Consider the following 144,179-nt stretch of genomic DNA (forward strand, 5'->3'; position numbering starts at 1 on the left):
AACCTCTGTCGCATAGTCTCCTTTTAAGAAATGATTACGTAAAGTTCTTCAATACTACAGCATTTTTAGTGAAAGAATATATTTTAGATTTTTGGATCATTTTATTGGGTTTCATAATGTCACATAAAATGCAAGAATTTTTGTCATTTTTTTATTTTAATAATAGAACCCAATTTGAGTTCTTAAATTTTACTTACATATAAAAAAAAATCTTTTTGAAAAGAGATAAGTTCTTGGGAGGTTTTTCCCCGAAATCCAACTCCAGCATGAAAAACTATTAAGCAAAAACAATGATAGATCTGATGGACAGAGGTCTTAAACTGAGGAACTCAACTCAAAAATCCCATTAAAAATGCTCTAATATAAAAAAATTTAGAATATTAGAATTAATTATGAACGGAAGAAATAAGTGATTAAAAAACTCGATATTTGTTTCATTTTTTTTTTGGATCAGTAAATATTAGTAGTTAATTGTTAGATTTTTGTTAGTGGGAGGAGTTAAATCCATAATCTTTTCCTTTCTTCCTTCTTCTTTTACCATCAAATCAATCATATAACTCCATTTGTTTCATTGTTGATGTCAACAAAGCTCTATATATTTAGTTACATAGTTACTTATGATACATCCGTATGTGCTATTAGTTTAAACTGAAGGGAAGGAATGTTATTCTTGGCAATAAATTGGTAATATAGAAAGAGAATATTAGGTAGTAGTCTATGATCTTGTAATTGGACACACTTATATATAATTGTCAAGGAAGGAGGCATCATGTCACATATTCAACATAATATGTCTACATGCAACGATCTTAACCTAACATTTGTTGTATAAGTTAGAGAAGCCATTGAAAATTCTCAAAATGGCAAAATGTCAAAATGTCAAAAATTGATGTTGAATTTTAAGCTATTTCGGACAACTTTTGTTAGGAGTGTTTATTAGTTTGGATCAACCTAACGATCCAAACTAAACTAATTAAATTGGTTTGAATTTCTTGCTAGTTCAAGTCTAACCCGAACCAAACCAATTAGAACTGAGGAATTGGTTCGGGTATCAGATTGGGAATTTTTAAATCTGAACAAACCCGAACCAAATCGAATATATATTATTAATTTTTTTAAGAAATATTAAAGTTACTTATATTTTATGTTATTTTGTATATCTCCTTTGCATTTTATGTCTATCACACACACTCACATAGACTCACTTTGATACTTTCATTTTTCTTTCTCACAATCTAAAAGGATGCCACACATGCACACTAACAAAGCCTCCTCCTTCTAGTGATCTAGTGTTCTGCCTCTTAATGACGACAGTCATTGACGTCGTTGAGCCTTCTCTGAACCTTCACCTAATTGGCATTGGTAGTACAAATTTGACCTAGACCTCCTAACAATGGATTTGATTAATTTGGTATATGTCACACAGGATTATCTGTTAATTTTAGGATAAAATTGTTATTTTATATTTTTTTTCAAAATAATTTTTTTTTTATATTTTGATTGGGTATTCAATGATCCCAAGTGAACCAACCCATTCAACATTGATTCAGTTTGTTTTGGATTAGGTAAAAAAAAAAACATCTAAAATCCAAATCAATCGGTTCAAATTTCATTTTCTTTCACCCCTACCTTTCTTTGACCGAGAAACTAAGGTAGCTATTATGAGCATAGGTCTTTTCAAGGCCTCTCTGCAAGACAAATCCATCCATCTTTTTCAAGTGTAATTGGCATATTGTGGGAAGCTCTATCTGCCATCTTGACAAACCTTCGAGGAAAAGTTTGTATAAAATCAAGGATAAACCATTATTTTAGTATTTTGAAAGTAGAAAACACTAATTGTGACATTAGCTTATGAAAATAAGGAAGTTTAAAATAAGTTTTTATATTATCATTTTTGTTTCTAAACTTAACAATTTGTTATTATTTTAATCCCTAAACTTAATTAATTATTGTCACTTTAGGCCTTAAAAATATGTTAATATTAGCATTTAGTTCATACTGACTTTTTTAATATTTGGACTAAAGTGAGTGACACATTAAACTTTTAGATACCTTTTTCGAATTTTATTACTTTCAAGAACTAAAGTCACAACATCTCACACTTTTTTGTCCAATTTGGATATTAACCCTAAAATCAAAGACATCAATAGCATCATTGTAGTTCTAATTTCGAAAATGTCTAACCCGACGCCTATCCCAATATTGGTCTATTAGTTTCTTTGACATTCTGTACAAAGAATATCACTAAGCTAATGCCTCTCATCTCAAGAAGGTTATGGACTGCTTCGTTTTGGAGAGACATAGTTTGATTAATAACATTATCTATCCAAGAATTTTTTACACGATGCATGCATATTAAGAAGAGCAAGAAAGGCTTCAATTCGTTGCTATTAAAGTTGATATGAAAATAACTTATGATAGAATTAGATGGGACTTTGTGATTGAAACCATTAAAGAGGTGGGCTTGGACACTTACTTTTATGATGTGGTCATGAATTGTATGAACTTAGCTTCATGCAGTAGTTAATATTCAATGGGGGAGAAAACAATCATTCTATCTGCCCATATCGCTTAGTGCATGCCAACTTCCACTTAACATGTCTTTCAATGGGAGATGGAGGGTCCTTAATTTGTGGTGTATTCTCAGTCATCATTGTGTCATGTTGTCTTTTCTTCATTTTCTCGTCTAATAGCTTCTTTTCAAGCAAATCATATCCCCCGCAAGAAAATAAATGGGGACAGTCATTGTATTTTTGAATTTCCTGCATCATCTTCCTGATTCCCTGTCATGTACCATATAGTATTCGAATCAAACAAATTAAATTGCCTTTATAATGAGAAATACACATTAGAATTCAAACACATGAACATCTAACTTGCCAGTTAGGGGTTTTGCGACTTGTGGAAAATTCCTCTCAAGTTTGTGGATCTAGGCCATATTTGACTGAAGGATCATGTTTATGTTGTCCCTCAGAGTTAGCATAGATAAATTTAGTGGTGAGGGATGATTTAAACTGCCTCCATCTAGTGGCCATAGTGGACATGACATTTTTCTTTGCATTCGACACTTTTGGGATATCAAATTTCGCCTACAAGACAAATTGTTTAGTAATACTTGCATAATTTGAAAGATTTCCACTTTTTTGACCACATAAAGAAAATACCAGTTCATCATAACGTCACTTACCAAAATGTCATCCCATACTAGGTCCTTTAGTGAGTCTGGTACATCTTTCCAAGTGTTATGTACAATTGGAATTTTTTTCTCTAGCTACGACCCCTAGATAGCTGTGGAATTTCTCTTTATGTGGGCCCAATCTTCGACCAGTTGCAGCATCAACGTTTACAGTTGGTCTGGGCTGATCTAAGGTTCTTAAAGTCAACCTCCTTAACTGTGTGGATTGTCTAGTATTCCTAGACATGACCTCTGACTGCATATCTGACTGCAGAGGGGATGCTGGTGGTGTTCCCATGATCCTGTCAAATAAAACAAATATGTTAACAACAAGGACTTACAAATACCATATACTTAGGTAAATTGAAATATGAACATTAATAAATTACAAACCACAAAAGGAATAAGCTTTTTACATTACTCTCATACAGTTAAGTTAAGTCACAATGTTTTCCCATAGTCCTTCATCATGATCATTACGATTTACGTGTACATCATCAGCGTAGTGTGACTCATTGATAGAAGGCATTTTTGTCGAAAAAGGTGGTGTCTCACAAATGTCAATTGTGGAATCATCATGTGAGTCATTTAAACCACTTGGTCTTCCTTGTAGAACCACTGAATATCTTGAATCGCAAGGATTTTGGACGTAAAACACCTGTCTTACTTGTTGGGTCATAATGAAAGTTTCGTCCTAATAAGCCACCTAATTTAGGTCTACTAAGGTAAATCTGAATTCATCTTGACAGACACCGGTATTGCCATTGACCCACTTACACTTAAACACAAGCGCTCTAAATTCACTATAATCAAGTTCCCAGATTTCTTGAAAGACTCCAAAGTAAGGTGATGTGCCATTATTTTCTCCTATTTCTTAACCTTTTTTGCACCATTTTAAATATTGATTAGTCTTAATTGTCAAATTTATTAGGCAGTTTTATTATTTGGGCTCATTCAGCTAATTTGATGTTTTTAATCTAATTTCAGGAATTAATGAAGCATTGGGCTTGAATCTAGCATTGGGCTTGGACTTGAAGAAGGTAGACTAATTTATTCTACAAAATTAGATCTTATCTTATCTAGATATTATTTAGATTTGATCTCATCTAAATATTATTTCATCTAGATCTTATCTTATCTTATCTAGATTTGATTTGATTTTACTTATGAGCTTGGATTTAAAACAGATTTGTAAGCTTTGGGGCTGAAAAAACTATATAACAGCACCAAGATTCTAGTTTAGCTCTCTCTCGCTCTCTTCTCTCTCTTTTATTTTTCGTTTTTAGTTTTAGTCTCTCTTCTCTTTCTCTTTTATTTTCGTTTTTTTACAATTCCAGTTCAGACTTTTAGTTTTATCAATAAAATTTCGTTCTCTATTTGATTAATGGAAGGCTAAGTCCGCAGCGTTGTTTTCTCTTGAGGATCAAACACAGTTCTCTTTGAGGTTCTATTATTATTGTTAAATTCTGTTCAATTTTTCCTTTTCACTAATTACTCTGAATTTGTTGCCATTAATTCATGCATGCTTAATGCTTGATTAATTGTCTTTGCGCTTAATTTGCGTTCATGCTTAATGATCGTTTATGAGTAATTGGTGTGTGTGATGCTTAATCACATAATGAATGCTCTATGTTAAATTTCGCTTAGTAATTTAATTTAGGGTTGGATTAAGTGGTTGAACTGATAAAGGATAAATTCTCGCAACCTAGGATAAGAGAATTGCTTGTGAATCAAGGGGAAGCAACGTATTTTAATTCTGATAATTTCTAATTCAATTTTACTCGCTGTTTAATTTACAAAAGCAAACACCCCCCCCCCCCCCCCCCCCAATTTGTTACTATTTCCTACTATCTGTTATGAACATTTGGTGTATCATTGCTCGTTGGGAAATGACCTAGGATCACTTCCTAGTTACTACATTTTAATATTTATTTGATTTGGATACGGCCTCGATCAAAGGTATGGATGCTTGAATCAGATTGTTGTTTGATGCACTAGAAAAGTGATCGAAATCAGCATCAACAGTCACACCACTATTCTGCATTGAGCTTTTGTCATCTTGGGACTTGGTGTAGAAGGAATAATTGTTGATATCATACCCTTTCCAAGTCGGTACATTCAGATTTGGCCCAACAACTAACAATCTTAATGTTTTGGAAGCACCGTCATCAACAAACATTGTTTCTCTGAACTAGATAATGAAAGCTCTGTTATGCTCTTGCAAAATCCTCATCATGTTCATTTTTGGGTTCATTGCGGTGAGTTTTTTTTTGTGAGCATCTATGTATGGAATGACATCTGCTGTATTGTTTAATACATATAGATGCGCTTGTGAAACCTTGTGCCGAGTTATTGTTACAACATTGTATCCTCGTGTACCCTTACCCCCCAGTGTTCGACCATGACGAGTTTCAGGAAGGTTGACGGATTTACCACCTTCAATGTACTGGGAGCAAAACTTGATACACTCTTCAGCAAGATACCTTTCGACAATCGAAGCTTCCGGTCGGTGTTAATTCTTGGTATACCCCTTTAACACTTTCATGTAATGCTCAATTGGATACATCCACCGTAAAAAAAATAGGATCATGCATTCGGATTTCCCGCACTAGATGAACAATTAAATGAACCATTATGTCGAAAAATGATGGAGGAAAATACATCTCCATTTGACCAAGGACAATGGCAGCCTCGTTCTCCAATTCATCTAATCTTCCAGGATCAATGACTTTGCTACAGATAGCATTAAAAACAAAGCACAGACAAGTTATGGCAACCCGAACTTTGTCAGGCAAGATTCCCCGAATCGCTACAGGCAATAGTTGTTGCATTAATATATGACAATCATTAGATTTCAAGCCAACCAATTTCAAATCATTGACAAACACAAGATTCTTGATATTTGAAGAGTATCCTTGTGGGACTTTTACATTATGCAAACAATGACAAAAACTCCTCTTCTCGTTTGTTGACATTGTGTGACATGCCGGGGGTAGATATGTTCGCGGACCTTGTGAGATTGGATGCAACTACTCTTGTATACCCATTTCAACCAAGTCCTGGCGACACTTCAAACCATCCTTTATTTTGCCTTTAATGTTAAGAAGGGTTCCAATTAAACTATCATAAACATTTTTCTCCACATGCATGACGTCTATACAATGTCTAACATCAAGATCAGACCAATATGGAAGATCAAAGAATATGGACCTTTTCTTCCATATGTTTGTCTCAGTTGTAGATTTTTTTTGTGTCTTTCCAAAGATAGTTATGATATCCTTGACACGATCATAAACTTCTTTGTCATCTAATGGTTATGGCGCAGTTTCATTTTCCTGAGATCCATTAAAAGCTTTCTTCAATCGTCGATACAGATGATACTGTTTGAGAAATCTTCAGTGCCTTGTGTATACTGTCTTCTTTCCATGCTTTAGTTGGAAGAAGCTAGTATTTTTCTCACATATAGAACATGTGTGATGGCCTTTCACACTATAACCACTTAAATTGCCATATGCTGGATAGTCATTAATGATACAGAAAACCATTGCACGCAACCTAAACGTCTGTCGTAGATTACCATCCCACACATCAACCCCGTCCCACAATTTTGTCAAGTCTTCGATCAACGGAGTCAGATAGACATCAATGTCATTCCTTAGCTGTCTTGGACCCGCTATCATCATGCAAAGCATTATGTATTTTTGCTTCATGCACAACCAAGGAAGGAGGTTGTAAATCATTAGCAAAACAAGCCATGAACTGTAATTGGTGCTTAAGTTACCAAAAGGATTTATTCCATCCGAAGAAAGACCAAGCCTTAGATTTCTTGCCTCATTCCCAAAATTAAGATACAAATAATCGAATTCCTTCCATTACGGACTATTAGCCGGATGTCGGAGCAATCCATCACTTTTTCTCCCTTCTGCATGCCACGTCAAGTGTTTTGCATCATGTCCATTAGCAAACAATCGCTTAAACCTTGGTATTATTGGAAGATACCAATAGACCTTTGCTGGATGACTCTTGTTTGCGGTTGCATCATCATTGCATTCGTCATTGTTGACCTTGTAGCGAGATACACCATATGTATTGCAATTGATTATTTCTGCAAACTGATTTCTATACAAAATGCAATCATTTGGACATGCATGGATTTTCTGGTACTCCATTCCCACTGGACATAAAATCTTCTTCGCCTCGTATTGATTCTTCGACAACAGGTTATCTTGAGGAAGTAATTTTTTCAATAGAATAAGCAATTCAATAAAGCTTTTGTCACTCCAACCAAATTGTGCCTTCAAGTTGACCAAACCTAACACCGCTGACAACCTTGTGAAATCTGTGCACCCAAGATACAAAGGAATTTTTGAATCATTTTCTATTTTCTGATACAGAGGTGCACGTGCTTGTTGAAATCCATCTTGCCCCAGATCGCAAATCATGTCTTCTATACGGTATCCCATGTCTACATTAACTGACTCAGTGTGAGAGACTAATGGCTTGTCTGGTAATTCCCCATGCCATACCCATTTTGTGTAATTTGGAATGATCCTGTGACATATAAGATGTGATCTTATGTCATGTATTGACTAGTGTCTCCCATTCCCATATTTCACACATGGACAGAAAAATTTACCACGCAAAGATGGTGCATTCAGTTCACTAAATTGGAGGAATTGTTCAACCCCATTCACATACTCGTCACTGATGCGTGATGCTTGCATCCAACTTCGATCCATGTTTTCCCTTTGCTGTAAGACTTTATCAAGTTATCTAACATGCATGTAAACCTCACTTTTTTCATTAAAGGTGTTGCCCTATCTCTTTCAAGAAGACTTTTTTTTTTATAGTAGATTCAATACTACATGTTAATTGTCTTTTCATCTCGTGTACTACATGTTAATAGTACACGAGATGAAAGTGGTGGCATGTCTTCATCCATCACTTTCAACTATGCACTCGGAGAACAAAGTGAAATGAAGTATACCGAAATGTTAACAAATTTAAGAAAAGACAATTAACATATACATATTAATCTACTATAAAAAAAATGAGTCTTCTCAAACTGTCCAAATGGACAATTCAAGATTCCATATATCGATTAATGCAAACTTTCTGTATTAATCGTTGTATAGAATCTCAAACGGGAAACTAAGGTTCACTCACAATGCACATAATTGCTTATATAATAAAAAATTCATATATAAAAAACCATGTAATTATCATTGGTGTGAGTCAAACAAATACATACCTCAAAAATACGATCAATAACAACAGCTATGAGTAGGATCAAAGCAGTGGCAAACCAGACACAACAGTCTAGAGTGAAGTCCGACACTTGTGAAACAAGAATTTACTTCGTAAGTTTTTGTCTCAACCTAGTACCTACAACCAAAAAACACATTCTTAGATATTCAAACGCATTCTCAGTAATTCAAGTTGGATTCTAGTTGTTTGAAAAAAAAACATAAAAGTGGAAGCAACAAAATTAATAAGGGGCCTTAAGTTTCAAGAAATGACATGTGTGTAGCGCAATGCAATGATGTAACATAAGTATGAATGAGGAATAATGAAGAGGAAATGGACATTTGGGTGTACAGCACAACCTTCCAAAAGTGCAGATGTACTGTAGTGAAACATGAGGAAATGGGATAAAGTAAGCTAGTCTGCGCCCATCACTTTCCTCTTCCAGCTTTGCATTCATTCATTTATTTTTCCTCACACAAATTACCTTTGCCATGAAGCTGCACTCACTAACCCAACCTCTTCCCAAACCCCAAACAGAAAAAAATACAACACCTTTAATTACTCTCTTCCTAAATTTTTTTTTGCACCTCACCCCCTCTTATGTGGTGTATTTGTCACAACCAACATATGAATGTTGTTTGACAAATTATTTTAACTTAAATAAACATATTTGGAAAAATAGTTTTCATTCAATAAATTTAGCATGTTTTTGTCCTGTTGAAGTTTCAGAGGTTAAATTCTTCAGAGTTTGTCAGTAAAATATGTTTACTAGTATTACTGTTGCTCCCTGTTGGTTTCAATTTTTCTACAGTTGTATCATTGGGCTTTGGCCACCTGCGGCCTCAAGTTCAATATATTTTTCTTTGGGCACCTGCGACCGTGACAATATCAGTTTCCCATTCACTAAAATAGAATGCTCAGACTGTGGCTTATTACCCATTAGCAATGGTGATGATCCATGTAAGCTCAAAATGATCCAATTACACAAAAATGGAGTATTGTTTCAGCTTGTACGCGTTGCTCAGCTTTTCAGTAGTCCTACTACTCCTTTCACAACTTTTCAATTTACAGACAAAAATCTGATGATCTTCTACAGAACAAAAGTTGTGAAGCATTTTTTAACAATTATACTCTTCCTTTTCCTCACAGCTTTGACTTTGCTTCTTTTCATTTCAAATACAACACAGCTCTATTTAGGTGCAACCGCAGCCTACATGTCAGCCCTCCCACAAGCATGTATCATTATACAAAGTGCCCTGATTACGATCTCTACTACAATAACATCACCACACCTGAAGATGCGTCTTTGACAACATATACAAAGGTCCTGCTTCCAATTAAAGACGTGTCTGACGCTAACAACCCATTCACATTCGTAACTACAGATATCTTGACTAAAGTAGAATTAACTGATGAATGTGCAGCTTGCCACTATCGTAGAGGAGGGCAGTGTCAACTTGACAGCAGAGAGATATTTTGTTGTAGCAATGCTACACTACAACAAAATCTTGGTAAACACCCATGAATGCAATGCACTAACACTTGTTTCTTTTATTAGTTTTTCACATTTTAGGTTCTTAAATGTTTCCTTCACAATTTGTGAAATTGTCTACTTTTGTGTCAATGCCCTAGCCCAGTTCCTTCTCGTACATCCTAAACAGAATCAAAATAGCTCAAGTGACATTGATGTGCCTAATTTGTGTTCTCTCCTTGTCTTAAAATTTCAAATCTATAATTTACCACACTGCCAAGGTCTGAGTTGCTTTGATTGATTGTCTAATGTCTAATATTATTGGTGCAACTCTCATAATTAGCATGCCATATTTTTCTCTGCATAACTTTATCTTCACATTTCAAATCTGTTTTGTTTGCTTTTGGTTTCTTCTAATTGTTGCAGTTATAAAAAAAAAGGGTCCAGTTTGAAACTGTGTATAGGTAATCTACTGTTTACATAACTTGATATTCCTTTTGAACATATGACTTCAAAATCACTAATCCTCAGTGTGTTGAATTCAGATGGTCTGCTGATTTCTTTTCTTTTAATTCCCCAATTTCCCCCCTCAAAAAACATGAGAACTTCTTTAAAAAAAAAGTGTATAACTCTACTATGTCTCTATCAATGGTCATTGTTATCTATCATGAAAGTAGCAGCAGTCATGCACTCTGTTATTTCTCATAGTATCTTCAACCGATATTTTCTCTTGGCCCATTTCCACTGATTTAGGTATTGGAAACCCAACCATGTTGGAAATTAGATTGTTGTTTCTCTTTGTACTCTACAAACTAAAATATGCTACCTCAGGCGGACAATTGGAGTCAAGAGATTCTTATTCTGATTCCTCCTGAAATCATCATCGAGAAACTAGTAGCGAGTACTTTGGAGTTCCACTCTTCTTGTATGAGCAGCTTAAAGAAGCAACAAATAAATTTGACCATATTAAAGAACTTAGTGATAGAGGCTTAGGTACTGTCTACCATGCTAGGATACTTAAACACTACAGTATTAGTTGACAGTTTGACACACAACATTACTCTCTATTGTTCAAGAAATTATTGTATGGTTTGGAACTACTACATGCTCATTGGTCCTAGTCAATCTTCACGTATCCATGGTCTGGAACTACTATGTGTCTATGGTTTGGTCAATTTCTATAACACACATACCAGTGTATACACTATGCAAGTTAAGAAGAACTCTCACTTACCACAATTAGTATGCTCAAACTCAACTAATAATGGAGAAACCAGAAAGCTGAATTCACCTGCCTCCTTGAAATTAGATAGAACACGATAATGTAGTGACCCCACAACCCCAATGAGTAGCTCCACTATGATATTTACTCAGGAAAAGAAAGGGGACACATTGGCTTTCTCAAGGTCTAAAGCTTAAATAGCACTATAATAGCTTGTTTGTATCCTTTCAACTCTACATGGACCACCGAATTTGTATGGTTCATGCATTCAAATTCCTATATTACTTTTTACTTTATTCCAATAATAAAAACCAATAGCTTATACACCCACTTTTGAGTGCCTTCTCTGTGTATATATATAGTAGCTAATTTGCAGTGTTTTTAAAACTATTTTTCGTTTCCAACATGTTCTTTTCTAACCTGATAATGCTATTGTAAATGTTCAACTTTATACTACTGGATGCCTTCAGTATTTAAGTATACAAGAAAGTCTATTCTCAAAACATTACTAAACTCAAAAAAGGATACAATTCTTATTTCCTAACACGCACATTCTTCTCCTAAATGTGTCAACCCCAACCTGTTTGCCATTCAAAGCAAATCATCCCCAATTGATCCACAACAAACAAAAATGAACAAAGGAAAAAAAACCATTGTAGCTCTACGTATAAGTCCAGAGACAAAAGTTTCATTAGCAACTAGGATAAAATGACTGCCATATGTTTGTTCATTAATTATTTCAAAGGATACGAAGTTGGTACAATTTCATGTTCATACGAAGTTGGGCACAAATGTACAAGCACAAGAAATTAAAATGCTAAGAATAAAAGTCGTAACCCTTATGATTTTAACTTATTTTTCTTGAAATCCTTTTCACATACATTCAAACATGACTTTGTGAGGGCCACTCAAGAATTCCACAAAAAATTATAACATTCCAACTTAAGTGAACCCTTAATCAACTAACTTCTTCAAGACCAAATAAGAAAAGAAAAAGATTGAGAAGCTTACCTTCACAAACACTTGCAGGGCACGATAACTAAAGGGCATGATGCGCCGAGGTTATGGTGGTGCGAACAACACGCGACACGAAGGTCAGGGACGCGCGACAATGTAGGGTTCCTTTTGCAGAGTTCATGGTGGTGCGAGGAAGAGTCAGGCCAACACGCAACACCAGTTGAATGCAGAATTTTCAGAGAGGGATTTGGAGGTACGTTCAATGAGCGCGCAACAGGGGAGATTAACATTCAAACAGAATGTTAACGACGGTATATATGTAAACCCGTCTTTGTATCTCGCTATTTCTACGATGGTGTTAGAAGTAAACGTCGTTGTAGACGTCACGCGTCGTAAAAATGTAATATTTACATAAATGTCACTGCTCAGTCTATTACGACGGGTTTGTTGTGACCGACCTCGAAGGTGCATCATAAAAATGGTTTTTTTTAGTAGTGTTATATTTTCCTCTTTCTTTGGGTGTGTTTGGTTTAGAATAGATAATTAAATAGAGTAAATAGAAATAGAAGATAATTTCGAAAAACAGAAATAAAATGATTTATTGTGTTATATGATTTAAGCGAAACACTTGAAAATATTGTGTTAAAAGAAGTTGATTTTTTGTCTTAAAAATCAATTTTTTCCCTCTAAAACCCAAAGAAAATCGATTTTTGGGTCTAAAAAATCAATTTTTTTTACAAAAAAAATTAATTTTACTGCAATTGAAAAAAAATTATAACTTTACTTCCAATAAAATCACACGAATCAAAAGTATCATCCCTATTTTTGTCTTCAGTAACTTATTTCACACTTTTGAACCAAACACAACTAATTAAGTGTTACATAACATACTAGATGTTGAACAAACATTTTCCTTTTAAAATCAACACAGCACTTAAACATGATCCTCCACCTACCTTGCGAACGGTCACTTCACATGGCTCCACAAAGAAAAATGTAAAGATATGTTACTTATAAAAATGCCTTGCCGACACTGCTACGTACATGAAAATGGCTTTTCACTTTTAATCCATAAATAAACTAACCTAATTTTTCTTAAATTTTAGTTAAATTAGTTTTAAACTATTAACTATATCAAAATATAAAAAACATTAATATTATTACGGTAATCAAAGTAAAATAGAGTTCAAAGAAGGATTTAAAGTTCGAGAGTCTTGTGGAAAAAAAACATAATTAAAAGAAAAAAATCTTATTAAAGAATAAATACTATGTTTTTCTTAACAGAAGTTAAATATCATAAAAAATAATTAATACTTCACAACTATGATATGCTAACATATTAAAAACTCTATAATATATATATATATATATATATATATATATATATATATATATATATATATATATTATAGTTGCAAATTGACATTAATTTTACTTATAAACTAAATAATTAAATATTTCTCAACTTACAATCATGTAATGGGATTTCAAAAATTAATTTGCACTTCATTAATTTTAATTAAGGAATAACCAGCTAGCACTTTTGTGCGACTACTATTGTTGTTAACCAACAGTTGCGAGGTTATATATAGTTCATTCTAATGGAAATTTTGTATCAAAGATAACGTAGCCGATTATTCTGCAATGCCAGCAAGTCTTTTTCTTCTGTGTGATTCCAAAGTGGCAACTAAGTAAAGAGAATTGGCAGTTGAGGAGGAATCAGGATCTGTGAGGTTGGCGACTTGACGTTGCTACTTCTGTTTTTGTCCCCTTATCCTCCAATTAGCCCTATGTTTTCTATGGGGGTTGGGAAAGCAAGGGAAAAGTTATCATCACTTTGATGCTTGTCATTTCACAAAAATATTGGTCAAAAGAAAGATCCAATCATAACTCTAACAACACTAACAAAAAAAGGGGATGAAAGGGCATTTTTGTGACAACCCCCAGGCACTTTTTGGTGGTGTGGAGTAGTTTTAACTTAATTGAGAGCATGCTTGAGAATTTATTATAAAATTAGGTTTGAGATAAAAAATAATTTTATCATCGGATTAAGATTTTTGTTCTAGTTTTAATTTGTTGTATTTGCATTGAAATATGATCACAGCATTCTTACTTATAAACTAAACATTCACTAAGTGAACCGAAGATAAGTTACTCTAAAGTTTAATCAATCCCATATTTTTTTTTTTTGTTTTTTCAGTTATGTTTCTCCATCTACATCTTATATTCTTTTAATCAGTATCGGCCAAATCAACCTTATATATACTGTAATGTTATCATCTTCTATGGTTCATGATCAAATTTGGTTGGACAAAAAGCAGGACCGAAAGAAAGTTTTAATAGCCTTTGGTAGTGTGAGTATTATCACATTTGTGTTAAATTTTTTAAAATTAAACAATAATAAAAAATAATCAAATGATTTATATTTTAATATATTTTAAAATATTTATATTAACTTGATTTTAATATATATGAAAAAGATAATAAATAATTTTATATTAATATGAAATTTTGCATGCTTAATTTATGTTAAAAAAAATTTAATCCAACAATAATTTTATAAAAATATTATACACTTAAAATTTATAAAATAATATAATAATTATCAAAATTATATTAATATAATTTTATTCCTCCTCTCTTTATTTATATATATATACTCACGCGCGCGCGCATGTCTCGTTTGGCAAGGAGCATACTGCATCGATCAGTGCTAAAGCGGCCACTCATACCATTTGGATATACTTGGTCTATTTTGGACAGGGAATTTCCAAATCCAATTACAATTTGATTTAATTGTCACAGCTTGGATTGTAATATTGTACTATATATACTCATAATGACATCAAATTAATTATCATTTTATTCGGAATAGGATTAAACAAACTACGGTTATGCAAATGCTAGATGAGATCCCTTTAAGTAATTAATTAAATTAAATACATACCTAAAGTTACTTGGAATGCCAAAGTAAAGTTGAAGTAATTAAGCAGTAACACGTTGAAGTAAACTTTCACTACGTGATTTATAATTTGGAAATCCTACATATGATTTTTCCAACCTCCAAAAGTTGCAATAAAGATTTGTGTAAATATGGGGGGCCTCAAGCATTCCTCTTTTATTGTTTTGGCGCCAAAACATTTCTTTCATTTTCCATAATTGTATCGTATCCTTGTGTAATCGCTTTCTGTAAGCATGCGTATGTATGTATGTCTTTATTCTTAGGGAGTAGAAATAGAGTAGGACTGAATTAAGCTTTTAATATTTGAACATCATTTCATTTGTACGTCTTGTAAATTTAAGGCTCAAGTATGGTTATTTACTTTATATGAATCATTTTGTAAGGTTTGATTTGGCTGTAAGGTTGTTTAAAAGCTTATCATCTTTATTGTAAGGATTTGTGAATTCATATTGTCGTATTTTTTTAATATTTTTTATTTATATTAAAATAATTAACGATATCTTTATTTTGATATCATATATTTTTTCCTTATAATGATTTTAAAATAAAATAATAGAGGAGTGTATACTATATATATATATAACATAACAACTTTAGGGATGTGTTGATGATTGAGGTTCGTCGGAAAACCATGAATACTAATAATGACGTGTTGTCTCTGAATCTAAGCATCATGAATCATTAATCCCCACCGTCCCGGCCCCGAGGGCTGAATTGGATCCACATAACACATTCATTTCCCACCGTCCGAAAAGTGTGAGACGATTCCCTGAAATAATGATAAATTAATCTTATAAATAATTTGATAAATTAGTATGGTAGATAATTTAGTTATTGAATATAAAAAAAATATGATAAATTAGTCTTGTAGATAATTTAGTAATAAATTGGTCACTAAATATTACAATTTAATAACAAATTGATCATAAAAAATATAATATATTATCTAATTGATCATTAAATATTACTTTTCTCTGATCTCAAATTTAAGAATAAAAAATATGACACACTAAGAAAGTAGTTAATCATGTTTAATTGCATTAATTTTAGTTAAAAAATATTTTTTTCTCAACTTACTCTTCACTAGAATTTAGTATTAAGGATAAGAAAGAGTCATTGAAACTATAACCTCAATTAAATAAAAGATATTTTTTAGATAGTAAATTAAATAAGATAGAGTTAATTGAAATTTTCCTATATTTAACACAAAGAAAAATGTGTTTTTTCCTTATATTTGAGACCAGGGGAAGTATGACTTAATGATAAAATGATTTCACAAATTTAACAAATGTAACACCATGATGAATCATACCAAAAAGAAAATGGTCTAGAGGTTATACAAGTGTGAGGCTATATAGTTGATGATGATTTAAATGAATTAATTAGTATTACCTATATCAATAAGACGTATCTACTTTTCTAGTAGCTTACCACTTAATAATTCAACAATTAAGCGTGTTGGACTTGAAATAGTTATGGTAAGGTTGACTACCTAGGAAATTTCCCAAAAAACATGTAAGTGAGGACAAAATACGTTGAAAAGTGTCTTGTTGGTTTGTAGCGATAATTATTGATTCTGGAAGCAGTCAAAATAGATTGTCAAGGTCTTGGAAATGACTAACTACGGATGGTTCTAATCGGTGGAAGGTTCTAACCAACAAGGATGTGGTGAGTTGTCACTTTGTGAAGTGTCATAGTGTGTGAGTCATTGAGAAGTCAACAATTAGGAGCGTTATAAATAGTATGACTAATTTATCATACTTTTTATATATTCAGGGACTAAATTTGTATTTTTATCTTTCAAGAATCAATTTATCATTGCATCATACTTTTAGGGACAAATTTTTTTATTTATCGTAAACTATTTGCTAAAATATATGAACTTAAAAGATATTTAAATAACTTTTTATTTTCATTAAAAATATTTTTATTTTTGACGACTTTTGGAAACTTATGTTTGACTTGAATTCTTTCTTTATCCCTCGTTTGTTTAGGTAGAAATAGAGGGGGAGAAAAAGGGAGAGGGGGGAGTGACATATCATTAAGTGCCATATAATTGGACAATTTGGTTCATAGAAGGGGTAATGGGTACTTGCATATGTTTGGTCATAGAAGATATTAGTGTATACAAATTAGTCCTCTGATTGTGATAACTTCTTTACACTTACACTGTTCCTTTTGTGATTGTTAATTAAGTATGATAAAATTGCAGCATAGGAGTTAATAGATTTAAGGACTAATTTGTACCATCATTACTTTCATAGATCAAATCTATACAAACTCCTATTCTTAGAGACCAATTTACTTAATCACATTACACTTGGTATATGTTATTGTTGTAGTTAATGTTATTATAAAATTTGACTCAAATTGGGCGGTTGAATATATCTAACCTGGAATGTGACACCCTCTACCCACACATAAATGCACTAATAATAAAAAGAATAAGAAATCAAAATTAATTAAAAGTTTTTGAAACACATTTAAATAAAAGCATTTCAAAAGGGTAAAAGGCTTACATTCATTTTTCTAACATCATAATATAACTTGTCCAATAAATAATAAAATCATCTCGGCTCGAAACAAGGCCGTTCAAGACTTCATGCAATTAATATAGAAACTTATGTCCCAATGTCACATCCTATTAGAGCATTGTATCCCGACGTCCTTCAGCATAAGGTTTCTTAAAGCAATTCACCTAGTCATTTGCTCCCACGAACATAAAGTTCGAGATCATCACAGGATCCAAAATACAAACAACACATGGGGAGTGAGTTATCACATTCCTAAATAATAGAGAGAAACAAGACAACACGTAGATATACATATCATATAAATGAGATATAACTTACTTAAACATAGCTCACGTCATTCCACCACTTTGTCGCATAACATCACATCACAACATGTCTCATTCATTTTTACGTCATTCATGTACTCAAGGATCAAAATACAATATCACTAAATCAATCAATATTGATCAATACACAAGCGTTATGCAACCGATGCACTAAGACTCAATCCTATATGCAATGTGGTACCATGTTACTGAAAAACCTCATCGGGCGCCTAGGAGTACATGACAAGACAAACCACACACTAGTAAGTTAGGTCACTCTCACTAGGTAAAATCATAGGGAGACCAATTAGGGTCACGCTGTTTTGCGAGAATACTTCAACCATGTGGAATCGGCATAGACTTAAAGGAGCACTCAAACTGGGTGTATTTACCCCCGAGGTCTACACTCTGAAGAGTCCGTCAGAGTCTCTCCCTCCTGATTCAGGTCTAACTCAAAAAACATTTTAGCACATATACTTTATTTATGAACTGTACAAAGCACACAACTCCTCAATAGTTCTCAAAATAATTTTATCTCGTCGCGCTTGTGATTAAACTTGTTGGGTCGCCACAGTGGTTCCCATCATAATACTCGTCGCACATTAACTCGTCGCCCTTAAAGGGTCTTATAGTCGTGTGATTGTATGATTCATAGCTCACAACTCAATGCACACAACATCTCAATGCACATATATATTACAAGTCAATACATAACTCAATTTATCACATACATTCGGTCTCAATCACAATGATATAATCTCAATTTAACATGTTATCACACCTCATGAATCATATACACTTTACCTATGAATTATGCAATACACACAACTACTCAATTATTTTCAAAATCATTTTAACTCGTCGCGCCTCAGAGTGATTCAACACGTCGAGTTACCATAGTGGATCCCATTATAATACTCATCGCGCAAAAACTCATCGCCCTTAAAGGGTCTTAAAATTGTGTGACTGCACAGTTCATAGTTCATAACTCAATACATATAACATCTCAATACATATATCATTAATCACAGGTTCGATTTGTCACTTACTCATAATTTGAGTCATCATTTCATAATCTCACTATAACAATTTATACAAAATGCTTCTCACAACATGGGGAGTAAAACCCCTTAAACAATTCCACACAATCATATTAAAATTAATGAATCAAAATCATAGGTCAAAACACGAAAACATCAAGAATACTCAAGTTTATCAACCAATTCTCATCAGAACATCAATTGGTACGTCAAACTCAACAATATTGTATTTATAATCATAGAGGAAAAATTATAATTTAATAAACATCCCAAAATAAACCCCAATTTTATTCTTCAAGGATCCCTACACATGTTCATTATAACCCCAATTGCGATAAACTCATCATTTACCTCTAAGCGGGCTCACGTGTGTATTTTGACAATGATAGCAGTATCTCTAGCGGTTTCCTGTGATTCCTCAAGCTTTTCCTTTGATTGTTCTGCTAGGGTTTCTAAGCATTAGAGAGAAGGAGAAATTGAAGCCTTCATTCCACTGTCTGCGTGTGATGAGTATTTTTCCCTCCCCAGACATTAAATTGAAAATCCCAACAGTGAAGATATGCAAAAATGAATTGCGAGCCTAGTGTATTTCACAATGATCCAACGGTTAATGAGTCGGAATCATAGTTTTACCCAGACAAGTTTTGGGTGTCTAGGGAAAAAGAAAAGCTCAATGCGAGGGACATTTCTTCCACCGAAGACTTTATCTTCAAAATCCCAATGGTGGTTCTGTGAGGAAATAAGTTTCAAACCTCGTGTATAAATTTCACAATGATCCAACGGTTAGCGAGTCCGGAATCATTATTTTACCGAGACAGGTTTGAGTGTATGCGAGTAAAGAGAGGATTTTGGGAAAAAAAAAAGGGAAAATAAATTTGAGAGAAAAAGATAACGTAAAAATGAATCATCAGTTTGAAAACTGACCTAATATATCTTTATTTATAGTTAGGGTACTCTCAGCCTATTATTTACTCTATTTTATTTCCTATCAAATGAATAAATAAAATATCTTTTTTATTTTTTCTTAAATAATTATTTTAATTAATAAAATTATTTTTTCTTATTTATTTAATTATAAAAACTTTATCATTTTTCTAAAATTTTATTTATTTATAAATAACAATTCTTTTTTATTTATTTACAAAAATGAGATTACACGGAAACCAACTTTTGATTGAGTTGATTTAATTATTATAAATTTTGACTTCAACTGGCCGGTTGGACTAATTTAATCAGGAAATGAACTTTTGACTGGGTTGGTCTAATTATTGAATTAGCTGTGCAACAAATCCAATAGTGACTTTGACTGGATTAAATTGGTGTAATCAATTCTAATATGCTTAGTTAATGCATTGGTGAGTAACTCGGTGATTTATAAAGTGATTCGATGGTTAGAGTTATTGACCTGACCTTATACATAACTCACGGTGCCACAAAATTGACCGTGTATATTACCACTATTCCATCATAGTTACTTATTAAATACATGCCAATATATACTAATGACCCACTAATTCTTCAATATAGACTCAGTTAATAACCAATTAGGTTCTTAATGTGCTACATCAAAAAGTTTGTTAAACTATATTTATTCACTATTGATAAAAAGAAGAAATTGTAAAGGTGTATATTCATTTTGATTCATGATAAATTAATTCTTACCAAAGATAAAAATTTTAATTTAGTTACTGAATATATAAAAAATGTGATAAATTAATTTTGTAGATAATTTAATGATGGATTAAATACTAAATTTTATAACTTAATGTCAAATTGATTATTAAAATATATAATTTATTATCATATTGATCATTAAATATTACAACTTAATGAAAATTTGATCTCACAAATTTAGATCAATTTGTTATATTTTTATTTTTTTTATATTTGGAAACTAAAATTTAAATTTTTTATTTTTTAAAGACTAATTTATTACCATCTCACATTTTCATATATGAAAATGAGTATTTGCCTAATTGTAAATAGGTTGAGAAGTTAAAAGATTAAATAATAGACATGAACACTTTTTTTGTTTGGATGATATGTGAAGGGAGATATCGGAAAGAAACGAAAAAAATAAATAAATTGAGAAAGAAAATTAGGAGGGATTTTTTTTAAAAAAGATTTGTCCATTATTTATTTATTTTTATCAAAAAAATATTCTTTCCCGTTTTCTTTTCTCTATCTAAAGTCTAAACATAGGGTAAGGGTATGAAGGATTAAAACTAAACAAGTGTTACTTTTTTTTTTTTGGTGAAGTTCTGTTTACTAAGCAAGTACTGTTACTTTCAAAGAATAAACTTATGTATTTATTCAAAAAAATAAATTTCTTATTTTATTCAATATCTTTTATTTTTCGACCGACGAGGAATTGTTAAGAATGTCACTGGTATAATATACATTTTTTAGATTTAATAATACCCATGGAACGGGTGATGTGGCATAGTTGTGACATGTGTTGTTCACGAAATCAATTTACACAATTTTTTTTCCATCGGCTGAGTCAGCTGCTTTTTACGATATTAAATTTTTTTAACATGTGTGAAACTATATTAACATCACAATTAATCATAAATAATAATAATTTTTTAAGCTAAATAATTGTTGTCCCATAATGTGTAGAGTGCTTATAAATTTGTTTCCAAAAATAGAAATTCAAATTTTAGTTCTTAAAAGTGAAAAAAAAATGCAATAAATTCATCCATCCACTTAATTTCTGTGTCCATGAGCCTACGTAACATATTCAAGGATGAATTTGTTAGTGTACTATACATCCAAGAGTAAAAATGGCTATTTATAAAAATATAATTTAATCTTTATCTTCTCTCATTTTTAATGGTTACAAACATAACTTTACAATAAATACTTAAAAAAAAATAAGAAAACAAGTATAAGTTAGATCAAATATAATAATAAGTATAAGATTGATTAATAAGTATAACTTGTATGTTATTTCAAATTTTTGCTGTGACTAGGTAGTAATACAATCAAGTTAAGTATTATTTTTTTGTAAGGATTAACTTTACATTTATACTTGAGTTTCATACTTTGGACAAGTTAGTGTCACATTAGACATTTCAAAGCAATAAACAAATTAGATTTGTTAATTAATATTTACTTATTATTATGTTTGTTTTAACTTATACTTGATTTCTTATTTTTTAAATGTTTATTATAATGTTATACTTGCAACAATTAAAAAAGGAAAAAAAAATAAAAATTATATTATATTTTGGATAAATAATCATTTTCATTATTGAATGTGAAGAAAGTTAACAAATTTTTTACCCTTAAATATATCAAATAGACTCTTTCATTAACGATAATAAACAAAATGAACAGATGAATAAATTTATTATACTTTTAAAATTTATCCGAAACCTAGATATTTAAAAATAAAAATGACTTTTTTTTTCATGCATCTCGTAAACTTAGTTCATATATTTATCACAAGTTAAGTCCGGTCAACACTTCCTTAATTACAAATATACCTCTGGTAAAAAAAATTGTGTAAATTATCATTATTATATCACATCAAATAAATGAAACACAAGGTGGCAAATTGACCTGTTGAGGCTCCTTTTAGAAACTTATTCTCAAAAGGGGCTGTTTCGAAACTTTTTTCAGAGGGGGGCTATTTTTGGAGGAAACTCGCTAATGGGGTTGGTGAGTTGGACACGTGGCAGCACCTGGTGGACTTGCCAGTGGAGATGGCGAGACACTGTCCACGTGACGGATCTCGCCATTCGTAACGGCGAAATGTTTTTTTATGGACTTTTTTTTTAACTTCAAACAGGTATAACTTTTGATAGGAATGTCCGTTTGAGGCCCATAATATGTCAAAATGCTCGAAATTGAATGAAGAATCCCCTAACAAATTTCCAAAGGGGATTTGGTCAACTCATTTTTCCAAAAAATGCCTCTAAGTAGCTCAAAAATAGGATTTAAGATTAAAGAAATGGGTGGTTGAATCTTAAATCCATTTTTTGGAAAAATGAATTGACCAAATCCCCTTCAGGAATTCGTCAGGGGATTCTTCATTCAATTTCGAGCATTTTTGACATATTATGGACTTTAAACGAACATTCCTATTAAAAGTTATACCCGTTTGAAGTTAAAATTTTTTTTCTGTAAAAAGCATTTCGCCATTACGAATGACGGGACCCGCCACGTGAACAGTGTCTTGCCATCTCGACCAACGAGTCCATCAGATGTTACCACGTGTCCAACTCGCCAACCCCATTGACATGTTCCCTCCAAAAATAGCCCCCCTCTAAAAAAAGTTTGAAACAACCCATTTTAAAAATAAGTTTTTAAAAGGAACCTAAACTGGTCAATTTGTCACACAAGGTACATAAAAGGAGGCAGAAAATGAAAGAGCTGGAAGTTCTGAACAGAGACGGTCATGGTGGACTAATCAGACTGAACAAGAGTGTGATAGAGAAACTCGCTTTTATTATGCCTTAGCTTCCTTTCTTCATTGATTAAAAAGAGTATAATACTCTTTTAAATCTCACATTCCCCTCCTTAGTTACATCAAAATTTCCCCGCTTTCATTCTCTTCTCCCTTTCTTCATTCAACAACATCTCTCTCAATTAAAATTCCCTGTTTTTTTTCTCTCTCTTTTTTTTTTGTTCTCGGTAACACACATTTATACTCACGTGTTCTGTTCTTTTCATCTGGGTCTGTTGTTGCTGTCTCATTCTGTTCCTAGGACTCAGATGTCGATCTTTGACACAAATGGGGTTGAGTTTTCCGGGAAAGTTTCTACCTTGATTGTTGTTTTCTCTGTAGGGTTAAGGTAACCATGATGGGTATGATGAAAATTTGCGTCTTTGTGTATTTCACCCTGACGATCACAATGGGTTGTTATGGTGTCACAAACCCGAATGATCTCAAAATTCTAAATGATTTCAGAAAAAGGATGAAGAATCCAGAGCTTCTCAAATGGCCAGACAACGGAAATGACCCTTGTGGCCCTCCTTCGTGGCCTTATGTGTACTGTTCTGGAGGGAGAGTCACTCAGATTCAGACCCAGAATCTAGGTCTTGAAGGATCATTGCCTCCAAACTTTAACCAGCTCTCAGAGCTTACGAATTTGGGTCTTCAACGCAACAACCTTAGTGGAACATTGCCTACTTTCAGTGGATTGTCCAATTTGGAATATGCTTTCTTGGATTACAATGAGTTTGATAAAATCCCATCTGATTTCTTCAATGGACTCAACAACATCAAGTTCTTGTCTTTGGAGGTAAACCCTTTGAATGCTACCACAGGGTGGTATTTTCCTAAGGACTTGGAAAATTCAGTGCAATTGACCAATCTTTCTCTGGTGAATTGTAATTTGGTAGGAACATTGCCTGATTTCCTAGGCACATTGCCCTCTCTAAAAAATCTGAGGCTTTCAGGCAACAGATTGACTGGTACAATTCCATCTAGTTTTAATCAGTCTTTAATCCAGGTTTTGTGGTTGAATGATCAAAAAGGAGGTGGGATGACAGGTCCTATTGATGTCATTGCTTCAATGACTTTCCTCAGACAGGTTTGGCTTCATGGAAACCAATTCAGTGGGACAATTCCACAGAACATTGGAAATCTAACTTCCTTGCAGGAGCTCAACCTCAATAGCAATCAACTTGTTGGCTTGATTCCAGATTCCTTGGCAAATATGGACCTTCAGATACTGGTATTAAACAATAACGGTTTCATGGGTCCAATACCTAAGTTCAAGGCTGCCAAAATATCTTATGATTCCAATTTATTTTGTCAGTCCAAGCCTGGGCTTGAATGTGCCCCTGAAGTTACTGCACTCCTGGATTTTCTCAATAATCTGAATTACCCTTCAGGTCTTGCTTCTAAATGGTCAGGCAATGATCCATGTGGAGAATCGTGGTTCGGATTGAGCTGCGGTCAGAATTCAAAGGTATCTATAATCAATTTGCCAAGACAACAGCTGAATGGTACACTGAGTCCCTCACTGGCTAAGTTAGATTCACTCCTTGAAATTAGGCTTGCAGAGAATAGTATTACCGGCAAAGTTCCGAGTAATTTTACTCAATTGAAATCTTTGAGGTTGTTGGATTTAAGTGATAACAATTTTGAGCCACCACTGCCAAACTTTCATAGTGGTGTGAAGGTTATTATTGAGGGTAACCTTCGTCTTGGCAATCAACCTGTAAGTAGTCCCAGTCCCATGCCTATTACAAGCACACCACCTTCAAGTGCACAGCCTTCACCGCACAACCCGTCGCGGTCACTGTCCCCGCCATCCTCCCATATGCAACCTTCTCAAAGGCAGAGTCCAAGCTCGAATTCGAATCAGTTTAGTCCTGTTCGGTCAAAACCCCAGTCAAATGGCTTCAAAAGATTCAAAACAGTAGCTATAGTTGCTGGAGCTGCAATCTTTGCATCTGTAGCTCTTTTGGTTACTTCTCTCTTCTTATGTTGCTTGAAGAAGGAAAAAGCCTCCAATGTTGTGGTTCACACAAAAGATCCATCTTATCCAGAAAAGATGATTAAAGTTGCAGTTATGGATAGCACCACTGAAAGCTTATCAACAAAGACAGGGATAAGTTTTCTGACCAACATTAGTGGTGAAACTGAGAACTCTCATGTAATTGAGGATGGAAACATTGCCATCTCTATTCAAGATCTACGCAAGGTCACCAACAACTTTGCTTCAGAAAATGAGCTAGGCCATGGTGGGTTTGGAACTGTTTACAAAGGTGAGCTAGAGAATGGCATAAAAATAGCAGTGAAGAGAATGGAGTGTGGAGCTGTTAGCAGTAGAGCACTGGAGGAGTTTCATGCTGAAATAGCTGTTCTTTCCAAGGTCCGGCACCGGCATTTGGTATCCCTGCTAGGCTATTCCATTGAAGGAAATGAAAGACTTTTGGTTTATGAATATATGCCTATGGGTGCTCTAAGCAGGCATCTTTTTAATTGGAAAACCTTGAAATTGGAGCCATTGTCTCTGTCACATAGGCTTACAATAGCGCTTGATGTTGCTAGAGCGATGGAATATCTTCATGGTCTTGCACGCCAAACCTTCATCCATAGAGACCTCAAGTCTTCTAATATTCTACTGGGTGATGATTATCGTGCAAAAGTTTCTGATTTTGGTCTGGTGAAACTTGCCCCGGATGGCGAGAAGTCTGTGGCAACAAAGCTTGCTGGAACATTTGGATACCTTGCCCCTGAATATGCAGGTATGTCTTTTCTGTAACCTTGAAGCAGTTGTTGCAATTGACCCTGATAGCATGTTTTGGTGGCAATGACCTTGTTGATCTCTCGGTAGTTATTGGTTTATTTCAGTTAGGATATCTTTAAAATAAAATACGTCCAAGTATAAAGTGTACAAATAAGAGGTCAAGTTTTCATTGTTTGTTCATTTTTTTAGGAATATGCAGATTAATTTAATAGTGCTGTAGTAACATGTTGTTTGGTCTTTTCTATGTTGTCAGGCATGTTCTGTTCCTTCAGTTGCTAAAAGCATAAAACTGATTTTTCAAGCCCCAAGGCAAACTAATTACTTAAAATATGCTGTTTTGTATTTATCTATTCTGCAAGTAGTGTTTGCACACATTATTTTAATCAGTTAAGAAGAAAATGATGTCTAACAAGAAAATATGTGTTTAGATGTGAGTTCAATACTACAGAATTTGTAAGCAATATGATCTTCAAATCCTTGTATAAATATAAATGTGATTGAATTGAATCTCTACACTTGTTGAACTTCTCTGGTATAAGTTTGATGCATCTAGCTTCCCACACTAACATAAGCTTCTGTGAGTTGCAGTGATGGGGAAAATCACCACTAAAGTTGACGTTTTCAGCTACGGTGTGGTCTTGATGGAACTTCTGACCGGACTAATGGCTCTTGACGAGAGACGGTCAGAGGAAAGCCGATACCTAGCGGAATGGTTTTGGCAAATCAAATCGAGCAAAGAAACACTTATGGCTGCCATTGATCCAGCTCTTGAAGCAAGTGGAGAGACTTTTGAGAGCATTTCCATTGTGGCCGAACTTGCTGGACACTGCACTTCCAGGGATGCAAGTCACAGGCCTGATATGAGCCATGCAGTTGGCGTGCTATCCGCATTAGTGGAGAAATGGCGACCGGTTGATGAAGAATTTGATTATGGCTCCGGCATTGACCTCACTCAACCACTTCCCCAGTTGCTGAAAGCTTGGAAGGAATCAGAAGGCAAAGAATCAAGCTATACAAGTGCACACAGTGAAGGAAGCATGCCAGCTAGGCCTACTGGTTTTGCAGACTCTTTTACTTCTGCTGATGCAAGATGATTTGGATTGTAGGTAACTCCAGTGCAATTTGTGGATCTTGTTACTTGGTCTTAACTAATCAAATTCACTTTATATTGGCCATTTCTGTGTTGGCAGCATATAATTTATTTGTTTCCAAGTTTTAGTCTCTGGACTTTTAGAGAATACAAGTATGGAGATGTAGATAAAGAAATATTATTTTTATTCTTTTTATGTTTGTGTGTCTATATACAAATTCTAAAATCTATAACGAATCTTAGCTACACGGTACGTTAATATTCATCAATAATGCTACATGTGTTATTCATGTTATACGTGTTATCCATGTTGTACGAGGCCAATTATTGTATTAAAAATGTTTGGCAATAGCATAAATTACAAATGTACTACCAAGTACCAAATGAAATTGTCTAGTCAAAGAGTTTGGTTGCATAAATTTATTGTAACCCTTTTATATTTATTTCACAACATGGCCATAGATGAAGAAGTGAACACATTAGCGAATTTGGGTGGTGAAAAGTAAAGGTGCAAAGCAAAGTCTGAACACGAGAATGTCACATGCACATGCACTCTTTTTAGTGCAAGTCTGTGAAGTGTTGACGCTATTTAGCCTTGTGTTGGACCACTCTTATTGAATTGGTTGAAGATGAAAGTTGGTGGATCGGGGGCAACCCAACATGATCACTCATATATATATATATATATATATATATATTGATTGTTGGAGTATAAGTGTGAGGTGAAGTCCCACATGAGTAGAAGTGAAAAAATTCAGTATCATATAAGTGAGGAGAAGATCCATAAACCTGAACCTTAAGGTTTTGGGTTAAAGTGTGATGTCAAGTTCCCTTATGTGGTTGTTCATGGTTCATTAATGTAAATTTCTCCCGTGTTTATTTCCCTCAATTCCCCAACAATTGATATTAGAGCTGGTTTGATTTGGTGACCGGTTCAGACAAGTAAGATGACAACAATGAATCGTTAAACTTGAGAATTCCTTTTATATATATATATATATTTTCATGGGGAGCTATGCTCTATTGATCTTATTTAAGTTCCTGTCTCAAGATTTAAACCCTTAAATCCGTGGTGTGGGACTTGAAAGGTACAATGGTTAGTTTGGAATTAAAACACCTCAACTTTAGGTGCTATGTTTTGGCTTGATAAGTCTTCAAGTAGCTCTTCGTAAGGTCCTTTTTGGAATGAATACAAGGATTTAAACTTTGAAGCTGAATAAGTTCACTAAGAGGTAAGATAGGGTTCAGTGTATGAGCCGTGTGATAATGAGCATTCTGCTCATTGATATCATATAGGGTAAATTAATTATGTGGTCCTCTAGAAGAGACATTAATATATGATAGAGAATGTGTCTAAAGCCAGATGAGGTGGTTTTTTTTAGGGTCATTGCTTGTAAGACTCCTTAAGACGTGTTGAGCTCAAGAAAATTCCAATTATGTGAGCTCTTTTATGACAACATATATGCAATTAGTTAATAAACTGAACTGTTTATCAATTACTAAACTCAGACGTTATTATCATTTATCAATGGCAAAGATAATACTATTAATTTTTCAATTCTAACTCCACTACATTATTATGTGTACCGTGTACATACATAACTAGGATGTGGAATTTAAACACGAAAACTCTACTAAACTTTAATAACTTGATTCGAGACAAAGCTGTGGAAAAAAGTCATGACCGATAAGCCAACTCAGTTCTTAATCCTGTCTCACAAATATACATTGCTCTTTTACGTAGTTCACCCAGTCTGTTTATTTTCTCAGGCCAATTCTATGGTGAGTTAGTTAGGTCAATTTGTGAGTTTTTTTTATTACTAAATAATATTTAAAATTACAGCAAAAGATATTAAAATTTAAACTATTCAACTTTTAGTTTTTATTTTATGTTTGTTATTTTTCTGTTTTTTTTTAACTTATTTTGGTTCAAGCTATGTATCTTGATCACGAGTCTATCTTATTGACATCCAGTACCACACTTATTCTTTTTCACTTGAATCCCATCTCCTGTCAATCAGGATTAAAAATAGTTGAATTGTGGAAAAAAAATAATTTGTTACATAAAAAATTTGGTCCCACCCTGGTCGGACCGGTTCAACTGAAATCCAGTGGTATAACCAGGTCAGTTTGATTATTGGACTGGTCATGCATCCAACTTGAAATGATCTGATGAGTTTGGGGTACGAACTCATTTTTAAGATCCAAAAAAAAATCAGGACTTAGTATAATTGTGTTCTTGAATTATTATTTGTAGACTTGTGCTATCAACTTTAATTATTTTAGATTTTGGAGTATAAATGAACATTTCTTAATCAAATAAAGTTAGTTATATACTTATATATAATAGATATATATATATTTTTAATTTTTTTAATATATATCGGGTCAAATTGTATTAATTACTGACCCATTGATTGGACCACTGACTCACCACCCTCAATCGAGTCAATTACCGGACCCAACTTCTTAACTTTGGTTTGTTAGATAGGAAAAAACTTGAGAGAAGGGATATAGGAGAGAGAAATTTGTATCTTATTTTATTTTAAAAATAAGACTAATTTACTAAAATAACCTTACTAATAAATTTTGTTTGAACAGTAGTAAATTAAACTAAAAGTTGGGTTGAATATGTGTGTGTCATATTAAGGGAGAAGTTGATTATTAGATCTTATTTAAATAATTAAGATTAATAAATAAATATATATAACTTTTAAGTAGTCATTTAATTGCTAGAGAATTTTTAAATTTAATTATTCTGTATGATTATATTGTCTAAATTCATAGTTTTTAATATTTTTTAAAATGGGAACAATAAATATTGATCTTTAAATATGATTTAAATTGTCAAAATTAAAAGGTAAAAATATTTATTCATTTTTATATAATCAAGTGAACACTTAATAATTTAAAATTTTGATATTATAATCAAATTTAATGAAGTAAAATATTAATTAATTTTTAAATTATGTAATTTTTTATTAATGAAGATTTTTAAGAGATATAATTTTACCAATACTTATATACAAGTCTTGTGTCATTGCAGCAATATTATAATTTTATCAATACTTATATACAAGAAATAGAGAGAGGTTAATGCATAGTAAGAAGTAATAATTGAAGTTAGTGGAAAAATAAAAAAAGGGTGCTGGGTGGAATATTTTCATCTTATGGCTCATTATTTCAACTCTTGCAATTATGCCAATAAAAGGAATAACAAGGTGAAAGAAAGACTGATTGGTGTGTGTTTGGTTATAATTTTGTTTAATTAGATTTTTCTTGGGTGGAAATTGGCACATGCATATTTTTGGGACATTTGAATTTTCCGCCTTTTATTTTATTTGGAGGAACTCGGTTAGAGAAACTTGCTTCAACTTCTTCCCAGGATGAGGATGGAAAGATTAGAGACACTACACGAAAGTACGTTTTTATGCAATTTCATTCATTAATAACTAATAAGATACCAGTATAAATGCACAAATTGGCACAGGTCATTGCTATTTTCATGGTTATTTAAAATATATTTGTTTATAAATTAAATATTTTTATTGAGATGAATTAACTAATTAAGTTTTTCAAAACAAAAAAGTAAGAGAATATTCAGGTAGAGAACATATATTTGATTATATAGTATCACATAATTTCTTATTTTTAAAACTTATACAATTTTTTTTATTTTATAAATAAATTACACTTAAACTTAAACATTTTACCTTTTATTATAAAATTAAATAATATTTTATTATATATTTTGGCTCGTTACAAATTTTTAGATATTTTACAAAATTTTATATGCTTTATTTATTTATATATTACACTTGAATATTTATATGATAGTAAAAATTTAAAATTACTGAATACTAACTAATTCAATAATAATTATGTATTCTTAATGAATTAGTTGATTGAATCTTATAAAAAAATAAAATAAAAGGAGTAATAAAGTGTTCTAAAAGCTACACATTAAAAAGCCCTCTAACTTTATTTGGAAAATAAAACAAGAAATATAAGAATAAAAGAGTTTAATTTAATTGATTGAGTAAGGTAAGTGAATGTTATAAATCCTTTTTGTACTATATTCAATTCTTATGGATAAAAAAAAATATAAGAAAAAGGAACACTAAAGACGGCGTGTTTGTGTTAGTTTTGGTAAAACTAATTTTAAATAAAATTGATTTTGTCAAAATAATTTTGATTCAAATTGATTTTGAGTAATGTGAATTATCTTTGAGTGTTTTTATTTTAAAAGTGGGTTACTAGCAAAATTCAATATAATTTTTTTTATTTCATGTCCTTTATAGTGAATATGGATCATAGATATTTGTAATTACAATCATTTTTTATTTTGGGGAGGAATTTATTTTATTGCTACAAATATGGATTATTTAAAAGAATAAGACATTTGGATTCCTGATAGATACAACTCTTATTTGAACGAAGTGGGAAAAATGTGATCTTTATGGTCTAATAAAACAAACACGAATACCTTAATTGAGTAGGCCAAGATTAAATCTATTTATTAAAGTACTTCTGCGATTGCTCAAGACATTTCTTTTCAATTGAGAAAGAAAACAAGATCATTTGGTTCCATTTTTAGTAGAATAGTGAAGAATATTCCATTAGTAATGAAAAAAGGGGCATAAGTTTCCTAAAAAAGTTTCAATCCTATCAATTCTATACCCAAAATTAAATTTTGTAGAGGTGTTCATGGGTTTGGGTCAACCCATAACCAATCCAACTCAATTATATTGATTTGAATTTTTAAGCATTTGTATCAAACCTGATCCAATTCAATTAAGATCCAATCAAATACGGATTGGATAACGGGTTGTATTTTTTTAACCTAACTCAACTCCTTCTAACTCATATCATATAATTAGATTTATTATTATATATAAAGTAATTATTAAATATAAAACACATTAATTTTTAACTCATATAGTTTATTAAATTATTAAATTAAATCACCGTGATTTTTTTTCTTTTTTAACTTTTTATTTATTTTTGTCTTGATTTCATTTATTTTCTCATGTTAATATAATACTTTATTTCAATATAAAATAAAAATATCAAATTAGCATTAAAATCATTAATTCTTTAATAAAAAAATTGTCACAATTTAATCTCTTTTGAGTGCATTTAGTCATTATATACTTAAAAAAAGTTTAATTCTTACAAAATAAAAATTAATTTTTAAATATTAAGACTTGATTAACGAAATCTAACCCAACTCATTTATGATTAGGTTGACTATGAAAAAAAAAATTGTACAAATCCAACACGAAATTTTTTTGATCGGATTGAGTAAAAAAATTTAATCAAACCTATCCCAATCTAACCTGCCAACTCTCCTAAAATTTATAACCTGAAATCAAAAAATTTTGATCGGATTGAATAAAAAAATTTAATCAAACCTATCCCAATCTAACCTGCCAACTCTCCTAAAATTTATAACCTGAAATCAAATATGTAAATTTATTGTATTATGTATTCCACTATTACATAATATACTTTCCATTATATTTCAAAAAATTCATTTCAGGATGCAAAAAAGTTCATTCTGAAATGGACTTTCCGGAATACAATCAGAAATGCAAGATGCAATAGTGAGAGTACATGAAATAAATGCTCTTGTAAAATTGTACCTAAAATCACGTTAACTTCTATTTCAACGGGATTCTGAAAAAGTCAATGCAAAACCAAAGATACACAGTATAAAACCGAAAGTAAATTGTCCAATGAATAACACTCTAACTCATTCTGCTTCTGACTCCAATCCCATATCTCAAGAGACAACACCGACAACATCAAAATCATTAAGAAACATTACAGATACAAAGTAATTTGTTGAATACAATAGGAAAGTAAACACATACAATCAACTTACACATGCACAACAATGACAAGGAAGAAAAAGAGTTGAAGAAGTGTATATACACAATTACACACCACAACACTCACTCAATATACCAAATTTAAGATTTTTTAACATTAGGTTCGAGTCCTAATTCCTTTCTGGTTTTCCCAACAAACAAATCCCCTGACTTGATCATGCCAGGAAGCCTTCCAAGCACAGTCATGAATGGGAACTGTGCAACAGCTATTTTCCTTCCAAGTGAAACTATAGATATTGGTGGCTGTGCCTTGTATGTTCCCAACTTACGCTCTTTGCCTCCTCCCTCTATCAATAGCTTCAGGTTCTTGGCAACCACTTGAGCATGAGCACTTGCATACATCCCTTGTTTGATTTCCTGTCACATTGATTAAACATTCTTGCATCAATAAGGATTGCTTGTAAAGAACCATGTTATTGGCACATCAAAGATCCTCATATTATTTCCTGGGGGAGATTAGTCATCAACTAATGAATACTCCACACCAATGTCAATGTCATAGTGACCCAAAAAGATCCTCATATTATTAGCAGAGTAAGATAGAAACTAATAAACATTAAGCACATGTTGTTTAAAGATTTTGGATCCTTTTCACCTAGCTAAATTGATAGGGGAAAATTAAGGTTCATGAATTTGCTTAAATCATGTTAACAAATACTTTAGGCCTGTTTATAAGTAAATAGGTAAAATGATTTCTTATTTTTTCAAAGCTCTCTGTAATTACTAGTAAGTAAAACTTAAGCACAGTTGAACAAACCAGAAAAAAAAAACAAATAATTCATACAGGGAATGGATCCTCTTCAGTAGAAAAACAAATTGACACAACTATTAACTAAGTGTCATGATCTTAGTGTTCCTTTTTTAAACCTCAACTTCAAAATAGGAATATATTATATTGATAAAAATCATTGAAGGGTTAGGATTTCATGTAGTGGTAAAGTCAATGCACAGGATCCATTCCCCCTATTTCGTAACCAATTGACAATCGTTGACTACGACACACATGGCATGTGGATAATGCATATTATAGGATGTGGGGGAAAACTAAGAAAATAGAATATCTTGTTGAATTTGTTATAAATGGTTTGATTAGGTAGAAATATCTAATGGCAGGGGAAATGGGGATATAAACATCCTGCTAAAAGCCAAAAATGACTTGGTTTTGGTTAGTAACACTTACTTGAACATCTGTAATATCTCCAATTGCAAAAATGTTGCTCTTGCCCTTCACTCTCAAGTGCTCATCGACCTTGATCCTTCCATCAGCATCCAAGTCATTCTTTAGAAGAGTTTCTCTAATCCATGTTGAACCAAGTGGTTTCCCTGTGCATAGAAAATGAAGATCTGCTTTTATAGTCTCTCCATTTGAAGTTTGATATGTCTTATTTTCTTCAGAAGAGGAGCTCAAATCGACCGATTGTTCTAGTTTCACATCAATTTTCTTTGATTTGAGCCACTTTAAAGTCTTGCTTGAAGCTTTTGTCCCAATGTATTCAAGCAACCTCGTTCCTTTATGCACTATGGTGACCTTCTTATCAGGAAAATCAACAGCAATCTCTGCTGCAAGCTCAACACCAGTTGGACCTCCCCCAACAATCAAAACTGAACTTGCAGATTTGATCTTTGCATTTTCTGCCATGGAAAATCCTCCTCATAAGTCAAATGATATAAATACATTGAAAATCACTAGCCTCAAAATCCAAAACAGGCCATAGCAATATTTTATATACAATGGAACTTTGACTAGAAATACACAACCTAGGCGTTGTTCGGAAGCATCTATAAACACTTGTTGGAAAACAAAAATGAATTGAACTTCTCTCATAAGTTAAAATCACCTTGTGCGCTTAACTTTTATAGAAGCTCTTTTATCTAACTTTTCTAAAAGTTGAAGTGCATAAGTTGATTTTAACTTACAAGAAAATTCAATTCATTTTATTTTCTTATTTTCTCCACTCCTAAATATTTATGAAAAAAGCTCATCCAAACAAAGTCATATACTACTCCTTATAATCTAGCCTCGAACTATTATATTCAAACCTACAAAGGGAAATCATCTTAAATTCACAGTAGATGAATCATGAATCATGAAAAATCAAAAGTGATTGATATTCCATTAATTTGAATTTAGATATTTCTTTGTTTGCTTTGCTTCAACTTAAAGTCTTACCTCCTTTGTATTGGTCAAGTCTTTCACTCCTGGTTTTGGGGATTGGTTCTGTGTGTCCAGTGGCAATAACAAGATAGTCATAGGCAATCTGCTGGCCATCTTCAGTCACCACTGCAGTTTCAGTTATGTTGACAGCACTGGATACAACAAGGTTACCCTTTTTGAAGTACTCTCTATGGTTGATCACTATCCTTTCAGCAAAAGTTGGCTCAACCAATCCCCTCAAACTTGCCCATGGAATCTCAAAATATTCCTTCCTGTGTTCAACACCTCTCAGTCAATCCAACCACATACATAACAAGCTCTTTGTGAGCAAACAGAACATCAAATATTTCTCAAACAAATTATCACTCTACATGAAACATGATAAAATCTTAGTCCTCTCTCAAATTTTGGGTGTGTTTGAAAAATGTTCTAAACTTATTTTTTTGGTCCACCCCATGTATCGTTTTTTTAAAGTCAATCCTGTTCCAGGAACTGTCATACACTATAAATGGACACCTCTTCCTACTGAGCTTAAATCTTAGTCATCAAGTTGTGAAGATTAGCCCCTTCTGTTAGATTCAATCCCTATAGGTAAGGTTATAAGCTTATTTTGAACTTACCAAAGCAGAATAAGCTTTTTCACTTCTAATAAACTTCTAGAGGTAATTTATTAAAATAAATTTTCTTTTTAACTTATTTCAATAAACTTTATAATTAAACTCTTAAGTAACAACTAACAAACACTTAAATATTGTTTGAAGTGAACCATAAAAATTCAATTAAACATAGAAAAGAACATGAATTAAACTACAAAGAGACTATGGTATAGCAGCTACAAATAGAGAGAGAGAGAGAGAGAGCTCACGGATCAATAAGGGTGACGTTGGCTTGACGTTGTATAGTTTTTGCAAGGTTGGCACCGGCAACACCACCTCCTAGGATCACCACTTTCTTCTCCGCCATTTTTTGTGCTTGAAATTTTCTCTCTCCCTTGATTACAAGTTGAAGTTTGCGTTATAATAATGATTGTTATGTTCTCACAAGATAAGGCATCAACATAAATAGATGTTGTTTCGTACGTCATTGCATGTATCATCAAATTAAGTCCAAATGTCAAATTTTGAATTTGGACATAAAAAAGATTAAAGCCAAATGGAAGCTGTAGCTTCTGTCAACTTGGCAGTTCCCACCTTCCCAGTACACAAACCAGAAAGCGGTATTGTAACTTCTCTCTGTCCAATTTCTTAATAAAAATATTATTCTAACAGAATGAAAAGACTCCACTATTAATATGTCATTGAAACTCTTGGTTCAACAACGTGGATGAATTATTTGTAAATATTCTGATATTATTTTCAATTCTTAAGAAAAAAAAAAGACACCATTATAATATGAAAAGTTATACTTATGTAACAAACTTGTATATTTTATTTTATAATTAAAAGAAATAAAAAAATGAAATAAAATTGTTGATGTAATAGAAAGATAAAAAAATTAATATTTTATTTATTCGTAAAAATCAAAGACTTATATCAATAAGTTTATGATAATTTATGTATCATGTTGAACTAATTAAGTTAAACCTCCTTGAAAAGAAAAAAATAAAATTAACATCACAAAAAGTATTATTAAAATTATTTTATGAATAGTATAAAATTTAATTAGAATGTAATTACATTATAAAGATTATTTTTATATTTTCATTTAATCATAATTCATAAATAACAAAGTTGTTGACTTTATAATTTATTTAAAAATTATATCCAAAATAATTTCTGACTAATCAAAAGTTTAAAAATCTTTAGAGCACATAATAAAAATTTAAATTCACAATAATACAATTCCTATGGTATTCATGAGTCATCACAATGATGGCTGCTTAGAAAAATTCCTTAAAAAGGTCTAGGTGCCAGGCTGCATAAGACGTAGCTTGCTTGTTCAGAATTCTTAGACAAAATTATTAAAATGTAAAAGCTTAAAATAAAATCATAATAGAAGATATTTTATTTTAATTTATTTTTCTTTTCCGTGATTGGTGAGTTGGGAGAATGAGCTGGAGTTCCAAGTGGGATCCGCAGATTAAGCGCGTTGTGATTGCATGCTGGCGTCAAGTTTCTAGGACCTTCTTAGCATAATAGATTAAGAACTAAGCGTTTGATATAGTCTTGATTCCTTAGTTTAAGATAAGGTTTTATCTGTTACTTTCATCAACTTTTGACTAATTGGGTAAAGAATTGACTTTTCTCTTCCATTCCATCTAGATGATTTCGGCTTTAGATTCTTCTCCCTCTCCCTCTTTAAATTCTTATCTCTCAAGTTATTCTTTTTTTACTAAGTTGTATAATATTATACACCTTTCATCCTGAACTTACAACATATATACTCACGGAGAACTAATAGTTACAGAACCCAGGTTAGTTTGGCCCAAAAGGAATAGTTTTTTTTTTTTTTTTGTTTATTCTTATTCTTTTTTTTTCTTTGGAAGATATTAGTTTCTTATTTCTTTGCTGAACTATTTTGGCAAATTTTTAGTCTTTTAGCTAATGATTCTAGTAATTCAACATTTGATAACATGCAATCTTGAATGCAACAATGCTCTCTAATGAAATACATTTTCCCATTATAATCCTATTATTATAGCCTTTCTACCACCCTGCACTACTACATTTATTTTATACCATACTCAAGATTGATAGTTACTGTTATCACATGCAATAGGCTTGACCAATTTTTAGACAGATGATTCGTTATGGTGGGTTGGATTGCTTCCACTCCAGACAAGATTGAGCAATACTCTTTTGAAAGAAACATTCTAACTTTTCATGGCAAATGGGTCCTTGATCCTTTTTTCTTGTCCCACGTAGTTTGAAATGTAAAACCATTGATCGATCTCAAAACTGATATTGTCTTTGAAAATAGTGATGAAATTAAAAAGGGGTGAAATAGTGTGAAACAACCAGCCAGGAAGGACTATATATTTTTTTACAAGATTTGCTGGCGAAGCACCATCATATCAAATTCAAATCGCATTTTCAACTATACGCATAGTCTATTTATTTTCTAATAACTATGTACCAACAACCATTATACCTATATGACAATACTTACTCAACTAAGATGTGTTATATGGATTAAACAACATTATTGTGTTCTGTCATGAAACAAGAAATCTGATATCCGTTAACATCTAAGTATTTTTAAATAGTCTCACCTAAAGTTTTTCTTGTCCTATCTTGGCCAACATGTCAAAGCAAAAACCATTCCCGATTATGAATGCACACTTAGAGAAGTAAACAGATCCACTTTTAGGGAGTTAGTGGGTGATGATGACACAAAATATGACTAAGATAAACTGATTGGCAAATTTGGTTTTGGGTGTCCTTGTTTCGGGTAGGATTTACTCATGGTTAAGATAAGTTTGCACCTTGCACTAAAGGCACTTTCTTTAGCTACCAATAAAAGCAGAATATGCATTTCTTGTTTGTCAATTCACATAGGCCTATTGAGTTTTTGAAGTTTGAATATGTCAAAGCTCATACTTGAAGATACTATAACAACGTTTCCCTCTTATTTGTCTTTGTATATTTTATGTTTCTGTCATTACCACAATTATTAATACAAAATTATTCGTACTTTAAATATTACAACGTATTACTAATGACTCTATCTAAAACTTTATAATTTAATACCGCACACGCAATCCCCTAGGCCACGGAAGTCAACAGTCTAACATGCTGAACAAAGAACAGTTTTATACCCATCTGAGTTTAGTTAGGTCAGGTTGGTAACAGAACATATGAGGAAACCATGGCTTGATCTCCATCGAAATGGTGCAACAAAAAAAATAAAAATAAAAAAACAATAACAATAACAAAAGTCTTGTCTCATTAGGGAAAGCCAGCTATTATCTGCCGAGGTATTATCTGGTGCAGAAAAATTCAGAAAAGAAATGGTGCAGAAAAGAAAACTTCATATAGTATATCAAACACTCTGCAGACAAACCAACGAAGCATCCAATCAATTTGATCAAAACCACACATGTCAATGATACAATGATTCCATGGTAACATCAGCATCCTGCTTCTGACTCGGTTACATTTCATGATTTCAAGAAACACCACTTAAGCATAAAGATATTTTATATATGGTACAGATGCATTCTTTAAAAAACCAATTGAAAACACACCAATATACCACACAAACAACGAAACAGATTGGTTTTGTAATTTATATACACTCTGTGCACGATATCCAGTCAAGCTTGTACAGGATTGAGTCCCATTTGTTTTCTTGTTTTACCAACAAACAAATCTCCAGACTTGATGAATCCTGGAATTCTTCCACTGATTGTCAAGAATGGTAACTGTGCTACAGCATCTTTCCTCCCGAGTGAAACTATTGCTATTGCTGAATGTGGCTTGTAAGTTTCCATCCTACATTCTCTTCCTCCCTCTATTGTCACCTTCAAGTTCTTCACAACCACTTCAGCCTGCTGCTGTGCCAAAAACCCTTGCTTGATTTCCTGTTGTTTGGATTTCCATTAAAAACCCTCCTATTAGGTGGCTTGTAGAGAGATTTAAATGCCACAGATTATAGCATCTAACCAATTTATATTGGACAAAATCAAAGAGACTCCTATATAACAAGCCCAAGTAATACTAATACAATCACATAAATCTATAGGAAATTATGCATATAGGTCCACTTCTAAAATTTGATATCACATGCTAAACTTTTGTCTTTGAATTCAAGGATTCAAACACTTTCCCAACAAAATCACTGAAAAGACCTAAAGAACAATAATGAAAGATATGGGCAGGTAGTAAAGCCTCTACTCAACTACTCAAGACAAATAGAATTTGAGGAATACTAGTTTCATTAGCTTATAATATACTCATCCATTTTGCATCAATATTTTCATTACCAGTAAGAAGAAACTAAATTCTGGCCAAAACCCAGGCAATAAACCATGACCTTAGTGTAGCTCATGAGAATAATACAAAACAGCACAAGACTTAGTAACTTATTGAGTTTGTTATAAAAGAAGGTAACTACAATATATAATTGTGAAAAGCTGAATAAAAGTTAGTAATGGCAAGCACTTACTGGAATGTCTGTAATATCTCCAATTGCAAAAATGTTGTTCCGGCCCTTGACCCTCAATCTTTCATCTACCTTGATCCTACCTTGACCATCCAAGTCATTCTTCAACACAGTTTCCTTAAGCCATGCTGAAGCAAGTGGTTTCCCTATACATAAGAAATGACAATCTGCCTCAATGGTCTCTCCATTTGAAGTTTGGTATATCTTCTGTCCATCTGTGAATGCGTTCATGTCAACTGATTGCTCTAGCTTCACCACAACATTCTTTGATTTCAACCAATTTAGAGTCTTATCCCCGGCTTTTGCCCCTACGAATTCCAGAAGCCTTGCTCCTTTGTGCACTAGTGTAAGCTTCTTATCCGGAAAATCAACAGCTATCTCTCCAGCAAGTTCCACACCAGTGGGACCTCCTCCAATAATCAGAATGGACTGAGCAGATTTTATCTCTCGATTGTCTGCCAGAGAAAATGAACTTCACGACTCGAGATTTCAAACACTGACTACAAAAATTTATTACACAGTTGAACCTATTCTAGAAAAAACATTCACAGAATCACAAAAACATTATGCTAAAATGACCCATGTCAATGCATGATTCAATTTACTCAAAAACAACAGTACAAAAGAATCCCCGACAGCTTTAAACAAGTTCAACGATATAGATAACAACATACTCAGAATTTAACCAGCTATTATGTGTTATAATATTTCTTCCATGGTAGTTTAAGAGGTCCATAGTCCTTTTATTTTTTTAAAGAACACTTAAACCATATACTGCTTCATTTCATGCCACGTGAAGAAGACCTTGCAGCTACTTTGTAATAACCAGGCCTACTTGAGTCCAATGGCAGCAACCTACTCTCCTCAAAGATTAACTTAGCAATTGTAATATTAATTATCAAAAAAACTAAAATTTGGTTTATATTTGGCCCAATTTATTCAGCATCTGATTAAAATCAAATTCATAATATTTTTGTTCCCCATCTAAGTAATTTGAACTGATCATCAAAGGCAAAGATATATGTTCAAATTCACCTTCTTTGAACTGATTAAGTCTTTCCCTCCTACTTTTGGGGAGAGGATCTGCATGACCAGTGGCAATAACAAGATAGTCATAGCCAATTCGATGGCCATCTGCAGTCAAAACTTCAGTTTCTGTAACATTGACGGCATTGGACGTAATGATGTCGCCATTGGTTAAGTAATCTCTGTGATTGATCAGTGATCTCTCTGCAAAAGATGGCTCAACCATACACCTCAAACTTGCCCATGTAATCTCAAAATATTCCTTCCTGCCTCAATCAGGAGAAAGAGCACACAATGACAAGTTTGACAACAGCAACAATAACATCATGTGCATACAAAGTTAAACACTTCAATGCCAATGTAGTATCTTGAACACCACCACCACTTCAACCCCCCAACATATTTCCTAATGGCAAACACTTCCAAAAACACACTTTTCAACCACAAAATTGAAACTTGGAAACTTGGGAAGTTGCAAAAAGCGACAAGGTTTCCAAAAATTGACAAGGGTATGATAAAATGCCCACTATGCATTAACCAAAAAACACAGTACATAAACTTCAACCCATTAACCTTATGAATTAAATACAGAAATTGGGTGTCTCAATTAGCCAAATCCAAATTAAAAAAATTCTGCTCGAATAATTAAACATAAAAATAAAAAATAAAAAAGTAGCAGAGAATGTTTTGATTACGGATCAACGAGTGTGACATGGGCATGGAATTGAAGAGATTTAGCCACGACGGATCCCGCAACGCCACCTCCTAGGATCACCACTCTCTTTCCATCTTTTTCCATTTCGGTCCTTTACTTCGTTTCTTCCAAATTTACATTTTCTACTGCAATTGCTATATATATGTCTGGTATTATTTATTAATAAATTTAAAAAGAATTAGCAAATAAGTAAGTAAATAGATAAATAGAATCTAACATAGTTGGGTATACGCATATAGGCTGGCAAGACAACGCTGGTGATGCTCTTGCTTTTCTGTTTCGAGAACAATAAGATAAAATGAGAAAATTAATTGTTTCTTTATAAACTCTTATTCGAACTAGTATAATTTTAGAATGCTTTGATTTGTTTTTTATTCTCGCTTTTTTGTGATAAAAAAGAATTAAAAAAATAATAATTGGTAATTATTATAAAGAAGATATTTTATTTTTAGAATTTATTTTAAGTTTTTTTATGAATTAATAATGATGCATGAATAATATAAAACAAATTTATATTTCCATTTAATCACAAATCACTATTAGACTATTGATATCATTTTTAAAGTTATTATTATAAAACTCAACACAATTTTTATAAATGATGACAATGATTATTTTATATGGTTGGTATATAATCTATCCTTTTCTTTTTTTATTTATGATTTTTAAAATATTTTATTTTAATTTATATTTTTATATTTAAAAGATAAAAAACATTTCAAATTAAAATCAGACAATGATAATAATAATTAAAATTTAAAATAAAAACTTAAAAATGCTTAATGATTTTTTTGTTGGAAAAAAGCTTAATGAAATCATATATTATTAAATATAAATTTTTTATTGAAATTATTTAATTAGAATGTTAGTTATTAAATATTTGGCCAAACTTAATTATCACCATTTTGCAAAAAATTTTAATTCAGAATTTTATTTTTTTCTCATATTTTAAGAATGTTGACATGTCACTAAACAATAAAAAAAACGATATTGAATGTACAGAAAAAAAAATTAGATGATAAATTTTGTAAAAATATGCCATTTATGTCTAAATATTTAATAAACACATGGTTTGCCACATAAGCAATCACATGACATATTTTCACTTTTTAGTTTTAGTATTCATAAAATTCAAACTTTGATTTTTATTTTCTTTAATTATTATTATCTCTTAGGCCATGTTTGATAAGATATTTTAGTTAGTTTTTAACTTTTTTTACTAACAGAAAAATTTATTAGATTGTTGTGTAAATAAGATTTTTTCAATAGCTTCCAGTATTTTAGGCTTATACAATTGATTTCTTAATTATTATTAAAAGTTCAATTAAGTCCCTCAATTATTAAAAAATTCAATCATGTCCTCCAATTGTTTAAAAACACTTCATTTGGATCCAGGTTAAACCAGGTCTTTAAATTGTTTAAAAACACTACAATTATACCATTTTCTATCAACTTTGTTAGTTTGATCGACGAAAGTAGTGTAAATAAATATTTTTATATCAATTATATTGACAACAAATGTAAAAATATTTATTTTTATCGATATAACTAAGGTAGACGTAGTAGAGGGGAAAAATGTATGATTGTAATGTTTATAAAATAATTAGAGGATGTGATTGAACCTTTTAAAATTTGAAGATCCAATTGAAGTGTTTTAAAACAATTGGAGGACCTGGTTGAACTTTTTAATAATTGAGGTATCCAATTGAACATTTAATTATAATTAAGGGATCAATCGTATAATTAAGCCTTTTGAAATCCTACTTGAAGTAACGTTTTTTTAAAATGTTAACTTTTAACTTCTAGCTTTTTACATTTCATTTCCTTTTTATCCTTGATATATTTATCAAATTTCCTGATTGTCCTTTTTCAATAAATCATGGTTTAATTTTTTTTCCTGTTATTTTACACTTTTAGCTATTTCAAAAGCTAATTTTACTATAAACATGATTTAATAAGCTACATTTTTCAGCCTCTATCGACTAGCTTTTAGTTAGTTTTGTCGAACATAACCTTAGTTTAAATTTTTCTCTCTCTAAATCTTTAATCTCTTCTTTATTTACTTTTACTTATATCTTACAAATATAAATACATAAAGTTCTTTTGATTTGTTAAGAATTATAGTACTAGACAAGATAAGAAGAAAAACACAAGACAAAAAGCTATCTAAAAAAAAAACTAGTTGATAGCTAAAAGCTGACAACTGAAAAACTACCTTATTAAGGATATGTTTGGCAAAACTAACTAAAAGCTAGTTGGTAGCTAGAAAGCTAGCTTATTAAATTGCAAGTGTTCGTTAAAGTAGTTGTTGATGTAGCTTTAAAGTATAAAATGATAGAAAAATAATAAAATAATGATTTATTTAAAAAGGGAATCAGAAAATTTGATAAATATATTAAGGATTAAAAGGGAAAAAAACAAAAAAAAACTAGCGTTTTAAAAAAGCTACTTCAAGTAATGTCAAAAAACACTAGAAGTTATTAAAAAACTATTAAAAAGTTTATTTACCGAACAATCAAACAATTTTTTCAACTAGTAAAAAAAGTTAGAATCTAGCTTAAATTCTTTATCAAACATAACTTAAATAAATAGTGTTTGGTAAAATTAATTGTTGAAATAGTTGAAAAGTGTAAAAAACAGAAAAATACTAAAATCATGATTTATTTAAAAAGAGTAATAAGGAAATTGGATAAATATATTAAGTATAAAAAGAAAAGAAAATATAAAAAATTAGAAACTAGTGTTTTTAAAAAAAATACTTAAAGTAACGTTTAAAAAAATACCAAAATCTACTAAAATAATTTGTTTATTGAATAATCAAACAAATTTTTCAGCTAATAAAAAAATTAGAAACTAGCTGAAATGTCTTTCTGAATATAGTAAAAGATACAAGTTACATGAGAATTTTATATCATGTACATTGTTTGATGAATCATGGACAACACAAGTAAAATAATATAAAAATTTACCAAAATACATAGTATTAATTATCTTAATGCAACTTATATCAAATGTAATGTGTTTATTGAAAAAAAAAACAGAGAGATTAGAATAAAAAAAATTCAATGTTTCCTTTTAAAATAATTATGTTGATTAGTTACTATTTTTCGGTTATTAAGAGATAAAAATAAGAATGTGTGTTTTTTCAATACTTTGTACCTAAGATAAAAAGTTGTGATTTTCTTAATAACAAAAAATTAGAAATTTTGTCATGTTTTCATATCCTTGATTTGTGTTATCCCTTAATCCCTATTCAAATCAAATGTAAAACAAAAATATTTATCCTCTTCAATATCATAATTTTTAACGAATCAAATGAATTTATTCTTATCCTTGTAACTATTGTTATGAATTGAGAGGAAAGGAAGAAGATTTTTATTTTTTATTTTCTAGAAAGATAGAAGTTAAGTCATGTGTCATGCTCTAATTTCAAACAATTGACCCGAATCCTGTTAAGTTTGGTTGCGTCCAAGTCACATTGAACTGTACCAAATAATTAAATCCCCAAGGTTTTGATGTTAACAAAGTATAAATTTTATGTACTACCTTTTCATGCTTAAGCTATAGGTTCATTTATCTTTATGAGATACAAGGAGAAAAACATGAACAAAAAGGCTCTGGATGATAACCAAAGTATCAGTCATTGGACGATACTGTTTCAATATCCTATTTTGAAAAACAAGTACTTTAGCACTTGGCTCATAGTACAAAAGCAATGGAACAGTTACACGATCCTCAAGTATTAAAAACAATCATAAAAAAGTAACGTCTATAAGTACACTGGGAAACTTGTGCCATAGCGCACAAAAGGGAATATTTAAATTATTTTGTCTTGACATTATCAATTTTTTTTCTTATGTTGTTAACGTTTCTTTCGATTTGTACACTAAAATTTAGCTTTGAGCATTAGACGACACTAACAGATTGTACTTTTATGAAGATTTGCTGCAGAAAGTGTTTGTGGTCTAGTCCCTACTCTTTCTACATAGTATTGGCTTTGTGTCAAGCGTCAAAGCTATTAGACAACGACATAGTTCGAAGCTCTGAAGTCTATATAAAGGTTGAAGATGTTTGTGTTAAAGTTTGTCAAATCATAAGAGAATATTCTAAGAAAAAATGAACAAGTGATGCAAGTTGTCAAATTACTGGGCGAAGGAAACTTAAGCAAATTGAGTGAATCTTAGCTTTGCTAAGTTAGCGAGTTTCATTGTATTCGAGCTAATTGTGTAAACACTCTTTGAGTCATTAAGAATACATTTTCTATCAAACATATATTGTTTATGAAAGCTAGGAATGACTTAGAGACAAAGAATACTTGAGTCTTAATCTCAGGGGGAGATTAAGTGTAGTGCTAAGAGTGGTCTAGAGAGTACTTGTTGTAGCTAGAAGTGACATAGAGAATACTTGGTTGCAATCAAAGAATTGATTAGTGGAGCCCCTCAAGGTTTGAAGGAGAATTGTACGTAGCTCAAGAGCTGAGATGAACCAGTATAAAACCTCTGTATTTTCTTTACCGCTTCTATATAATTAGTTATTTTCTATAAATTACTCTTATGCTACCGTATCCAAGTTTTGTGAACTGGTTTTCTAAGCACAACGTGATTTCAAACACCTTGGATGAAACTCATTGTTCATTGATATTTGTTTGAGAAAAGCTTTTAAAAGTTTCAAAAGACTAAGTTTTTATCCATCACACTATTGAACCCCATTTCTAGTGTGTTTTAGGTACTTCAGTTGGTATTAGAGCTTGGCCTCTAGGTTGAGCTCTTGACAGAGTAGAGGAAAGAAAACTCCTGAAATGATGGAAGAAGGATTTGCTGTGAACAAGTCTCTTATGTTCAAGGGAGCCAACTACGACAACTGGAAGGAAAGAATGATTGCCTTCTTTGAATCCACTCACATCAATATGTGGGACGTTGTAGAGAAAGGTAATCAAATTCCTTTAGACGCTCATAAGAACGAGATACCTAGGGACAGTGGACGAATCAACATATGTCCATATTTCTTTTCAACTCTCGTGCAAGAAATGCTCTGTTGTGTGCTCTATCTCAAGAAGAATATTCCAAAGTTCACAACTTCAAAAGTGCTAAACAGATGTGGTACACCTTAGCCATTACCTATGAAGGGTCCTCTTAGGTAAAATGTAACAAGTTGAGCCTTCTAACAAGTTAGTATGAACTCTTTAGTATGAAAGAGGGAGAAGATATCCAAACCATGTTTGGACACTTCCAAACCATTCTGAACAAGCTTCGCTCTCTAGGTAGACATTATGATCACAATGATAAAATCTTGCGAAGTTTATCTAGAAAATGGAGACTGCAGGTTACAACATTAAGAACCATCAAGAATCTTAATTCAATGACTCTTGAAGATCTTGTCGGAATTCTAAAGGTCTATGAAAAAAAGCTTGCTCAAGATGAAGGAACAAAAAAAGGGAAATCATTAGCCCTTACAGTTCAAAGACCAAATCACAACTATGTGTCCAAAGAGACATCATCCAAAGCCCTTGCTATTAATGATGCTTCAGAAGAAGAATCTAATGATGATGACTTTGATGAAGAAGATAATGAGCTAAGTCTGACCACAAGAAAGATTTGGAAAATAAGAACTTCAGGTTTAACGAATCGTCAAAAAGATACTTTCACAAGAAAGAGAAAATTCCAATCATCTGTTATGAATGTAAGAAGCTAGGGCACTTCAAGTCAAAATGTTCTAACCTTGAAAAGCCAAAGAATAAGAAGAAAAAATTCTCCAAGTCCAAAAAGAAGAGCCTCATGAGGGCTTGGAAGAAAGGGTGAAATCCAGTGGACGCAAAGCTCTTCTTAAGGATTTTCAAGACTTGGAAGAAAGGGTGAAATCCTTAACCACAACTTATGTGATCCTTATTAGAAACAAATCGCTTGGTACAGGTCACGAAATTAGATGACGCTACTTCCAGAGATGAAAGATAAGTTTGGGGTAGATGTCACAAGGGTTCAACCTTGATAAGTCCATAATTGGTTCGACAAGGAATCCAGAGAGAAGCTCTCACAAAATACACAAGTATTTTCTGAAATAGTCCAAAGGTCCCTTCCTTCAAAAAGAGTTGAATACATATAGTGTAGCATTAACTGAAATTGGTGCAACTAAAAAGGCATAGGATTCAGACACCAATTTATTTAATTACAATTACAAAAATAAAAAATATTGGATAAATTAGTTTGGGCCTTTAGCAATCAAGATTCTTGGGAATGACTCTGGGCCTTCGTCCTTCTCCATTTAGGTATTGTCAAGTATGGCTGCTACCATTTGTTAGAGGATATCCTCAGACTGTTTGGTTCAACCCCTAGTCATAGGTCCATGTATTTGGGCAGCTTTGGGATTCTCATCATTCCCTCCTTCTTGGAAAGTATTAGCCCTCAAATCTTCAAAATCACCATCCGCAAAAAATGGAGTCAAGTCAGCAACATTAAAAGAGGAACTTACTCCATACTCACCTGGAATATCGATCTTGTAAGCATTGTCACTTATCTTTTCTAGTACTTGGAAAGGTTCGTCTCCTCTATGTTGAAGTTTAGGCTTCCTTTGTTCAAGAAACCTTTCCTTTCTCATGTGTACCCAAACCCAATCACTTGGTTCAAGTACCACTTTCTTCCTGCTCTTGTTGGCGTGTTTGTCATAGCTTTCATTCTTCTTTGGAATTTGAGTCTTCACTTGCTCATGCAATCTTTTCACATATTCAACTTTATCCTATGCATCCTTATGCTTAAAATCACAAATGTTAGGCAATGGTAACAAATCAAGAGGAGTCAAAGGGTTAAAACCATACACTACTTCAAATGGAGAGTGTTTTGTAGTGCTATGTATGACCCTATTGTATGCAAACTCAACATGAGACATACATTCTTCCCAACTCTTTATATTCTTTTTAATCACAGCTCTAAAAAGAGAAGTCAAAGTTTTGTTTACTACCTTAGTTTAGCCATCGGTTTGAGGATGACATGTGGTGGAAAAGAGAAGCTTTGTTCCAACCTTACCCCATAATGTTCTCCAAAAGTGACTGAGGAACTTGGTGTCTCGGTCCGAAACGATGTTTCTTGGTAGACTACACCACTTCCTTGAAAAATAATTCAGCAACATGGCATGCATCATCATTTTTATTACATGGTATGAAATGTGCCATTTTTTAGAACCTGTCAACCACAACAAAAATGGAGTCCTTACCATTCCTCGTCCGAGGCAAACCTAAAACAAAATCCATAGATAAATCAGTCCAAGGATATTCAGGAATCGGTAAAGGAGAATAAAGACCATGAGACATGACGCTAGATTTTGACTGCTTACAAACAATGCAGTGTTCACAAAACTTATGCACATCATGTTTCTTATGTGGCCAATAGAAATGCTCTTGTAACATGTCTACAGTCTTTTGAACCCCAAAATGCCCCATTAATCCCCCCTCGTGGGCTTCTTTCACAACTACTCTTCTTATGGATCCTTTAGGCACACATAATCTTTTTTCTTTGAACAGATAGTCATTATGCCGAAAGAAACCATTTTGAGTAGTATGTTCGCATGCAAAATATTTAGAAGCAAAATCTGGATCATGGTTATACAATTCTTTAATGTGCTCAAACCCAATGAATTTAGTTTCAAGAGTGGAGAATAAAGCACACCTTCTTGAAAGTGCATCATCAACTACATTCGACTTACCTTTCTTATGCTTGATCACATATTGGAATTGTTCAAGAAACTCCACCCACCTGGCATGTATCTTGATTAGTTTGCTTTGTCCCTTAAGATGCTTCAAGGATTCATGGTCACTATGTATGACAAATTGTTTGGGTAAAAGGTAATGCTGCCAAGTTTGTAATGCCCTTACCAACGCATACAACTCCTTATCATATGTGGAATAATTAAGGACAACCCCATTCAGTTTTTCACTAAAGTAGGCAATGGGATGTCCCTCTTGCATTAAAACAGCCCCTATCCCAACCCCAGACACATCACACTCAATTTCAAAGGATTTGCCAAAATTAGGTAATGCAAGAATTGGCGCATGCATCAATTTTTCTTTGAGTGCAACGAATGCATGTTCTTGTCCCCCCTATTTAAATCCTACATTTTTCTTGGAAATCCCAGTAAGAGGTGTTGCCATAGTACTAAAACCCCTAACAAATCTCCTGTAGAAACTTGCCAAACCATTAAAGCTTCATACCTCACCAACAGTTTTGGGGGTTGGCCATTCTTGAATGGCTTTCACTTTTTCTTGATCAACCTGTACTCCCTGTGAGCTAACAACAAAACAAAGAAAAACTACATGGTCCAAACAGAACACACATTTATCCATGTTAGCATACAAGCTCTCACGCCTAAGGGCCTCTAAAACTCTCCTCAAATGCACAAGATGTTCATCATGGAATTTGTTGTAGATCAGGATATCATCAAAATAAACCACAACAAATTTTCCTAGAAATTATCTTAACACATGGTTTATTAATCTCATGAAGGTGCTAGGAGCATTGGTCAGTCCAAAGGGCATAACCAACCATTCATACAATCCATATTTAGTTTTGAAAGTTGTTTTTCATTCATCCCCCTATCTAATCCTAATTTGATGATACCCATTTTTCAAATCAATTTTAGAGAAAGCATAAGCTTCATGCAATTCATCCAACATATCGTCTAGCCTAGGAATGGGATGCCTATACTTTACCGTGATGTTGTTGATGGCTCTGCAGTTTGTGCACATTCTCCAAGTTCCATCTTTCTTTGGCACTAGAACAAATGGAACGACGCACAAACTCAAGCTTTCTTGCACCCACCCCTTTTGCATGAGGTCTTGCACTTACTTTTAAATCTCCTCAGTCTCTTGTGGATTGCTCCTGTAAGCTGGCCTGTTAGGTAATGAAGCTCCTGAAAGGAGGTCAATTTGATGTTCTATGCCTCTTAAAGGTGACAGTCCATGAGGAATTTCCCTGGGAAAGACATCTTTAAATTCTTGCAATAGAAGCTCAACATTAGGAGAAACAGAAATAGTAAACTGATTAGGATTATCATAAAATTTTTTATTATATTTGCAGTACAGTAGATAGAGTGGCTTACGAGCAAGTAACACCTTCCTCACTTCACTCGCCTTTTCTAAACAATTAAATTTTTCCTCAAGTGTTTTACTCTTCCTCTCATGTGTATCACTCTTCTTTTTCTTATTCCTTTTTGGTGTTTCAATCTTCTCTTTCTCTTGTTCTCTCTTTTCTCTCATTCTGATTTGGTCATCACAAACTTCTTTAGGGGATAGAGGTTTAAAAATAATTTTCTGGTCATGGTGCTATAAAGAAATCTTGTTGGTGAAACCATCATGTACTGCTTTGGTGTCATACTGCTATGGTCTTCCTAACAGTATATGAGTCACCTCCATTGGAACCACGTCACATAACACCCTATCATTGTATCTTCCAATGGTGAGACACACCTCAACCTATTGAGTCACTTTTACCTTTTCATCTTCACTAAGCCACTGAAGTCTATATGACCTAGGATGAGGTTTAGTTTCCAAATTCAGTTTGGACACTAACCTGGAACTTGCAACAATTGGTACAACTTCCTCCATCAACAATTAAAGGGCAAAGCTTACCATTAATGGCACACCTGGTGTGGAATATATTTTCTCTTTGGGTGTCATCCAGTGGTTGTATCTGACTTCCCAACAACCTTCTCACCATTATCATATCACCTTACATAGCTTCCTCCTCAAGCTCTTCTTCCACTTCTTCACTGATTTCAGATTCGCTAGTGATTTCTCCATTTTCCTTCATGATCATGGTCCTATTAGTTGGACATTCAAAAGTAATATCTACCTAAGCATTTGAAGCATTTTATGTTTCTAGTCCCAGTGTTGGACGAGGCAGAGTTATGTTGTTTGGTTCCAGCACTCGATGTTGATAACTTTCCACGTAGGGACGCTGCTGATGGACTGGACGATTTGCCTCCATCCTTCTTGGATCAGTTGGTCCAATTCTGGTAAGTATTGGACGAGTTCCTTCTTGATGCACTTTTCCTCCTGAGTTGTTGTTCGATTTGCACTGCCTTATGTAGTAGGTCATCCAATTCCACATACTCTTGTAATTCAACAATATCTCTAATGTCAAGATTTAGACCATTCAGAAAACAAGCCATTGTGTCCTCTATTTCCTCTTCAATGTTGGCCCTCACTAGTGCCATCTCCATATCTTTGTAGTACTCTTCCACAGCCAAAATTCCTTGGGACAACCTCTGAAGCTTCCATTGCATGGTTCTGCTATAACTAGTTGGCATATACCTCTTTCGCATAACCATTTTCATCTCAGTCCATGTATCTATCTCTTGCCCTTCCTCTCTCAGCATTTCTCTCTGATTTTTATTCCACCAAACAAGGGCATAGTCTAAGAATTCAGCTGTTGCTAACTTGACTTTTTGTTCTTCAGTATAGTCATTGCAGGAGAATACATGTTCAATTTTCATCTCCCAGTCCAAGTAGGTGTTTGGGTCACTCCTGCCTTTGAAAGGAGGTACATTGAGTTTTACTCCCTTAATTTTGTTTTGCCCCTCAATTCTATTTTGCCTCACTCCATCATTGCCCCCTCTATTCCCACCAAATGTTGCATTTGTGTAGTCATCACATCCAGTAACAAACGCCAAGCTCCGTCCAATTGATGATATTTACCACCACCATCACCAACTCCTGCCACAGTTAAGGAGCAGAAAAATTTATAGTAAATTAGATAAAGGTTTCAGGACCTTACCACACTCTACTTACGTGTTTCTCTCTTTGATGGTAGTGCACTCATGTTTGATGCTCTCAAAATAGGCTTTTGTGTGATCTTTTTCACTTTTTTCTTCTACCACTCTTGTTCCTTCTTAAGTTCTTGGATGGACCAAATTGGATGCACAAGGTAGTAGAACAGGAAAGACAAATTAATTATCACACAAAGTTAATAATAGACAACTTAAGTCATAAATAGAAGACAAAATACATAGACAACACAAAAACAAGTAGAATTGAACAAAAAAATTACTCAATTAACAGAAAAGAAGAACACAAATAGCGAAAATGACATGTAAACTTCTAATGGTCATAACTTTTGCTACAGTCGTCCATTTGAGGCCCCCTATATATCAAAATGCTCAATTGAAAGGAGAATCCTTGGGCAAATACGCATAAAAACGCCTCTAACTGCTTCAAATCTGCGTTGAAAGTTCAAACACCAAATTTTTTTCAAACTTTTTTTTTACAAATCCTTATATATATATATATATATATATATATATATATATATATATATATTATGTGCTCTTCACAATTCGTCCAGGATAATAGAATGTTCAATCAATTCCAGTGGTCCAGCCAATGTATTCATTCACTAGGCAATTAGGCAATTTGACCCAAACCCTAAATTTATCCAGCAAACAGAATTTGTCCCAAACAGAATTCGAATAGAACAAGGCACAAACAGACCATCCAACAAGCAGACAAAGAAATGAAAATGAATAGAATAGACAGAAAATGGAAAATCGAAAATGAGAACGAAAAATGATCAAGATTCTTGGGAGTGCCTTTGGGCCTTCGTCCTTCTCCACTTGGGCCTTGTCAAGTATGGCTGCTACCATTTGTTGGAGGTTATCCTCTGACTATTTGGTCCTACCCCTGATCATAGGTCCCTGTATTTGGGAAGCTTTGGGATTTTCATCAACAACTCTTGAAGATTCAAAAGAAGGGCACAAGGAAATGCTTAAACAAAAACTATTACTTAAAAAAGAATGCACCCTTACTAACGATGAATATGATAAGCTTAAAAAGAAAAACTCAGATCTTAAGACAGAATGTCAACATTACAAAAAGATGTCTTCTAATTTTAACTATAAGCTTAAGGGATGTGAGTTCTTGAAGGAATTAGCTCTTGAGAATGTAAAAGTCTATGGGGAGATAGAAACCTTGAGAAATAAACTTAGAAAATTTATTGGTAGTAATGAAGCCTTTAACAAAATTATTAGGGCACAAAGAAACCTTAAAGACAAATTTGGCCATGGTTTCATAGACATAAAGATTGCACATGGTGAAGAAGTCACTATTTGCTACTTCTGTGTTAAATTGGGTCATGAAACTCATAAGTACAAGGACCTCCCTGTAAAGGGCAACCCATCGAAGGGTTTGTCTGGTGCATACCAACACCCACAAGCTAACAAGGTAAAAGGACCCAAAAAGATTTGGGTACCTAAGAATAGAATAATTCATGTTGCAGACCTCCTTTATTGTAGAAAAGAAACACCAATTATGATACCTGGACAATGGCTGCTCAAGACACATGATAGGCAAAAAGTCTATGTTCCAATGCCTATGTCTGGTGGGGTGGTCACTTTCAGAGGGAATCAGAAAGGTATGATAATTGGTGTAGGTAAAGTTTGTATTCCTCCTTCTCCTCTTATAAATAATGTTTTACTTGTTAAATGGTTGAAGCATATTATACTGAGCATAAGTCAATTATGTGATAGTGGATACAATGTCACCTTTAACAAGGATATGTGTATCATCCAGAACAGGGACAACTCTTCACTTTTTACTGTGAATAGACAGGGAAATCTTTATAAGATTAAACTTAATGATTTGTCCAGTCAAAAGGTGTCGTGCTTACTTTCAGTCAAAGAGCATCACTGGGTATGGCATAAGAAGCTTGGTCATGCTAGCTTAAGGTTAATCTCAAAGCTTCAAAAACATAGCCTCGTAAGAGGACTTCCAAAGTTGTCATATCAAGATGATTCTCTTTGTGAAGCTTTCCAGAAAGGGAAACAAGTAAAAAGTTCTTTTAAAACAAAAAATGTTGTTTCCACTTTGAGGCCTCTAGAGCTTTTACACCTTGACTTGTTTGGACCAACTACGACTACATCCCTCTCTAGACGTAGATATGGTCTAGTCATAATGGATTACACCAGATGGACATGAGTCAGATTCCTAACTCACAAGGATGAGTCTTTTGATACCTTTGATAAATTCTGTAAAAAGATTCAAAATGAAAAAGGCATTTGTATCTCTTCAATCAGAAGTGATCATGGGGGCGAGTTTGAAAATGATCTTTTGAAAAATTCTGTGAAGAGAATGGTATTCACCATAATTGGAAACTTTGGGTGTTAGTGTTTCATCTTAAACACCAAGGATAACCTTGGAAAGTTTGATTCCAAATGTGATTTTGGAATCTTACTTGAGTACTCTGAATTGTCCAAGGCATATAGAGTTTATAACTTTAGAACCTTGACTGTGGAAGAGGCCATTCATGCAAGATTTAATGACAATAAGTCTGACACTACAATGTCAGAGCTAAACAAGTCCTTTGTAGAAATGAAAATAGAAAACATCGTCAAGTATGTTTTTACGTCCAATCAAGATAAGCTTGTATCCAACATAATAGTGGATAATCAACTTGAAGAAGTTAGAGAACCAACTAGACATTTGCCAAGGAAACATCATCCAGAGTCCCAAATCATTGGTGATCCTAAGGACAAAGTCCAGACAAGGGACTCTCTCAAGCATACAACACTACTTCCATAGATTGAGCCAAAACACATAGATGATGATATGTCTGATGAATACTGGGTCAAGGCAATGTAAGAAGAGTTGAACCGGTTTTAGGAGAATGATGTCTGGAAGCTTGTAGAACTCCCCAAAGGAAAATATGTTGTTGGAGCAAAATGGATGTTCAAAAATAAGCTTGACAAAATAAGTAAGGTTATGAAGAACAAGGCTAGACTTGTGAGAGGTTATTGACAACAAGTAGGTATAGACTATATTCAAAATTTTCCTCATGTTGCTCGTCCAGAGGAAATACGCATTCTACTATCCTTTGTTGCTCATCATGGTATGATGTTATATCAAACGCATGTAGTATATCGAACGTTATGCAAACATCTGCATGGTAACATCCAATCAATTTTAATTTTTATCAAACCATTTATGTCAATGGTACACAATGGTTCCATGGTAACATCTGCATCCAGCTTCTGACTCATATGTACATTTCACGATTACAAGAAACCCCACTTATCAGCTTAAAGAAAATTTACATATGGTACAGAATTAGACACTTATCTTCCTCAGCAAAGTCATTGAAAAGACCTAAAGAACAATAATACAATGATGCAGATACCTTAAATAGAATTGGAGGAATACTAGTTTCATGAGCTTACAAGCAATATTCTCATTCATTTTGTATCATCATGTTCATTACTAGTTAAATTCTGGCCAAAAACCTCAGGTTTACTAATTGTAAACTGATGCATATATAATATAAGTTGAGCCTACATCTATAATAAAAATCTGATTTCAGTGTTTCTGATATTACAATTTACAATATCTAAGTTAATCTTTGAGGGAGAGTATAGGCTATTGCCATTATTGGACTCAAGTAGGCCTGATTATTAATTAAAAAGAACCTGCAAGGTGGTCTTTCTCACACGAAAAGAAATTAAGCATTGTATATTAAAAATTTACTTTTAGTCCCAATAATTTTATGATTATGTAATTTTGATCCTTTGAAAAATTTATTATACCCTTGATCCTTAATCCTTCACATCTTTAGAATTGAACAATTTTCATTAAAAGATAGGCAGTAGATTGACCATTGACCAAAATTGCTCAATTTTGAAAACATGAAGGACAAAATGTATAATAAATTTTTTCATGAATCAAAATTACACAATCCTAAAATAATAGTTACCAAAATTGGATTTAAGCCAATAATAAAAGGACCATGGAGCTCTTGAACAACCATGAAAGAGTCATTACAATGATTGAATTCTGAGTATGTTACGAGGCTGCTGAAATTCATAGGGACAAATTAAAGCTGCGCATAAGACTCTAAATTGATTGAAATCAAAGAATGTTGTGGTGCAACGAAGTAATTGTCGGTTGACTTGAACATTCACAGATGGAGAAAATTGGGTTTTGTAACTTGTTCAACACCGGTTCAAATCTAGTTTTTCAACCAGTTTTCAACTAAAGTCTAAAACTAGTTTTAAAATGACATTGCATTGCATTTTAAAATAAGGAAAAAAAAAGCATTAAGAGAAAGAAAAAAAATATATTAAAGGTGCATCTTAAAATGACAGGTATGACACGTGAAAAAATATAAGAAGCTGAACGAGAAATCAAGAATCATGAGGCATGCTGCCATTATTTCCACATCACGATGGGCAGGGGGTATAATAGCTTTTATACATACAAGACAGAAAGTAATCTTGCTCCAATCAAATAAGATAACACTGAGTAGTGAGTAGTGATAAGATTTTTCTATTTAATGTAGGACTCAAATTCGACTACGTAGAAAGATAGAATAATCCACATGCAGCAGACAGCAGTTGAATATATAGGTAATGATATTGGGGTGAGATTCTGTAGTGTAGTTTGGAAGTTAATTAGTATATATGTCAAAAGCATATCATTTTTTATGCGTTTTCTTGCAAACGAATTCTGTCCTTTACTAGTGTGATATATATATACATGGTGCATATATATGCTAATTAACAGATATATCATATTCTCTTAAAAAAAACAGATATATGATGTAGCAACTTTCTGAAGTATATCCTAAAAAAATTAAAGATTATTTACTGATATAAGGATAATTTTGTATTGTACTCACATCAACGAATTATATATATATATATATATATATATATATATATATATATATATATATATATATATATATATATATATATATATATATGAATTTTAAATTTTATCTATTAATTTGTTAAATTATAATTATATATAATCATATTGTATCTTAATTTTGGTATGAGACCACTTCCCACTTATATCTTAAAAGAGATAATTGTGTTAAAGTTGAGTAAAATCATTATAAGCACTGAAATTTTCATTGAGTTTTTAATGATACTATATACTATAAGACTTAACCTTAAAACTATTGGTTAAGTTAAAATAATTATAATATAGAACTTAATTTAATGTGTTCAATGGTGATTGCATCTTATTTTGTTAAAATTGAATAATTATAAAATACAAATAAAAGGTTTTTATTTTTGTATATTTTAAAATTATGTTACGCTAATATTAATGAAGTTATTTTAAGAATAACTTTAATTAAAAGAATTATTCTTCATTTTCGACATTAATTTTTTAAATTTAATGATTAAAATTAATTATTTATTACAATAATTAGATTTCAAGTCATTTATTTTTTTAAATCTAATTATTAAAATTAGCTATTTATTAAAATAATTAGATTTTAAAGTAAACGAATAACTCTAGAATAATTATTATCAAAGTAAGTAAATCTCTTCTTATATATAACGTCATTAATTAAAAAATTAACAATTAAAATATTCAAGCATAGATTTTGTTATACATTATTTGATTTTATCACTATTCAGTACTATTATTTTCTACAATAAACAATTATTATACTTTATTACTATTATTTAAAGTGAACTTCCTCACTTTTTAACATAATAGTTGTATATAATAAATAGAGAAATAGAGGGAGAAAAGTAAATGGAAATGTAACGTGCCCGCGAATATTCAGCTAACTTCATAATGGGAGTAAATACAACACGAGCATGTGCATGTGCATCTTTTTTGGCTGCCAACTTGTCCTGTGTATTAATTGTTTTCAACTCATACTTTCATATTATTCTTGCCCTCTCATCCTTCTCACGTGCTTTTATTTATTTATTTTTGGCTTCTCTCTAGTACTGTAGCCATCAAATTATTCAACAGTTGCAATATATAGCTTATGAGATCAACAGCTCAGACAACGTAAAATAAGAAGATAAAAAAAAGTAGCCATTTTTTGCTTCGTCTCCCAACGGTAATGATGTGAAAGAAACCTATATATGCTAAATTAAATCAAACATTAAATTGAAGTAAATTATATTTTAAAAATTAAATCTGATATTTAAATCAAAGTGATTATGTTTTCACAAATGGTTTGGTTAAAAACTTGTTTTAAAACTGATAATTATGACTAAACACCAATTCTAAATTAATTTTTCCATATACAATATAATATTAAAATTTAAATTGGTTCAAAACGGATTTTAAAATTAGTTTTAGTTAAAAACTGGTTGTCTATGACTGAGTCTATTTTCAGTCAGATCAATGACACATTGGTCGTGAATTCTTTTTTTTTTTTTTTGACAGAAATCGTGAACTTTGTTTTATTACAAGGTGGAAGAAATATAATCAACGCAAGGGATAGATAAAGCATATTTTAAAGAGACTAAAGTTTATAAGGGTATATTTTTAAAATTTTAAAATTACACATGATTTTAAGATTCTGAAGAGTTATTTGATGAGGACATTCTATCACCTAGATAAATGTTCCACTCTTGCCATCCAATAAGATCATAATGGAATTTTTGCTTGGGAGTTGTCTATGACTGTTAGACATATATGGATTTTTGTTACACGCACACTCAATTTTTTTTATATCCCGGCCCCTTTTACATCTCATTATATTTCAATTTATTTTTTTCCTAAGTTTTGGTTCTCCCTTCAGTATAACACATTAAATAATGGATAACACTCAGTGTAAAAACATAATTTCTCCGCACACAAAGGATAGTCGTTTTAGGTGAAGATCGGTTGTATGTCATTGTCTTAAGTTAAAATGAAAATAATAAAAGAAAAGCGTAGGCAAAGATTTAACAAGAGAATGCTAATTGTAGGCTTTAATCAGCAATTAACACCAATTAGATGAAAATGGATTTAAGATAAGCCTCACTAACATATACTCCTCTTTTTGTGCCAACTAGACTAGTTATCGATGTCAATTTTTTGTGGTACATGATTAAGCAACAACAACTGTTCAAAGCTCACACTTACCAGAGATTCGTTAGTTGCTATATATGCTGTTGTCAAATCACCACATTAATCAATAATGCTCACTAAATAAACCTAAATTAATACTAAGTGGTATGGAAAATAAATTAAAGCCGCACCTTTTTCTCCTTGCCCTCGATCCTTATAGTATCAACTTGACCAACCTTGAATAGCTATATAATTCAGAGATTTTTCATCGTTTTTTTTTTAGAGTTTCAAGTTAAAAGATAAGATGTATATATATTGAGAATTGAATTTTTATCATTAAAATTTAGGTGACTTAAATGTAAAGTAAAAAATTATATTTTACTAGATGAATCATAATTGAATGGATGTACTAAAAGTTATTTTTGTTTAACTTTCAAGAGAATTTATTTATTATAGTTGGTGACAATCTTCACTATAAATAGATAAGATGTTAAGTGGAGAAACAACACATGAAAAGTGTGTGTGTGTGTGAAAAGAGAGATTGTGAAATAAAGTCACTTTGTTGAGAGAAAAATATTTTTGTGTTAGAGTGTTATCATTTCTTATAACCATTAAGTGGGATATTCGGATTTGTAAAATGATACACTATTTGGGATGAGTTACAATCTTGTAATCATTTTTGTGATAGTAAAATACTTTTGAGATAGTTTCGTGGAACAAGAGGTGTCGAACCACATTAAATTCTTGTATTTATTATTATTTTTTTTACGGTGTAATCTTTGTTGTGTTCTCACAATCATTTGTAGAAGCAAATAATTTTATTTATGTAAGCGTTGATCATCCAAGATCTTTGGATGTGTATTACTTTAATTTTGATTAATCAACTAATCAAGGAAAATTAGACAAAGGTCTCATCATCATCATCATGCAATATTCAGAAAAAAATAATTGATGATATAGTTATTTTTATCAAGAATAATATACTTTTACGTATTTCAATAAAAAAAAATCCCCTTTTCAATTCCTTAACTAGTTTGCTAAGAGCATTGTCTAGCATTTATCATGTAAAAAATTGAATGATGAATTATTATATTATTAAATGAATTCATATTTTTACATAATTATTAATATAGTTAAATTTACAAATAATTTTTTTTCCATAAACTAAGCTAATAATAGTATAATTTTATAATTAATAATAATGTATTAAAACTACCTTATGATTTTTTAAATAAACATAACATAAATCAACTAAAATTGTTATTTTTAATAAATTAGAACCAATAATAAAATATGGGTTAAAAAGAATGTGTTGAAAAATAATTATTAACTTTTTCTATATAAAAAATGTAATATTATGTTATTATAAAATATCTAAGTAAAATTAAAAACAGTAAAAAAATATCAAACATGTCAGTACTCCAGTATAACTTATTCTAAATATTATTCCATCTTATATTTTGTATAATTTTCTTTTGTGACAAAAATAGTAAAATAGAGGAAGAACACTATTGACGTTAGTGAAGATGCATGAAATGGTCCCTATGGTGAGGTGTATGCAATGACACTGAATTTGATTAGAGCACGCAAGATAATGGGAGAGGACCCCCCCTCTTTTTTTTTCAGGTGTCTGCGTCGTTTATATCCTTGTTGATATGATGATAATGTGCATGGCATGTGCTTGTCCAGAGAATTATAAACCATCCATTCACTAATGCTCTATTCTGTCGACGCAGAGGAGGAAGCAGCTAGCACATGCACATGGCAATTATACTTACTAGTGAGACAAGGCACTGAAACCATGGCACATGACTCTCTCTGTTTGCTTCTCCTTGAACCTATTCCAATGCTCCTTCCTTCCTATCCTATCATACTCTAATCATTGTTTTAATTTCATTGTCAACTCATAGGGCTTCGTGTAAATCGTGGGTCCAACGTGGGCATCTCTCGTTAATTCCATTGCCTGCAACATTGGGTTTATCGTAAAAAATAATAATCACTCTAGATAAAAAGACTTGCCTAGAACCTCCTGTGCTTTTCCTTTAGGATGTGTTGGTTTATCAGGAAAGATGATAAAAATAAATAGTTAAATAAAGTAGAAATCATATTTTTATATATTTTAATTTAAATTCTCATCTTATTTTTTTTTTCATTTTTTTCATCTTATCCAATGTATTCTTTAGTCTATGTTCTTCTAATCATGATATTAATATAAAATTGTTACTATTTAATAAATATTTGTTGAGCACACATGATGCAATCATATCTTTCAAAGACATTAAATAAAAGACTTTAATAAGAAGATTAAGTCAGAGATGCAAGAGAAGGTTCTAGGATTCTGATGAGCCTTATGATAGATTTCGGGCTCATGAGCTAAGTATGAACCCACTTATCTTTGTACATATTATATTAAAGTTTCATTATTTTAGAACTCCATAATATAGATAGGGTACCCTAGAAATGTAAGATTTGTCAACCCTTGTATTTTAGGACACCTAGACTAGTTTTTGTATTAGAGGTAGTTTTGTAATTTCACATGCATTAAGTGAATATTTGATGTATGTGTTGGGAAATAAATTTAATTGAATTGGGAAAAGCCCAATCCAATTAAATTTTAGAGAAGGAGGTGAGCATTTGTTTGCTACACTTCATTGTCACCTTATGATACCCAAACATACTTAGTGGAATTTGGCTCCACAAATTTAATTTCAAATTCAAATTTTCTTCCAATTTTGTGTGACACTTAGGCTATAAATATAGGTCATGTGTGTGCATTTTTTTAACTTTGATCATTTGAGAATTACACTTCAAAGTTCAGACCTCATTTGAGACACAAAATTTCGTGCTCCTTCTCTCCCTTTCCCTCCACATATCTTCTCATATCTTCAAGCTCTTATCCATGACTTCCTATGGTGGTGAGTTTCTTCTTGACTCATCTTCTTCTTGAAGTGGTGTCTCCAATAATCTTTCTTCCTTCTCTATTTCGCTAGCCATTGAACTTCAAGAAGCAAAAGACTCCATTGATGAAGAAGATTCAAGGCCTACAAGCTCCACATGGAGCTACATCATGTGGTATCAAGAGCATCTTCATCTAGGTGATGTTCTTTTGCTTCCTCTATCTTTTTGTTCGGTCAATTCACTTTCATTCCTTGTTCTTCATCTTATTCTCCATGTATATCCTCCATTGTCTTGTGGTTTAGTGTTTTTTAGAGTAGATTCAAAAAAATAAATCGATTAAATCTTAGATATACACTTGTTCTTGCATTTCAATGGTTCAAATTCTATAAATCTACTCTTGAATCATGTTTTTGTGTTGATTTTAGGTTCTATCATTTTTTCAGTCATAATCTTTATGCGCTGAACCTTTAGATCTAAATTTTCTTCCAAAATATTAATTAGAAAGAAAAAACACAAAAATCTAAGTGTAAATCACTTAATCCATGTTGGCTTAGAGTCATGTTTAATCATAATAATTGTCACATTATGTTTTAAGTTTGTGTTGAATTTTAATTTTGTTGATTGAATTCTAGATATATTTGTTCATGTATTCTTGTCATTTTTAGCCTATCTTTTGAATTTTGAGTCTAATTCATACATGTTATTTAGTTCATAACATGTACTAAACCAATTTCTAGAAGTAGTCTTGTTGTTGAACTTTTTTTTATTTTCTAAGTTTCCTATATGATGCCTATGAAGAAATTGAGTTGTGGTGTTGAGTTGTAACTGAATTTGTGAATCAAAATAAGTCTTAAACTTTCTTGAATTCATTATTCAAGACATTTGAGCATAAGCAAACACATTGAAATTATCCAAGCCTTAAGCAACATAAACATTATACTCTTGATTTTTAGGTTGAAATCGCTGATGCAGATAACTTAAACATACAAACTTATAAAAATTGCAGGAAATAAAGAACTAATTCATTCCCTTATTTTTTTTCAAATATAAAATCAGATTAAAAATAGTTATTCAATATCCATGATTAACTTTTGATTTATTTAATAATATTTTGTTTTGTTTACAAGAGAAGTTTATTCCTTACAATGATGAATTTATAATATTCTATCAAAACTTAAATAAAATGTTAAAGAATAGAAACATGTACTTTACACTATGCTAAAAGAGAATTACGATTTGAATGTTTTGTTTATTTTTTAAACTTAACTATAGGAAAAGAACAAAAAAATCCAGAACATTATTGTAGTTTCTTTTATAGATATTTTAACTTCTTCAAAATTCTCAATCAAAATATATTTTTAATGTTATTCTTTCATATTCTTTTATATGATAATGAATATTCTAAAAATAATAATTTAAATATTAAATACATCTTATTAAAAGTATTAAAATACTGGTATGATAGTTACTCTTTTTGACATCTGATTTACTAATATCTGAACTGACTGAACACCGTACCATAGGTGTCAACTAATTCAGTAGCTACTTAATTATTGCAACTTAAACTAATATATATGAATCTCAATTGAAAATTACACTTCTAGTAATTACATAATTTCTACATTAGACGTAACTAATATATATATATATATATATATATTTGGAAGCTGGCTTTTTTTAGAGAAAATATAATAAAAATAAGCAATGATAGCTATTGAAAAGCCATGATAATTAATTTAATAAGTGTGCAACAGTAGATAGTTTTAACTATAATTTGATACACATTTTTTCTTTTAAAAATCTTCATTAAAATAAGTGACATTTTTTTAAAAGGAAAAATAAGTGACTATGAGAGAGTTATTCTGTATATTAACATAAAGGCATATTGTACTTTCTTTATTATTATTATTATCATCTTTATTATGGGTTGACACCTTTTTAACAAACTTCTAATAATTAATACTATTGACAACCCAAAGTGTCCAGCAAAACAAGTGACATTTTCTATTGCTTCGTACCGTCACTATCACTCTAGACCATCATTTTTTTTTCATAATCTATGTATGTTCTTTCTTTTTGTTTACTTTCATCTGTCCTTTTGTTAAAAGGAAATGTTGAAAAGTATAAATTTTTATAAAACAGAAAAAAATAAAAAATCGTGTCATGTTTTCTTTTTCGGTTAAATAAAGACATCAACCTAATCTGTGATTTATTGACAATATATCCACTTTCCATTAAAGATTTTAAGCTATGAAGGGATGCTTATTCTCGTCAATATATATATATATATATATATATATATATATATATATATATATATATATATATATATATATTCAGTGATTCAAGTGCTTGTTCTCTCTTAAATTTTACTTTAATTAAATAATTCCTAAAACTCAATCGCATGAATAATGAAATCTTAAGTGGTTACAAAAGCGCAATTCTAAAAATTACCACATGTTATACTTATCTATAAAAAAAATTATTGAGAAATATATCAATCCTCAACAATTGACAATATTCCAAGGGATAATTATTCCTCCGAATGAGAAAGGGGAGTATTTAAATAAAATCTTAAAACCTACCATATTATACTGCTTATTTATACGGATTTTGTAGGTTTAGTTAACGAAGCTTTCCCTGTTAATCAAGACCAAGCAATACTTTTTTTTAAATGCATCACTTAATTAGCATGAATTTGTTACAATATTAGACTTATGGGCTTATATTCAACCAAATCAGAGAGGGTTGAAGATGATTATCATAGTACGTACTAAACATAACAATAACGATCCAAACATATAAATTTTTTAGAATTTAATTTTTGTATAATATAATGTATTGTGGCAAAATGTGATTGATTTGAATAAAATTAGAGTTGAATTTTTTAAATAAAATTTAAATTTAAATTTTTTATTGAAATTAATTATGAATAAAATTAACTATTCGTATCAATAATACGATAAGTAAAAGAAATATATTATCAATTAGTTGAAAATTATGATAAACAATTTTTAAAACAATTATTATAATTTTTTTTAAAAATATTATATATAATAATTTATAATTAAATTTTTTTAGAGGAATTTATAGTTAAATAACATTATAAAACTCCTTTACCGTGAAGTACATACATATATATATATATATATATATAATGTTTTCAAATAACACTTCCGTTCACAATCACATGATCAATCACTAATTATGGCACAAACATTAGAACTTCAAACATCAAACCGTTGGTGATGTTTGAAATGTGTCTCGTTTTGGCAATGGGTAACTGATGGCACTTCGCCCATGAAGGTGACACCCTTTCTGTATATCCATTAATGGACACTGAGTTTTAAAGGAAGAAGAAGAAGATGCAAAAACTGAAAAACTAATTAATTATTATTTTTCTTTTTAAAAAAAGACATAAATTGAAATAAACGAACAAAAATTGAAAGCTTGGAACCAGGTAGACCAGCTGTGTCTGTCGGCGAATAACCAAGCACACCCATAAGCTCCCTTTTCTCTCTCTCTCTCTCTTCAAAGTCTTCAATTCAATTTGTGACATAGTTAGAGAGAGAGTGTGTGTGTGTATGTGTTTGTGTTGTACTTTGTTTTTTTTTCCTTCAACTTGGGAACAAAGGTTGAGACTTTCAATCTTCTTCTTTGCAAATTCTTTGAAAAGCCATCATGGGTATGCTATTATTGCCCAATGTTGTTGTGATGGGACTAATGAGGGTCAATGGAATGAAGCTATAGCAGAGTGGAGAGAAGGATGAGAAGAAACCCACATGGTGTTTGGGTTGCATATGGTTTAGTCTATTGAGGAAGCAATGTAGAACAAGGTTATTGCAACATTGTATGGAAAAGAAAAAGAACTATGGTTTCATTTTGAGACGTGGGAAGTGGGAAATGGTGTGAGCTAGATTGGTTGCTAGTTATTGGTTTTCTTGTTTTTGTTTGTTTTGTTTTGTTTTGGGGGTTGAGGAATTGAGTGTTGGTGGATCGAGAGCAATGGAGTCTCGGATGGATCAGTATGAGATCATGGAGCAGATCGGTAGAGGAGCATTTGGAGCTGCTATTCTTGTTCACCACAAGGCTGAGAAAAAGAAGTAATAGTCACCACTTTTTGAATTTCATTGATGGGGTTATGTTTGTTTGTTCATAAGAAATTCGTTGGTGGGTAGGTTTGTAAGTTTGATGATGACTGAAGCTTTGTTTTACTGGATTGCAGATATGTGTTGAAAAAAATAAGGCTTGCAAGGCAGACTGAACGATGCAGAAGATCTGCTCATCAAGAAGTGAGTTTATTTGTGTTTGTGCGCGCACGCCTGCATGCGTGTGCTTTTTGGTTATCCTTGCTTGTAGATTTGCTTCATATACATGGAATCTGCTTTTGTTTGTGGAGGGGATTTGACTGTTGCTGTTTGTTGGTAATTGTAGATGGCTCTTATTGCTCGAATCCAGCACCCTTACATTGTGGAATTCAAGGAGGCATGGGTTGAGAAGGTGAGAGACCCTTTAAGTTTTTGTGTAATGTAATCATAGTCTTAATAGTTACTACAGTATTGAACTCTCTGTTGTAAACTATTTCTGCTAAGCACATTCTACTTCTGTTGCAGGGTTGCTATGTCTGCATTGTCACTGGATACTGTGAAGGTGGAGACATGTGAGTATATGATAAGACCTATGAACTAGCAGTGTCATGTGGAAGTTCATAAATTTTATATGCTTAATCTGCAACAGGTTATTTATAATTTTGTTATACTTATTTTCTCTACAATCTGCAACAGGGCTGAATTGATGAAAAAATTAAACGGTGCTTACTTTCCTGAGGAGGTATGTTTGTCTCACGGTTGCATGTGTGTTTATGTGTGTATTCTTTTCCCACATGGTCAAATCTTGAGTTAATGTTAAAATTTTTTTTTTGACTTGCATTGATGTTGTTGAAATTGCTCAGAAACTCTGCAAATGGTTCACTCAATTACTGTTGGCAGTAGATTACCTGCATTCGAATTATGTTTTACATCGTGACCTAAAGGTATACTTGTATGAATTAAATTATATGGTCTATGATTCTTGTCTTTCATTTGAAATGTATTAAGTCTGATTTTGTTGACTCTGTTGACAGTGTTCCAACATCTTTCTTACCAAAGATCAGGATGTTCGCCTTGGTGAGTTCACATAACATCTTTGATTATGCTTGAGATAGATTTTTAAGTCTTCATCCTGAATTTGTCTGTATTTTTCTGACATATAGGGGATTTTGGGCTTGCTAAGACACTAAAAGCAGATGATTTGGCTTCTTCGGTATGTGTAAAATAGGCAAATTGTTGCTTTCTTTTTTCTCTTCTAAAAATCGAAAGTATTTGCTTAGAAGGATCCAAGGATTCATGATAAAAAAAATTCTATCAAGTTTCCGTAGCACTGATGAATTCTGGAGAGTTACAGATTCAGAATTTTTCATATTTAAATCATCTCTTTCTTTCGTGATCTTGTGTGGACATACAGAGATACTAATAAGACCTCAATTCTTATTCATATATAGTCATACATAAATTTTTTGGACATATCCTAACTTTTGTTTCCTAATACTTTATCTGTTAGTGAGAACCAGAAGCTTCAGTGTTATTAGTTGTTACTGAGTTTTTCCTCTATTGGGCAAGCCAAGGACTAATAATATCATCTCAAGTCTCAACTATGTTTAGGAAAATTATCCTACTATTAAATTTATTTTTTCCTTTCACACCTTGCAACTCATTTATTTTTATATCAAAACTAGACACTCACCATATTTTTATAATGTTCAACTTCTAGAGGTTTGAAATATGATACTGCTTCCAATTTTTTAATCCATCTGATTAGCGTGACATTCATAGACAAACACATAGTCACCATATATGGGATTAATAATTGCTGTAAATGTTTCTATGCAGGTGGTAGGAACTCCTAATTACATGTGTCCTGAACTGCTTGCTGATATTCCGTATGGATTCAAATCTGATATTTGGTCACTCGGTATATATTCTAAAACCAAGTATCTGATGATTGCACATTTGGCTTTGCTGCAGCTAAAATTAATTTTTCTTGTTCAGGGTGCTGTATATACGAGATGGCTGCTCATCGCCCTGCCTTTAAAGCTTTTGTAAGATTTCTTATGATTTTTCACTTTAAAATAGTTATAAATAGGATGCAATCTTTAGCAAATTCATTTAATGTAACACCCTCATGTCAGATATGAACATAGTATCTCATCTCTACATCGAAGTTAGCAAAGTTACATTTGTATTACAGGAAAGATAAGGTATAAGTTTGCACAAATGATCTAGAAATAATAAAACAGTAAATTTGTAAAATTGAAGAAGTAGATTGGCAAGTAAACTTTTACCTGAATTTGCAAAGCCACCACCTACCAGATCACCATTGTGGTCTATATTTTAGTTTTGTTATCCCCACATATGTGCTGGAGTTTTAAGTTTAAGCTTGTTTTGTAAACTATCTTAACAGCTGTTTGTTTTATGGAATAATACTACTCAACATATACTTTCGGTTAGGACTTAAGCAAATGAGGTGAACTCAACCAAAAAAACTAGTCCATTAGGTGGTAGAGTCGCTAGGTCATGTTTGCTTGTTAGTGGAATATGCTTCATGCGATTCTCTGCAGTACATATAGATATTTTTGTTATATGTATGTAGAGGTATTTCACCGTGGTTTATTTCTTGGGTTTTAACGATAGCATAATAAATCATGTTTCAGGATATGGCAGGACTGATAAGCAAAGTGAACCGTTCATCCATTGGCCCTTTGCCTCCATGTTATTCCCCTTCCTTGTAAGTCACTATCTGCTTTTGTGAAGATTAATATTCTTTTGTTACTACCCTTTTCTGATGAAATCAGGTTTATGACAGTGAGATATACCTGCTACTTGTTTACTTGTTCAACTTCTTATTTTTTCTCTCTGCTAAGTATCTAAGTTGTTGACTACTATAATACAGGAAAACACTGATAAAGGGCATGCTAAGAAAAAATCCTGAGCATCGGCCGACAGTAAGCCTCTCGAGAATAAATTTATTTCCAATGTGGAAATGGTTTACTATCATTGCTTTTCCTAAATATTCTCACTTTATATTTCACAGGCATCTGAGGTGTTAAAGCACCCTTATTTGCAGCCTTATGTGGATCAATATCGTCCGTCTTTCAGTCCTCCAACAACCTGTTCTCCTGTAAAACCAATTTCTGCTGTCAATGATCATCGAAAAAATATGGCTGAAAGTCAAAACAGTAATAGTTCAAGTAGTGACAAAGATACTTTGATGTCAAATGAGAAAAACATTGCAACAGCAGGACCAAAGTGTGATAACGAAGCCACTGAGATGGATCAAACATCAATCGATGATGATGGCTCAGATGAAGAAAGTGGTTCTTGTAATGTCAATGCCAAAACAGCTGAGCAAGAGGTGGTTGAACCATCTCATAACAAACACCATTCTAACGTTGAATCTAAGCAGCCAAAAACAATTAGAAATATAATGATGGCATTGAAGGAAGGAAAAGTTAGAGAAGCAACTTCTCCAATGAGAGGCAACCGCATAAAGCCTAGTGGCCTATCAACACAAAAAATAAGCACAGAGACATTATCTAAATTGCCTAAGCCTACTTTTATTGCTCCTAGTATGAAGCCTAATTTAGAATCACATGCTGCACTTGCAAGGGCAAGCCCTGACCCTGCAAAAAGAATGATGGGATCACATTATCCAAAGCATCAGGTACATTATCATTTGAAATTATCTATGCTACCATCTCTTTCTGTAGATTTCCTCATGAAATTGAAATTTATTTCTGGTTTTATATTCCTATATTCTGGCAGATTCTGATGACAGAAGCCTCACCAAAAGTTAAAGCTAGACATGATTTCACTCCACCATCTGCACTTGTCAAACAAGTAGAAGGAGATGGAGTTTCTCCAAGGCCAAGACAAAGGACTCCCCCAAGCTTACTTAGAAGACCTTCATTTTCTGGAAGAATGAGGCTGGCTGGAATTGATGTTCCAAATGCAGCAAATGATACTGGGAAGCTAGGCACAAATAAAATAGTCCAGGAACCTCAGATGAGCCCTTGTCAATTGGCCAATGGCAATGTACCACATATTTCAAGACAGGTTACTACTAGAGAGCCTCAGAAGGCTTTTGAAAGAAGTTCCAAAGGATTGCAAACAGACAGCAGCAATTCTGCCTCATCTTCAGTTTCTATCCAAGGATGTGAACTTGCTGATGATGCAACAACTTTCATTGACATGAGAGAACAGATGCTTCCTAATCATGAGAAAGTAAACCACATTGTAGGTGTTGAATCATGTCCTGATAGGAGCCAACCTACAACTTGTGCACATTGTAAGATGGTTGAAAAAGTGCCTAAAGAAACCTGTGAGGTTTCCACGAATTTTCAGAATACTATTAGTAGTAATGAGAAAGTGAGTTCCAGTTTAACTCTAGATCACCACCATGTTGAAGATTCTAAGGTAACACTTGCTTCAGAAGGTGGTCTTGTCATAAACAAGACAACTACATCTACTACTACCTCCAACTGTGATGATAGATCTGTAGAACCCTCTGCTGGAGCCACCAAAGAAATAAAAGATTTTCAAGATATTTCCAAGGAAATGCCTTTAACCAAGTCTCCTAAGGAAATCAAGGATTTTCAAGATATTTCCAAGGAAATGCCTTTAACCAAGTCTCCAAAACAAGCACCCCCAAGTTCTGGAGAAAAATCTGTTCATGTAGAAGTTAGTCCAGTAAGTGAACCAGATATAGTTAGCCAGCCAACACTTGGATGCAAGCCCCCTGGTGATGACAAATTCACAGTGAGGGAGCGACTGTCACCGGTGGCTGAAACTGTTCCTGTGGTCACCACTACTAAATCATCAAGCCAGAAAGTCTTGCAAGAGAAAGGAACTTTGTTGCAGAATCCAGCACAAGAAAGGCCTGACACTGGCCATCTTCCTCCAGCCTTTGATGATGTTATCCATGTCATACGCCACAGTAGTTACCGCGTTGGAAGTGAGCAACCAGTGAAGGAATCTGTGGAGATGGGAGTTCAAAATGTAGATGTTGGTAAGTTCATCAATGTAGTGAGGGATGATTTAGAAATGAGGAACATAACCTCACCTTTGACCCCCCTCAAATCTTCAAGTTGCTCTGATGCTGCAAGCTTGAAATCAAACATTTCTGATCAGCCGGAAACGAAGAACTCGAACACTCCTCCAATCCTTAAATCTTCAAGTCTCTTCGATGCTTCGAGCATGAAATCCAGCATTTCTGATTATCCAGGTCTTAAGAAACAAGATGTGAGTAACCCTCCTCCTTTAGTTTCAGAACCTGATTCTGCTGAGGCCAGTAAATGCAACACTCCTGTAAATGAAGAGAAACTACCGGTGGCAAAGGAAACATTGGATGTGAAATCTTTCAGGCAGAGAGCAGAGGCACTTGAAGAGCTCTTGGAGTTGTCTGCAGAGTTGCTGCAGCAAAACAGATTGGAGGAACTTCAAGTTGTTCTGAAGCCCTTTGGGAAAGACAAGGTCTCTCCAAGGGAGACAGCCATTTGGTTAGCCAAGAGTCTCAAAGGAATGATGTCTGAGGAAAGTGGGGGACGCTCTTCATGATGAGGTATCTCCATTAGTCAATTCTTATGTGATAAGTTTCACTTTGTATTTTATGTTTAAAATTTGCTCTTTATATAGTTCATAGCTATTCAAGTACCACTTGAATTCATAAGAGAGAACATGTTGGCTTTGTCCCTTCTTTCATTGTTGTAATTCTTACAGTGCTTTTATGCTGTTGTAAATAGTGACCATACAAATTACTAACATCAAATTACGATCAATTGTATGGACATTCCGTGCCCCGGCATAGGTGTTAAATATTAATGTACCAAAGAGTTGCTATGATTAAATGGAGCAAAGCAAAAAAAAACATAAAGGGTTACTTACTTATCAACCCGAAACAGAAACCATACTTCAATTAGCAAGTCAGAAAAGCAATGCTTTGTCAATATTATAATTTTCAACTAATAAAGAATCTTCGTATGCTAGAGTAGAGACAAATTGGAATGTCATGCCATCATCAAAAACTACATTAGTTTGGTTTATTAAAAGAATTTTTTACCTTGCACAAATTAGGTTTAGCTTTTGTTCCCTCATTTCCCCGCAGTTTCCTAGATTCCCTCATTTCCAAGAAGCACCGTGGAACCTTCCTCTTCCTCATAGGTGGTATTTTGCTATATGAAGACCACACGCGTTTTACTGTCTTTATATATGTGTGTGTGTGTTTTTATTTTTTTCATTCCACATATACCCTTTTTTTCTATTTCATGATCACAATTCACAAGAACAGTTTCACCTCCATTAATAACAGCACCTTCCAAAATTTCATCATTGATGAGACAAAAAAAAAAAAAACCAGATTTTGTACACAGTGAATGCTGGGGGGAGGGCATGATCTTGGAAGAAGTGCAATGCAAAGTATTCAGTCAGATTTAATTATGTTATCAAGTCTTTTTTTTTATGTTTTGTTTTACTGAAATTAAACATCATGTCATAATAGACTATGTTATTATTGGAGTATAAATGTAAGAAAGACTAGTGCATCGAATAAAAATAAAAAAGTTGAATATCATATAAATGAGAAAAAAACCTATAAATCTAAATCTTAAGATTTTGTATTAAATTGTGATGTCAAATTTTGTTATGTAATTGTTCATGGAGATGGGAAAGGAGTGCTTTTTATTTTTATTATCTAAAATCTATCTATATCGTTATTATTGGTTAATGGATCAGTTAACTTATATCACTCATTTATTATATTTTTTTAAGAAAAAGAGAGTTAACTATCACTCAGAAAAACATGATACCATTAATAAATCAATACAATATTACTAACAAACAAGTAAGTACTTTTCATAGGTTGTTCAAAGGAAAGTTCTATGCTTTTTTTATGTTTAGTAGCAATAGCATAAAATAAATTTTGTGTGCTAAATTCTATTACATTTAAAACTTTATAAATTAATAATATCAGGATCGGAAAAATTTATTAATTTAGAGAGTTATTAATTTATCGATAAATTAATAATTATTAATTTAAAGAGTTTTTAAGTAATTATAGTGTATATATCAAATAAAAAGGCAAATTAGTCTATGCCTCTTAGAATTACGTTGCAGCGAACCTTCGGATTCAACACAAATTAGTAATTACTGTGCTCATATGCATTGAAAATCAATAACAATGTAGAGGATGACGGCGATGATATGGTGTCTTTGGAGTCTGTTACGCGAAAAGAAGCACTTATGGCGTCGAGCACTCTTCACAACTTTATGATATAATACAAAAATACAACACCTAAGCCATTGGATCCAATGAGAAAAGTTAGAGATAAACTCCAAATAGACTTAAACTTTAAAGGAAAACAGACAACTATTGAATCATATTTTAATAAAGTGTAAAATATGTGTAAAATATTTTTTTCAGTTTCTATAAATTATTAATTTATGATTTTCTTGGGACCGAAAATTATAAAGGGATCTCACGAAAAATTATTATCTTATTATTTTATCGAATTTTTCAATTTTTTATATTAGCTTAAGTCGAAATTGGACAAATTTATTATTTTAGAAAATTTATTAATTTATCGAGTATTAATTTAAAGAGTTTATCCTATATATTACTTTTTTTATTCGGGTGTTATGAAATATGCAGTGGATCTTAGAATCCAGGTAATGAACTCATCACGCAGAGGAGTTTGGAGAATCTAGACAGAATACTTGTTGTTTTGGAAACATTTTTTTTTAAGGGTGAGTAACTTAATATACCTTTTTTTGACATGAACTTAATATACCTGATCGTTAAGAATTAAACTTTATATTTTGTTTCGGTATTTCATAATTAAGCGCTTCTCTTTTTTTTAGAAGGTCGATTGAAAAACACGTTAAAGTTAAACTTTGGGTTTCATAACTGCTCCAATAAGTGAAAAAAGATTTTTGCTGCAAACTACAAAAACATAATCCATCAGAACCTAAATATAAGTACAAATTTAATCATCAGTCATATGGATTAAGAAATTCAATTAATAATATTTAATTTAAAAAAATATTTCTAAAATACTTTTCATTGTAGTACTTGTAAAATAGGAAATAAATGATTCACAAGAAATAAAATTTTATTAAATAAAGAATATAATAAGAATACTATAAAAATTAATTAGTATATATTTATATTTAGATTTAAAATTATTTTTTTGTTACTTATATTTAGGTCCAGAGGTAGTACACTGGTAAAATTCACCATAGCTAGCCATCTCTCCATTTCATGACTCTTGGGAGGAAAATGTTTTTTTAGAGAACCTACCAATATTATTTTACCCCTTTCACTTTTTTTTCAACACATTCAAATAAGAAAAGAAAGGCTAAATTAGTTTTTTATTCCTCTAATTTATTATTTAGATTTAATTTTATCTTTTAATTTTTTTTGGTTTAATTTGATTTTCTAATTTTTAGAATCAATTCAATTTGGTCCTTTAATTCTTTTTTTGTTCAATTTGATTCTTTAATTTTTAAAATTGATTCATTTTTTTAAAATATATATTTTGTGTTAGTTAAAAACTATTTAATGAGAGTTTTAAACCGTCATAAAGTGTATTTTTTTATAATTTAATCTAAAAGATTAAATTAAATCAATTTTAGAAATTATATGATCAGTTTAAATCTAAAAAATTAAAGGAACAAATTAAATTTAAAAAATAAATTAACGAAGTAAAAAATTATTTTTTTTAAAAAAAAACTCTTATTCCTTTTTGTCCTCTCTGATTTCTTTCTCCTATTTCTTATCACCCAAACATGACGAGCAGGCGTTGGTGCCCCCACACACTTTAGAAACAACAAAGAAGCTTAGTAATAATATAATTTACAAATAAATAATAAAAGACTATTTGTCTTTCATACTATTTACGCGGTTGTAATTCCTAAATGCAGTTGGGTCGCTATTGTTCCTTTCCTTTTCACTTTTCATCATTTGGGGTATGATCTATGGGGTTTGCCCCTCCCCCTCGGCCCTCCACAAAGTCTTTGATAACGCAAGGTACATGGGTTGAATTAGATGATGAGAAATTTATTTTTTTTAGTTAATGAATTGAACGAGTATACTGATTTTCTTTATACAGAGTTCCCTTTAAAAAAAAAACATAAAAAAATCCTAAAAATTATAGTGAATTAGTGACCAGATGAAATATAGTAAATATTGATCAAGATACTAATAATTCAATTCTCAATTGCACTACTCACGTTGGTGCCTTCTAGCTTTATTATGAAATTATCCCTTAGATGGAAACATAATAGAATCGCGTTTCCATTACATAGATGGAGGGTGGAAAAACACATAACAAGGAAAATATGATTTTATTGTATAAGTGTACAAAGAAATCGTATTTTCACTTTTGTTTGAGGTGCAAAAAAAAATAAATAACAGAAATACGATTTGATTGTTATACTCTACAACAACTTAATCATATTTTTATTTTTGTTCTTACTAAACAAAAATGTATTTCTATTGTAGACCCCTCCCCTTCAAACACAAACAGATCTTGACCACTCACAACAATACAAACACACAATAACACAAAGACTCAACAATATGAACATGAATCTCAATGGGGGCGGCGCAAATCTCAATAGGGTCAAGGTGGGTGGTGTTACATAGATCTTGATAGCGGGTGCGCATGGCTGTGTTGGAGGATGATGCTAGGGTGTGCGTGTTGGACGAAGACGATGGTGGCCCGTGATGGACACATGGTGCATTAGTTTTAGATCTAGGTTGGGGATCTCTAGATCTAGTGGGTGGGGTGTATGTGCGTAGTAATAGAGGACGACGACGTGATGGCACGGAGCACAATGATCCTGGACAGAGGTGGGGTCGACACATGACATGTTGGATGATAGTGTGGGGGTTGCAAAAGAGAGAATTTTGAGGAAAAGGGGAGGCTATTGCCACTACCAATTGAGTGGGCAAAAGAACAATCTCACATGTGTTGGTAGTGCCAATAGCAAAGTTGGTAGTGACAATAGCAATACCCATACAAGAAATGTATTATCCAAAAAAAAAATGATTGGACTCAATCTCTCTATGCTTATATAAATTGTTGTTATTTTGTTATTCTTTATTTATTCCATACCAGACTTTCACACAAGTTAGTCTATTACCAAGTGACTATGGACAAGGCTAGATTTGTATCAAACATAAGAGATGTATCATTAAAAAAAATCAAACTATTCTGTTAATTTTTTTATACTTATATACATTTTTACTTGTCTTTGTTTATGTGAAATAAGACTTTTATAATTCTCTAACATGAAGGTCATATAGCATTTCTCTAAACTATGCAGTGCCAATTAGATGTCAAATACTACATTTTTTAAATAGGTCGTGCGAACATAATATGCTCCATAATTAGTCAACTAACTTAGAGTCATTGTTGTAACATTCACCAATGGCTCTCTTTGTAAATGAAATGAACTTAAAAATATTATTCTATATATCTCATTTTAAATTGGAAAGAAAAGAGGGATCTCTGTTTAATTAGAATTAGTTGTTTTTTCTACAATGACAGCAATGGAATTTGTATCTAAGATCTCATATAAACTACTCGATCAATACTCTCCGCCACTAAGTTATCCATGATGACATTCAAGTTTATCTTGTGTTAAACGATTTAAATGCTGAAGTTTAGTGGTATTCAGATCCATTCCATCACTTTTCATCAATATACGCAGACATGACTTTTAAGGTGACCAATATTTGCAATTTATAAATTGTAACAGTATAAATCATAAATGGATTTACATCATTTAAACTTGAGTAAATCTCATGCAGAATTGTTTTAGCACAAAAGAAAGAGAGAGATCCACCGGTTAGATCACTTAATTAGAAGACTTTACGTTTACTCAATTGTACTCTTTTCGTTCTTATTGATGGCATTTAAGGTTTAATTAAGTACAAGTATTAAAAATTGTAATTAATATTTTGAATTTCTTGTATTATGTAATTTCTTAATATCTTCTATTTCTCTTATCAGTTAGATTTTTTTGTCATTTATTACACAGTAACAACCACTTCTACTAATGATATTTCTTGAAAAAATATTTAATTTTTCATTAATTTTGTAAAACGATAATTAATTTGAAGTGAAGTAATTAATATTCATTTTCCTTTTTAGCATAACTTGAAAGTTACAGCTGATCAAGGCGTCAAAAGCCACAAGATTCCATGAATATTTGTGAAATCATTGTTAATTACGTGACAATGACTTTTTGTGCATGTTTAATTCGATTACCGATAGTTATGTCAAAGTAGTTGGAAAGTAAATGAAAGTTCAACAAACCAACGATAACTAATTAAGGAGCAACTTTGAGCTGGAAATTAGTATATTCAGACAACGTATACAAAAAATAAAGGTGTAAAAATATGTTTTCGCATGCACGAGAAATAACAAGACAAATGTAAAACAGTAGTATATATATATATATATATATATATATAAACTTAGCTAACTTCAAAAAATGGATTTGCGACAACCTATAAAAGTTGAGTCACGAGACACCTTATATGCCTATATATGTCCACATTTGCACAGAGAAAAATTAAGGGTGGTTAATTTGGTGACTCGTGAGTATATGGAAAATCTTACACACTGAACATTACATGATCATATATATCAAAGAACATGATCCCTCTTATAACAGTAAGAGTAATAGTGCTCCTCTTATTAGGTGTCACACTCCAAATAACCAAGCCCGTGGTTGTGAAGGGTTTTCCACTACACACGAGTGAACGGTGGATTGTGGACGAAAGTGGGAAGAGGGTGAAGCTAGCATGTGTTAATTGGGTGTCCCATTTGGATGCTGTGGTGGCTGAGGGCTTAAGCCAACAACCTTTGGATGAGATTTCCAAGAGAATCAAAACCATGGGGTTCAACTGTGTAAGACTCACATGGCCACTTTTCTTGGTCACTAATGACTCTATTGCTTCTCTCACTCTGAGAAACTCTTTCCAAAATCTTGGCCTAATTCAATCCTTGAATGGTGTCCAAGCCATCAACCCCTCCATCATCGATCTTCCCCTCATCAAAGCTTACCAGGTATATTGATTGTTGCTAGCTAGCTAATTATTCTTTACCCAAATCATTAATTTACTTAGTCTTATTGATAGTTGCTAATATACATAAATGACTTGAAACATTAAATTATTAAATGTAGGGTAGACTAAATCTTGAAAGAACGACAAATTATTAATTTGTGTTAGTTAATTATTTTATATTTAAAATTATTTTGTGCTAGTGACTTGTATCAATATAATTTTATACTTATTAATGCATCGTTAATTGGGAAATCAATTTATATTATTAGTATATTATATAGTATTTTTTAATTAATTTGTATGATACTTTGTGCCATTAGTACATAATATATATATATATATATATATATAATATTTATACTATTAATTCAATTTTTATTAATTAAACAAAGTCTATACTAATAAAAATTAATAAACCTAATCAACTACTATTTTTTTTCTATTTAGATGTATTTTTCTTACAGTGTATATGATGTATATATTGATATTTAATCAAGCAGCTAATATCCCCTTTGTCTTAAATTCTTAATGATGATACATTAATTTCATCACCTAATTAACTGTCACCTAATTTCATCGTCACTGAGTATCAAAATGGAAACCATGTGCCCACAACAAACATATATCTAGTAAGTTTCTATATGTTAAGTGTATCTAGTAGGTTTCTATAAGTTTGAACTGTATAAGGCAATATTATTATTATTATTATTACCTGTACGTCCTCAGGCAGTGGTGAAAAGCCTTGGAGAGAACGATGTAATGGTGATTTTGGACAACCACGTGAGCCAGCCAGGGTGGTGCTGCAGTAACTTGGACGGCAATGGCTTCTTTGGGGATCAGTATTTTGATCCAGACCTCTGGATTATGGGCCTTACAAAGATGGCTACTATTTTCAAAGGTGTGACTAATGTGGTAGCCATGAGCTTGAGAAATGAACTACGAGGTCCCAGACAAAATGTCAACGTTTGGTACAGGTAAATTGGAACCCCCCCCCCCCAAAAAAAAGTGTCATTTTACAATACAACTAATAAAAAAAAGCATTAAATATTCTTTTATAATCATTTAATTAGTATTTTTTAAATATTCTTTTCTAATCATTTTACAATACTAATAAAAATCATTAAATATTATATTCTTATTACAAGTATATTTTTAATCATTTTATGGTGGAGTGTAAAATATTATATAAAAAAAAGGATAAATGAAAGTGTTTTGACTTCAAATTTACAAGTATAGTTGGATTTCCAATAATGCTAGGTATAACATTATGATTTTGTTATTTTATCAAAATTACATCTTTAATCATTTATTTGATCCATAAAAGATGTTATTTTATCTCATTTCACGGCCTCAATGGAAACATAGCCTTTATGGACATGATAAAATTATATTATTTTTTTGTCTAGTATTCTCTTCTAGAAACAATCATATTTAAATTAGATAAGATCAATAAATAGTATTACTATTATATATGAATTATAGGTACATGCCAAAAGGAGCAGAAGCAGTGCATGCAGCAAATCCAGATGTTCTTGTGATTCTATCTGGCCTAAACTTTGACACGAACCTATCATTCATAAGAAATGAGGCAGTGAAACTCAGCTTCAATGGGAAACTAGTGTTTGAGGTGCACTGGTACAGCTTCAGTGATGGTCAGGCATGGACATTAGGGAATCCAAACCAAGTGTGTGGGCAAGTCACAGAGAATGTGATGAGAAGGGCAGGGTTCTTGTTGGACCAAGGGTGGCCATTGTTTGTGAGTGAATTTGGGGTGGACTTGAGAGGCACAAGTGTGAATGACAATAGGTACCTCAACTGTTTCATGGCACTGGTGGCCCAACTTGACTTGGATTGGGCCTTGTGGACACTGGGTGGGAATTATTACATTAGACAAGGGGATGTTGGAATGGAGGAATATTTTGGTATTCTCAATTCAGATTGGATTCAGGTTAGGAACACAAGTTTCTTGCAAAGGATCTCAGCTATTCAACTTCCTTTCAAAGGTATGACAAATAATAATAATAATAATGTTTTCATATAAATAAATAAATAATTGTTAGAGAAATGTGAACAACACAATTTCTAACACATTTTTTTCAACTTACTCTTATTGAGAGAAATTCATGTGAATTCTATTAAATGTGTAGGTTTTGTTTTCAAATTAGTAGGACTCTTGTAAATTTCAATAAATTAAAAATAATATATTGATAAAAAAAATATGTTGGTAAGCAAACATTATTACATGATTCAAGATTATCATGTTTAATTCCTAACCAATTTTTTAGTGACATATAACTTAAAAAACTCGATTATATGTCACATGAAAATTGACCATGACTATAAACACAAGATGATATTGAGTGTATAAAACTTATTAATAAGAAAGTATTAAATAAAAAAAAAATTATTAGTCCATACTACTGTGATCCACATTAATTTTCATATAACACAATTGAGTGTTATTAATTTCTCTTAGTCAATTAAAAAACTAGAATATATATCATATAAATATTATAATGGGGACCATAAATAAATAATAATCTTAAATTACTCAATAATTTTTCATCTAATACTGTGTAACTCACACTCCTCATTTTCTTTACACCATACTTTACATTCTTTTTAAATAATGATTTTTCCATTCCTATATAAGCTTGATCAAATTGAAGTAATTATATTAGATAAGGATTAAAGAATATAATGTAATATTTCTATTACATATCACATATGAATATATATCACTATCATTGACAATGAGATTGTAATCCTCTTGACATATTGCAGGGCCAGGGTTATCAGAAGCTAAACCATACAAAGTAATTTTTCACCCATTGACAGGTCTTTGCATCTTAAGAAATTCACCGGTTGAGCCATTGATGAGGTTGGGACCTTGTTCTAATTCTGATGCATGGGAATACACGGACCAAAAGATACTATCAATAAAGGGTACCTATTTCTGTCTACAGGCAGAGGAAGAAGGGAAGCAAGCAAAACTTGGAAATGCATGTTCAGGTTCCAATTCAAGATGGGAAATGATCTCTGATTCAAAGATGCACCTCTCAACTCAAACCAACAATGCTTCTGGTGTGTGTCTTGATGTAGACACCAACAACATCATTGTCACCAATATTTGCCAATGCCTAAGCAAAGATAACACTTGTGACCCTGCAACCCAATGGTTCAAACTTGTTGACAGCACAAGGAAGTCTCGGCATTATCTAAGGATTCCAAGTTAAGTTTCTTGGAAAACAAAATTTCTAGAAACCATTGAGCTCAAATGCTCAACACAAAAAATTAACCTCAACATTATTAATATTATATTGTAGATTTTTCTTGGCCTACATGTACTTGTACCTTTACTTAGGCTAATTAATAGCCAAGTCATCAAAATACAATTTTAGTTATTGTGCTTTGCAGGAAGCAACTGATGTGAAAACAAAATTTGTCGAATACAAAGAGGGCATTGAACCATGAAAGAATATTATTGTTTTATTGAATCAGAATAACATAATGAAATGTACAAAGAAAACTGATACATCTATTTACATGTATTCAAGGGGGTACAACCATCACAAGAATGGAGTATATTATATACTAATTTGTTCATGTTCAAGATAAAAGTGTGACATCACATGGAATTGAAATCCATGACAAAAATACAAAAACCAAATACAAGAAAAGTGGCAAAAGCAGAATCAAGATTTAAAGCAAAAGAATTGTTGATCAAAAAGCAAATAGAAGAAAAGTAGAAAAAGCAGAATCAAGAATCAAAGCAAGAGAATTGCTCAACGAGGAGTGGAACCGGTGCAGCACTCACAAGAAGAAGGATCATCAAAAGCAGTAACACGCCGAGCCTAACCTTGTGCACCAAGGCACTGTAAACATCACATGAAGCAAGAAACGACGGTACTGCAACAATGTTTGTTGCTTCAGAGGAAGTGCAGAGTTCGAACTTCACCTCACCACAATGGCCTTGAAGCTTGTCCCTCTTAGCATCAACGCTGAACCACAAGTCCATGAATGCAAAACCACACGACGATGATGCTCCATCACGATGATGATGATGACCCCATTCATCAATTGTCAAAGACACATTGTGAAACATGGCTAGTAGGGTTGTTGTTTCTTGTTGAAGAGAGACCAAAGTTGAGAGCTTTTGATTGTTGTGGAAGAGTGAGGCGTTGAAGGAAGCGTAGTTGATGCTCCCTTCAAAAGGGTTTGTGGTTTCCACGAAGAAACTCACACCCAAGTTGGCTGTGAAGTTGTTTTGTGTGATGTTGAGAACTGAAGCGGTGGTTGAGTGCAGAGTGAAGGCAGGGGTGAGGGGAATGAAGAACAAGGCAATTGAAAACGTGATGAACAAGATCATCCATTCGCCGACAAATGCAAACAAAGTGGTGGTGGTGGTGGTGGTGGTGGCAGCAGTTGTGGCGAGGTTCGACGTGGTGGAATCGTCGAGAGGGTGGTGTAGAGGTGGTGATGATGATGACTCGTTTTTGTGATCATCCATGGCAGAAAGATTTGGTGCAAGTGCAAGAATGAGAAAAAGGACGCAATTGAAGTTCTCAAAATGTGTTTATCAAGATGAAGATAAATGCCTTTATTTGTGCTAATGATTTTACATGCATGCAATTAAGAAGTGGAGAGCCAAAAGTCTAAAGGCCCGTGGGGCTTTAACCAATTTTTTTTTTGTTGTTGTTTATTTAAATGGGCTAGTTTTTGTTAACTCATGCTAGCATCCACGAGATTTGGCTAGTAAGTAATTTAGTTGTTGACGAAAAAATGAGCTAGCTAATCTCTTAATACATTCATAACTTGTTATTATTAATGTAAAATTAAGTATCATTTGTAGCCAATAAGCGCGGCAACAAAAAGTTAATCTCCTCCAGGCAACCCATTTGCAACCCATCATCCATAGTTATTTCAAAATCAATCTTAGAACCTATTTCAACATGTGAATTAATTTTTTCCCTTACTAATATTTACTGTCATGTGTTATGGTGTTATGGACTGAACATGGGCCCAATCTGTATTAGGACTATTTCAAAGCCCAAAGACACTAACTCCATAAAAACATAAATTTAAATATGTTTTTAATTCATGAAAATTAGTGTTTTTTTATTTTTTATCTCTATAAGATATTTTGTTCATTTTTAGTCTATATAAATTTACATTTTGTCAATTTTGGTCCATGTAAGATTCTAATTTTTTTATTTATAATTTTCATAAATTTGCACTTACAGGGATCAAAATTAAAAAAAATACAAACTTATATAGATTAAAAATGAGCAAAATATCTTCCAGTAATCAAAACTAAAAAAACACAAACTTGTCAGGATTAAAATTAAAAAAAAAATGAAATTACAACGAAAAAAACACACTAACTTATAAGAATCAAAAACATATTTTAAAATTCGTAAAAATTAACAAATTTATCATATATTATTATTCCTAATTGACAATTTAAAGACTTTTTATACTCTTTTAAGTGCATAGACTCTTTACTCATATTTAATTGATAGTTGTTAGAATATTTCTAAATAAGCTACTTCAAATGAGGTGGAGTGTAATATGGGAGGAAGTTTCGAGTTTTACCCATATGTTTTGATTGGCATTGCTCTACAATTGACATTGAAGTTGCTCTCTCTTGCTTTTGCATCTTATTACTCACTTGGACGTGACTTTATCATTTTAATTAGTACATTTTGGAAGCCAAATTAAACAGGCACTATATCATACAGACAAAGCTCAAGGTGGAGGAGTGTAAATTTCTATAAAAACTACTATGTAACTAAGTTGATACAAATGGGATGGAGTGTATATTTAAATAAGTTTGGAGCTTAGTATATATAATTTAAATAAATCTCAAGAAATCATAATAACTTTGGTTCCTTCACGGTGGTTCACTCACCCAAAGTTACAATGATCAAGTTTTTGGATTGAAAATGATTCCTTACCTTTGCCATCTTATCATATGCTTTTCCTTCCCTTTAATTAATTTACGATTTTATCATATTGCTTTATTCCTATATCGCTTTTGTATTTTGTCCTTCCCTTTAATTTTGAATCATTTTCTGATCAGGAGAAAAAAGATTTTGTATTCTTGTAATTGTTTATAGGATATTCAAAGTGTAGGTTCGAAGAAAATTCTGCTGCCCCTTTTCTTCATTTGAAAGATTCAATGTCACTGAAGAAGAACTGAAAGCAGGCACAGGAAGATAAATAAGAAGCAAATATCTAAAGGCATATCCTTAGCTTGTGTGGGCCAAAAAGGCCTCATCTTTTATTATTCAAGATACTGCTTTCAAATGATGACTTGAAACTCGGGCACTCAAAATTCCTATCTCAGTGCTTAAATAATTGAGTTAAGTTAAGGGGATAATGAATGAACTGCAGAAGAAATAACTGTTGGCTTATAAGTTATTTTGATTAGTTTATATATTACTTTGACTAAAGTCTAAAATGAGTGTCTTACTTCTGTCGTGGCAATAGTAATCTGGAATTCTGAGTTGATTATTTGTTCCTTGAAGATTATATATATATATATATATATATATATATATATATATATATATATATCAAGAGGAGGAATCAAGTTACATAAAAAATAACTCTAATAAATTTATTTTTCATTTTTATTATTTATTTTCTTAAAATTTAATAGTTAAAATTAATTACTCATTATAATCATTAGATTTTAAGAAAATGAACAGTGAAGATGAAAAATATTTTTTTTTAGAGTTACTCTTAATTTAACTTGAGAATAATTCATAACAACCATCTAATCAAAATTAAAAATAATATATAATTGAGATCAAGGATAATTAAAATATTTGTTAATTTGTTTAGTGAATCTTTTAAAGATTTGATTGTTATATAATATTTTAATTTTAATCATTTATTATTTATAATCATGATGTACTAATTGTTATCAATCAAGTGACTTATGTAACACTAGCTAGCTAATAATATATGTGATGATCATACCGAGTTTATGCTGTAAAATTAGAATTAATACATGCATTAGGCTAAGCTAATTAGCTTGAGGCCTCTGATAATATTTTCTTTAACTAATTATTTATTTATCTTTTAATAATGCAAAAATTTCTTAGGCTTAATGTGTTCTTCTATAATGAAACTAGATGATATAAAGTATGTTAACTCAGAAAAAGTAGGAGCAATGATACATTATCATTTACCTTAAACACGTATTCCAATAACATTTTTCAATTCTTTTTATTTTTAATCATTTATATGAATTTTATCATATTTATATTTTTTTGTAAATATTAAATAGGATATTAGGTGTTGATCAAATATTTTCTAAAAGTAGGGGAGACCAGCTGGCAGAATAACTCAGTCTCCTATGAACATATGCCATATATTCAGCACTAGGTCCATTTTCAAAACCACAATAAATCAAGTTTTAATTTGAAGGAGGTGACTAGAGAAGAAACACCCAAACTGAGTAACTAAACAAAAATAATATCCTGCATGCAGTCATGGAAAATTCGGCCATTTTCTGAAATGTTTAAATTTCGGTTTCCAATATGAACGAATGATGATATAGTCCGCATTTAATTTGTATAATTGCAGTCTAGTCGAATATAAAGTAAAGATTAAATAATATCATGAAGATAAAAAAAAAACTGTTGAAAAAAATATATGAAAGTAGTACTAAATGAAGCATGAACACCCCAATTTGTTGTGGTTTCTCGTATCTGACATGACATCAACACGATATTGACATTCGTATTTAGGTTGAATTTAATGTATTTGACAAGTGTCTATACGTCTTTGTCTATATCGTGTCAAGTATCGTGTCAGTTGCTTTATAACTACTAACTATTGTCAAAGCAAGCCTGAATTTCCTTATATTACATTGCAATTAGTTTAGAACAAAAAAATTGGCTTCTTACAAATTACAATTGCAAATTAGATCCACCGACTGAATAGTTGGTATCAAGCCAGCAAGACCCGTCTTTTCCAAAGTATAGCTAGGCCACTTCACTGTTCTCGAAATTTCTAACTATAGTACTTGTAGTATTAATGAAGATCAACATATGGTATAATAATTAATGAAGCCATCTAACTGGCTTAAATCATATGCCACAGACATGGTCGATCCACTGACAACTATTTACTCATAAATGTTCCAACAGCAAATGACTATGCAACTCTTTAGTTATATCAACTTCGATCATAACAATTGAATCACAGTTTTTGCGAATCTTGAGGCTTCTAGCATAGGCAATACCTACATTAATAATTGTCGTAGCGATTAGTTTATGTCTTAGAAAGCATGATGTAAAATAGTAACAAAATTATCAAATATTATTAAAACAAAATGATTCATTTAACAGCATTCAATGTTTAATCTGAAGCATTATAATATTTTTTATTTATAAAAATATAAAAAATTTATAATAACTCATGTATTTTTTTAATTATTTAAATTAGATTTCCTTAATAGTGTATTATAACTTTAAAAAGGCAAGAGACATTATGATGTCAGTTGTTTATTTTATTTTTTTATAGAAAAAAACAACTTTAAAAATTACGCATCCGTTGATTAATAGAAGTTTTTTTTCTTAAAATCCTTTTTTTTTCTTCTTCTTTCTTCACCTATATTGCTGGAATATAATGCAAACTTTCTACTGAAAACTACAAACTATCTTCAAAGAGTTATACAAGTAATATTTTTTATAACACCTTTTCATTATTTTTCTTTTTATCTCTATCAAATCAATAATCACCTAATTTAATTATTTCATATTTATGTTTTTTATTCTTATTTTTACAATAGAATGATAAAGGATACAAAATTTACCTTCACCTATGCACAATCACACGTGTTACAGTTTTATTTGATAAATTTCTTCATACTTTTTGCACGACATATAACATAACTCTCTTTAAAATGACCATAAAAGAAAGAATAGTTATACTCTCACATCTACTTTTCATTCTTTTTATTTTCATCTTATGTTTCTTATCATCTTTCTTGATTTTCATTTTAACATTGCATCAGTTAATTATGTGATAGACTTTACCATTTAAGACGTGCATGGATATACAAGTTCTACTTACTCAGAAGTAGTAAGAAATTATTGTATAAAAATGTAATTATTAGATAATACTTATCCACTCTATATATTTTATTAATATTTATCATTTTTTAACACATTCTATGGCCTATTATACGTACAATTATCTGAAATTCGATTCCAAATTCATATATTGAAAAAAATATCTACTAAAAAATATCAATCAGAAAATTTGAAATGACTGAAATTTAAATTTTTATTATTTTTAAATAATTTTTTGATAAATTAATTTAAATTTCTTAAATTTTAAATTTTTTTTTGGATAGGATAATTTAATTTTCTTTATATGCAAAATTTCATTTTTTATATTTTAAATAGATGAAATTTTAATATTAAATTTTATAGAAAATAAACTCTATCTAATTTTGAAAATAAAAAAATTCCCTTGCTAGCTAACATAGGCAAAAAAAACAAATCAATATGGACTAAAAATACGTCCGGTTGATGTCAACATAAAAATGTAACCAAACCAATGTCAGTCAAAAACTCTAGTCAATATTAACTAAAAAATTCTAATTATGTTGACCAAAAAATCATATCAAACATCGGTAAAAAATAACATTATTCGATATGGACCGAAAAAACCCTATTTAGTGTTATCCTAAAAACCCTAATGATAAAGAATAACTCCGACATACGTCATAAAAAAATTTCTTATCAAAATGACCTTGTTTAAATATATATGTGCGTTAAATTTTTTTAAAAAAGAATTGCCATTCATAATCTTATTCTGTGTGTATGTTTAATTTACAGTTAAAATTATTATAATGTGCATAGAATAAAAATAACAAGAAGAAATTTGATATTTGACGGAATGACTTTTGTCTTTTAAAAGTAATCTTGCGCCGAATTTTCAAAGATGCATTATGGCTAATCAACTCCACCAGGATTGCATGTGGTGCTCTGTTGTACATTGTACAACATAAGTAGCGCGTACATTTCCATTATTATTCGCCATTTCGCCCTTAAGCATTAATATATACACACCCAACCCCCATTCTCTCAGCTATTCCTCCAACCACCACCATGTCCGTCAAAGAGTGCGGCCACCACTCCTCCCAACGCCGCAACCTCCTCCGCCTCATCCTCGGCGCCACCGCCGCCTTCGTCCTCCTCATCCTCCTCACCATCTTCCTCATCTGGGTCATCCTCCGCCCCACAAAGCCCCGCTTCACTCTCCAAGATGCCACCCTCTACGCCTTCAACCTCTCCACTCCCACACCCAACACCCTCACCCTCACCATGCAGGTCACCCTCTCCTCCCACAACCCCAACGCGCGCGTCGGCGTCTACTACCACGCGCTCCACGTCTACGCCTCCTACCGGAGCCAGCAGATCTCCCTCGCCACCGCGCTCCCCGACACCTACCAGGGCCACCGCGACTTCGCCGTCTGGTCGCCGTTTCTATTCGGTAACGTCGTCCCCGTCTCGCCGTTTGTGCTCAGCTCACTGCAGCAGGACCAGAGCGCTGCCGGCGCCGTTTTGGTCAACGTTAAGGTCAACGGGAGGGTCAAGTGGAAGGTCGGGTCTTGGGTCTCTGGGAGGTACCATATCTATGTGAACTGTCCCGCGTATATTAGCTTCGCCGGAGATCGGAGCATTGCCGCCGGAGGACTCGTGGCTTCGCCGGTGAAGTTTCGCCTCTTGCAGAGTTGCAGTGTTGATGTGTAGAAGAAGAAAGTGATCAGGTTTTTGCTCTGCTAGCTGCATCAAGCACCTTGTTCGCAACTGCATTGTCTTTGTCCTTTTTTTTTTTCTCTCTTTTGCTCTGTATTTAATTTTTTTTTAGGAGTGATTATGATATGATTACTTGGATAAAGTCAACTTTAGTTTTATATTATGAAATAATGTCACCATTTTTGTTTTTCATTTCAGTGTCACGAGCTCATAAAATGAATTATATTTTTAGCTTTTATATTTTCCATCAAACTTAGACAAATTTGGTCATTAAATTTAGAGTAAGGACCAAATTTCATGTTTTTTAAAGTTTGAATACTGAATTCATCAATAGAAAAATGCAGAGAGCTCAATGCATTTGATCAAAAGTAAAAACTAATTAAAAATATATTTTTCCAAAAAGAATATTATATAGTTTTAAACCACAACAATTAAATAATTTGGACTGTATTAATGTGCTGAAGTTAATTTTTACTCAAATTTTACTTACAGAATTATAGATTAATCAAAATCTTTTTCCACTAATAAATCAGAAGATTAAAATAAAATAAAAAATGACAATCTTCAAATTTCAGTCAATTTTCACATTACACATGTTGGAGTTTTTCTATTTACAAGTTACAACAGTTAATAAAAAAACAGTTATGCATATAACGTGGAGATTCACCAACATCTTCGACGTGTAGTCGCCTTGCACCATAAACTTGGTTATATATATATGTAATATATGGTTTCTCTTGGGGGTGAGCCTTTCATGGAAGAAGGGGTAATAACCTATCGTTTTGTGTTTGTCACGAGATTTAATCAATTAATATGGATATTTTTCGATTTAAAATAAAATAGTTATGTATATAATTAGATGAAAAATAAGTTCGATTGACTTGAATCCATGGAAGTTTGCTTGACCATGGTTCTCTTGGTCTTGGAGATCGCATCTTGATCCTTTACTATTAAGTCTTTGTTTATTTGTTTTTTTTTTTTTTTGTCTGACCCAAGTTTTCTATTAACAAGAGAAAACCTTTTTTTCTTAATTGGTCAAGAACTAGCGAAACCTTGAGACTAATCATGTTGTGCGTAAGTGTCACGATTAGAATTTTATTGAAAATAAAAACAAACAAGAGAGTATAGGAGTACCCATTTTTCTGACATATTTAATTATAGTTTGATTTTGTTTCATCAATGCTTCCATAGCTTTAGGATCATGTCCTCTGTTTACGCAACACATAAAAAAATGATCACATTTCATAATCTCGTATTTAATTTTAGAGCGACAACACATGCCTTACGGGTTAGTTTCTAATTTTTTTATGAGCTTGCTATTGTTATCGTTTCCATCCTTCTATCCATTGTAAAGACATTATATTTAAGCAAGTGATTATAAATAAGTAATTAATATGATAAAGTTAAAGTTGAATTATTAAGATTGAATTATTCATATATTATTTTAGTTAAAATTTTAATAAAAATAATTCTGTGTTAGACTTTATTTATATAAGTTAAATTTTAAATTAATCATGATTTCTTTTGTCTTGATCAACCGAAGGGTTAAGATAAAAAAAAAAAAAGATAATTGAGGATTTCTTTTTTTAATAAGTCGTAAAAGCAAATATATTGAACCAAATTAAATCAAGTAGTATATAAACATTTGTAATATATAACCACGTATTAATTTTTTTTTTGGGCCAAACACGTATTAATTGTTGTTTTAGACGCGAGATGAAAAATCATAAGCTTTTTTGACAACATGAAAAATCATAAGCTGTGATTAGGGAATCTTTACATATGTACTATATGGGTTCAAATTTTATTAGAAATACCTTAAGATCAAGGTTAAGCCAACATTAAAATATAATCCGCATCTAAGAATACATTTCATGATCTTAATTTTTGGGAAAACAAAATTGCACATGAAACTTCTCTCTCTCTCTTTTTTCTTTTTTCCTTTGGCGGGACCACATTGCACGTGGAAAAATAGTGGCAGGGGTAACTGTTGAAAAACATAGGTGTAATTCGTTAAAATAGACATTGATTAAATGCATATGAGATGGAGTAAGGGAAAAATATTCATGGTGGTTCCTTTTATATACCTGCAACTTTATGAAAAGTAACTTGAGAAGATTCTAAAAGGAAAGATGAATTAACTCGTTCCACCAACCTCAAGGTGTTGTGGGTCTTTGGTGCCAAGGTGGAGGTTGGAACATTGAAGTATTCTTCATTCCCTTTAAATACATCACCTGCCATGCCTCGTTTCATATATACTTGTTTCCATGTTTCATCAAACAATCTATCCAAACCAGGTCTCGTCACCAGTGAACATTCATAGTATGAATAATATGCATACGTACTTAGAATCGTGACAGTTAGGAGTTACTATTACTTGATAAGCCTAATTATTGGATATAATCATATAAGACATTAATTTGTTCTCATAGTAATGTTGTATATTGTATCTTCTTGTTTTATATATCTTTTTTAATTTTAGCATTATATAAAGTGAATATTATCAGGCCAGCTTAAGGCCTAGGCAGTGCAAGTAAGGGATTTAGGCTTCCAAAAAAAAAGACTCCAAATTTTTTTTTTAGTATTAATATACCTCAAAACAAATTTATTGTAAAATTATATTTAAAAATAAATTTTAATTAAAATATTATAAGTAACTGTTAATCTTTTTATTAGTACCGTAAATAACAATTAATGAGTAACAACTATTCACCAATATCATAGTTTTGTTTAGAAAAAGAGATTTAATAGTTAATAGCTAAAGAAATCCAAAAAAAATTCTTTTATTTCTATTCTTTTTATTATCTTCCTATTCAATTCTAATTTTGTCTTCTTTTCTCACTGTCTCTCATACTTTTCTGTCTTCTCACCTGCTTCTTTAGTTTACTTGATCATTGTTTCACTTTGACACATTAGTCAATAGCTCTCTAATTTTATTCTCATCTCTTATGTGCATGTGTCTCTATTTGGAGGGTAGAGGAAACAATTGACTTTTCTTCCTTTTGAGTGTGTCAATATCAGGTAAAAGTAAAAAAATAGAACTTATTGTACTCTTATTTACTCAAATTTTCTTTTGTTGATAATTGTTACATACTTACATGTTCCTTTATCAAATTATAATTGTTTTTTCTATTGAAAAGTGTTAATTTAATAATCTAAAATCTTATACATACAGTAATAGTCGCATTCATTATTGTATTGACAAATGACAAGTTTTATATATATTATTAAGCCTCTATCCCAAATCCTGATGAATTGCGAGATTGATCTCAAAATAAGTTTATTTTTTATTGTTTTATTAATGAATAATGATTAATCTCAAAATAATTTATGCAGGTTTAACAAAAAGGTTGAAATTTGGAAATTAAGTTTAAGCATTTACCAAAGAAGAGAAAGAGACTTGAGACTTCAAGATACTACGATCAAGTTCATTTTCTTGACAACCAGAATCAGGTTTTATTGTTTTAGCTCATTCTTATTTTATATACTCATTTGTGTAGTGTTTTATATATTATAATTTTTAATTTCATACAAAAATATATATAATAAGTATGTCAACTAGAAAATATGAATCAGGCTATTCAAAACTTCAGAAAAAGAGAAGAGTCAAGGCTTTAATTGCATCGCAAAAAGGAGCTATGGATAAATTTATAAAAATAGATGAGAAACATGAATTAGAAAATATAGGTGGGTGCTCTTTGAATGAACAAGATAACAATTTAGATATAGGTTAAAGCAACAATAGAGAAGTAGTTAGTGATGAGGATAATTATAATTGTGATTCTCAAACTCATGATAATGAGGAGAAGATTGGGAGACTAGATGATTCTACTTTTGAAAATATATATGATCCAAGCCAATGGAAGAATATTGATACAACTTTGAAAGATTTATTAGTAGAAAAAGATCTTATTAAAGTTACTGATATGGATTTCCCAAAGGATAAATATTCTAGGCACTTTTCTTCATCGAATTACATTCAAAAATTGCCTAATGGAGAGAAACATAAAAGAAAATGGCTAATTTATTCTAGAGATTTGGATAGAGTCTTTTGTTTTTGTTGCAAATTGTTTAATGTTGTTTCTTGTACAAGTAAACTAGCTAACGAAGGTAGTAAAGATTGGAGAAATCTTAGAGCTAAGTTGAAGAGTCCTGAAATAACGAATGAGATTACTAACATGAATGCATGGATTGATTTGGAAATGAGATTGGAAAAAAATAAAACAATAGACAAAGATGTTCAAGAACAAATAAATAGAGATAGAAAACATGGGAGAAATGTGTTGTTAACAATTGTTGCAGCTGTTAAAACCCTTGGTAAAAATAACTTAGCCTTCCGTGAAAAAAATGAAAAAATCTACCAAAAAGCTAATGGAAATTTTTTAGTCTAATTGAAATGATTGTAGAATTTGATCCAATCATGCAAGAACGTATTCGTCGAATTAAAGACGATAAAATTCACAACCATTACCTTGGGCATAATATACAAAATGAGTTGATAAATCTGTTAGCAGGCGAAATAAAAAAAAAATTAAGGATGCGAAATATTATGCAATCATACTTGAGTGTACTCCAAATATAAGTTATCAAGAGCAAATGCCTTTTGTATTAAGGTGTGTGGATATTTCATCAACTCCAATCCAAGTTAATGAGTATTTTTTAGAATTTTTAAAAGTAGATGATACAAGTGGAAAAGGTCTTTTTGATGCTATTATAGATGAATTAAAAATTGTTGGACTTGATATTAATGATCTTAGGGGACAAGGATATGATAATGGATCTAATATGAAAAGAAAACTTCAGGGTGTGCAGCAAAGATTCCTTGATATTAATCCTAGATCATTTTATACTCCTTGTGGTTGTCATAGTTTAAACTTAGTACTTTGTGATATGGCTAACTTTTTTCCTAAAGTTACACCTTTCTTTGGTGTGTTACAACGTGTGAACACTTTATTTTCTTCTTCTACAAAAAGGTGGAAAATTTTACAAAACCATATACATAGCTTAACTTTTAAATCATTGTCACAAACACGTTGAGAAAGCCGTATTAAAAGTGTGAAAGCTGTAAGATTTCAAATTTTACAAATAAGAGATGCTTTATTTGAATTATCTAAAGCTAGTGATGATCCTAAAATAAAAAGTGAAGCTAATTGTTTAGAAAATTATGAACTTGAAAATTTTGAATTTTTGTTAGGCATGACTATTTGGTATGACATTTTATTTGCAGTTAACTTAGTTCGTAAGAATTTACAATCAAAAGATATGTGCATTGATGAAGCTATTGAACAATTAAAAGGTCTTCTTTCATTTTTTGAAAAGTATAGGGAAAATGGATTTGAAAATGCATTGATTTCTACCAAGGAAATTGCTTTTGAAATGGATATAGAGCCTAAGGTTTGTGAAAAACGTATTAGTCGTAGAAAGAAACAATTTGATGAAAATGTTGAGGATGAAATTGTAAAATCTCTTCAATAATCATTTAGAATTGATTACTTTTTGTACACCGTAGATAAAGCAATTACCACACTTCAATGTAGATTTGAAAATTTTAAAATATATGAAGATATTTTTGGTTTTTTATTTAGTGTTAAAAAAATTAAAGTTACTACATTGTGTACTTTAGAAATGTCTAAATCTTGAAAAATCTTTGAAACATGATAATTTGTTTGATGTTGATGGATTAGATTTATTTTCAAAAATAAATATCTTAAAGGAAATTATAGGATTGAAAAATAATAAACCAATTGACATTTTTAATTATATAAAAAAGAATAAATTCTTTTCCAAATGCGTATATAGCTTAAAGAATAATGTTAACAATACTAGTATCAATTGATTCATCTTAAAGGAGTTTTTCAAAGCTAAAATAATAAAAACTTACTTACGATCAACAATGTCTCAACAAAAATTGAACGGATTGACGTTATTGTCTATTAAAAAAAGAAATGTTAAATAAAATTAATTATGACAATTTAATCGATAATTTCGCATCACAAAAAGCCCAAAAAATTAATTTTAAATAAAACAATGATAATTTTAATAAATTATTTTATGAGTAAATAAAAGACCTCATTCTTAAATTTACTTTAAGTCTCTCAAATCCTTGAGTCGCCCCTGAATATTACATGGGAAGTAAATATATTCAATGTCTTGAAAATATAAAATGTATATAATTTTTTCTTTATTTAATGATAAGTAGCTAGGAAGATTTTTAAAAAATATTTTATAAAAGGATTTTAAAAATATTCTATTTGATAGAGTTCAACTTCAACAAGTCGGAGTTGGTCCCTCCCTTATATATACAGAAAGGTGGGTTCTTTCAGAAATTCACCCCAAGGTGAAAATGCATACAGAAACTCATTATATGCAAAAGTAAATAACAAAAGAAAATAACACATTAGTTATAAAAAAAAATACACAAAAGCGTGATAAAAAAAATACAGAAAGCCCAATTGATTTGGATAGGAAAAATGATTGTGATTATTATACAATATGTTCATAGTACAACATCTAATTCATACATGAAGTCGGCAACTATGAGTTGGAAGGTCAATATGCATGCAACACGTGCAAATAGAAAATTATTTCATTAAAAATGGTATGTGTCAAAATAACTGCTCTCAAAACAAACCTAATAACAAAAAAAATCTGATATTAGCCCATAAAGGTAATGGTTAACATTTAAGCCATAACTTAACAGAATAGAATGGAAAAAACATGTTACACCTCCATGAACAACATTTTAAATAAAACCCATAACATGGACGCGTAAAATCAATCACCAAATCAGATTTTCAGGTAATCATTCTCTCTTTTTTAATTATAAGATTTTTTTCAACTAATTCACACATTTTTAGAAAAGTAATTATTATATTAAATTTATTAATTATTTGTACTATGATTATAAAATTATTTTTTTCTCTCTATTTACTTACTTATTTTTTATTAATGTTTGAAAAAGAATAATTAAATAAGGATATATAAGAAGAAGAAAAATTAATACATCTAAAAATTAAAAAATAATCTTATAAAAAGAAATAATTAAATTTTTAAAAATAATATGAAAGAAGTGTTGATTAGAGTTTCACTTAACCTCCCACACAAAGGCACAAAGATGCATATATTTACACACGCTCCATGAAAACCATGCACACCCGCTCCCACAAACAACCACACACGACTACCTTCACGCATCCACAAACATACACGAATGACAAAGATCGTGCACCAAGGCCCCACATCCATGAGACACTTCAGTAAAGGGAGAAGGAGAAAAGACAAGCCAAATATAATGAAACCTTAATGTAATTCGACCCCTTTTATGTTTGTGTTCTAATTTTAAATTCTATTTCATTTTTATAACAAAATGGGGGGAGTCTTTGTTTTTTCCCCAAAAATTATAATTATTTTAAAATAATTGATAAATTCATGACAAATGGAATGGCATTACATAAAGAAAGATTTTTCCAATATGTTAGGAATCAATGTACTCTTTTATATCTGGTCCTTTAGTAAGGACATTGCTCGAAAGTTCAAAAACTTTCCTTCAGAGATGTCCATTGTGGCATCGACGCACGTCACCCCGTTAGAAATGTCACCTTTTTTAACTATAGTAAACGATAGTGACGAAATTTGGAAAGTTTACAAATATTGTAAGGCGGTTCAATTTAAAAAAAAAAAAAATATAAGTACTAAAAGAAAAAAATAAATTACAAAGACTAAGTTCATATTTAAGCCTTAATTATACTAGTTGGGTTATCTATGGGATGTACGATTTTAGTGATAAATTGATATGAAATTATTTTTAAATATTAACTTTTCCTCAAAGTTGAAGGACTTTAAATTAGCTTTTAATTTCAGAGGATTTCCAAGTCATGACATCAATTGATGAAACTGCTAGTTTTTTAATCTGGCATCCGGCCAGAGGGAGATGTATGCATGTGCATTTTGGATCAAATGGATTTGAAAAATTCTTTTTTTTTTTTTTGTTTTTTAAGAAAGGATTTGAAAATTTCTTATAAACATAAAATACCGTCATTTTTTAACTTTTAGAAACTATTAAACCATGCCAATTTTATTGAAATCGTGAGTTTATGTTTAATAAGCTTGTGCACTCAGGCACAATTAGGTTGACCTAAATTATATCCATGGAATGGGAAGAATAATAGATCATCTGTTTCAAGTTGGACTTAAAATGTGTTGAATTCGTCTTTATAGCTTTATTAGAATAGAAATTCAATAAAATAATTGGAATTGCTAGAAAATCATTTAACTAAACATGTTGAATATGATAAATATAATACTAATGCAACAACAATAAAAATAGATAAGTCCATATAAACCAACTATCCTTCCAGTTCCAAGGGAAGGGAAACATAGTATTCGAGCATTTGGATTGGTCTCATCGTAAGGCCAATGCGAGAAAGGAGGGAAACACTAGGGGGTAGGCCCAAGCTGGAGGGACCACAGTGGTGAGAAGGGTGATTTACTCACTTCCCAGAGACATTCCAAGTGGTGGACTTGTGGAAGATTTTTGTTAAATGGGGGAAGGTCTGGGCTGTTTTTATTTCACATAGGAGGAGTAAAAGTGGCCATAGGTTCGGTTTTGTAAGATTCAGGGATGTCAAAAACCCAATATGGCTAGAAAAAACAACTGTTTGAACAGGTGGTTGAGTGGACACTAGATCTGTGTTTCAACAACAAACTGGTGTGGATCAGAATTGGAAGGGTGCCTTTAAATGTCTGGAGTAAGGAGTGTTTCTTAGAGATCATTGCGGAAGTCAGAGAACTTGTTCTAATACAAGAAGAAACTAAGGCTCTGTCCAGGATGGACTTTGCTCGTGTTTTGGTTAGAACGACGTCTCTGAAGATGATAAATAAGGTCGATAATAGTTAAGATGCTAGAAGAAAACTTGTTTTGGGAAAATACTCATTCAGTATACCCAGCTGAGAAAAGGGATGATTCTGACCAGGAATCATCCATCATGGGTTGTAATGCTGATGGAAGATCAAGTGTATCAAAATGTTAGGGCACTGGATGTGTGTGACGACAACGTTGGGACTCTTAAAAAGCTGCTCTCAAATTTCGAAAAAGCGGAAAGAGAAAGTTCTCAACGTCAAATGTCCAATAGTGATGGGCCTAAAGTTAGAAAGGAAAATAGTAGGGGGGGCGAACGTACAGAAGCTGCTCAAAACTCCTTAATACTTGGAAAAGAAAATCAAGGCACAACGTTTTGTATCAAAGGAGTAAAGGAAGATAAAGTGTGCTCCGGAGGAGAGGAGAGAAGGACGACAAAGAGAACATGCCACCTTAGGCATATTCCGAAAAGTCTGTTCACATATTGGGAGAATGAATGGACTATGTAGAGCTTACTATTGAGGTGTTTGCTGGTCACAGAAAGAAGAAACACAAAGGACTCTCGAGAAATGCTAGGAAAAAACAATTTAATGATTGTTGTCTTTTCAAGAGGAAAAAGTTCTATTTGGGCCAAGTTCCTAAGCCCAGATACAGCTATAAAGCTAAAAAGATTACACCAAGTGATGAAAAGATGAGTGGTAAGGCTGGTGAAGGTACGTTATTTGAGAAGGACTGTGGTGAATAATAATAGGCCAACGAAAAATGGGTTGCTGCATAGTAAACAAAGCCTAAAGGGGGATGATGAAGTGGTATTGGTGACTGGGACTAATGATGTTAGTCCATATGATAAGGAATTTCTCTTATTCAATTTAGACAACAAGGAACGATGGGAGGAGATTGGTAGATGCCGTGCTGAACCCGTGGCCAACAAGATAGAGAAGAGACACACTAAGGCTTCTCCGTTACAAACCCAAGATAAGAGAAACATTGGTGTGATGACTATAAAAAGAAGAAAGGAAGGGGGTAGTAGGGACAGTGCAAGGACGAGTGATGGAGGTAAAAAGCAGAACCAGAGTAGCGACATACTTGTGATCAAAGATGATAAAGCGGAGAAAAAAAAAAGATTTGAGATATGGCAAAGAATATCCTGGCAAGGAGCATGTCATCGTTGCAAATATTCATCGCCTGGGAAATAAAGATAAAAGCCAGAAAGGAACTATGCATGCAACATCGGAGGGGTGTTCTAAGAAGGTTTTATAAAGATCTTAAGCTATAACATAAGGGGGTTGGGGGGCAAATTGAAGAGAAGGGCTATTAAAGATTGCATTGTTAAAGAAGAGGTTCAATTTGCATGCATCCAGGAAGCAAAGATGGGGAACGTGTTTAAATCCTTATGGGGAGATGGAAATATTGATTGGAGGGAATCTCCGGCTGTTAATTCAGCTGGACGATTACTATGTATGTGGAGTCAAGATGTGTTGGAGGTAATTGATCCTTTTATCGGGGATGGGTATCTAGGAATAAAAGGTATCTGGAGAGAGGGAAATCGTCCTTGTGTAATCGTTAATGTTTATGCCCTCTATGGGCTAGAGGAGAAGAAAGTGTTATGGGATCAACTTTTGAACTTGAATCCCAGGTGAATGAAGCCATGTGGTGCCTTGCTGGAGATTTTAACTCAATGAGGAAGGTAGGTGAGAGAAGGGATGCACTTAATTTGAATACTGGGTGAGGGAGATGGAGCATTCAACAAATTCATAAGTGATATGGAGGTGGAGGATATACCTTTTGTTAGGAGAAGATATACTTGGTATAGATCAAATTCTCATGCTAAGAGTTGGCTTGATAGATTCCTTGTCTCTAAGGAATGGATGATAAAGTGGCAAGGAAGTACACAATATGTATTGAATAGAAGTTGTTCTCATCGCTGCCCGATTGTATTGAAAAATAATTATATCGATTGGGGACCTAAATTATTCAAGGTCTTCAATTGTTGGTTTATGGAAATGGTTTTAAGGAAAAAGTGGAGAAATTGTGGAACTCTTTTGATATCCAAAAAAGAGTGGCTATGTGCTTAAAGAGAAGCTAAAGTTACTTAAAAGGGGGCTTAAAAAGTGGAATTCCCAAAGCTTTGGCAACCTTCAACATCATTCTAAGGAGTTACTTGCAATGATTAATCTCTTGGATGTGAAGGATGAGGAAGTTGGGCTATCTACAGAAGAAATTAAGAGGAGAAGGATTTGTTTGGGGGAGTATCACAAAGTTGCTAAGAGACATGAATCCCTTGCTTACCAAAAATCAAGAACCAAGTGGATCAAAGAGGGTGACGAAAATATGAAATTCTTTCATAATAAGATCAATTGGAGAAAGAGGAAAGATGGTATTAAGGGCCTAGAGGTGGACCGTGTATGGGTGGAAGAACCAAAGATTGTTAAGAAGAAGGTGATGGAGTTAATTGAAAAAAAATTTGAATAGTATCACTTTAATAGGCCAAAACTTGATGGGATGTCGTTTAAGCAACTTGGAGATGAAAACAATATCTCTCTTTGTAGCACTTTTATGGAAAAGGAAATAAAAGAGGCGATTTGGGAATGTAGTGGAGATAAAAGCCCGGGTCCCAATGGTATAAATTTTAATTTTATTAAAAGATGTTGGGAGACATTAAAACCAGAAGTAGGAGTATGATGCATGAATTTTGGGAGAATGGTGTTATTCCAAGAGGTGGTAATTCCTCTTTCATTGCTTTGATACCAAAAAGAGACAACCCACAGTGGCTTGAGGAGTTTCGGCCTATATCCTTGATTCGATATGTTTACAAAATCATATCCAAAGTGTTGGCCAAAAGGTTGACGATGATGCTTGAAAAAATTATTGATGATGAATAGAGTGCATTTGGGGGGGGGGGGGGGGGGGGCAGACATATGCTTGATAGTGTACTTATAGCAAATGAGGTGGTGGATGATGCTAGGAGATGGAAGAAAGCATGTCTCATTTTGAAAGTGGATTTTGCAAAAGCTTATGATTGTGTTTGTTGGGAGTTTTTGCTATACATGACGAGAAGGATAAGGTTTACTGAAAAATGGATTTCTTGGATTAAGGTATGCCCGGAGTCTACATCTATTTCAGTCTTGGTCAATGGGAGTCATTATGAGGAATTCCATCCTGGGAGAGGTCTTAGACAAGGAGATCCTATTGCTCCCTTCCTCTTTCTTATTGTGGCTAAGGGTTTGAGTGGTTTCACTAAGGAAGCTTTGAGGATGACATGTATTCTGGTTATAAAGTTGGAAGACAGCAGGTGGAGGTCACATTACTCCAATTAGTAGATGATATATTTTTCTTTGCGGATGATTTTATGGAGAATATTATGTGCATGAAAGCTATTATGAGATGCTTTGAGTTGATGTTGGGCTTGAAGGTTAATTTCTACAAGAGCTCTTTTGAAGGAGTAAGGATGAACACATTTGTTCTCCATAGGTACGCTTCTATCCTTAACTGTTACCCTATGGTTCTATCTTTTGTTTATTTAGGTATTCCCATTGAGGAAAACCCTAGGAGGGAGAGTGTATTGGTGCCTATTTTAGAGAAGTGTAGGAAAAGACTTAGTAAGTGCAGGCAAAAAACCATTTCTTAGGGTGGGAGGGTAACCTTAATTAACTCTGTCCTTTCTTCTTTAGCCTTGCTTTTTTTGTCTTTCTTTAGAATTCAGGTGGGGGTTGCTAATAAAATTGTCAAAATACAAAGGGATTTGCTTTAGGGGTGTGAGGAAGAGGGTAGAAGGAAAATTGATTGGATAAAGTGGGAGGACATTTGTAAACCAAGAGAGTTGAGTGGCTTGGGAATAGAAAATGTTATACAATTTAATTCGGCTTTACTTGGGAAATGGAGGTGGAGGCTATTGAGGGAGCATGGTTCGTCGTGGGGTCTTGTCCTAAAATCTAAATATGGAGACATATTTGGTACACCTATAAAAAGGGTGTCAAATTTTGATTCCATTTGGTGGAGTGACTTAGTTAAGGTTTGTGGTGAAAATGAGGGTGGATCATGGTTTGATAACAACATTTGTTGGAAAGTAGGTGATGGGAAGAGAAATAGTTTTTGGCATAAGAAATGATTTAGGAATGAACCTCTAGCTACCAAATATAAATGGTTATATTTGAATTCTAAACAAAAGGATAACATTGTGGGGATTGTTGGAAGTTGGGAAGATGGGAGGTGGGTTTGGAATTTGGTGTGGAAAGAATGATTTTTGTGGAGTTACCTTTGGTGGAGAACTTCATGGCTGATCTGAGGGGGGTAACTCTTGACCAATATGTGGAGGATAAAGTGCTTTGGAAGAATAGTTCAATAGATAATTTTACAATGAAGCTAGCTTTTGATGTTATATCAACTAATTTGATCCCTATTGAAATGTTATTCTATAAGCAATTATGAAATTTATTCATCCCGGAATATGTTGTTGTGTTCATATGGAGGTTATCGGTTGACAAATTGCCAACTCTGGTAAACCTAAGATCAAGGGAAGTGAATGTGTAGGGCTTAGGATCATCATGTTATTTCTGTCAAGAACAAGAGGAGAACGTGAAACATATGTTTTTCACATGTAAATTTGCTTTGAGGGTGTGGAATGAATGTTACTCATGGTTTCAATTGTCATTAGCACAACATAGGGACTACTTTAAGCACTTTTATCGGCATGAGTGCGGATGGCTTAGGGCTATGAAAAATAAAATATGGAAGTATGTCTGGTGTGCAACAATGTGGACCTTATGGGGACATAGGAATGGTATTGCTTTTGAAAACAAACTACTGGATTTGGATCATGTGTTGGAGACAATTAAATTTCATTCATAGGCATGGTTGGAGTCAAAGTTGATTGATTTCCACTTTTCTTTATTTGAGTGGCATTCTAACCCATTAACTTGCATGCAAGGTCTACGTTTATGACCAAAAGTTGTGCCTCATCTTCTCTTTTGATTGTTGTGCATTAATGAATAGGAAACAACAACAAAGTATGTCAATAACATGGTTTTTCTGTAGGAGACAATAAAGAGGATACTGAATTTGATGAGTAATTTGGGTCATAGTATTTATTAATTATGCAGGGGTTATTAATATACTGGGTCATGGAAATTTGATAGAGTCATCATGTAATATTCTTGACTTTGTATCCTCAATTGGTACTATTGGTACCCTCTAATAAATTTTTTTTGCTGATCAAAAAAATAATCCATATAAACCAATCTACCTATCTTCACAATTACTAGAGTATATATTAGTAGAATTTTAGAACTTTATCTTTAATAGAACTCATTTATTATTGAAAAATGAAAATCAAGAATCCATAGCTATAAAGATTAATTGTTAAAGATATTTTATAGATGAATTCATATATCAAAGTCACAACATAAACTAGCTTTCATATTTCAAATGAAAGATACAACACAAAACATTTAAAATCATTGCCACTAATAACAAAACCTATTAAACAACATACATTCAACATTCACCATAGATACAAAACTACCATTTGAATGTACTCTGAATCTTGGTGTCATCTTAAAATGAGAATTTAGATTAACAAAAGCACTATATTATAAGATGAAATAAAAATGAGAAATGATAATGAGAGGCAAAAGAGAGAATGAGGGTTATCAATTTTTTGGAAGCCATGGATGGAGATCAAGATTTGAAAGATGAAGAAAGTTGTGAAAAGGGACAGAGCAAATTAAAAGGGAAGGTAAAGAAATAGCTAGAAAGATCACACCTTTGGCCATCATTGCATTGTTGGAGCTCCTATCCGCACCTCCTATCACGTTCTTCTCTCTCACATACTTGATTCGTAAGCAATAAAAAGGAAGTATATATTGTTGGGTCACATCAAATTGGTCCACTTTACTTTTTTTAGTCTAAATTTATATAATTTCAAAAAGAAAAAAATATTGGCCCAAAATAAGCCAATTGAAGCCTGAGACGTGTTTCTTGAGTTCAGCTTGTCTTGGTTGACCTATTGGGTAGACTCGAATTAACTTGATTCTATTTGGGTTAACATTTTTTTAGTTCAGCCTAGTTAGACGGGCTAACAGGCAACCCACTTGGCTTTGCCTTTTTTGTCGTCTTTCGTGTCAATTATATAATGTCAACATATGACACCTTCATTTTTTTAAAAAATTCTTAAAATAAATGTAATTTATCAATCTTAAAGTGATTTTTATAGACAAAAAATTATAAATTCAAATTTTATAAGGATAAAAATAAATAAATAATATTTTAAGGAACTAAAACAAGAATTCATTTATTTTACAAGGATTAAAAACTAATTTTAAATTTTAGAGAGATGATTTTTTTATAAGAACCAAAATCAAAACAATTTTTTTACCTAAAAAATACAAAAAATAAAAAATTACACAAATAATACAAGCTAAAGATTATTCATCCTAATGATACAAAATACTATTCAAGGTGAGAAATCGGTCCCCCCGAACCAATTTCTCACCTTCTATTTTTCTTTTACTTAATTAAGAAATTGGTTCTTCCACTTTATTTTGTAGTACTCCTTTTTTTTTAAACCCAGTTATGAAACTGGTTCCACCAGAACCAATTTCTTATTTGTAATATTTTTATATGTTTTTTGTTATTTGTTTTTATTTTATTAATATATATATGTATATATTAATTTTTATAAAAATAAATTTTTATTTTGTATACATTTTAATTTTATATTAATTTTTTTCGTTTAAAATTCTTTCCAAACATTTTTATTGTGTTGTCAATTTCACATAGCATGTCAGGAACATTCATTTAAAATTAATTTATTTTAAAAAAACACATGTAATATATTTTTATCAAATAATATGTTTTAAAAAAACACTTGTAATATATTTTTTATCAAATAATATATTTTTAAAAAATAATTAATCCTTAAATGAAATATTTAGAGTAGGTGACATAATGTGAAAGTAAACGCACCTAAAAAAGAAAAAAAAAAGTTAAAATCAAGTTTATCATGATTGAAGAAGATGAAAAAAATAAAGAAAACATAGATAAATAACTCAAGAACTAACATGATTATTAGAATAATTAGTTTAGACAATGACTACACAAATTTATCATGCATCAGAGTAATGATCTCATCAACAATTCTTGGTATGTGCAGCAGGGCAGATGAAAGGTGGTTCCAAAAAGTGCACATGTCTTGTTCTCATGTTGTTGCTGCTTGTGAAAAACATGCTCACCATGAGTATAAGAACTATATGAATCTTGTGTATATGTTGGAAAGTGTCTCCAACATTATCGCATGGGACTTCACATTGTTCAACCAAAGAGGTAGAGAAGTCGTAACAATGATTACATCTGATCAAGTTTATACACAAGTACTAAACAAGGCTACAAAATACGCACAGAGATAGACAAACTCTCACATTGTTCTTGAGTTTGATCGATGTAACATATGATTCTTAGTCTAGGAGACAATTAACCTGAGAGAGGTTCTACCTATTGGAAATTTCATGGTCAGGTTGGATGAAAGGTGGTGTGACTGTGGCAAATTCCAAAAGGTGCACATGCCTTGTTCTCATGTTGTTGCTGCTTGTAAAAAATGCTCCCCATGAGTATAGGAACTACATGAATCCTGTGCATACATTGGAAAATGTCTCCAACATTATCGCATGAGACTTCACATTGTTCATCCAAAGAGGTAGAGAAGTCGCAACAATGATTACATTTGACCAAGTTTATACACAAGTACTAAACAACGTATCCTGTGCATACGTTGGAAAGTGTCTCCAACATGTATTGTTTGGAGAATTGCACAATGAAGCATATTGGACACCGTGTCATGAGCCAAGAATCTGCCCCGACCCAAAGATGAAAAGAAATTCTAAAGGTTGTCTTGTCTCCTCTTGTATACATATCAAAATGGACATCCGAGAATCACGTCAACCAAAATGATGTTCCATGTGTCGCATCCCGACCATTCAAAAAACAAATGCTCCCATCATGTAGGCTCAAACCAATAACGTTAAGTTTATGTCATATTGTTTTTATTTTAAAAAAATTTGTTGTATTGTTTCAAATTTAAATATTTTGTTCTATTGTTTATAATTTTATATCTATTTTGTAATTTTAGTTCAATTCAACTTCTTGATTAATATGTTTTTTTTTAATTTCAATTATGTATTTTAATAATCAAATAAATTGAAAATAGAAAGGATTTAAAAAAACATATGCATAATGATAGTTTTTTAGCTACAACATATGCAAAATAATATTTTTGCTTAACAAAAAAAGATAAATATAGACAATTATTAAAACAAAAAATACAAAATAATTAAAAAAATTAAAAAACTTAGTTTAGAAATCGGTTCTTGAGGAAGTGAAAAATTAACTCCTGCACAATAATTTGTATTACTTATGTAAATAAAAAAAGTTGTATTATTTGTGTATTTTTTTTTGTTTTTTTATGTAAAAAAGTCAATCAAAACATACTAATTTTATAGGAACTAAAAATATATTTAAGTGTAAATTTTATTTAGTAAAAATACATTACTTACCATGATTAAATTTTTTCAGAAAATATTTCTATTTTGAATTTCTGTTAAAAAAAATACTCTAAGGTACTATCATTGTTTTTCAATTCTTCAGATAAGATGGGAAACATTGATTTGGTTTATTATTTTCAGTTTTGGACTTATTTTATAAAATATTTTCAAAATGTTAAACAAACTTCGAGTGAATAGACAATTTAGTCCCTGAGATTGTATCCATTTTGCATATTAGTCCCTAACTTAATATTAAATTCAAAATAGTCTCTATCTTTGCATAAGTGTTGCAAAATAGTCCTTCCGTTAAATTTTAAAGTAACGCCGTTAGTGAGATCAATTTTAGTGTCACGTGGAATATCCACGTGACACTAAAGGATGACGTGGCATGACACGTGGACGTGTCTGATGCCACGTCATTTGATGATAACAAAACGAGTAAATAGGTAATTTAGTCCCTGACTTTGTATCCCTGTTGCATATTAGTCCCTAACTTAATGAAAAATTCAAAATACTCTCTATCTTTTGCATAAGTGTTGCAAAATAGTCCCTAACTTAAAAGATGCCAGAAATCATGCTTAAAGTGTCCATGCATTGCAAAGGTTGTGTCTAGCACGATTTCTAGCAGCGCAGATTCCTCCTTGGATTCCTTGTCATCTTTTGATTCCTCTGGTTTTTTCTCTTCTTCTTTCTTTTCTTCTTCATTTTCTTTTTTCTCCTCCACTTTGTTTTCCTCTGGTTTTTTCTCTTCTTATTCAAAACACACAAAAAATCAGAACCCAGAATGATACATTGATGGTAATTGAAGTAAAAAAAAAAAAAGAGGAAAAAAGAATGGTTATGCAGACCTCACCCATTGGTGTTGACAGCTACAGAGATAAGGTTGTTGCTGTGGATTTTTGGTTCTTTTTATTTGTGCAAGTGTGTGTGAGTTCTTTTTCGTATATATGTCTCAATTGGTTCAAAACCATCAAATTTGAAGAAGTCACTCATTCTATAATCATCAAATGACGTGACACTAAAATTGACCTTACTAACAACATTACTTTAAAATTTAACGGAAGAACTATTTTGCAATACTTATGTAAAAGATAGGGACTATTTTGAATTTTTTATTAAGTTAGGGACTAATATGCAACAAGGGTACAAAGTCAGGGACTAAATTGCCTATTTACTCGTTTTGTTATCATTAAATGACGTGGCATCAGGCACGTCCACGTGTCATGCCATGTCATCCTTTAGTATTTTGCAACACTTATGCAAAGATAAGGACTATTTTGAATTTAATATTAAGTTAGGGACTAATATGTAAAATGGGTACAATCTCAGGGATTAAATTGTCTATTCACTCAACAAACTTCAGCAAAAGGTTTTGTAAAACAAAGTGGTCCTTGATTATTTGTTTTCTCGAAGATAGTAAATATTGGTGATCTGAACTTAGCCGATTGGCACAACTAATGATTATACTTAAATCTCAGTTTTGTAAAGACCTTCTAATTAATTAGTTTTAACCCATCCCCACCTGTCTCTTCGTTTTCCTACTTAACTTCGTAGAGAAGCCACTGATTCTCACTTTCCCCCTCTCATAGCAACTCAGGTATATGTTAATGTTACTATGTACATAGTCACATACAATAAATCTTCTTTTTCCACAAAATATATGTTTTGCTTTTGCTTTTTGTTGTTGCTTTTTTTAACCAATGCATTGAACGTTTTCTTTGAATCAAACACACTAACATATGAATGCAATAAATTAACATATTTCGACAGTGTAGTGTGTAACACCGATCACTCGTCAGAAAAGCATGTCATAGCCATTTGAAGCATACGAGTCATAACTAAAGTTTTTCTCTTTATGATCTCTAGTTAAGCTGGCACTACACGCAAGAAAGAAAGAATCCGAATTGAATCATTAGAAGCTGAGAAATTAATTCACACAGATCATAGTAGCCATAATGGGCGTGCCTTCGTTCTATAGATGGTTGGTTAACAAATATCCCAAGGTCGTGCAAGACGTGGTGGACCCCACCATGCAAGAAGACCCAAATGGAGTGAAGTTTGGTAACTTGTATCTTGACATGAATGCAATCATCCACCCATGTTTTCACCCCGAAGATGATGACAATGTTGGTTACTCACTCTTTCTTTCTCACTTGTTTTTCATGCTTCCTTTTATTCTTCTGTTGTTTTTCTTTCCCTTAATATGTAGGCTTAATCTGTGCTTTAATTGTGAAGTGTTTTCTTTTTATCAGCAAATATTAGTTTGTTAGTTTTGTTAGAAATGTCAGCAGGTGATGTGTTATCTTTTTCAGATTCCATTTCCTACAACGTTCCAAGATGTGTTCAGGAATGTGTTTGACTACATTGATCGGCTTGTTGAAACTGTTAGGCCTTCGAAGCTCCTTTACATGGCTATTGGTGAGACACGAGACTTTCATAGTTTCATTAATTAATTCATCATGAACCCCACTTGATACTTGTTTTTATTTTCTTGCCTTAGCAACTGCAACTGCATTTTGCCTCAAATATTGGTTTGGGCTATCAAGCACTAATACCTCTCTCTGTTTTAAGCATCAAGTTGACACATTTATACAATTCAGACACTTGAGTCGATGCTTTTCTTATGAATGGAATAATGCAGTAGTATTATTAAGAAAATATTTATTTTTTAATTTTTAGAAAAGTCAGCTAAAAATATGATATAAAATGTAAAAAAATAATGTTTCTCGCCTGTTTTAATGTGAGGTTTGTTATCTTGAGAAAAAAGAAAGTTTTCTTAAGAAGGTGAATATACATTTTTGGTGAAGTGATCAAGTTTTTGTTGTTATTATAATGTGTCTTGGTATTCTTATCTAAGGTTCATTACCATAAGAAAGAAAAAGGTGAATACAAGAAGAACATGCAAATATTGATTATCAATTTAGATTAATTGTTATGTTTATCTTATTTGATTTCATTAGTCTCTTTACATGTCTATGTGCAATGTTCAGATGTCCTATATTTTAGACATTGATCATGTTAGAGTGTCGAGTCGAGTCTGATATCTGTGTCAAAGTATCAGAGTATCTGCTTCATAGGTTTTGGGTGCTTTGTTGTTGCATATGTGTTCACCATTAGTACTTTTTTTTTTTTATTGGCAAATGTTCTGTTATCTTAAGTTCACTACTAGTAGTAGTTGCATGAAGTGAATGCACATTGATTGGCTTAGAGAACTTGCCCCATCCATGCAGAACTAGTTAGTGCTTCAATATCTTTGCTTGTCTTTTAATGAATAGTTCAACAGAAGAGGCTCTGTGTTTCTCGTGCATAGACGGGGTTGCACCACGTGCCAAAATGAATCAACAACGATCAAGGCGTTTTCGAGCTGCCAAGGACAATGAAATTCAAGTGGGTCATTCATCCTTTTCTTTAATCTTTCTTTTTCTCATTTATTAAATGTTTGTCCTCATCATTACCACAGTATAAGAAAATCTTTTATTTCATTTTCTTCTTGTATATTTGTAGGAAGCTGAGGAAGAGAGGCTAAGGAGACAATTCGGAATGAAAAGGAAACAAGTTCTTCCTAAACAGCAATCTGATGTGTCAGATTCAAATATCATAACACCTGGCACTGAGTTCATGCATGAACTATCTAAGGCCCTTAAAAGCTACATCTCTTCAAGGATAACCTCTAACTCATTATGGAAGGATATTATGGTATGACATGCATAGTTCACAATGCCTGATGTGCTATCTCGCACTAAGAATGTTCCACTCACTCCATCCTTAATATTGTAAATCACTTTTGTTGTTTTGTATCAAGATAAATATTTTTCTCTACTTGTTAATTTTAACTTAGGTAATTCTTTCTGATGCTAATGTTTCTGGAGAAGGGGAACATAAGATTATGTCATACATAAGGAAACAGCTTAGTCTTGAGGGATACAATCCAAATACCAGTCTTATATGGCTCAGTAAGTAAATCATAGTTCAAACAAATTAAGTTGTTTTGACAAACCGCTTTTTTCTTCTGATGTTTCAATATTAATACAAGCTTTTGAATTTGAAATGCAGGATGTTGATCTTATAATGCTGGCAATGGCAACTCATGAGCCCCATTTTTCAATATTAAGAGAGGTGATTTTGTCAAGATATCAATAGATATAATCATGTGTAGTTTAATTTGAAAAATCAAATATCCTGAACCATGTGATAAAGTGATTTTTATTTTTAACACAGCATGTAGCAATAGCTACAGATTTGAAATTTACTATTTTACCTTTGTATACAAAATTAATTCCTAACATTCTAGGCATGTACAGGATGTACCAATACAGCGGCAGCACTCAAAAGATGCCGCTAAGCCTTTCAAGGTATAATAACCGATTTACATTCTACAACTACAATTTTGCTGTTGATATCATCATGAGCCTTATGAATTTAATAACTGTCTGCAGTTTTTGCATATTTGGTTATTGAGGGAGTATCTTGAGATAGACATGAAAATAGAAAGATCCTCATAAAAATTACAGCATTGAGTTTGAGCGAATTATTGATGATTTCATCTTCATTTGCTTTTTCGCTGGAAATGATTTTCTGCCCCACATGCCAACTTTGGAAATTTGTGAGGTTATTAGGAAACTCTTTGTACGATATGGTGAGTTCATCTTTTGTTATTTTTTTTGGCTCAATTTTGTCAGGGGGCTATTGATTTGCTAATGACTGTTTACAAGAAAGAATTCAATAAACTTGGAGGATATCTTGTGGACATGAGCATGAGCAGAGTAATACTGTTACTGTCTTGTTTCTTTTTTTTTTTTAATATCCTTTTGTTTTTCCATCCCTATATTCCATTAATTGGAAATCTATTTTATGAGCAATGCTTGTTTGTCTATGATATGAAAGCAGATTGGGGAGAAAAATGCTGCTTTCTTGAAGTTATCCAGACTTGAAAAATTTATGCTTGCTGTTGGTGCATATGAAGAGAAAATCTTTAAGAAAAGATCTGAAATACGAGAAAAATATCTGCGAAGGTTTATTAGAGATAGTGAGGATGCTGTAAGTAGAAATATATTTGAAAAATGTACATATGTAATCAAATTTTAAAGTATTTAATTCATGTGCTTCCCTGATTTCCATCCAGAAGCAGGACGAAGAGAATGCAACATGTTACTCAGATCTTGATGAAGAAAATACTTCTGATTGTACTCTTCTGATTAAGTCTGTTTTGGTCAACAATGTTTCAGCTACACATGCTGAAGTAAGTTGATGTTTTGTCAATCAGGAGTTTGTCTTCATTTATTTATTTTTGTTGACTCCTTTGATTATTCACAAGCATGTATTGATGGAGTTTAATGATGCTGATTGTTGATAATGTTTTTTCTCCTTAGTATCAGATTGAGCAGAACACAAAGGATTTGAAAGACGAATTGAAGATATGTATTAGAGAAAAATGTGACTTGTTTCAGAGCGGGAATTTCCTAACAGACAAGGTATATACTACAAATTTAATTAGAATACACTCCCGGTATATAAGTTTTTTGTATTATCATCTAATTACATAGAAAGTTGTTGATTTTTATAATAATTACTTTAAAAGTCACATCTAAGATGATTTTTTATAGATTACACCAACACCCCAAATGAAGATTAAACTCATATACTTTTGCCCCAAAGGCTTTTTTTAGTTCTTGGTTGATTTTTTTTTTTAATTTGACTTTTTCTTCCTCTGATCATTGGATATGAAGCGTGCTTATTTTTCAATTGGATACAAGGTTGGTAAGTGCTATTGCCATTCATTTCAGATAAAATTGGGAACAACTGGTTACAAAGAAAGATATTATAAAGCAAAGTTTTCTGTAGAGGGACCTACCGACATTGAGTGCAAAAGAAAAGAAATAGTGTGTGTTTCTTCACACAACTTTGCCAGCTGCTTTCATGTTTGGTTTTGTTCTTTTCCCTTCTCATTAGACATGCACTAGCAGAGTACCTTTTGCTAGTCAACTTTCAATGGTGGTGGTGATAGATTGCAATTTAATTGTAGGTCCAGAAGTACACGGAAGGTTTGGTGTGGGTTCTTCAATACTATTTTTCATCAGTTGCTTCATGGACATGGTAAGCCAATATGGTTTAATATTTCACTTGAATTTTCATGTGTTATACATTATATAAGTATGGAAAATCTGAAAATGTGAAATGAACGCTGCAATGTACAGGTTTTATCCATTCCACTATGGTCCATTTGCTTCTGACTTAAAAGGCATGGGTCAGGTGAGAGTAAAATTTGAAAAAGGTGTCCCATTTTTACCACGTGATCAACTTTTAAGTGTTCTTCCCCCAGCAAGGTAACTTTCTTATGTTCTCCTATTTTCCAATTTCAACTCATTTGATACCATAAACTTTGAATTTAATATAGATTTCTTTTACCATGTTAAAATTATCTGATTTTACTCCTAGTGCTCATGCACTTCCAACACACAAATGTGTTTAATACTAAAGTTGCCAATGTTTTTTCTTAATGTCCTCTAAATCTCCTATTGTGTTTTATAGGAAAATGAGGCCATAAGAAATTCAGTCAAAGCTGATAGCTTGTTTGTTAGAAGTGCTAGCGAATTAGCTGAGAAATTTGGTTCTCTTTCTCTAGACACAAACCCACCATGCAAATTAGAAACAATAAGGTTGGTTTACAGTGATTGATTGTTGTTGTTAGCAATACATATCCAACACGTTTTTATTAACATTCTTTATTATTAGTTAAATTTTCTTTTGAAAATTATAAAATATTGGTGGTTAAAAAGTGGGACTTGCAGAATTGTGATTTTCAATAAATTTCATCCAATTCAATGATAGAGTATCTTTAAAAGAATGTGTTAGAAAATGTGTTGTTAGCATTTTTCAATAATAATTTTATCCAGTCTTTTCTTCTGCATGTTTCTTCTTTGATGGTAGCCTTGCATGTACTTTTTTGTGTTGGAAATAACAGTTCAATTTTTCCTTTGTTTTGTGTTCTTATACTTTTAGCAGTGACGGCATTGGGGGTAACATAAGTCTTTGTGACGAGTTCATTGAGAAGCCTTGCTTGGACATTTGCGACAACAAAAAAGAAGACAGGGTCTTGTATGCTATTAGAAAATAGAAATATACCTTTCATTTTCATAATTAGCATTCAACTTCAGACAACTTCCTATAATTTTGATATTGGTTTATGTTTCAGATGTGTCTATTACGAGCTTCCGGCTGGTAGTAATCATATTCCTCGTTTACTTTCGGATGTGAAGCTTCCAGAAAAGGTAAAAAAACTCAATTGATTCTTTAAACAACTTTATGATCAAGAAAACTATATGATAACTTTATGTAACATAGTTCGTTCCTGAAAATCATTCCAATTTTTTGTAGACAATCTTTGAAATTGACATTATGGAAACAGAACTCTGGCATGAACCTCAGAAATATTATAGTCGTTTTGAGAGGTACTCTTCCTAATCCTTCCTTTTACTTTCAGTTTCCATAACTCCTAATAGCATGTTGTCAAGTGTGTTTTTTCATGTTTCACCATCATTGAAAAGCTAATAGTAATAACTTGAACATCCGTGACATGATTTCTTACTTCTTAAAAGGTTTCCAAACATGCATGTAATTGACCAACTTGAAATTCAGGGTGCAAAATCAAGACAAGTGGAGGAGTGAAAACACAAGCAATACTTCAAGGTTTCCCCCCAATGCAAGTAACCAACATGCAAGAAGCTTTGTTTACAAAGATGCTGGTGTTGGATTGGGTTCGGGTAGAGGGAAAAGAATTGATGCAATGGCAAATGAGAGTGTGCCAAACAACATAAGAACACAGCACTTTGTGGACAACTTTAGACAACTCAGAATATCAGAGTCTAATAATCATTTTCCGAGGCCTGGTGGTGGCAGTTCTCAGTCTCGACCGCATAATATTGGTCACATTAATCAGTCAAGAAATGCTCCTTATCATCAAGGCTCACAATATAATAATGGTTACATGAATCAGCCAAGAAATGCTCCTTATCATCAAGGCTCACAGTATAATAATGGTTACATGAATCAGTCCAAAAATGCTCCTAATCATCAAGGGTCAAATTACCTGACTGTGTCTAATGTTGGTCCAGGACAAGGTAGGGGTGCATCTAGTAACAGTTCATTGCGGCCTCAATGGAGTGGTGGAAACTCTTACCAAGTGAAAGATCAAAATCTTTGGTAAATTGTTATCTTCTTAATGTAGCTTGATGGTGTAGTGGCTGAAGACTATTGTTTTGCTAAATGAAATTGAGGAAAAGCAAAGAGGGGGGATGTTGTTTTTTTTACCTGATAGCATTGTTGATTAGTTTTGGGTTTGGTATGGTATATTATAGTTGTAGATGTCTATTTCAGGGTACAACATAACAGGATATGTACTAATTTTTGTATCTCTTGTTCATGAGTTCTTTTAACATCAGTAAGACTGTGCACGGTGATAAGGTCAACTTGTGCTGCTTTTATGCTTACTTCATGTTTTTTTATGGAGGTGTAATTATGCTTACTTCATTTTGTCTTACGCCACACTAGCATCTTGAGAATTTCTCAATATTTCGTGGATTTGCTATTTTGCTTTATCTTTTTGTTACTTAGAAAAGAAAAGTTGGGTCATGCAACTTTTTCTAAAAAAACAAATAGTTGGACCAGGTCTTGTACTACACTATTATTATTTCCATCTTTATTTATAAGAACATTTTAAAAAAATTGTTTTCCCTTTTTATTTTTTTATTAAAAGATCCTTAATTATTTTACAATTTTTGTAGTTAAAAAATAATGTTATAAACATGATATAAATTCATTCATTCTCTACCAACAAAGGTTCATGGTTGACACACATAGTCTAGACTTATCATCTCCGATAAATATTAACCACGGTTTCTGATATGATTACTTTCAATTAATATCATGGTTAAAAAAAAAACTTTCATTCTTTTTTTATAATTTGAAAAAATGACTAGCACATTAATATACAATTGCATAGATGAATTTGCAGAAAGTTGTCATATGATGTATTTAATTTTATTTATTGAATAAAATCTAAAACCTCAATGGCTAAAATCAAGAAAATTTCAAAAGAACTAATTAAAATTAAGAGTCAACTACTTATCAAGAAGGGAAAGTGTAGTGTTTTTTGCCGTTGACTTGAATCAAATGAATGATAAGAGGAAAAGCCCAGTCCAAGAGGATTAACAGGACACGTGCCAACTTTCTAAAATGGTAAGCATCACTGCATCAGTAGTGGTCGAGTCTTGCGAGGCCAGAACAAACACGTTTAGGAAAATAAATGAGGTTTATTATTTATTACTAATTTGATGGAAGAAAAGAAGATTTCTTCTCTTTTATAAAAAAAAAAAAAAAATACCATTTTCTTAATGATTTATGCCAACGTAAACCAAACTTTAAATTAATACAAGGCGCGCAAGCGCAATTGCCAATTTAAACCGTCTTTATTTTCTTTTTAATTAGTAGAATAAAACAAATTCTGATACATAAATTAACTTCCTCTAAATAAGCCTCTTCTACATAGTAATCTTTAAAGTTTAAAGAACTAATTCTCATAATTTGTCCGTTATATGAAATAAGATGCCATCCTTAATCATTCTTTACTTTAATTTAAAAAGTCAACACAACAATTTTAATCAAGTTTATCACTTAATCATTCGTTATCTAACTCAAGCTTCGTATTTAAAATCCCATCCTTAATAAAGAATTAATCTAGTCCAATTATAGTACGTGGTGGTTATGTTGGGAAGTGGAAGCGAAGTTTGAAGGAGTATTGCACATGTGATTCGCGCTGAACCCTAACGGACTAAAGCGGTTTAAGGAAAAGCCATTTTTTTTTGTTCTTTCTAATGAAAAAAATAAATAAGACATGAAAATAGAATTTAATTAAAAGAGACTCATAGTATAAATGTTTTTTTATGCTCCTTTTAATCATAGAATGTTATCTATATTAAGATTATTGATTATTTTTGTAGATATTTATCTGTAGAGTTTAATTAATTAACAATGTAAATTTTACATTAATAATACATAAACATTTAACTAAAAAAAACCACTCATAAAAATTTGATAATAGCTAAAAACTAATATCAATTGTTACTTTACACATTGCTGACCCATTTTATCTTTTCAACCATATATAACGGGACAGATTCTCTCTCCCTTGTTGATATACTATAGCTATATATAGTTTATAATTTATAATATAATCTTAATTTACTTTTACAATAATACTACAGCATTATGTTTGAAATTAATTTTTCTCATTCTATTTCATTTCACTAAAGAAATGCAATCAGGTAGACACAATAACAATGACAATATCCATTTCAGTTTCTATTTTTTTTACCAATTTTATTTCTTTAACTCCATGTCATAATTTCATTTTCTTAGAATATAAATATTTTTTTATTTATTTAATCTATATATTTTTAACTTTCCGTTTATCAAAACTTATTAGTATAATCAATAATATAATTTTATTTTCTATATGCTCTTTTCCTATTCTTTCACTTCAAACTAGTGGACACATCAATACTATCATGTTTTTTTTTTAACAGAGTAATCTTGAGTGGAAAAGAAGAGATTAATTTCTGAAATAATCATATCTATTTAAAAAATTAATCTTTTTTAATAAATATTTTTCATATATATTACATATGAATCATGAATTGATCTCATGATTATATACTTACCGGACAAAATTAGTTACTATCAGATCCGAACATTTGGATTTTTATCCCGCTAAATTTAATTATTATTAATTTACTCTGCATTGACGTAAATGTTAACTTTAATTAATTTAATAATATCTCTATATTTATTCTGAATAAAAATTCACAAAGACAGATCGTGCATGTCTTGCACTTGTGACCTGTGAGTGACAGTAGTAATAAATTAATAATAATAGATGGTTCATTTTTATTTTTTTTACTTGTTGTGAGAGAAAAAAATACATATAATATATTATTTATTTATTTGAAAATTATTGTAAGTGCTTCCCTCCACATCTATATCTAAACCAAATTCCCTCCTTCTTCTTCTTCCTCTTCTCTCTCTTTTTCTTTCTCTTCCTCTTTCCCTCGTTTTCTGCTCTCTTTCTCTCTCCCGCTTTTTTCATTTTCCGACTCGCCAAACGATCAGATCTCCGCCATTCCCTCTTCCGATTCCCCCAAATTCCCGCCCCCAACCCTCCGACCCCCTCCGCCGCCGATCGCCGCCCGGCGCATGTCGGCCTCGCGCGCTCCCCCCGCCGGCGCCGGCGCCTCTAAACCGCCGGACCAGATCATGCACTCCATGAAACGCCAACTCCCGTTCTCCTCTATGAAACCTCCCTTCGTCGCCGCCGGAGACTACCACCGCTTTGCCCCCGACCAACGCCATGACGCCGCCGAAGCCATCGTCGTCAAGACTCCCGTTAGTTTCGTTTTCATTCTCTAAAAATTTTCGGTCTTTTTTTGTGTTTTTTTTTTTTTTTTTTGTCGCTGTTGAGTTGTTGGAGTGGGTTTTGTGGTTTAGTGTTCGTGGCTCGAGGACTTTGTGGAGAACTAGAGATCTGCTCAATTCAAGGGTTTAATTAGTTACTGAGTTGTTAATTTTTTTGAATTAGCCGATAAATTAGTTTATTGGAGCTAAATTGTAACTTGGGGTTTAATAACTGGTAATTGTGATTAAGGTATGGGAGAGATTATATGTGCTTTTATACACACACACACACACACACACACACACACACACACATATAAATTGTTTAATATCTTTTATAGAAGGTGATAAACTGTTTCTTCTGTTTAGTCTCTTCAGTGATATGAACTTTTTGGGTTTGGTACTAGAGCAATTAGGAACTTGAGAGGATGTGCTTGTTGATTATCCAGAAGTTGAGTTCATGATGTGATTGTAAATTGGTCAGGTCAGTTTCAGGAGGAAAGTAGTGAGTGAGAGGGAAACATATTGGTTGTCTTAGCTGCTTTGAAGTGTTTATGGAAGGCCCCATTGAGTTTATGTGCTCATTTTTTTCTTTTGGCCTGGTTATTTTTAAGTTGAATCATTTTATTCAACCTAAGATTTAAGTAGGGGCCTGCAAAATGCATAGGTTATTGGGCATTTGACCACTAATGAGTTGCTCTATCCATATGTTCTTCGGTTAGGAATTCTGAATTTGGCCATGATGCATTTCTTTGGGGCTCCTTTCATACTGTCAGATGAAAGAAGTTGTACATATTTGTGCATGTGTCATGCCTAACCCTTTTGTGTTTGGGGCTTCTGAGGGTTTCACATTAAGTGATCATGTGAAAAAATTAATTATGCATAGTCTTGTGATGGATTGACCTGCCAATTGTTATAAATGCAGCTTTTATATTCTTTCTCTTTTAAAAACTCTATTGGCATCTTTACAAAGTAAATACTGCTTTACAATTATCTTGCAATGCTTTGGACCTAAATATAGATTGTACATTTTGGTCTGATGATTATGGTATGTGATTTATTTGTGAAAATGTATTTCTTACCATTCTAACTTCTTCTGTTTATTATCATTTCTATTGATTGCAATGATTATATTTTCACATTTCAGCAACTGAAGCGGAAGAGTGAAGCGGCTGATTTTGAAGCTGATTCCGGTGATAGGATGACTCCTGGATTCACTGAAGCAGCTAATAGTCCTTTTCAGACACCTGTATCAGGAAAGACGGGGAAGGGAGGCAAATCCTTTAGGCTGACAAAGGGCAACAGACTTGGAACTCAGACCCCAGGCTCAAATATTGGTTAATATCATCTTCCAAACTTTGTATAATAAGTTTATATATTTTTATTTTTTGTAAATATCTGAAGAAAATTCTGGTAAAAGAATATTTTGGTTGGCTGTCAACTAACACACTCCATCATTCCTTTACCGGTCAATTTTAGTGTGTGAATAATTCTGATACTTATTTTTTGTGTAAACTTGGCAGGTTCTCCTTCAGGCAATAATCTCACTCCTGCTGGTCCATGTCGTTATGACAGCTCTTTAGGTATTATAGCTTTTGATAGTTCATTGTTGATCACCAGGGTTTTATTGTTATTCAATTCTTTATGGTGCAAATTACACTTTGATCCCTTCTGGTTTCATCCTTTTTCAATTAACAGCCTCAACCTTTTTGTGTACCCCTCTTAACTTGTAGTTTATATATATACTAAAAGTAGAAAATATTGGTTTATAACTTAATTTACATATACAAAGTTTCTTTTTGAACTGTCACACACACACACACATATATGAACTTTGGTTTAAGTTGAAAATATTAACTTTTCAAATAACATTTACACGAGTTGTTTATGTTACACACTATCTTGTCATAGTATAATATTTTCACAACCTACCCCTCTGAAGTTATGGGGGAAAAAAAACTAACTTTAGGAGGTGCATAAAGGTGGGCATAGAACCACTAACCACCAAACTGAATTGCAGACTTAACCCGAACCAGACCAAGACTAACCAAATTGTAATAGCATTCTAATAACCACCAAACTGGTTTCTATCTTAAAAGCAGTTTGGATAACTACTCTCAAGTCTGATACAGTTAACTGTATTTAACTAAACTGAGCTAATCAAATTTCTAACACTCAACTTTGCCAAAACCTCCTAAAACACATTATTCCTCTGCCACTACCCAGAGGCACAACCTGGTCCTGCTCTGCTACCATCTGTCACTTCTATCCTCCATATTGAAGGACATCCTAAAATGTTCAACTTGTGGCTAATCCAAAGAATAACTGTTGCTGTTAGTGGCAAGGATCTGATGTCTGAGGCAGATCCAGTGCTGCCAGCCCACTCTTTTATTGTGTTTTTCGCTGCAAATGGTGGATGCAGAGGTCTGAACAGTCACCACTATCCAATTTTTGTGTAGTTTTGAGTAGAAAGGTAGCACAATTGATTCGCTGCACATCCATCAACATTCTTCTGCACAGCATCATAATGGAAACTGTAAAGGATCATACCCATGGTTATGTTGATGAACTGGTTAACCAAATGAAAAAGCTAGTTTTAATTTCAGTTTGAACTACTGGTTTTTAAATGCGGTGTGGTTTATAAACTGATTCTGTAATTAGTTTAATTACAGTTTGTCTCAGGTTTTTGAATCAAACCAACCAATCATGCCCTAGACCGATAGGTTGAGTAAATGTTAAATTGCCATTGAAGTTAACTGTAGCTAATGATTTTAAGTTAAACTAAAGTTGAGGAGGGTTCAGTTACAAAAAAGTCAGGTGGCTTTATCAGAAAATGGTGAAACTACTGGTGGATAAAGTGTAATTTGCCTTCTGTTTTATGTGTTAGTTTTTCTGACAAAATGAAGTTGCTATATGTTTTTTAATTATTGTATTTATCATTTTCATTGAAAAATAGGTCTGTTGACAAAGAAGTTCATCAATTTGATCAAACAAGCTGAGGATGGTATCCTTGATCTGAATAAAGCTGCTGACACATTAGAGGTTTATATAGTTTCATCTGCTCAAATGATTCCAAGCTGTAAAGTTTGATTATTTGATTATTTTCTTTTTGGTATCTGCAGGTGCAAAAGAGGAGGATATATGATATAACAAATGTTCTTGAAGGGATTGGACTTATAGAAAAGAAACTCAAGAACCGAATTCAATGGAAGTAGGAATTTCTATACACCTGTCCTTGCATATTTGTTTTCCGAGGTATTGAAAGTTTGAAACTCTTTACTGACTCCTTTGATGATTGGTCAGGGGACTGGATGTTTCAAGACCGGGTGAGGCTGATGATAGTTTTCCTAGTTTACAGGTTAGGAATGATTCAATTTTCTGCTTGGAATTAGCATGGAAAGGGTTTCTTTGGAAGATATGAAGCCTGATGATATATTCAATTTATGATTTCCTGTCTATAAACTTCCTGTTTTCATGCTGAAGCTTGTTGTCAAATCATTTTTATGTAGACAGCTTGTGAAACATTTTATTGATCGAAATAAATTACAGACCTTCTGACTTGAATTTCAGTAATTTGCTTTGCAATGGGTATTGTGATTGAATTTATGTTTATATAATTTATCTTATATATTACATTTCAATGATAATATTAATTCCTGAAATTTCGTTGGCATTTGATTTCTTTTTGTTTCTCATCTGCAGGCAGAAGTTGAAAATTTAACAATGAAGGAGCGCCAGTTAGATGAACAAATAAGGTTTGGGTGCCATGCGTTAGGTTATTCATCTTTATTGAATTATTTCATTCTTTTTTGTTATCTATACTAAAGTTTTTTAATTATTGCAGGGAGATGCAAGAAAGACTGCGAGATCTTAGTGAAGATGAAAATAATGACAAGTAATATTTATTTGCCTTTATCCATCTTTGTGTTATTTGGCCTCTATTTTATGTGCATAACTATATTTGATGTGTTTTTCTTTAATCTATTTCCACCTTCATAGGTTGCTTTTTGTTACTGAGGAGGATATAAAGAATTTGCCCTGCTTCCAGGTAGGTTTCTTCGTCTATGTTCTTTGCATCACAATATTTTTTTTTGGGATGTTTACCGAACCCTTTGTCTTTACTCTGCCAGAATGAAACCTTAATAGCTATTAAAGCTCCTCATGGAACCACATTGGAGGTCCCTGATCCTGACGAGGTAATTTGAGAGGGCATGAAGAGTTAAGTAGAAGTTATATAATAAATATCACATGCATCTTTGTAAATGAAAATCCCCCTTTTTCTATTAGGCTGTTGATTATCCGCAGAGGAGATACAGGATAGTCCTCAGAAGCACAATGGGCCCAATAGATCTTTACCTTGTTAGGTATTTTTTTTCATGGTTCTAAAGTCATTTACCTAAAGGGTTTATGATCAGATGACAATGCTAGATGAGACAATGGTGCTTCACAATTGCAACATGTAATAAATTCAGGATTCCTGACCTCTCCTTTTTTCTTTGCCATTTTAGTCAATTTGAAGAAAAGTTTGAAGAGATTAATGGTGTTGATGTTGCACCCAAACTTCCATCCAGTCCAGATGGTACTAAACATCAATCAACAGTGGTCCCGGAGGATAGAGGGAAGGACATAGAAGTGCAGGGACAAGAAGCTCCTGGGCCTAGTTCAGATTTTACTACCTCCCAGGATTTTGTGAGTGGGATCATGAAGATTGTTCCTTCTGATGTTGCTGTAAGTATCACCTCAGTCTATGAGACATTTGTTTTATGCATTATGATTCTAGTGTTAGAATTCATCTATTGCAAATTGTGAGGGAAGAGTGTATCTTATGGACTATGCCAACAAAGTCTCAAGCTGTAGGTGGTTATCTTTCAGATTTGTACGCAGATCTATTAGGGGGTTATAAATTGTTGCATGTTTCTTTGTTGTAACTTTTAAGCATAAGTCAGTATCGTTTCTGATCAAAGAACTGAATGAGCTAGTGTTGGAGCTTATGCGAAACTTTTCTTTCTCTTTGCAGAGTGAAGCTGATTATTGGCTTTTATCAGATGCCGACGTTAGTATAACTGACATGTGGAGAACAGAACGTACTCTCTCTAAACTCCTTAGCCTCTATTTCATTCTTTAGATATATCACGTACTCTTACACACACACCCCAAGGCTTGATGATGTTCTGAAACTTCTTTGTTACATTTACAGCTGGAGTTGAATGGAATGAACTGGAACCACTCCAAGAAGATTATTGCATGACTCGCGAGAACACTGCGACCCCAAGTCATCCTTCAAATGTAGATGAAGTGTCTTCTGCACCTAAATCTACTGGAGGTTGAAGCTTCCAAAGGATGCATTGTGAATACAAAATTGAACGTGGTGTTCCTTTTCCTGCTGAGAACCTATGACATCCAGCCATCTCCCTTTCATATCCTCTCTACATGGTGCCAGAGGTTGGATTGAAGGTTCCATGAAGATGCTTTCTCATGTTTCTCCATGAAGTTCGATCGAGGAACTGAGTGGCCAATCAACTGGCTCATTGTACTGTAAATATTACATTACCTCTAAGCGACCTTAGTTCAAGATAAAAGTCTTGCTGCTTTGCTGAACCATCTTTGTATATTACATAACCCTAAGTCTTGGTTTTCTAGTGTACTTAGCTCGATGTCTTGTGTTTGGCAAGCATTAATAAAAACACTTAGGCATGCAAATTGAAAGAGTTATGCACCCAGGCAATGTTATCACCTGTAACTATTCATCCATTTCAATAGTTGCAATGCTTGCAATGTTGGTGAAATGACAAATTTCATCTGTGATCATTCCGTTTCTTTGCGACTTGGTAATTACCTTCTCGCGTCTCTGTTCCTCCCTCGATATTCCAATGTATGTGGCTAACCAGTAACTTGCTAGTCAGCCATATAGCAATTCTAGTTAAATGGAGAATGCAATCATGCAAGCGAATTATAGCAATGTTGGTGACGTACACTTGGCGAATAGACTGTTTATTATTTTTAAACATCATTTTCATTATCGTAAAGTAATAATAAGGATGTACATGACCAGAAGGGTGGAAAATAAATGTTCATTTGAAAATACTATGTAGAGAAGCATATTACAAGGGAACATTGTTATTTGAAGGTACCACTACAAGCTACTTATCTTTCTCAACTTTCTTTCCAATCCAACCAGCTAAAATTGGGGTAAGAGCTACTGTGGGTGGAAACCTAATTGGAGATGCAGCTTTATGTGCAGCATATGCCAATGCAAAGGTACCAACTTTCTCTCCAGTCGCATCAGTTGAGATTCCAACCTGAGGATAAACACGCAATTTATTAATCCGAAGCAATTGTTTTGTTTTCAATTTGATTGCAATCTACATTAGGTTTAGTTTGTGTTGCACCTTCTGCAGTAAAGATTGTACATCAATTCCAGCGCTAATTAATGCATAACATAGTGCGAAAGAGATCAATGACAGAGTAATGGAGGTGGCTAAGTATGCTCCTCCATATTTTGCTAGCAATTCCTTGGCTTGATCACCTTTTGATTTCTGTTGTTCAGAATTATCCTTTCCTTCCTCTTTTGAGCTGAAAATCTGCAAAAGACCATAATTTTCATTTTAAAAAAAGAGGCACTTAACATTCCTTAAAGACAAAATTTCACCCAAAACCCATCATTTGCTTTTGCTCCCCAAAAGTAGGAGAAAAAAAAAACATGAGGCCAAAGTAAGGAAAGGAAAGAAAACCTACACAATTCAGGGATAAACACATAAGCAGAAGCTTAATAGGCTATGACTTAAAAAACAAAACTTCGATCAAGTGGCATCTACTAACACAACATTATCTGCATCAAGGAAGCAACTCGAATTCAATTTGACTAGCAAAACTAGTCATTTTGCCTCACTGTTCAAAGACTTTTTTACCCACAAGGTTTCTGTTTTCTTTATTGGAAAAATTCAGCAACAAAATCATATATTGGCATATCCTTCAACTATACTTATGACTTTCTCTAAACTCAATCCAAATTGTGCTTCTTTTTTGCAACATACTTAATAGAGTGGGAACCAACAATACACACTTTGCATTCAAGCCAAGAAAAAAAGGTAGCTTTATCAACAATTACACACAAAAATGAAACACCCCCAAAACAAGAAACCTTTGATTTATAAAGTTGGAATCTTTGAGCTACCTTACACTCCTAGTTAAGAAAAAATAGACGAGAAAAAAGAAATGGGCACCTGCCAAAGACCAGCTTCAAGGCCATACTTCTTTGTAACTTCTTCAGGTGAAGATTGTTGAGAAGGACTTTCAATTTCCTCTGTCTTTTCTTTAAGTGCTCTAACTCTGAAGCCCTTCTTCACATGGGATTTAAGAGTGTGAAATGAAGCACGAGTGCAAATTCTGTTAGTCCCTTTGCTCAGTATAGAAGCACAGGAAGGAGATGGGAGTAGAAGAGATGTGGTCATTGCTGGCCCCTCACGAATCTTGTACCTAACAATCGAAGAACTTGTTGTGTGATGAATGATCAAAACTGAAAGCAGAAAAAAAAAATGGGAAATTTGAGACACAAAAAAGTGTTATGCGGGAAAAAAGATAGTAAACGATAATGATTGGACAAAATATCAGTTTTATAATTAGTTGTTTTTTTTTCAGTCCGCACTACACCACGGTTGTTTGGGCGTTTCTACACCCAATCAGTAAGTGGGTCAAATGATTTTTTTTTTATAATTTTTAAAAAAATATATTTTATGAATTAATTTAAAATTAATGATCCAAATAAGAATCAAACACATTTTAAACAACTAAATTACTAAGTCAATTATATTATAAAATAATTAATATCGTTATATATAACACTAAATTTTTTAATGTATATTTAATATGCATGAAAGTTTAAATAATAAATTTTGTGACAATTAATTTTGATATAATAATTAATATGTTTACATATATAAATTGTAAATAAAAATCATGTGTTTATTAATATAAATCCATTAATGTATTTTTTGACTTTATTATAATTGATTTTGATCTAATAATGTATTTTTTACATATATAAATTTTAAATAAAAATCATAGATTTCATAAAAATTCATATACATGAGCATTAAATATATATTAGAAATTTTAGTATTATATATAACGACATTAATTATTTTATAACATAATTGACCTATTAACTTAGTTGGTTAGAACATTGTGCTAATGACACGAAAGTTACAAGTTTGATTTCTATTTGGGTCATTAATTTTAAATTAATTCATAAAATATATTTTTGAAAAAAATTAAAAAAATTGCTTGGATCACTTACGGATTGGAAAATCCTTAAGCCCAATCCTTAAACCACATAACATATTGACTAATTTATATGAGGCTTATGGATTATCCAATCCGTATCAATTTTATGAAAAGAGAAAATGAGAATCACACATAATTACTAGATGTACCGGCAATTTTGCATGTGAGTGTAGCAACGCCCCGGTTATTTGTTGCTGAGGATGTCATGAACTCGTAGTGGCAAAACTCTTCTTTGTTCATTGCAATGGGCTTCAAAATTAAGCCCAACAAGAAGAGAATGTAGCCATGTCACGTGGCTTGAAATTTATGGTCATGGAAAGTGAGTGACACGTACCACGCAATCTGGCACAATTACTTCACTGGCTCATCTTTGTCCAATTTGTGCACCTTATTTTTTTTCATAGATTCAAATATGCTTTTAATTTTTGTAAATGAAATTTATTAATAAAAATAAGTGAATTATTATAAATCTTGATACCGGTCTTCAGTTTCTCCTATGAATAAAGAAAAATGAAATTTGTTAACATATACTTACTTATTTTTTAAAAAAAATGTTTTAGTAAATCAGGACTTTAATTCTTTTAAAATACATTCAGACTGTAACTTGCTAAAATACCCATTTTAAAAAAACGAGTGTTGTTATATCCAATTGTTTCTTACTAATATTTTCCTTGGCATTTAAAAAAAAAAATCCAACTATTAAAAAAAGTAGTTTATCAAGTTATAACTTTATTTTTTTAAATACCCTCAAAATGTAATTTTTAAAATTTTAAAATATAAATGAGTGTACATTAATAAATTTATTTATGAAAATGAAAGATTTTATTTTAGATTTTTATTTTATTTGTTAATTATAATTTTAATGAAATTATTTTTTTATTATTTAATAACGATGTAATATGCATTTAGATATATCTCATCCATAATTATTTAAAAATTATATATAGTCTAAATAAATGCTATATTTATTAATAAATATGATAGGAATTATTTTTAAAAATTAAATGGATGAAAACTATTTTTTTAAAATTAAAACTAAAATGTATAATTAATCTCCATATTCAACCTATTTTATATTATTCTTGTATATCAATAGTTTTTCCTATAGGCAGTGATTATTGGTTAAAAAATTAAGATGATAATTTTTTTATATTAAAATCATATAGGAGCGCATTTAAAAAAAGTAATTTATACAAATTCTTATGAAAATTTTCCTTTATATTTTTATTTTTTTAAGCAATGCCTTTAGAACATTAATTAATATATGCCTTTAGTTAATAAACTAGCAAATAAAGGATGCCTTGATAATATGCTATGCACGCCTGCAACGAAAGATTTGTGTCTTAAGATGAATCAAGATTTTTAATTATTTTGAGTATATGTAAATAAATACAAATGTTAAAAGTTACATATTATGTGATATCAAATTATATTTTATGAATTATGATCCTACGTCTTATACTTCAAACAGAAGCACAACTAAATCATTATCTGATACAACATAAAATATGATATTTAGAATTTCATTTAATACTTTATGTTTGAAATTCATTTTATAAAAACCGTCTCATAAGACTTTCTCCTAGGACATGTCGAATCCCAAGAAGAATAATTGAAGTTCAAGTTCTAAAAGTTGTCAAACAACATAAAAAAAATATGCTCTACAATGACAAACATGTTCTGACTCAAAAAGAAGTGATTTTATGTTGTACTCCCCTCCGATCTTATATATTAATCACATTTTAAAAGAAATATTTGATCATATTTATAAGTCACCAACTAACCTATTAATAATGATTTTCCAATTCTGTCTTGCTATTGGTCCATATCCATTAATGGAGATAGTAGAGTAATAGATGAATATTAATAATGGCATGGAAGAGAGAGAATATGAGATGATAATTTAGGCTAAGCATTTAATTAGTTATTAGTGAAATTAGTTGGATGTGTAATTATGTTAGGGTATAATTGAAAACTTATTTTATTTTCAGACATATTTATTGGCTTAACTTCCCTTCTTTGATCTGGATGATTTAGTTGAAAGTGACTAATATATAGAACCGGAAGGAGTAATACTCAACACCAAAGCCAACAAAAGTAGTTTTTCAACATGAAGAAACATGTATATTTAATGTGCATTGAATATTCCAACAATCATAAACTTCAAATGAAAAAATCTATTTGTTTAGAAACAATAGACACTTAGAGATTAATGTTTATAAATATCAAAAACTTGGAAGAAATGAGTTTTAAACCTACATGTTTTCGTTCAAATTCTTTTTATAAAAAACTCTTTGTATCATGACTCGATGTCATCATTAGAATTTCCATATGTGGATTGATATGCAGAAATTTATCTTAAATTAGGCTTCACTGCATGTGTAATTTGTGATAAAAATGTTTTGAGAAGTTATTTCAAATAAATTTCTTTTCATACTACGCTAAACTTTCTTTCATATTAGGATGAGATAATTAATTAATGAAAATCTGCCGCTAAAAAATTGTTTCGTATTCCTCAATGTGTTTGTTCTGAAATTTGAATTGAAAATGATGCCATATTATAAGGTTATGTTTGGTAGACTAGCTCCAACGGATTAAATGTAAAGCTTAACATGCAAGAGAAAGTTGGTGGCATAATTGCGTTAGAGCTTTGTTTCTTAAAGTTCCTTGTACTACTGCTACAACTTCAGATGGTTTAAAATTGATCTTCCAATAAGCACAATGCGCTCCTTGTATCCAATTAATTAATTTATTGGCCTACAATTCAATTTAGAAATTCAGTTTCCATCCACGTGGTAAATCTTCCATACACATGAACATCATATAAACGCGTGATTGAATATTTTTAGCCCTGATGGCATAATCAATGAACAAAATGTTCATGCATCTAATAAAGAAGCAAGTTAGTGGGACTTCAATGTCAAGACTCAAAGTGAGTTATGGACAAGACGGCAAGACCTATTATTTCTCCACTAAAAAAAAGAGCAAATGATGGAAGGAGGTCTACGTGAAAACTTACGGATTTTTTTATTTTTTTTTTTCTAGTCTTTCTATAGTACTATTGAAGAAATGCTTTCTATATTATAGTTGTTGACGAACATGTAATCATCTTGTAAATTTAATATGCAACTCAAGTTTTTTAGCAATATAAAGCGACCAGAGAATCGTAAAAAAAAAAAAAAAGCAACCAGAAAGAGCAAAATTGGTGACTTCAGTATGTTGTAATATTTTAATTATAACCGGCACAAAATACTATAGCGTCTAAGTAGTATGCTAACATTTATAGCACCAAGTGGCAAATGGTTGAATAAATGACACAAAAAGGCATTTTATTCTGTTTTACTGTGCTACAAAGCAATTGTACGATAGAATGTGTCATTGAACAAAATAGGTTTAATCAACTATCTTGATTATCCACTGATACCAAATCATTTATTTGACTAAAACTTCTGGTGCCATATTTGGTTACGGCAATTTTGAATAATAGCTTGTTGTGAAATAAAGCTGCAGATTTTTGTCTAAATAAATACATAAAACTATGTTTTACATATCTCTAGTTGAAGTAATTTAAATTATTTATAAAAATATTTCCATACGTCTGCGTTTACGTTTACCTGTATGTGAAAGAATAATTCATTTAATAAAATAATTCGTATTATCTTATATATTATTTAAAAAAATGATAGTTACGCATTATAAACAAGATATTCGATTCTCATCTTTATCTTATGTATTATTTAAAAAAATGATAGTCACGCATTATAAACGAGATTAATTTTTAACAAAAAATTAAGAAACATTCATAAAATCTCTAACCTACGATAAAAAAAATATTTTCATGCTCCCCGGTGTTAGACACCAAATACAAACAAAACTTGAGCAGAAAAAAAAAAAACAAAAGAGAAACATATTGGTAGAAGTAAGTCCGATGGAGGAAAAAACAATTTAGGATTCAAATAAGTCTATAAAATAGTAGTATTAGTTTGTTTCCTTGGAAGCCAACTTTATTAACAAAAGAGTATTCCTATTCAGAATAAGTAATTTTCGTATTTTTATTACGCAAGAAGTTTATTATAAATTCAATAACGTAAGGACGGCATTACTACTATTTGAAAATTAACAGTTCTCTGTTTTATTGAACTATCGTAGTATTTTTTTTTTATTTTTTTTACAATATATCGTAGTATTTTTTGGTACATGAACTATGTAGTATAGCCGTAATTGGAAATATTATAGAATTTTATGGAAACCTTCATTGTATTTGAAAATATTAATTCTTTTATAATTGCTTTAAAAATCATACCTACCATAACTTTTAATTAGTGGATATAGTAAAACATGTTTACATTAATAATATATCATATATAAAAAAATATCAAATTTTTATTGAATATTTAAGAGTTTAATTTTTATGTATGATTAGCATAAAAGATTACACTATCAATAAATAAATAAAAAACATGATAGATATAACTTTTAAAATAATTATTATAAAAATTAACAATTTTTTTTTATAAATGATAACATAAAATAATAACTAATTTTTCAATACTTAATCATTTGAAATTTAACTCCTTAATTATTGAAAACAAACCCAAAAGAAGAAAGTCATCGTGATGATTTTTTTCTTCCGGAAGATTGATCCAAATGATTAATCACTTTTACTCCTACGTCAAGTCAAATACCTTCATAAAACCCCTTTTAAACTCCAACCCATTTTTTCACCAAACATTTCCGAAAGAGACTCCCATGTAACCCCAAACCCACCTTTCTCTCCAAGCACACTAATTTAATTGACCACTCTATCCGCTTTGTATCTCTCAGTTTATCAAAACTCACCACAGAGTTAGTTTGAAAAGAAATCCTACCAACACCCCCCATTTACTTACCTCAGCATATCGAACTTCTACTTTGGTCCATTCTCATACCTCAAAAACAGAGTCCTCTGTTTTCTCTGTTTTTCCCATTCTATATATTACTACCCCTATTTGTGTATGTCAACCAACTTACGAGGTTAATGTCTTCCAATAAGAAAAGCCTTCTTAGAACCGTGTTCACAGCAAACGGAAGCTGTGGTTGCAGCAAAACAAAATCCTCTGAAGTGCACGAGCCAACACCAAAATCCAAAACAACACACATTCACCAAAAGGCTAACAACAACAACAACAACAACCACAACCTTAGCAGCATGGCTTCTTCCACCACTTCCCCTGAGCAAGTTGATGAAGAGGAGTTCACTTCCACCACAATCTCCGAATCCGAGACATTTCACGATCACAACAACAACAACAACGACGACAACGTTGTACTCAAACGAAGCCCCCTTGTGAATAGCGTGGCGATTGAGAAGGATTCGTCGAATCCGTATCATGATTTCAGGCATTCCATGCTCCAAATGATCTTTGAAAAGGAGATCGAGTCAGAGGACGATCTTCAAGACCTTTTGCAATGCTTTCTTCAGCTGAATGCGCAGTGTCACCACCACGTCATTGTTAAGGCCTTCAATGAGATCTGCAAAGAAGCATTTCCTCACAAGGTTAGTACCACTCCTGCCGTCTCTGAACCTTCTCCCTCTCACCGGAGCCCCCTCATCGTTCAAAAGAGCCGGTGAATGCAGCCGCAATACCATTGTACACATAAGGTGTGCTGGTACGCCAAAGAAGATTAAATCTAAACCCTACATCTATAGATGGATAATTTAGATTAATAATTATTTAATAATCACATAATTATGTACTTAAAAAGTCACACAACTTTGTGATTTAATTCCAATATTTTATGATTTGATTTAATTGTCATGATTCACTCTTTTCACTTAAAATTTTATGGTAATATCCATGCCGGAGCTATGTTTATATTTTCTTCTTTTCATTGATTGTGTCTACACAAAGTATTGTTTCATGGCAATGGATTCTTTGCTAGCTACCTAAGATAGGCCACACGTGTCTAGCTAGGACATGTGCAGGCATTGAATTCACGCGTGGGAAGAGGATGCATGTAAACATCATGGTTTAAAGTTGGCTCCTTATTCATTCTTTGATAAGTAATGCATGATATAAGTGTGTGGGGTTGAAGTTGGGGTTTTGGTTGAAAAGTATAAAAGCTGGGCGAGCTTGAGAATTGCAAGTGGCTGTTGTGTAAGTTTAAAAGAGATAATGGTTTGACTATCTTTTCTTCATTTGTTTATATAATACTCTTTTTTAGTTTGATATTAACTTAATTAAGACCTTAGGCTGCTGAGTGGTGGTCAAGATATTTCTACAAATTTCAATTAGTTCAATCCACTATGGGACTAATACTCATACTTATATGATACTCTTTTGATGTAAATTATTAATTAGTGGAAACCCAAGATTTTTTCAAACTAGTAATTATTAGGAGTAATTGTGCATTCAATATATTCCGGTTACTAGCTGCTAGATGCTCACTTTTGATAAATGGATTTTCTTGGCGCTAAATCTAAGTTTTTAATTTATCAGTTGTGCCAAGGCTTAGAGGAAAAAAAAGTTAATTAATATATATTTTGGAATCACATGTTTATGATTCTAACTATTTTTTTATGTTATATATAATTGAAAATTTTAATTTAAAAAAGGGTTAATAAATAATAAACTTGATCATGTATTACGTAGAAATTGTTTATAGTTATAGTGGTCCTAAACTATAAAATAAATTTTCATTTTATAGACACTTTTTTTTTATATATATTTGATGTTCATAAAATACTTTAATTAGTTTCTTTCTTCTAATTGCTCCTCGCTAAGCTTAGCAGATAGGGGATCCGGATTGCTAGAAGTATGTATACTTTAAGTTGAAATTACAGAGAATTTATCATATGTAAAGTTTAATATTCATGAAAATATATTCATGACTAAAAATGTTTGAGTATATGTAAAATATATTCGGATACATTTTAATATTCATGAAAATATCTTTTAAAATTAAAAATAATTTAAATAAAAAAATAAGTAAAAATAGAAGTTGTTGGTATGTTAGAAAATAAATTCTCTTTTAACTAAAGAAATATTATTTTCCATCCCTTCTCCTGAAAATAAAAGTGTAGAAAAATATAATAAAAATGAAGGTTATAACTTTCCCAATAGTCAACAATACATTGAGAATAATTTTTCAAAACTTATAACATGTATATATTTTCAGGAATCAACTTTTAATCTATAAAAAAAACAGACTCAAATTTATACTCTATATAAGCTGCCACTTGATTACAAGAATTTGATTATAATAGCAGCTTAAAAAATCTTATCTCACAACATATTATTGATGATATATATAGGGAGAATATAAAACAAGATGAACGTCAGAAATGAGAATTATAAATCTGACTTATATTTATATAGAAAGATTAAGATTAAAAGTTTTTATAAAAATTAAAATTAAGAGTTAATGGTGATATAATCACTTAAATGTGATCTAATGATTTATATTTATAATTTTAATTGTTTAGCATAAGAAGAGTTCTTATTTGATTTGTCTCATACGTATGTGTAACTAATAATTACTCACATGTTTTTAAAAACTAATATTTTGATAAATTATAATTTCAATTTTTTAAACCATACTTAAAGTGTATTTAACTTAAATATTCTTGATACATGTTTTAACCTTAAATTTATCATTTTGTTAGGTGATCACATTTGAAGTATTATTTGTTTTACAGTTGATTTAAGTCTTATTTAATATCTCAACCATAATTTTAATTCCATGTTGTTTTCTAAGGAGAAAGATGTTTATAAATAACCTTTATTCTTGATTCTTAAACAACGTTAGAATAGATTGGTATACTAGGATAGTATTAGTCCCAAGTCGAGGTTAAAGGACTAGAAGGCCTGTTGTTCCTTGTGTGTGGCTTATGCTATTTTTTAAGCCAATATTTTGACTTCAAGTCTAGTAATTACATCGTTCTCCTAAAAAAAAGTCTATTACATTGCTAGGGTCATTAACTCATCATATATGAGATATCGTTCGTTTTGATATTAGTATGGAACTTTTTTTTTTTTCTTATAAGAAATATGAATTTATATTATAATGAAGGGAGCATTAGGAGTACTCCAACCCATTACAAGAATGTCTCAGATGAGAAGTTTCAAACTTTACTACATAGAAAAGGTGAATTCCACCAATCTGAAATATTCGATCCACCTACCCCTCCTACCTTTCCCATGAACCAGGCCCAACATATGTGCTTAATTTGATTGATAGTCTTGGGGATGTCTCTTTTTCCTCCTCCTTGAAGATGCTATTATTGCGCACCTGCCAAATGATCCACAAAGTAGCCAACCAAAACATAAAGGGCACCTTGTTTCTGCTAGTGTTGTATTTGAGGAGCCTATCATATTCCCAAAAATGTTGAACTCCCCCCACTGCTATAACATCGACAATCCCAATCCAGCTCAAAATTTCTTTCCAAATACATTTAGAAAAATCACAGTGAAAGAATAAGTGTACAACATTTTCATCACAAGAATCACATAGAGAGCACCTACTATTATTAATGACCACATTCCTTCTAATTAAATTATCCTTGGTTGGCAATCGATCCAATAGTAACCGCCAACAAAACAAAGCTACTCTGGATGGCACAGGAACTTTCCAAACTATAGATAGTATATCCAGTATATCGCTATTCATTTGTGTTTGATTTACCAAAGACATGGCAAACGAATAGCAAGAACTTACAGTGAATAATTTGGAGTTGTGTAAGGACCACTTCCACCTGTCATGAGATTCTGCCACTAGATGCACATCAAGCAGAATGGTCTCCAAAGAGTGAAGTGATTATTCCTCATTCGGATTTAACTGTCTCTTCCAAGTCAAGCCCCACGTCCATTGGTCTCTCCTCCATGAACCTGCGTTTCCTATAGACACCGACTGCTGAGATGAAATTGCAAACAGCTCCGGAAAAGCATCCTTCAACGGCTCGGACCCTAACCATTTATTATACCAAAATAGAATTGATTGTCCATCTCCTACATCACAACTCACTGCTCTTTGAAAAAAATTCTGGTTTTGTGACAAATCTTTCTCCAACAACATCAAATCCTGCCACCATATTGAATCTTTTGTGCCCCATGATCGATCAAGACTACAAGTTTGCTTTGCTATTAAATTACCATATCTAAAAGCTAGCAAATCCCTCCAAAGTGCATTATGATCATGAATACACCTCCACTTCCATTTAGCAAGCAAAGATATGTTGAAAATCTCTAAATTCTTCACACCCAACCCTCCCTCTTTCTTCGGTTTGCAAATGTCTTCCCATGACACCCAACAAATCTTCCTTTCCTCCTCATGTGATCCCCACAAAAAATCTCTTTGAATTTGTGTTAGTTCCTTAATAACCACTTTAGGAGCTTTGAAAACGGAGAAAAGATATAGAGGTAAACTCGAGAGAACCGAATTAATAAGTGTTACCTTTCCTTCGATGGATAGATTACGTCCCCTCCAACAAGACAATTTAGCCCTCATAGAATCCACCACCGGTTTCCAAGTCGATCTTCGCCACGGGTTGGCACCAACCGGAACACCCAAGAACTTAAAAGGTATTAAAGTCATACAACAAGAGAGAAAGATTGATGCTGACTCTAGAAACCCTTCATTGATACTCAAACCAATCAACTTACTTTTGTGGAAATTGACCCGAAGACCAGATACTAACTCAAAGCTTCTGAAAATAGTTTTAATGCTCCACAAATTCTTCCAAGACCCCTTACCCAATAAAATTGTGTCATCAGCAAATTGTAATAGAGACAAGTTCAAACCATCTGCCACCTGATAACCATCAAAATTTCCAACCTGAATTGCCTTTTGTACCAAACCAGAAAGTCCCTGTGCCACAATGAGAAATAAAAATGGAGATAGTGGATCTCCTTGTCTTAAACCTTTATGAGCTGTGAATTCATCCGTGGGGCTCCCATTAACCAAGACTGACATAGAGCTAGAAAAAACACACGCCTGTATCCACCCAATCCATCTCTTATCAAAACCCATTCTGTTCAACATGTAAGTCAAAAAACTCCAGGAAACCGAGTCATATGCCTTCTCAAAGTCTACCTTAAACAACGAACATTCATCCTTTCTACGTTTGGCAAGATCAACTACCTCATTAATCATCAAGACACCATCTAAAATTTGTCTTCCTGAAATGAAAGCTGACTGACAAGGAGATATAAGTTTAGCTATTACCTTCTTTAATCTAGACGCCAACACCTTGGAGAGAATTTTATATAGGCACCCAATCAGACAAATGGGCCTATATTCCTTTAGATTCTGGGGGTTATTGACCTTTGGAATCAAAGCCAAGAAGGAAGCCGTAATAGCTTTAGGAAGCACACCTGTGATCTGAAATTCTTGTAAAAATTCAACAATATCATCCTTGACCAACTCCCAACATTCTTTTATAAAGCGCAAGTTGAAACCATCCGGACCAGGGCATTTATTACCATCACAACTCCACACTACATCCTTTATCTCCTCCTCTGAAAATGGTGCCACTAAGAAAGAATTTTCTTCCGACCCCAAAGTCTGAAACTCTATCCCCCCCAACACCGGTCTAGAAAAAGAAGCTTCCTTGAATCCTTCCTCAAAAAATCGACGCACTTCCATCTTCACTTCCCCAACCTGGTCCACACAACGCCCCTCCACTTGTAAGGATAAAATTTGATTCTTTCTCCTCCTATCTTGAAGACAAGAATGAAAGAATTTTGTGTTAGAATCTCCTTCTTTAATCCAACGCAACCTAGATTTCTGTTTCAACAAGCTCTCCTTCATCATTAGTTGTTGCCAAAATAATGCATTTGCTTCTTTCTTCTTCACCACCACATTAAGATTACACCCCTCCTCTATGCCTCTGTCCAACTCATTCATATCAGCCACTATATTTTCTATATTAAGGTCTAGCCACCCAAACACCTCCTTATTCCACTTTTTCAAACTCTCTCTAATAATTTTCAGCTTCTCCTTTATGACATATGCCTTTCTTCCAGTAATCTGAATCTTCTTCCACTCCTCAACAATAAAAGACTTGAAACCATCATGTTCAAGCCAACAGTTATTAAAACGAAAAGGCTTAGGAGCCCAATTAAGATTAGAACATTCCAACCATATGGGGCGATGATCAGAAATGTCTCGTTTACCAACCCTCTGCCCCTTTACTTGCCTTAGATTCATGATGCCATCCGAAACAAGAAACCTGTCCAGTCTACTAGCAGCAATACCATCAGAGCAGAAATAAGTAAATTTATTCCCATGCAAAGGAGGATCAATAAGATTCATTTCATTCACAAAAGCATTAAAATCCACCATATCAATATACCCCCAATTTTCGCTTCTGCCCGTCCTTGCCTCCCTATTAGATACCGCATTGAAATCCCCCACTAGACACCACTCTCCCGCAGAGCTACCATATTTGAGATTATATAAAGTCTCCCACAATAATCTTCTACCAGCAGTATTACATGGAGCATAAACATTAACGAAGAAGAATAATTTCGACTTAAACTCAACACAAACACCTATGAAGCCATGACCAGAAAAATTAGACTTAACCACCCATAATCCTTTTTTCCACATCATTAACAAACCACCCGACAAACCAGACGAAGGCAAAGCTATCCAATCAATTAACTGGTTACCCCACATATTTTCAACAACATAATCTTCAATAAATTCTCTCTTAGTTTCTTGGAGACAAACAAGATCAAAATTACCTGAATTGATGATTTTGGCCAACCTCCTTCTCTTTGAATTGTCTCCCAACCCTCTCATGTTCAAAGACATAATATTCATGAGACACCATTGTTGTTCACCCTCTGCTGCTTTGCAACTGCATCTCTGCTCTCACATAAATTAATCTGCTGAATGTACACCTCGTCCTTCTCCGTGCCTTCCACCCCTATGTGACGTGCCTCTTCCCAAACCCTCTGCGCCACTGATTTGCTCTGTAAAACCCAGAACTTGTTGTTACATAAACGCATATCAGCGCTTGACAACGACCCACCGCACAAGACCGAGCCACCAGAGAAATACGTTGAGGCTTGCTCTGTTGCTGTGCGCGACTTTACAGGAGCTTCGTTCATGGAGGATTGCTGAGAAATTGATTTCAAATTGTGAATGACCCTGTTGGAACGTGATGCCCGACCCAGTTTTGAGAAAAAGCCACGTTTGGAAAGTTTTCTCTGTTTCACGCGTGGGATCTGAGAAGAGAGATTGTTTCTTTGGATTGAAGAGAGTCTTTCCACTAATGGGTCTGAGTTATTATTAAAAACTGTACCCAAATGATTCTGAGACACAATTGGGCCAAACGAACTTAATGAATTTCCTGTGCTTTCTTCACAAAAACTCTCTTTACACCCCCCCGATCCACGTGTTGCACTCACATGCGAATTTGCTGAATATTCCCCCACTTGTTGACTCTCTAATTGTTTCATAAAATCTCCAGCAGAGTTCCAACACAATAAATTATCCTTTGAGTGGTCTTTTGTCTCCTCCACGTAATCCTCCCCTAATTCCTGATTACCACTTTTACTTACCAACTCATTATTGCCTTCATTTGAATTTGAAATTGATATTCCAATTAATGCCTCATTTAATGCTGAATTATTTCCATAACTGCCAGCTTCATCATCCTCCTCCACCAAATCATCTTCCGGCGAACTCTCCGGCCACACTTCATCGTCACTAGAAGGATTTTCATCATTATATAACTCGCGCTTACTTTGATCCTGTAAACTACTCCATTGTATTGGACCAAACCAATCCTCCACCATCTTAATGGAAAAGGAGACGCCATTGATACACACCTTGCGGATCATATGAATTGCCTCTTTTTTGACTGTGCGCACCATTAATCGAGCTACATCCATTGTCTTTCTGTTCATGGTGTTGTCATCAGAGTTTACAAAAACGCCAATATCCTTCGTTAAAAATATGGAACTTTTGATTTTATCTTTAAAAAATATCTCAATGAATTAAGGAATGATGGTATTTATAAACTATTCCTAATTTCAATTTTAAATTATTGTGAGTCTATCTTGATATACCGAAACAATATATAGTCGCACATTCACACAAATTGAAACTTGATACTTGGATATATTATGCTTGAGATAGGTTTTTTTTTTTTTATTATTATCAATCAGCAAAATTATGGTTGAGATAGTAAATAAGCCTTATTCTTATATAATAAAAGGTTAATTAAATTTCAACAACGTCTCAATTTTCAAACAAAGATTTTCTCTTTTACATGAACAAGTGACATTCTGAAACAGTTGTACAGTGCTATATTTATAATAAAACTTTATTCATAGATTAATTTGATTGTTGCATTTACTTTTGAAAAGTAATTAATAGTTAGCTAAAGCATCTAATAGCGTAAGAGGATGGATATGGGGCCTTAAATTTGAAAGCATTAGATGGAAAGTATTATAGTTTGTTGCCTACAACTACGTACCGAAACTTAAACAAACACTGTACCTTTAATTTTATCTTTTCAGTGAAGAAAGCATTATTAACAGATAAGCTAATTTGATTAGGACAACGTTTCGCAACCAATAAGGACGCTCATAAATTTAAGGGAGCGAAGTTTCGCGTCTTCCGCTATATGACTTTTGGGAAACTTGCATTCTGAAATCTGAATATCAAATTATATATACGTGTATTTGGATTATCTTATTTTATATTTAAAACAGTTTGTAAATAAAATTTCATTATGAAAAATAAGAAAAGTCTGTAAAAATTAAAGTTTACCAAGCATGAACTGTAGTAACAATAAAAAAAAGGTCATGGTAATGCTAATGTATTTGATTTATCCCCACGACGTTGGTATAATTTTTATCTAGAGAAATTAAACTATTAATTTTCACATTGTGAATGTATAATATTATTATGATGTATTATTTTTTTTATCACCTATCATGATGTATTATACTAATAGATATTTTTGTTGGTATGTATAAAAAATTAATTAATATATATTAAGGTTTAAATATTTTTTTAATTTTTATAAAATGTGTTTTTTTAGTCTTCCAATTTTTTTCATATTTGTCTATGCCTCTATTCAACTTTTTTTTAACCATTGATGTTAGGATTTCTTGATAAATATTAAATAATGACGTGATTACCATAAGTTATAAAGTAGGTCTGATATTTCCTAAATATGACAATAACTAAAATAAAAATATTATATTACGGATAAATTAAAATCTATATTAAAAGATTACAATTTTATAACAAATGAAATATAAGTTGAGTATTGCGACAAGGACTAAAATAAAAATAATAATAAGAATATAACAAAAAAACAAGAAATTTTTAAAGGATCAAAACGAGAATGATGCAAATTTTTAGAAATTAAAAATATATTAAAACCTATATTCTAATGAAAGCTCGTATTATATCATGCTGTTATTGTATACTCAAAATGTCTATGCTAATCGTTTAATTTTTCTTAAAAAGAAATTATATTAATATAAGAAATTGTAATACCTAATATTATATTTTTCATTAATATTTGACTTTTTTTAGTGTCTGACTAAGCTTTGATGGAAACGCGTAAGTTCTCTTTGTTACAGATCACTCTGCAATCAGACGATTTAAAACAAAAGGAAAATAAATTTTCTTCTATATTAGCCATAACCCAAAAAGCCAAAGAATTAAAGTGAAAATACTGCGGATTGTGAATCTGCCATTTAATTACGAATTATATTATTAACGCAATATTTCTTACAATATTTTCTACAGACTACAATATAGTGTTATTTTTAATTTTACCTTCTTCACATCAACTATTTTATTTTATACTTTTGTTATCAATTATGTGCGAAAACTGTGAAGATGTGATGCTTCCTTCATGTGCCCAAGTTAAACTTCCACTTCAATCCAAGATATGCTGAAATAGAGAGAAAGAGGGTCAAGATGTACGACTTTCAATACCTCCTTTGCTTGTAAGATTGTTCTCAACAAGTACCAGTCAAAATCAAGAAACGTAACATCTCTAGCATACGACATGCAATGTAACAAGTTCAATCAAGTTACCTCTATATCAATTCTTACGGGAAATCAAGTTATATATATGGTTGAGAAATGGTAGTAATGGGTTTTTTATGACATTTTTTGAATATACCTTTTATTACAACAAATCACAAAGTTTCCGTAAGCCTTTTTTTTATTTATTTAATGAGTCTTATTCAATTTAATGGTAGATTTAAGACCCTAAGTTAGAGAGATAATTTATTTAAAAAATAAATTAATAATTATTATCATAAAGGAAGTAAAAAAAAATTAAGGACATGGGACTCAAATATATAAAATTAAGAGGGACAAAATATATATATTTAAGATATTTATATGTAATTTTTTAAAAGCAAGGGGTGTAAGTGTACCCCTTCGTTCACATGAGGATCCACTATTGTCACTCACATTACAAGAAAAATTATATATACCTATGAACAAAAATCATCACTAGATGTTAAAATTGTATAGGTAAATGTAATAAAGACTTTGTTTTACGGATATTTTATCCGTCAACATTGAGGGGGTGTATAGTGACAGATTATAATCTGTCAGTAGAAGTTTTACCTACCGATTTATTTTCACCTACAATTACATTTGATTGTCACTATATATGATTCCTACAATTTTGTATAGGTAAAAGTCATTAACTTATATCTACAACCTCTAATTGTAGGTAAAAACATTAATTTGTACCTACAACCTTCAACTGTAGGTAAAATTCATTAGTCTATGTCTACCATTGAAAGACTGTATATACAAATCATTTACTTATACTTATAGGCTTTAATCGTAGATAAAAGTCACATAATAAAAAACTCACATTGCTCGTTATTTATTGAAATGCTTTATTTTTTCCAAATTATTATTGATATTATTATTCAGTTATCTAGATAAAATGAATATCAATTGTATCTAAGTTAATTGTCTAAGTATTTTATAAGTTCAAGAACTAATCTATGCATTAAAGTAATTGCCTTATTTTAAAAAAAAGTTCTAGTAGTTTTAAAACATTGGAGCAAATATTGAAAATTGACAAACATGGACTAGTTAAACTCCTCTCTCTCTATATGAGATGACCACAACACTAAGGCTAACCACAAAATCACTTGTTATCCCTTCTCCCATTTGGTTGCAGAATTTCCCATACATTTTGCACACCTTCATCCACTGAAGTTTTGCTTGCCTTGTCCTTCCAAGCACACCAGATTGCAATACAGCCGCCACTGCAGCCACCATCATATATGCCATCACCTGTATACTCGAAGTCAAACCAAACATGTTATTGTTGTCATGTTGTGTAGTACAAGTACTCCTTATTAAACTTATCAAAAGCAATTTATACTTCATAAATGGCACCTCTGCTTGTTGAGAAGAAAATTCAAGAATGTTTGATCAAAACGACATATTCATGGATCCCAACTCCCCATTCATGGTCATCAATGTAAATTAATTAATTATAAAATCGAAATAGCCATAATCTGAATTTTTTGATTAACAGCAGCAGGCAATTTACCATTAAATGCATTCAAGCAATAAACAACTCATTTTGTCTCTTTCTCAGCAATTAGATGCAGTTTTCCATCTTCAACAACAAAAACAAGAATTCTTCCCTAAATGTTTCAAAATGGCCAAAGGAAGTAGGATATCAGAAGCTTTGACTAGAACAATGCTAAAAAAATATAAATTTCTCAACCTATTTTGGTTGGTTCATTTTCCTTTGGTAGTACCTATGCAGTTCCAACACATTAATACGCATTATTGTCATATGAGAAGGAGCAGCTAATCATGAAGCAACCATACTCCCAAGTGTCAAGAGAATAAGTTGGTATGAACTTAAAAGTCTGGTCATCCAACAAGCGGACAAAGTGCATTTCAAAGTCTTCACCACTAGCTGGATTGTATTTCAAAATACAAATATCAAAAGTCCTAGATGGCTCCTGGTGGCAGATACGTCGTGCATGCTCCCCTAGCAGAATAGAGCGAATATGAAGTTTTGTATATCATCAATAGTGCCAATAGTAAGCTCACCTTCTTTTGCAATTGGCAAACTGTTTTAGTTATTAACAGTAGATGAGTATCATCACCAGTAAAGGATTTTACATTAAATTGTACAAGATCCAAGAACAACATAAGGGGATATGTAAACAACTGTAGTAAGTCAAACTAACAAAGACTAAGATACTGTCTAGAAAAGCAGCGGAATTGAAAAGACACATGAGTCACTTCCTTCAGATTCACATTACTATAAAGTAATTTTTTTTTACTACTATAAATTACAGTTGGCCGATCAGATGC

At 32.1% G+C, this 144,179-nt stretch overlaps 11 protein-coding genes and 2 long non-coding RNA genes across 16 annotated transcripts in view; 8 read left to right on the top strand and 5 right to left on the bottom strand.

The window, feature by feature from the left end:
- Nucleotides 1-1,002: 1,002 nt before the first annotated feature.
- LOC102659939 (uncharacterized) lies at nucleotides 1,003-12,262 on the bottom strand. Of its 2 annotated transcripts, XR_005887264.1 has the most exons (5): nucleotides 12,127-12,262; nucleotides 8,427-8,560; nucleotides 3,188-3,477; nucleotides 2,477-3,089; nucleotides 1,003-1,765 (listed from the first exon to the last, which is right to left on the bottom strand). It is a non-coding gene; the product is annotated as an uncharacterized lncRNA (long non-coding RNA). The 2 variants fall into 2 exon arrangements; XR_001383542.2 differs by lacking the exon at nucleotides 1,003-1,765 and having other exon boundaries at nucleotides 2,135-3,089.
- Nucleotides 8,991-12,378, top strand: LOC102659799 (uncharacterized). Its single transcript, XM_006590999.4, has 3 exons — nucleotides 8,991-9,746; nucleotides 9,847-9,933; nucleotides 12,145-12,378. Exons 1-3 carry the CDS (start codon nucleotides 9,657-9,659, stop codon nucleotides 12,376-12,378), a joined length of 411 nt encoding a protein of 136 aa, XP_006591062.1. The 5' UTR covers nucleotides 8,991-9,656.
- A 10,884-nt stretch (nucleotides 12,379-23,262) lies between these two features.
- LOC100814501 (receptor protein kinase TMK1) lies at nucleotides 23,263-27,507 on the top strand. The gene is made up of 2 exons (XM_006591000.4): nucleotides 23,263-26,122; nucleotides 26,713-27,507. The coding sequence occupies exons 1-2, from the start codon at nucleotides 23,722-23,724 to the stop codon at nucleotides 27,216-27,218; spliced, it is 2,907 nt and encodes a 968-aa protein (XP_006591063.1). The 5' UTR covers nucleotides 23,263-23,721; the 3' UTR covers nucleotides 27,219-27,507.
- A 5,492-nt stretch (nucleotides 27,508-32,999) lies between these two features.
- On the bottom strand, nucleotides 33,000-36,518 carry LOC100817682 (apoptosis-inducing factor homolog A). Its single transcript, XM_003538043.5, has 4 exons — nucleotides 36,129-36,518; nucleotides 35,279-35,535; nucleotides 34,289-34,740; nucleotides 33,000-33,465 (listed from the first exon to the last, which is right to left on the bottom strand). Exons 1-4 carry the CDS (start codon nucleotides 36,224-36,226, stop codon nucleotides 33,190-33,192), a joined length of 1,083 nt encoding a protein of 360 aa, XP_003538091.1. The 5' UTR covers nucleotides 36,227-36,518; the 3' UTR covers nucleotides 33,000-33,189.
- A 2,744-nt stretch (nucleotides 36,519-39,262) lies between these two features.
- Nucleotides 39,263-42,414, bottom strand: LOC100818210 (apoptosis-inducing factor homolog A). The gene is made up of 5 exons (XM_003538044.5): nucleotides 42,325-42,414; nucleotides 42,088-42,241; nucleotides 41,402-41,658; nucleotides 40,370-40,821; nucleotides 39,263-39,785 (listed from the first exon to the last, which is right to left on the bottom strand). Exons 2-5 carry the CDS (start codon nucleotides 42,189-42,191, stop codon nucleotides 39,519-39,521), a joined length of 1,080 nt encoding a protein of 359 aa, XP_003538092.1. The 5' UTR covers nucleotides 42,192-42,241; nucleotides 42,325-42,414; the 3' UTR covers nucleotides 39,263-39,518.
- Nucleotides 42,415-65,973: 23,559 nt separating this feature from the next.
- Nucleotides 65,974-72,655, top strand: LOC100818747 (serine/threonine-protein kinase Nek5). Its single transcript, XM_006591001.4, has 14 exons — nucleotides 65,974-66,887; nucleotides 67,010-67,076; nucleotides 67,219-67,284; nucleotides 67,398-67,444; nucleotides 67,569-67,614; nucleotides 67,736-67,816; nucleotides 67,907-67,949; nucleotides 68,036-68,085; nucleotides 68,712-68,793; nucleotides 68,871-68,920; nucleotides 69,533-69,606; nucleotides 69,772-69,823; nucleotides 69,913-70,542; nucleotides 70,644-72,655. The coding sequence occupies exons 1-14, from the start codon at nucleotides 66,790-66,792 to the stop codon at nucleotides 72,432-72,434; spliced, it is 3,177 nt and encodes a 1,058-aa protein (XP_006591064.1). The 5' UTR covers nucleotides 65,974-66,789; the 3' UTR covers nucleotides 72,435-72,655.
- Nucleotides 72,656-78,376: 5,721 nt separating this feature from the next.
- LOC100816102 (glycosyl hydrolase 5 family protein) lies at nucleotides 78,377-82,427 on the top strand. The gene is made up of 4 exons (XM_003539108.5): nucleotides 78,377-78,952; nucleotides 79,678-79,925; nucleotides 80,434-80,954; nucleotides 81,736-82,427. The coding sequence occupies exons 1-4, from the start codon at nucleotides 78,539-78,541 to the stop codon at nucleotides 82,185-82,187; spliced, it is 1,635 nt and encodes a 544-aa protein (XP_003539156.1). The 5' UTR covers nucleotides 78,377-78,538; the 3' UTR covers nucleotides 82,188-82,427.
- A 6,498-nt stretch (nucleotides 82,428-88,925) lies between these two features.
- Nucleotides 88,926-89,927, top strand: LOC100819285 (NDR1/HIN1-like protein 1). Its single transcript, XM_003538046.5, has one exon. The coding sequence runs from the start codon at nucleotides 89,085-89,087 to the stop codon at nucleotides 89,727-89,729; it is 645 nt and encodes a 214-aa protein (XP_003538094.1). The 5' UTR covers nucleotides 88,926-89,084; the 3' UTR covers nucleotides 89,730-89,927.
- Nucleotides 89,928-108,571: 18,644 nt separating this feature from the next.
- LOC100817163 (5'-3' exoribonuclease 2) lies at nucleotides 108,572-115,668 on the top strand. The gene is made up of 19 exons (XM_041006816.1): nucleotides 108,572-108,723; nucleotides 108,993-109,252; nucleotides 109,439-109,544; nucleotides 110,410-110,513; nucleotides 110,631-110,822; nucleotides 110,965-111,079; nucleotides 111,160-111,242; nucleotides 111,428-111,478; nucleotides 111,806-111,889; nucleotides 112,014-112,163; nucleotides 112,249-112,365; nucleotides 112,496-112,597; nucleotides 112,910-113,005; nucleotides 113,149-113,219; nucleotides 113,321-113,449; nucleotides 114,129-114,221; nucleotides 114,319-114,394; nucleotides 114,501-114,574; nucleotides 114,762-115,668. The coding sequence occupies exons 2-19, from the start codon at nucleotides 109,082-109,084 to the stop codon at nucleotides 115,327-115,329; spliced, it is 2,382 nt and encodes a 793-aa protein (XP_040862750.1). The 5' UTR covers nucleotides 108,572-108,723; nucleotides 108,993-109,081; the 3' UTR covers nucleotides 115,330-115,668.
- Nucleotides 115,669-118,163: 2,495 nt separating this feature from the next.
- LOC100819817 (transcription factor E2FB) lies at nucleotides 118,164-124,357 on the top strand. Its single transcript, XM_006591003.4, has 14 exons — nucleotides 118,164-118,562; nucleotides 119,719-119,908; nucleotides 120,095-120,154; nucleotides 121,528-121,613; nucleotides 121,694-121,782; nucleotides 121,875-121,929; nucleotides 122,274-122,326; nucleotides 122,416-122,466; nucleotides 122,571-122,619; nucleotides 122,702-122,767; nucleotides 122,859-122,935; nucleotides 123,080-123,299; nucleotides 123,589-123,655; nucleotides 123,769-124,357. The coding sequence occupies exons 1-14, from the start codon at nucleotides 118,374-118,376 to the stop codon at nucleotides 123,897-123,899; spliced, it is 1,383 nt and encodes a 460-aa protein (XP_006591066.1). The 5' UTR covers nucleotides 118,164-118,373; the 3' UTR covers nucleotides 123,900-124,357.
- Nucleotides 124,358-124,565: 208 nt separating this feature from the next.
- LOC100820351 (uncharacterized) lies at nucleotides 124,566-126,148 on the bottom strand. Its single transcript, NM_001255454.2, has 3 exons — nucleotides 125,795-126,148; nucleotides 124,961-125,152; nucleotides 124,566-124,870 (listed from the first exon to the last, which is right to left on the bottom strand). Exons 1-3 carry the CDS (start codon nucleotides 126,020-126,022, stop codon nucleotides 124,712-124,714), a joined length of 579 nt encoding a protein of 192 aa, NP_001242383.2. The 5' UTR covers nucleotides 126,023-126,148; the 3' UTR covers nucleotides 124,566-124,711.
- A 5,723-nt stretch (nucleotides 126,149-131,871) lies between these two features.
- LOC102660065 (transcription repressor OFP6) lies at nucleotides 131,872-132,465 on the top strand. The gene has a single exon (XM_006591540.1). The coding sequence runs from the start codon at nucleotides 131,872-131,874 to the stop codon at nucleotides 132,463-132,465; it is 594 nt and encodes a 197-aa protein (XP_006591603.1).
- Nucleotides 132,466-143,964: 11,499 nt separating this feature from the next.
- The window catches only part of LOC102661088 (uncharacterized), a 2,807-nt gene continuing 2,592 nt past the window's right edge, over nucleotides 143,965-144,179 (bottom strand). For all 3 annotated transcript variants that reach the window (XR_416759.4, XR_005887265.1, XR_005887266.1), the window contains one exon: nucleotides 143,965-144,179. This exon is cut by the window's right edge. This is a non-coding gene — a long non-coding RNA (uncharacterized lncRNA).

The sequence above is a fragment of the Glycine max genome, chromosome 11 (genome assembly GCF_000004515.6).
Source record: "Glycine max cultivar Williams 82 chromosome 11, Glycine_max_v4.0, whole genome shotgun sequence".
NCBI lineage: Eukaryota > Viridiplantae > Streptophyta > Magnoliopsida > Fabales > Fabaceae > Glycine > Glycine max.

Coding starts and splice junctions, on each gene's coding strand:
- LOC102659799 (XM_006590999.4), top strand. CDS start 9,657: ATGTATCATTATACAAAGTGCCCTGATTACGATCTCTACTACAATAAC. Junction 9,747..9,846: donor CTTTGACAACATATACAAAG/GTCCTGCTTCCA, acceptor ATGAATGTGCAG/CTTGCCACTATCGTAGAGGA. Junction 9,934..12,144: donor TACACTACAACAAAATCTTG/GTAAACACCCAT, acceptor AAACACTTGCAG/GGCACGATAACTAAAGGGCA.
- LOC100814501 (XM_006591000.4), top strand. CDS start 23,722: ATGATGGGTATGATGAAAATTTGCGTCTTTGTGTATTTCACCCTGACG. Junction 26,123..26,712: donor CCTTGCCCCTGAATATGCAG/GTATGTCTTTTC, acceptor TGTGAGTTGCAG/TGATGGGGAAAATCACCACT.
- LOC100817682 (XM_003538043.5), bottom strand. CDS start 36,226: ATGGCGGAGAAGAAAGTGGTGATCCTAGGAGGTGGTGTTGCCGGTGCC. Junction 35,536..36,128: donor AACGTCACCCTTATTGATCC/GTGAGCTCTCTC, acceptor TGTTGAACACAG/GAAGGAATATTTTGAGATTC. Junction 34,741..35,278: donor ACTTGACCAATACAAAGGAG/GTAAGACTTTAA, acceptor TTTCCATGGCAG/AAAATGCAAAGATCAAATCT.
- LOC100818210 (XM_003538044.5), bottom strand. CDS start 42,191: ATGGAAAAAGATGGAAAGAGAGTGGTGATCCTAGGAGGTGGCGTTGCG. Junction 41,659..42,087: donor CATGTCACACTCGTTGATCC/GTAATCAAAACA, acceptor TGATTGAGGCAG/GAAGGAATATTTTGAGATTA. Junction 39,786..40,369: donor GAGATATTACAGACATTCCA/GTAAGTGCTTGC, acceptor TCCAAACAACAG/GAAATCAAGCAAGGGTTTTT.
- LOC100818747 (XM_006591001.4), top strand. CDS start 66,790: ATGGAGTCTCGGATGGATCAGTATGAGATCATGGAGCAGATCGGTAGA. Junction 68,086..68,711: donor CAGATGATTTGGCTTCTTCG/GTATGTGTAAAA, acceptor GTTTCTATGCAG/GTGGTAGGAACTCCTAATTA. Junction 69,824..69,912: donor ATCCTGAGCATCGGCCGACA/GTAAGCCTCTCG, acceptor TATATTTCACAG/GCATCTGAGGTGTTAAAGCA.
- LOC100816102 (XM_003539108.5), top strand. CDS start 78,539: ATGATCCCTCTTATAACAGTAAGAGTAATAGTGCTCCTCTTATTAGGT. Junction 78,953..79,677: donor CCCTCATCAAAGCTTACCAG/GTATATTGATTG, acceptor GTACGTCCTCAG/GCAGTGGTGAAAAGCCTTGG. Junction 80,955..81,735: donor TATTCAACTTCCTTTCAAAG/GTATGACAAATA, acceptor GACATATTGCAG/GGCCAGGGTTATCAGAAGCT.
- LOC100819285 (XM_003538046.5), top strand. CDS start 89,085: ATGTCCGTCAAAGAGTGCGGCCACCACTCCTCCCAACGCCGCAACCTC.
- LOC100817163 (XM_041006816.1), top strand. CDS start 109,082: ATGGGCGTGCCTTCGTTCTATAGATGGTTGGTTAACAAATATCCCAAG. Junction 111,243..111,427: donor ATTTTTCAATATTAAGAGAG/GTGATTTTGTCA, acceptor AGGCATGTACAG/GATGTACCAATACAGCGGCA. Junction 111,890..112,013: donor TGGACATGAGCATGAGCAGA/GTAATACTGTTA, acceptor ATATGAAAGCAG/ATTGGGGAGAAAAATGCTGC.
- LOC100819817 (XM_006591003.4), top strand. CDS start 118,374: ATGTCGGCCTCGCGCGCTCCCCCCGCCGGCGCCGGCGCCTCTAAACCG. Junction 121,783..121,874: donor AAGAACCGAATTCAATGGAA/GTAGGAATTTCT, acceptor ATGATTGGTCAG/GGGACTGGATGTTTCAAGAC. Junction 122,327..122,415: donor CAGTTAGATGAACAAATAAG/GTTTGGGTGCCA, acceptor TAATTATTGCAG/GGAGATGCAAGAAAGACTGC.
- LOC100820351 (NM_001255454.2), bottom strand. CDS start 126,022: ATGACCACATCTCTTCTACTCCCATCTCCTTCCTGTGCTTCTATACTG. Junction 125,153..125,794: donor TTGAAGCTGGTCTTTGGCAG/GTGCCCATTTCT, acceptor GGTCTTTTGCAG/ATTTTCAGCTCAAAAGAGGA. Junction 124,871..124,960: donor TACAATCTTTACTGCAGAAG/GTGCAACACAAA, acceptor GTTTATCCTCAG/GTTGGAATCTCAACTGATGC.
- LOC102660065 (XM_006591540.1), top strand. CDS start 131,872: ATGTCTTCCAATAAGAAAAGCCTTCTTAGAACCGTGTTCACAGCAAAC.